This window comes from Miniopterus schreibersii (assembly GCF_964146895.1).
Source record: "Miniopterus schreibersii genome assembly, chromosome: 14".
Taxonomy (NCBI): domain Eukaryota; kingdom Metazoa; phylum Chordata; class Mammalia; order Chiroptera; family Miniopteridae; genus Miniopterus; species Miniopterus schreibersii.
The window spans coordinates 32942853-33087031 of NC_138114.1; the positions used below are offsets into that span (position 1 = coordinate 32942853).

At 39.0% G+C, this 144179-nt stretch overlaps 1 protein-coding gene across 3 annotated transcripts; it reads left to right on the plus strand.

The window, feature by feature from the left end:
* The first annotated feature begins 380 nt into the window (after positions 1-380).
* KIF20B (kinesin family member 20B) lies at positions 381-54593 on the plus strand. Of its 3 annotated transcripts, XM_081158672.1 has the most exons (35): positions 381-482; positions 3221-3278; positions 3464-3611; positions 5781-5867; positions 5975-6091; positions 6765-6903; positions 7458-7642; positions 9427-9463; positions 9696-9923; positions 11131-11242; positions 12127-12198; positions 12277-12423; positions 13247-13409; positions 13955-14245; positions 17106-17245; positions 17530-17665; positions 18789-19017; positions 20250-20302; positions 21882-22001; positions 26010-26160; positions 30381-31596; positions 31937-32075; positions 34180-34299; positions 35950-36010; positions 40212-40337; positions 40983-41110; positions 42348-42503; positions 43607-43786; positions 45223-45333; positions 46042-46239; positions 47009-47077; positions 48601-48702; positions 49232-49382; positions 52818-52960; positions 54349-54587. In XM_081158672.1, exons 3-35 carry the CDS (start codon positions 3465-3467, stop codon positions 54424-54426), a joined length of 5532 nt encoding a protein of 1843 aa, XP_081014798.1. In that variant the 5' UTR covers positions 381-482; positions 3221-3278; position 3464; the 3' UTR covers positions 54427-54587. The 3 variants fall into 3 exon arrangements, with proteins under 3 accessions (XP_081014798.1, XP_081014796.1, XP_081014797.1); XM_081158670.1 differs by lacking the exon at positions 47009-47077 and having other exon boundaries at positions 54349-54593; XM_081158671.1 differs by lacking the exon at positions 47009-47077 and having other exon boundaries at positions 18909-19017; positions 54349-54593.
* The last annotated feature ends 89586 nt before the right edge of the window (positions 54594-144179 follow it).

Here is a 144179-nt window from a genome sequence, read left to right on the forward strand (position 1 = left end):
TCCGCAGGGGCAGGGCCGGGCTCTGACGGCCCCGCCACCCCTCCACCCGGCCCTAGGGGAGTCGCGGGGCAGTCTGGCGGCAGCAGCCTCATCTCCGCGCCTTCCCCGCGTTTTTATAGTCGCCTGGTTGGTATCCGAGACCTGCGTCCCCGCGATCATAGCGCAGCCACCAGGCAGCGCGTCCATTGGCCGCGTGGCGCGTCCGGCCCCGCGGGGAGCTCCAACCCCCTGCGCGCGCCCTCAGCCCCTCCGCCCATTGGTCGCCCTGCGTTCGGAGACCCGCCCCCATATTCGAAAGCGTCTTCCCGGAGCCGGTGAGAAGCTCCCAACGCGAGCCAGCCGCCCCGCCCCGCTCGGTGGCAAAAGCTCCGCCCACTCCCAGCGTTCAGTGCGGTGCCCTGGCCGCCGTCGTTTGAATTTGAAAACAGACTTCGCCTCGGTGCCCGTGGTGCTCAGGCAGAGCCGGCTACACCTACTTGCAGGTGAGGGGGTGGCCCAGGGGAGGGTCGCGGGGGAGGAGGTGGGTGACGGCGCACAGACCCGGCCCGAGGAGGGAAAACGGCTCTGGCGATGTGAGCGCCTTCAGAGGCCCGTGACGCCGGCGAGGCGCCTCTCGGGCTTCGGGTTCCGGAACGACGGGGGCCCCTCGGGCGCCAGGCGCTCGGTGGAGGGTTGAGCCTCGCGGTTTGGGCCGGGGTTGAAGTTGCGTCTCCGTCTCTTGTTAGCTGAGCGACGCAAGGTAACCTATTTAACCTTTCTGGGTCTCAGTTTCCTTATTCGTTAAGTGGGGGTAATCATAATAGTACCTACTCTTTAAGTTCTTGTGAAGATAAAAGATGACATTTGTAAAGTTGTTAGAAACAGTGCCGGTATATATAGTAGGCGTTGAGCGTTTGCAATCATTGACGTTTTTACTGCTGCTGCTGAGGCTTAGGCCTCTTTGGCCGAGCGTGTTTTCCCGAGTCCCCGAGGCGGGCACTTTCCGTGGCGTGGGACAAGGCCCCTTTTGCGGGGCGCGCCCTGCTGTGGTCCTCTCTGCATTTTGTTTCCAGGCTGCTGCGGGTGCTGGGGCTTGTCCACTTGGGGCTTTGCAGTGCCCGGTGGCGGGGGGTCTGGGGGGTGTGGAGAGTGCAGTGACTGCTGACTGTCCCCCCGGTGGGAAGGTTTCGGTTTCCCCATCTCATTCCACCTCCCGCTTCAGAGGTTCCTGCCTGTCACGATTCTCTGATACTCCTCCTGGAAGGACCAGTTGACACAGGTCATGGCCTTAAGCAACCCTTGCTTAAGGTGATCAAATTCAGATTTTTTGAAACAAGGTAGCATGTTTACCCAGAAACAGCTAGCAGTGTATATATTTTATTAAATGTCCAAGATCCGAGACTTCAAGTCGCAAAGTAATGTAAAGACTCGTCTATTAGTTGTGAAGTCTTTTTTTTTTTTTTTTAGGCTATATTTTATTGATGACATTCAGAAATCTCATCCAGTAGCAGATTTTTATTTTTTATTTTTCCACAAATCTTCAATTATGGAATCTCCTGGAGGAAAGATAAAAATTCAGTTTCTCAGTCATGGCAACAGCCTTCTGAAGTGAGGATTTTATAATAGTTAAGAGACAGTTTATTCATTGAATACTGAGCATATGAACAAGTACAATCTACTATAAGCTTACTTTTTAAAGGAGGTACAAATACTCTTTTTAATTCAGGAATTTTATAAAAGATTTATCAATACATTTTTGGGGAGAAAAAATTAAGTGAAGGCAAAGAATGAAGCTTACCTTCGTTTCCTGATTATTTCAATGAAATTTGAGTTATGAAATGTCAAGCCAGTACTTTAATGTTTTTGCAAGTGTTTTCCCTATGTTCTAGATCAGTGGTTATTTTTTACTCTATCAGATACCCTTTTCTTAATTTTCAACCATAAATTGTATATTTGAAGTATTCTATCAAACTATACTTAAGTGATTTCCCCATTTTCATTACATCATTGATTATACAATAAAAAAAAAAAAGATATTAAACTTGTTTAATTGTATGGATGGTTGATCCTGTAGTTTACTGGGCCTTGTTGAAGGTAAATGTATAATTTCCTTAGTCTTTTTGCAATTTAGAAAAATAATGAAAACAACCTTGTTGTATTGAGTTGTGGGGTTTCAGGGCTTATCAAGGAAAAGGTCTGACCCCAAAGTGGCAGGAGCACACAAGCTTTATTGGAGTAGCACTTTGTTAGGATTGCATGCAAGAGAAGTCCCTACAGCATGAAACCTTCCAGAGTCTAGAGGGAAGGGCACCACCTAGCAGAGGAAGAGGGCAAGGAACTGGGGGTGGGGAGAGGAGAATCAAAGAGGGGACTTAGGTGTTTAAGTGCTGTTGGTCAGCATAGTTTCTGGGTCAGAACTCCCAACGTGCTTCAGTGGCTTTGGGTCTTTATAGTTCTCTGACTAGCAGATGTTGGATGCAGTTTCATGAGATGTGCAACACAGGCTCTAAATGGCTAAAAATAAGTTTATCTGAGCTATATTTACAAATGGCTGTGTAAAAATTTGGCTTTGGCACCTCAGTGGGTTTTTGAACTAATGTTGCTGGCCTGCTATGGAGAAGGAAACAACATAGGGCCATATTTGGCTCATTTATATAATACCTGTGGATGCCCATTACTACTTTACTGGGCCAGGAAAGTTTGGGAGTCACTGTTTTTTGGATATTTCATAATATTGTCAAAGAACTGCAAGGAGCTCTCTTTCTTTCTCCCTGATATTATGCACCTAGTAGATGCTCAGTACATGTTTGAATGTTAATATTTTTTCAGGTAAGGTTATCCCTAAATTTAGGTTTAGCGACTTTATGTTTCATTTAGTTGTAGTAGTTTACTGATGCATTATTCCACATTGACCTTTAATTTTTAAGATCTAGGATGTGTCAGGTACTGTTTCAGATATGTTCACTTAGTTTATTTCCCTTTTCACTTGTATTATTTGGAAGCATTCAATTGAAAATAATTGTCCAGGTAACTAAGTTTAACTCCTAAATGCTAAAATGTTACAAAGTCTATAAGTAACATTCTTCAGAAGACACTAAATAACTAACACAAGGTTATAGTTTACTCCACCCTTTCTATCTGATTTCTGAGAGGCTTTCAGGTAGAATATAAGTGTTTTATATTGTCTTACTAAATGGATTATCTGTACTAATGAAATCTCTTTGTATGAATTTATTCATAGGTTCGATCATATGAATAATACTGGTAGGCTGTGTCCAGCTGTATTTGATTCAGAAACTGTAAGTAATATGATCTTTTGTCTTTCCCATGGGTCATCATGTTATAGACAAAGCAGTCTAATGTTTTCCTTCTGTGGAAATCTAGTTATATGGGAGGAAGTATGGGCTGGACTCACACTTTTTAAACTCCATAGTATTAAATGCTGATTTACCTAGGGTGTCTAAAGAAGTTGTTATTTTTGCAGAATGGAATCTAATTTAAATCAAGATGGGGTGCCTAGACCATCATATGTTTTTAGTGCTGACCCAATTGCAAGGCCTTTGGAAATAAATTTTGACAGCATTAAGCTTGATCTCTCTCGTGAATTCTCCTTAGCTGCTTCAAGCACTGAGGTAAGTACAACAAAAATATTATCATGATTATCATGATTGAGTGGAAATGTTTGTGGTGCACACACACTTGCAGATAGGTACTACTGGAGCCGAGCTTTCCAAACTTTGGGTTTAAGGCAACCTTCTAAAGGACCAAAGTTTTGCCATCTCAAGATAAGCCTTTTGGAATATTGATTTTAAGTTGGTTATTAAGAAACAGATGACTCAGAAAGAAAGAATCTTTGATTCTCCCCTTTCCTGCCTAAGGTAATTTGGATGGAAAGGCCTGATTCAGGAAGGGAATCTCAGCATGATCACCTTTAGGATTTTCACCTTAGCCTAATTTGAATTAAGTATGGTAGATAGGAAAGATCCAAGCAGGGCCTGTTAGCTAGATCCCCCCTCCGTACTGCCTCCCCCCCCCCCCATTTCTGGGTTACCTGGCAGGAATTTGTTTGGGTTATGCTTTTTTGCCTGTTTGCCCTTCAAAACCCTGCCCCCCTTCTTCTTTTTCCATATTCTTATGGACCTTCAAATGTGCATTTGTATAATAAACTTTGGACATTTTCTTCTGTCAGTCTTTGTTAATGTGATTTTTAGCCTAGCTAGAAGAACTTAGAAGGTGGGAAGCAAATTATTTTTTTTTAGCCTTCACACTTCTTATCTCAGTAATTTTTTCATGGTGCCTTAAATACATAACAGTTCCTTTTAAAGTAATAGGTGCACTATGCCCCTAGGAATTGCAAGCCTTAGTTTAATAAAAAAAAAAATAATGCAAATTTTTAAAAGTTAAAATAATTCAGTAGTGTTTAAGAAGTAAAAGTCCTTTCACCACCCTACCTACTACTACTGTAATGTGTGCTTTCTGTCCTTGTAGACTTTTTGAGTCAATCCATTTATGTCCTAATTGTTACCTCTTAGATTGATAATTTTGATGCTTTAGAGAGATGGACTAACGAAGTTTATAAAGAATGAGATGAGATTGGGCATACGTTCACAGTGGTTTGGCAGAAGACTGTAAGGATGATGGAAGGGGAACAGAGAAAAGAATAGTACTTACGTAATACCATCGTGTGTCAGGCTCTTTCACTGGCTCATTTAATCATACAGAGAGAAAGCAAAGAGGGTAGGGAGGGACTAGTGCCTCTTGGTTTATAAAAGTCTTAGCAATGTTTTGTACTTGCCAATGAAGAGAGGCTTTTCATGTATTTTCTTAAAAATATTTGTAAACATTTCATGGTATTTGATGTTATTGTAAATTATATTTTTCACGGCTTTATTGAAATATAATAAGATACAATAAACTACACATATTTGAAGTATAAAGTTTTACAAGTTTTGACATATGCACATACTCGTAAGACCATCACTACAGATAGTGAATATCTCTATCACCCCTAAAGGTTTCCTTGTACCTTCTTGTAATCCCTTCCTCACATCACACATCCAAGTCACTACTGATCATTGTTCTGCCATTATACGTTAGTTTGCACTTTCTAGAATTTTATATAAATGGAATAAAAGTTATGTGTTCTTTTTTTGTGGAGGGGATCTGGTTTCATTCACTCAGCGTAATTATTTTGAGTTTCATACCTATCGTGTAAAAAAAGGTCATTTCTTTTTATTGTCCATGGTATGGATATTCCACAGTTTATCCCTTCACTTACTGGTGGACATTTGTGTTTACATTGTTTGGCTATTATGAACAAAGCTCCTGTGTACTTTTGTGTACAAATCTTTGTATGGACATAATTTGATTTTAAAAATGAACTGGGCTCATTTCTTCCCTAAAGGAAGCAGTAAAGAGGATGCTATATAGCAGAAATATTCTAAATGCATGATGAAATTGAGCATTTGGGTTAATAGGCTATTCTGGTTATTTGTGATTTATTCTGGAGTTTTATGTTTTAGTGCTTTAGAACCCTGTTATTAGTATTTAGTTAGAAAGGTTAGGATTTTATGGAAAAAAAGCTTATTTAAACTTAAAGTAGAGGAAGTTTTACAGTATTTTTTTTAAACAGATTTTTTTTTAATACATATGAAATGGTTAAAAACGAAAAATCACTGTTTGCTTAGAGTTTGTATAATCTCAGATTGATTGTTATGTAACAGCCTCTTTAAAGAAGGACGATCTCTGAAAAGCCACATTCTGTATTTTTAAAATATAATTATTTTGTTCTTCATTTTTAGGCAAACAGTTTGGAATCCAAAGAGTATCTCCAGGTTTGTCTTCGAATAAGACCATTCACACAGTCAGAAAAAGAACATGATTCTGAGGTTTGTGTTGAATTTAATTGGGTTTTACTATTATACCTTCATTAAGTGGGCAAAATATAGTTGTTTCTATTATTTATTGTGGGATTATTTTAATTTGTTTGTTCTAGGGCTGTGTGTATATGCTAGATTCACAGACTGTTCTGCTGAAAGATCCTCAAAGTATCCTTGCTCGATTAAGTGAGAAAAGCTCTGGGCAGGTGGCACAGAAATTCAGTTTTTCTAAGGTAGGTACCCTTGTGAAACTGAAGATTTTTCCTTTTAAGGAAAAGAGACTTGTCTTAGGCTTAAATGCTACATAATTGTATATAATTACCTATATACTACTCGTGCTTATGGAATTCAGATCTTAGGCACTAGTATTTTTTGTCAAGGGTAGGACTCAAATTTCAGGTCTGTAAATATATATTGGAAGTGAATAAGTCACAATTTAGATCTTATAATTTTTTTTTTAAGAAATGTTTTTTCAGAATTCAGATGAAAACTTGTTTGGTTGGGTCAGAATTCTATCTTGAAAACTTTATGAGAGTAGTTAAACAATTGTGTATTTGTGGGAGTTGGGAATATGGCACCTATTTTAAGAATGAATCTCGCCCAGCAGGGCATGGCTCAGCGTTTGAGCATCGACCTAGGATCCAGGAGATCAGTGTTTGATTCCTGGTCAGGGCACATGCCCAGGTTGCGGACTGCAGCCGATCAATGACTCTCTCATCATTGATGTTTCTACCTCTCTCTTTCCCTCTCCCTTCTTCTCTCTGAAATCAATAAAGATATATTAAAAAAAAAAAAAGAATCTTATAAAATGATTTAAAAATTTTAAACATGAGAGATAGGGTAGAACTCATTGTGAATATTAACTTGAATTTTCTAAAAAGATTTGTTTTAAAAATGCTTACTTAGGTTTTTGGTCCAGAAACTACACAGAAGGAATTCTTCCAGAGTTGCGTTATGCAGCCAGTAAAAGACTTTTTGAAAGGACAAAGTCGGCTGATTTTTACTTATGGGCTAACCAATTCAGGAAAAACATATACATTTCAAGGTAAATTGTTTTAGTTTTGCTGGGAAGGAAATAATGAAATCCTAAAATTCACTCATGTAATACTTGCATGTAGTTATGTTTCCATTACCTCGTACATTTGCTCCATTTTTAACAGTAATAGCATAATTGAATGTGTACTGCTGATGGCTTTTACTTCAGATTGATTTAATTCATTAGTGAAACTTTTACCTACATAATAGAGAATTAGATGTTAAAAGTTCAGAAAAACAATTGATGTGACTTAGTGAATTAAGCATGGTTAACCAAGGAAACATTTTATATTTCATTTTACTATTATACTGTGGTTATGGGTGATTGCAAATCTATGGCCTGATCTGAATGTAAAATTTTAGGTTTTGCATCAAAATAATAGTTGATGAAATATCTATTATACAGTGAACCAAAGTGATTAACTGAGTAATTCTTCAATTTCTCTCACTTTTGTCTTAGCTGTTTACTCTTGCCTGTGGTGGTATAAAAGGAGCTGTGGTAGTCCAGGGACATTTTTGCTTTCTTAACTCTGAGGGAGTATAAAACAAGAATTCTTTTCACAGGCACAGAAGAAAATATTGGCATTCTGCCTCGAACCTTGAATGTATTATTTGGTAGTCTTCAGGGAAGACTATATACAAAAATGAACCTCAAACCACATAGATCCAGAGAATATTTACGGTTATCACCAGACCAAGAGAAAGAAGAACTTGCTAGTAAAAGTGCATTGCTTCGGCAAGTGAAAGAGGTATGGAAGTATTTTAGTATGTAAAATATATTAAAATCATGACTTTTCATAAGCTCTTTAGTTTGTTTCAGCCTATATTGGACTGTTTATAGTGGTGGTAGTTGTCTTTTTGAGAAAAGTTATTAAAAGCTTGTTGAAGACATCTCTTCTATATTGTACAAACAGCAGAAATGTTTAAACAAAACAAGTGTAAGTGGTTCTGAAATCTTTTTTGGTTGTTATAGAAACAGCATTGTACTTACTTATAATGATTTAAATTTTTTTTTAAATTGTAAAAGTAGTATGTATACACAAAATCTAAATACAGAAATATGCAAAAAAAATGTGAAAATTTCTTACAATTTTATTTTTGAAGAAAAAACTACCATTAACTGATTGGAAAGTATCTTTTATGATCTTTTTCTCTGTATTACAAAATCTGTATTCAGAGTTTTCTATACAGGGGTGGACAAAAGTAAGTTTACAGTTGTAATACAAATAAATACAATAATTAATGCATAATAATACAAGAATGAACTGTTTCACATACTCACAATGGTAAACCTACTTTTGCCCACCCCTCTGTATGTCTATGTACACAAATACAGTCATATGTATATGTAGGGTATAGTCTTTCTTAAACAAAAATGAGATTTTACTATACGTATGTTCTGTAACTTGCTCCTTCATTTAATACATTTTAAGTCTCTTAATACCTTAATTCATGTGTCTGTTATCTATTAGGTTATGTTTTCTCTCTGTATCTTTTTTTTTTTTTTGCCTATATCTTCTCTGCCTTCTGGATTTTATGTTTTCAGACATTTAGCCTATTAAGGTTATTAAAAATTAACAGTTTTTGTAAATATCAAAATATTGTGGGGATTTTCTTTATTAAGACATTTAGAAATCAGGATTCAAGGCAGTAAAAAGTTGTTGATTAGTGGAGTTCAGAGTTCATGATTATAGTCTGTGAAAGAAAAATATTTTAACAGATTATAGAGACTAGTTGATAATTTCATAGATAATAGAGAAAATTAGTCATTAGTAGATAACTATATTTTTATTTACTGATTGTGAAGTGTGTTCCTAGAAAGCAATTTGGCAATATTATTTAGAGAACTTAACATTTTAAATCTACCAATTAAGATTTAGGTATATATCCTAAGAAAATGATATACATGCAGAAGAAAATATATTAAGATACTGATCTTAGTATTATTTTTAATGACAAACTCTTGTAAATAGTCTAAATGTTCAATAATAGAATAATAAAATCATTTCACTTATTTAGTTATGTGGCCACCAAATATTTACTAATAAGTTTTAATTATAGGGAGAAAAAGCTTACAGTATAATAAGTGTGGAGAAAAGAATAGATGGGAATTTATTGAAATGTTAGTAATTGCCTCTGAGTGGCAGGGATTATATATGATGATGTTCTTTGTAACACTCTTATGTAGTTTCCCAGATTACCTTTGTGAGAATGTACTATTTAACTAGGGAAAAAATTAATAAGCCCTGGCTGAGTAGCTCACTTGGTTAGAGTGTTGTCCTGATATACCAAGGTTTTGGGTTCAATCCCTAGTTAGGGCACATACAAGAAGCAACCAATGAATGCATAAATTAGTGGAACAACAAATCTCTCTCAAATCACTAAAAAAAAATTAAGACAGAGGTTATTGAATTGAGTAGATGAAAGGTTGTGATTTGGTTGTTGACTTATTTGGATAGATAATTAATATACTGGTTATTTAATCTTAACTAAAAATGGTTTTTAACTTCTAAAAATTATCTTTATTTTTTAGGTTGTTATGCAAAATGACAGTTATGACACTCTTTATGGTAAGGTTTCCTTTCTCACTTTTAAAATGATTATATGAATACACTTGAAAAACTTTTAATTTTTGAAAAACTTGTGATTTAATTTCTTCAGTGATACAGTAATATTTGGAAAATGGTACATTGCTATATGAAATGTCAGTTAGTTTTTGAAGTGTAGGTGTCTTGATCTGTTCTGTTTTCTTATTTTCAGTCACTTGCTTAATTTTGTGATTATCCTTTTTTTTTCTTGCAGGAAGTTTAACAAACTCTTTGAATATCCCAGAGTTTGAAGAATCCATGAAAGATTGTGAACAAGCTAGCTTCAATATGGATAATAATATAAAATTTTCTCTGTGGGTTTCTTTCTTTGAGATTTATAATGAATGTATTTATGACTTGTTTGTTCCTGTGTCATCCAAGTTCCAGAAGAGAAAGATGCTACGTCTTTCCCAAGATGTAAAGGGCTATTCTTTTATAAAAGGTATACTAATGGGCATTTTTAATTTTATTGCTCTGAGGTTCCTTTCTAGGCTTGATTATTAATTATATGAAAGAAAACTGTACATTGAAAAATGTATTACAAATTATTAACATCAAAATAAGGGAACCCAGCCGGCTTGGCACAGTGGTTGAGCATTGACCTGTATGATCCAGGCGATCTCTGTTCCATTCCCGGTCAGGGCACGTGCCCGGGTTGTGGGCTTGATCCCCAGTTGGGGACGTGCAGGAGGCAGCTGATCAATAACTCTCTCATCATTGATGTTTCTCTCTCTCTGTCTCTCTCTCTCTCTCTCCCCCTCTCCCTTCCTCTCTCTGAAATCAATAAAGATATATTTTTTAAAAAAGATAGTGGAAGTTTGTGCTTTGCAAGTATGTTTTGGTATGTTAATTAAACCTGAATACAAAGGGGTTTATTTTAGTATTGTGTTTATTTGAGTATCATTGATTGAATTTTGAAGGATACATAAAGCTGTGTGTGTTGATCTTCACATTATTCTATTGCTTGTAATAGTGTCCAAACTTTGGGGATTCGGAAATGTTCTTTCTTTTTTCCCCGGAAATGTTTCTGTTCTTCCACAGTGGTATCTTTCCAATCTTTTTAAACCACTACTCACAGTAGGAGCTACATACAGATTAATAACATGGTCACCCAATATCTCTGTATAAATATATGTATATATTTACGACTCAGAAGTTTTATTATACTTACCCTTACTACAAGGAATGCACTTTGATGTTTTCTATATTCATTTTTACAAAGTGCTGGTTATGACTAAATAAATTTGATTTTATGACTCATTAATGAGTTGTAATCTGGAATGTCTCACAGGTAGGTAGTTTTGTAGGTTTAGTATGTACTGTGTTCTGTTTTTTTCTTTTTTTTTTCTTGATGTCTAATTCTAAGGAATCTTAGCCGTTTTTTAATTTTCCCTTTGGGTGACCATAAAAGAACATTTACTTCCCGTTTGTATAACTTAAATACTGGAAAATTATTTAAATATCCTTTTGTGTACCTCTTTTCTAGTGGAATATGGAATAACTGAGTTGATTCCACCTAGGGCATGTTAGTAAAAGAAGGATTTCGTTATATGTCTTTGGGAAAAGATTACAAATCTTTAATGAGATTGCAATGTAAAACAAATACTGGGTTTTTATTAATTGATACATGTCCTATATATTTTTTGAAGATCTACAATGGATTCAAGTGTCCAATCCCAAAGAAGCATATAGACTTTTAAAACTAGGAATAAAGCACCAGAGTGTTGCCTTCACAAAACTCAATAACGCTTCTAGCAGAAGGTAAGGAGTAAACCCTATGGTGTAAGCTTGAAGCACCCAGGCTATTCTCTGGTGATGTAAATACAACTAAAGGTTAAAGTGGGCAGTAGGTTTTCTGATAGGTAATGAATTCATAGGCATAAAAACATTCTGTAAACTAAAGAGTGCTAAACACATAAGACTATCAGGACTATTCCTTGTTTTGACAAAATATTTACTAATTTGCATGAAGTCTCAGATACTTTTACTCTTTTTTTTATGTGACTAAGCTTAATATGTTAAGAGTTGCCTATAATGGAGGACTTTGTTCTGTATCTTTCCCACTTACCCCATGAACACAAGCACTGTGTGCATACTGTTAGGAGAGAATCTCAAGGGATCAAAAATAGGATGTTTTGATGGGGGACGAGAGACAAAAGGAAATACGTTTAAATATTGAGATATTTAAAGCAGGTTTTTTCTTAAGTGGGAAGGAGCCCTGTCCCCCATACTCAGTATGACATGAGGGTAATATATGATCCAGATAAGCCCATATTTAGGCCAGATATGTGCTTGCTTTAGGTATATATTTTAGTTGTACATAATACTGTTTTGACTAATATCATCTCTGTAAGCAAGTTGAGACTATTGTAAATGATTATATTAGTAGAAGGAATGTTAGGAAAAGGAGTAGGTTCAAGGGACTTGGGGCTAAATGAAAGATAAGATACTTGGTTTTAGATACTCAGGTATATTAGGTGGCAGAGGAACACGGGGTTAATATATCTGGCAGCTAGTTGGAAAATGTAGTGCTGGATCTGTGGCTATATTAGGATATAAATAGATATCGATTTAGATGCTTGTGTCTCCTACTTAGAATGCAGAAATTAAAATGAAACATAACATTTGATCTTTGTGTATTTTAGTCACAGCATATTCACCATTAGAATATTGCAGATTGACGATTCTGAAACACCTCGTGTATTGAGAGTCAGTGAGTAAGTCAAGCATTCTTGAAATTGTAATTATTTTTAATTGTTTTGAAGAACTTTTAAAGTTTTTTTTTGTTTATTCAGATTGTGTTTGTGTGATCTTGCTGGTTCAGAACGAAGCATGAAGACACAGAATGAAGGTGAAAGGTTAAGAGAGACTGGGAACATCAACACTTCTTTATTGACTCTGGGAAAGTGTATTAATGTTTTGAAGAACAGTGAGAGGTCGAAGTAAGTGTTGCTGAAAGTGTTATTAGCATATTAAATATTATAATATTTAACCTTTCAACTTCACTAGTTTTAGGAAGTTGTTTTTAACCTGCTCCTTATGTAATGACTATGTATAGATTACGATTAAAATACTCAGAGATCTCCCTGGCTGGTGTGGTTGTAGAATTGTCCCGTGCATTGAAGGGTGGTGGGTTGGATACCTGGTAGGTGTGTGTGCTAGAGGCTGCTGATCGATGTTTCTCTCTCACATCATTTCTCTCCCTCTCTCTAGAATCAAGAATAAAATAAAATACTCAGAGATCTTGGGTTAAAAAAATAATAGAAATAAAAAAGTGTCAGTTCATGCCAGTGACTCATCAAGCAACCACAATATTTTTCATAGCAAATATATATCGATAGACACTTTACAAAATAGGATTCTCTAAAGTCACTTTATTCTTACTAGTACATTGTGTTCTTCTAGATGTGATAGATTTATGCTTTAACTTACCTTTTAGGCTGAGTAAATTCTAAATCAGTCTTCATTATTTTTATCTAGTTAAAGTGTTTCATGGCATCTGTTGTTTAATTGGTCTACACTAAAGAACATAATCCAGTTTTGTGTGATTTTCTTAACATTTTACCTAATGGGTTATTGTGAATGTTAGTAGTAGTATTTAAAGAAAACAACATAAATAGAAAGTGACTGTTATAGACAGAACTAATCACCAACCTAGAATTAAGTCCATTATAGCTAGGTTAATTATTTCTCTGTAAAACTTATCAGCATCCTGACTTCATGGGATTTGCTTTAACTTACAGTTATTTGAATTTTTTTCCATAGGTTTCAACAGCATGTGCCTTTCCGCGAAAGTAAACTCACCCACTATTTTCAAAGTTTTTTTCATGGCAAAGGGAAAATATGTATGATTGTCAACATCAGCCAGTGTTGTTTTGCTTATGATGAAACACTAAATGTGTTGAAGTTCTCAGCCATTGCACAAAAAGTAAGTATATTCAAACTTCTGTGGAATCTCTTAAACCTGTTATTGTTAAAATATTAATGATTTTTTTGGGGCTTGATAATATATTTTGCACTTATAACTGTAAACTAAGAAAAAATTGAAAATTAAAAATGTAAATATTTGACCAAATAGGAGGACGTGGGTAAAGATTGAGTTTCCCTTGCTAGAATTAAAATGACCTCAATACTAAGTGTTAATAATAGACACCTGTTACAAATTATGAATACTATTCTTGCAGTGAATTGTCGGCTTTTCTATTTGGTTCACTTAGTGGCTAATCGGGTAGCCCCCTCCTAGTAATAGTACTAACAACTTAACCCAGTAAATTTACCTGTAGTATACACGTTTAATTAGTTTTTGGTATCGGAGTGATCATTTAAGTATGCTGATTTCTTCTTGAATATTTGTTTGTGTAGGTTTTACTTTAAACACTCTAGTTGTCATTTGACTTAATATTTATAAAATTATTTTTTAGCGGACAGTTTTTGCCTTTTCTTTTTTAAAAGTCACATTGAATATTTTAACAGGTTTGCATTCCAGACACTTTAAATTCCTCTCAAGAGAAATCATTTGGATCTGTCAAATCTTCTCAAGATGTACCATCAGATATTAATAATTCAGATAATAAAATATTAAATGAAAAAAGATCTACAATTTCATGGGAAAGTAGTCTGGAAGACCTAGTGGAAGATGAAGATTTGGTTGAGGACCTAGAAGTAGCTGAAGAAAACCAAAATGTGGAGACTGAACTTACTGATGAAGATCTAGATAAAACATTAGAGGACAACAAGGCTTCTATTAGCCATGAGGAGAAGAGAGTATGTATTAAGAACTTGTATTTCTAATTATGACTTATTATTATTCTGAAATTAGAGTTAACAATACTTAAGGCTCCCTCTCTTCCAATTTTTTTCAATAGTACACTGAAGTTTTATATCTCAACTTTGTATTTTGAAAAATTTCAAACCTACAAGAAGACTAGTACAATGACTACCCATTTACACTTCACCTGGATTTGCCGCTTGTTAACATTTTACCATATTTACTTTAATTCTCTTTCTTAGCGTATTTGAATACACATTTTTTTTCTGTACCATTTGAAAGCAAGATTCAGACATAGTGATTGATACCTTATATCTACTTCAGCATATATTTCCTAAGAACATGGATATTTTCCTCTTGATCACAGACTATTTTCATACCTAAGCAATTTAATATTGATAGTATAATCTATTATACTGTCCACATTGAGATTTCTCCAGTGGTTCCAAAATGTCCTTTATAGCCACTTTGTTTTTTGATCTACAACTAAACTTAACGTTGCTTTTGATTGTCATGTTTCTTTAATTACCTCTAACATAATATAGCAGAGATAGTTTTGAAAAGTTGAGGCCAATTGTCTTAGAATACCCCAAATGCCTTAGAATATTCAGGTTTGACACTTAGGCAAGCCTATTATATAGGTGATGTTGTGAATTTCCCATTTTATCACATCAGAAGACATGACGTCTGATTTCCTTATTTTTGGTGATGCGAAGTTTTGCTCACTTGGTTAGGTTTTGTGTTTCAGATCTCTCTCCATTGTAAAAGCATATCTGTGGGATGATTTGAGGCCATGTGCATATCTTGTTCCCCAGTATCTTTTTACCCAATGATTTTAACATACTCCATCAAACTTTTACTTTGTGAGTCTTAAGTACATATGCTCAAAATGTCTACCCAGTGTCAATTATTATGTTTCTTCAAAAACCTGAATTGCTTGGTTCTCTTAAATTTATGGTAAATAAATAAGATTTAATAGCCTCTGTCCAAATACAGTAACCTTGTGTTCATGGATGTGCTTTAATGGTGTTAACACATTCATATCATAGTATTCTTTTGGGCTGTAGAATTCCAAGTAGATGGACAGTGTATTAGTTTAAATACTCATTTTAATAATTTACTTCAGTGTCCTTGAAAGCCATCCTTGGAAGCCACCTGTTTTGGAAATGAGAATGAAAACTGCAGATGCTACTAATTACAGTTTATCTGGTCACTAGGTGATTGGATCTCACTTACCTTGGGCTTCTGTAATGTAGTAATTCCGTCAGTGACAAAAGGAGCCATTAATAGTCCTATTTTAGTTTGTACTGATCTTAAACTGATGTTTATATATAATGTCAATTAAACTTGAAATGGTAGCGATATTTCTGAATTAACTAGGGAAAATGATGCTAGTTTATAATAAATTACAGTTTATAATAGATAATGGAAATTCATCTTATAATATCGATAGGTACTTCAAACTAAGAATTGCATCAAGTTTTTTCTAATTTAAAAAATTAAAATAATTAGGCTTTGCAAGCTTTATATTAGTATTTTAATTTGAGGTTTGGGAATATTAAAACTTGTTATAAAACAGTGATTAGGATACTTAACCTTATAATTTATTTAGCTAGAATAACTAGCCAGAATTTTTTTAAGTCTTGCACATTTTTTCTTCAGTGGTCACTTTTTATTGTTTTAAACAGTGGGAAAGTGTGTGGTTGTTTAAAATTATAAAAGTATTATATAATCATGGTGGAACCTGGAAAAAGTTAAAGATCTCTCATCTACCACTTAATGGATGTTTACAGTACATCTGTTTTGAAACCTTATTTTCTTCATTTAAACACGTGAAAGCATGAATTGTTAAAATAGAAGCCATCATTATTTTAGTAGGTGATGGTTCAATAATTGAACTAATCTCTTATGTGTAATTACAGAGTTGAGTTTCACTTTTTAAAATTTAAATACAACCACTACTACAAAACAACAACACTAATAATCATTCTTAGAGCCCAAACACTGGATCCTGTTATTTAATTATTATCTCAATATATGTTCTTAGAAGTGGAATTTAAAAGTCAGGATATCTAAAAGTATTTTCAAATACAAAAGTGAGACATTGAAAGATCTGTGGCCTCAAGAGAGTTAATTTATGTTGAGAAACTTTAATCAGAAATCTTAAAGATTATTAGGCTGTTATCTTAATTCTGTAATTTATTTTATTACAAATCTATACTGGCCATGTCAAGTGTTAATTGCTTTATCCATTGTCCATGTTACATGATTATATATGTGTGTTCAAAGGCTATAGAGTTGTCGCTCACACTTGGATAGTTATCAAAACCCCTTAAGGTAAGTTTATGTAATACCTCTTTGCCATTTTGGAAAGTGTTTTGAGGTACTTAGTTACCACTCTATATAACATTTAGGCTTTAGATTTTGACAGACTAATTTTAAACCCAACCTTAAGCATTTGCCACAGATCTGGTCTTTACTTTCCCTCTCCAGGAAATGTAGATGCTAATACCAGGCTCACAGAAAGTTGTGTGGGTTGAAAGAAATAAAATATGAACTCCCCAAAGTAGTTTCCTGGTGGTGGGTAATAGATGCTCAAATTTTCGTTTTCTTTCTTTTATTGGTGTAGCTGGGCAGTGAGACATTTCAGTTGCTATAAGTCTGTTTCTAAAATTTAAGGGGCCCACCTGATTTTTCAGGGTAATGGATCTCTGCAAATAAATAATTTTCAGTGATAATGTCATCCCTGTTAAAAGGGTGCATACTTAGAATTGACTAAATGAAAAGTTTTGAACATTTGGATAATATTTCTCTTAAGATATATTTTATTAGAATTTTAATATTTACATGTTATAGAAACTGTTGGATTTAATAGAAGACTTGAAAAGAAAGCTGATAAATGAAAGAAAAGAAAAATTAACATTGGAATTTAGAATTCGTGAAGAAGTTACACAGGAGTTCACTCAGTATTTGGCTCAACGGGAAGCTGACTTTAAGTAAGTTATTTCTTCCATGTCCTGATAAAAATTGAGAATTTTACTCACTTGTTTAAGTTTTTTTTTTTTTTACTTATTTTATATTAGGTGGCTTTTGAATTCTCACCTTTTCTTCATAGGCTTGAAAAATAGCTGTTATTAATCTCCATGATGATTCTGAAGTATACATAAAAAATTACTTATATCTGCTTTTAATTTATAATGTCCTTAACCTTAGAAATTTAAAACAAAAACACAAAGTAGTGCTTTTTTGTTTCTCAATGGGATTCATTTGTTTTATTCAGGGAAACGCTCCTTCAGGAACGAGAGAGATTAGAAGAAAATGCTGAATGTCGTTTGGCTATCTTCAAGGATTTGGTTGGTAAAACTGACACTCAAGAACCAGTAAATCAAGATTGTGCCATGAAAGTTGAAACCAAAGTATGTTAACTGAAGTATTAAATCCATTGAGGATTTTGGTACCAGGACTTAGTGTGCCACATCAATGATATGAAATGTTAATATACTTCAGAATTAAAGAAAATTACTGTGTAGCTTTTTATAATTAAGTATTCTTTGTTAAGGATGTAAGCACACATAGAGTGGTTTAAATATAGCTATTGGACTTGTAAAGTTTGTATTTCTGTTATATCTCATTTTGGTGTTGCTTGAGCCATTGTGTTGATTGTCGTTAGGTAGGTATCTTTTTGTCTGATTATCCCATATCCCTCTAAGATTTTTCTTAAAGAATTTTAAAGTTGTAAGGGACCTAATGGGTCATTTACTTACTGCTCTGATTAAAACAAATATGTTTATATAAAAACATATTGGTAGTCGAACTAAACATTCCCTACTATTGAAGAAACATTCTTTTCTACTGTTTCAGCTGAAGCTGAAATTGTTCACACCCCTTTGGGGTTGTTTGTTGTTTCATTTTATTTTTAATTGATTTTAGAGAGAAGGGGGAGAGAGAGAGAAACATCAATGTGAGAGAGCAACATTGATTGGCTTGCCTCCCTCACATGCCCTGACCAGGAATCGAACCTACCACCTTTTGGTGTACGGGATGATGCTCCAACAAACTGAGCCACTGGGCCAGGGCTTGTTTTATTTTTTAATTACTCAATTTGGGTGTCTGTGTTGGTGCTGTCTAGGCTCCTGCTGTCAAACCATCATTATGTGTCCCTGACATGGTTTGGGTCTTGATCTAAGATGGGAAAATGGAGCTTTGTTTTCTCGGTTGTCGCAACAAAACATTTTAAGACTCATTACGTAACTGAAAGTATACCTGAACTAGATAATCATAATTGTTCTATAATGACTTATCACAGTTTACAACATTGTTTGAATGGGGATCTATGTCTCATGTTCCACAACACAGAAAATGAATAATAGAACACAACTTTTTCATAATTGGAGATACTTGATATAATTTATTTAAAAAATATTTCAAGTTGTTAATCTTTTTGCTATGTGTTTTTAAAGGTGTCTAAATCAGATGGTATCTCACTGTGAGAGTGAAAGCCACTGTTAACATTAGGCATGTGGTTTTTGCTATTTTTAGGAAGCACATAATTATGTAGAAATTGAAGATATTCTTGATTCTCTTCAAGATGATGTCACTGATATTAAGAAACAGGCTGAAATTGCTCACTCATATGTTGCATCTCTTGCTGACCCCCAGGAAGCTATTGCTTGTTTAGAAATAAAGTTTAATCAAGTTAAAGCTGAATTAGCAAAAACCAAAGAAGAATTAATCAACACCCAGGAAGAGTTAAAAAAAAGAGAAAATGGTAAGTAAATGTATTTTACTCATATTCGGATGATATAAATGTATAAAAAGACAGCTGGTTAGTATAAGATTTTTTTTTGAATCCTCACCGGATGATATGTGTATTGATTTTAGAGAGAGATGAAGAGGGGGAGAGAGAGACACACAGAGAGAAACATCGATGTGAGAGAAACAATGATCAGTTGCCTCTTGTACGTGCCCCAGCTGGCATTGAACCCTCAACCTAGGTATGTGCCCCGACCAGAAACAGCCCACAACCTTTTTGGTGTATGGGATGCTTCTCTAACCAACTGAACCACCTGGCTGAGGCAGTATAAGAGATTTATGCAACTTATTTACCATAGTGACCAGAAAATTATTTGATTTGGGTAACATAGTTAATATTTTACCATTTTTATGGCTTTGTAGTAAATTGCTGTTAAAATATTTTTTGCTTTTATTTGCTTTTAGACTAATATTATTAGAAAATGGACTTCTCAGAAAACAACAAAGAAACAAAAAAGAACTAAGTATTAGCTTCATTAGCAAATTAAGAAATGCCCTGGAAAGTTGTAAAGCTATAAATTTTGTTCTTTATGAGATCATACAGTAGGAGATTTACTCTTGGCTTGCAAGTTTGGGATAGAGTGACTCCTGTGTTTTAAGAGTTAGATAAAATACTCTGCCCTTTTCTCTGAAACAAGATGGGTAGAAAATAGGTAAGCCTGGCCAGTGTGGCTCAGTTGGTTGAGTGCCGTCCATGCACCAGGAGGTTGCAGGTTCAATTCCTGGTCAGGGTTTCAGACTCAGTCCCCATTAGGGGGTGTGCAGGAAGCAGCTGATCCATGTTTCTCTCTCATTGATGTTTCTACCTCTCTTCCCCTCTCCCTCTCTCTGAAATCAATAAAAACATATTAAAAAAAAAAAATAGCAGGTAGGTTGTGCTTTTACATTACAAAGTAGTCCAGAAAGGTACTAGCTCCTTCTCTTTGACGTTATTCCAGATATTTTTTACTATTTAGCATATGTCATTCATTTTTTTCTGAATGTTTAAAGCGGCTTTTTCAGAAACATTACCCTCTGGTGGTAGAATTAGTAGCTGAGTGCTGTGTGCTTCTGGTGCTGTCAAAATCCTTTTTTCTGAATATAACACTAGTTGAAGTGTCTACTGTAGTAGCTTATGTTTTGTGATTATTCAGTGCTAACATCTTTTTAGGTGCTTAGATGTTTTTTCAATATTTTTATATTTTGCAGAATCAGAAATTAACTTCAATTCATTGGTTCAAGAGCTTGAGAAATCTAGAGAGGTAATACTTTAAGCTTTATTTTTGTCTTGATAAGGCACTTGATAATTAAATAATTGAGGAGGCATGAATTATGATAAGGTTCATTTATTTTTAATATAATTAAAGTAATAAATGAATTGATTTAAAAAATTAAAAAATGTGTCTTCACCCTCATACCTCTCTTCAGTGATGGCCACTGGGAAGTTTGTTCAGCTCTTCCAGAAAATATATACTTACATAAATAACACATACGTGCACCTGTTAAAAAGTTACAAAAATGGGATTGTGGTTCTGTGTCTTCTCTCTTCCCTTAAAAGATGTCTTGGAGATTTATACATCAACATATACAGATTTTTGTCATTTTTTTTTTTTTAAACTAGGTGCATTAGATGATTTAAACTTTGTTCATTTTGTCTGAAATTACTGAATGTTTTAAATTATGGGCTATGGCCTGAGCAGTGTGCAGCATTGGAATTCTGAAGATCTCTGGTACCTTCTTCCTTTAGATCAGATAACCATTCCAAGTGGTTGTAGATAGATTTGACATTGATAGGTCTAAATATGAAATTACAAGTATACATGGAGGTGAAGTGAATTTAGAGCTCTAAACTTGCTGTTTCCTGGCCTCCTCTGGCATAAGTCTTCTTATTTTAACTTACATTCATTAGGATGAATGTAAAGAACTAAATATTTTAAGATATGATCAGCTACAAATAACTCAAGATCTGGGCATCTTATATCCAGTATTTAAAGAAGTAACCACAAGAATGTACTTAGCAGAAGACATTACAGCTACTGTTTAGACAATTCCTAATCTTTTATTTTTTCTAGTTATAAAAATAGTAGATGCTAGTTGTAAAAATTCAGTTATATTAAACTATGCAAGATAGAAAATTGTCCTGTAATCTTTCTCCTAAATTACAAAAAAAGAGAAAAAACAAATAAGCTGGTTGGTAACTCTTTTACTTTATACATATTTTTATAGAACAGTTACTATATACTCTTTTAAGTGCTTTACATATATTCATTAAATCTCAGAACAGCTTTATGATGTAGATACTATTATTTTTTATTTTTACAGAGATATTAAGTAACTTGCCCAGGGTCCCACAACTAGAAGGTAGAGAAACTAGGATTCAAACCCAGAGTCTGATTACAGATTCCTCTCACCCAATATGCTATTTTCCTTCTCTTTCTTTTATTTTTGTAAACACATTATTTTTATTTATTTGTTTGTTTGTTTTTAGAGAGGGAGGATAGGAGAGAGAAACATTAGTGTGAGAGAGAGAGACACCCATTGGTTGCTTCCTGTACATACTCTGACTGGGGATCAAACTTGCAACCTAGATATGTGCCCTTACCAGGAATTGAATTGCAGACCTTCTGGTGCATAGGAAAATGCTCCAGCAAACTTAGCCATACTGGCCAGGGCTAAACGTGTTATGTTTTAAACAAAAATAAGATCATGCTGAACATAGTGTGTGGTCCCTGGTATTTTTGCTTAGTCTTTAAATTGGAAGGAATTCTAAAACTGCGTTGTATTTACATTTTAGTTATCCTAAAATATATTTACTAAACATTGCTTTTTTTATATTCTAAGAAAATACTTGTGCAGAATCAAAGAATTCAAGAGTTGAAAGACATAGTTGATCAAAAAGAGGAAACTATTAACAACTTTCAGAACCTAAAATTTCATGTGGAAGACACATTTAAAAGCAGTGTAAGAATTTTACTTTATTTTTCTTCATTATAAATGACATTAAAAAGTGTGTTTTGATTCAAAATAAAATAATTTCGAATAGCTTAAATAACAAACTAATTTTCCAAGAATGTTGAATTGTTTATTCTGGTGTTGAATTCAGTTTACTATTGTAAAATCTCAATTTTTGAGAACTTAAAAGTGGGCATTTGACCTCTGAGTACATGTAGAAGAATATGAGATGAGAAGAATTTGTAGCCCTTGCAAGTTTAAGCCTCAGCTAGTTGGAAGGGGAGCTCTGGGGTAAAAGGAACTTTGATATGGTTAGATATCCACAGATCATAAAGATCCCTATCTTTTTAACTGTAACCTATCTATATATCTATATTTAGAACTATAAATGAAATTTAGTAAAATAAGGGTTTTTTTCCTTAGAGACTTTCTATAATATGCATTTTAAATAATGTTCATAAGCTTAATTAAGCTTGGATTTTCTTTAAACAATTACATTATGTCGTGTGGCATATAAAGCCTTTAAAGATTTCATAGAGACAAATTAGGTAAGTTCATATTTAATTATTTTAGTCTAGAATGATTAGCCTGTCTTTCTAATCTTTTTTTTTTTTTTTTAAACAATGGTTTTGGTGGTTTCTTATGGTTTTTATTGTAAGCTTCAAGTTATTTTTTAAGTAGAAATCATAAAATATATGGTAATAATGTAATAGACTGAGTAACCTAATAGCCAAACGTCTCTCCTTGGTTCAGAGGCGCTTTTGTCTGTTTTCTCTGACTGGGAGAAGCAAGAGTGATATCTTATAAAAAGTGACTGTTGACCCTCCTTTGTATCATGACAGTTAAACTCCAATACCCACCAATATTTTCTGAATCTTCTCAACTTTAGGTGGGCCTTGGATACTGCAAGGGTGAATAAGCGTTTTAGAAGAGTGGTTTACCCTCTGCCTAATCTCTGGTAGCAGGCCTCTCTTTTGGTATTTATTAGATGTGTTGTTATTCAGCCTGACTTTTTTGTACCTGAACTGAGAGAATCACCTTTGTGATAAGGCAAAGAGTAAGGATAAGAAACATAAAATGATTTATTTGAGTTAAGAAACACTTATTGTCTACTATGTGCCAAATACTATGCTAGATTCTTAGAATTACATAGATTAATAAAACCTAGTCCCTTTCACAACTCTCCAATAAGAGAGAGATCACATAAACATAATAATAATGAAATGTGCATTGGTAATCAGTATGTGCAAGCTGAGAATTAGGTGGGTGTATAGGGAATACTTTCTGGAGATGAAAATGATTAGGTTGCGCTTTAAAGGGTGATTAAAAATTTTAGCCATTTTAAAGTAGATGGAGGGTGCAGTTCTTAGTCACAGAGACAAGAAGATATATTGACCTTCAGGTATAAGAATCAATGCACAAAGTCATGGAAATGAGAAGCCTCTTGGTCAGGAAAATACAAGCAGTTTGTTGTGCTAGAAGAAAGTTTGAAGCAAGGTGAGGTGAGAAATGAAGCAAGGTAGCAGTAGATTGGGGTAAGATGGTGCGAAGGCTGTAATTAGTGCATTGAAGAGTTTGGGTTTTATCTGTAGGCAGTGAGGATTCCTTGATTTTAGGAGAGGAATAGCAAAGTTGATTTTTTTTTATTTTGAGTAGATGTTTTTGGAAACTTGGAGGATGGGATTGAGATGGAATTAGGCTGGAGCTAAAGAAACCAGTTAGAAGCCTCTTGAAAGAGTTCATGTGATGGTTCATGAGGACTTTGAGGGTAGTTGGGGAGTAGAGGTAGGGATTAAGAAGAAGAAGTTGATTTGTGAAATAAGAGGTGGGTAAACTTTTTGGAACTTGGGGCTTGACTTTTTCCAGAACCAAGGCTCTTGAGTCCTGGGCCTCAAGGCTCTCAGCACTTATATTTTGTTTATATACCATGTGCTTTTGCTCTCATCACTTGGTTTGGATTTTAAGTCTGATCTTTTATTTGGTGAAGGGAAATAAAAACAAGAGAAAAGCCAGAGACATCATTCTGGCGATTACAGCTTCGAAGAAAATTGTTGGAAAGTTAACAAGGAATTTATCTCTGTAGTCTTTTTGCATACCACAATGTGTTAGTAGTGTTTAAGAAACAGTAAAAAAGCAATATAAAATAAGCAGTATTCCTAATTTAGTAGTCCTTGCCTATAAATAAACTTTTTAGATAGGCTCTTGATCCTGTTATCAACTAACTTACAACATTGCTCAATTTTTCACATAAATACATAAACAAGTGGGAAGTAATTTGGAACTTAATCTGACTGCTCATTAGCTGTTGATCTGGGTCAACTGTTCCAAAGGTGGTTTTGAAAGTGACTCTAATGATGAAAAAGTTTATTTTTAATAGTGGTTCTTTATTGTTCTTCCAACCAGGCATACCCTAGCTATTGAAAGAGAACACTTTTCAATAACTGTGAGCAGTGGAGGATAGATTTTTTGGGGGGATGAAGATTATGTAATTTGGAGGCAAAAAAATAATCAGGTCATTATGATAGGCCTAAGAGTGAGGGAAGGAGACAACTGAACCTGGCATGGAGTGGAAAACACTCTAGCTCTATCAGAGATGTGATCATCTGTCCAGGATTTTGTCATTTATCAGTGACACGAAGGTGCTAATTGTGAGGAAGCATGGAGGTTGTTCTTCCAGACATTCTTTGTTTAAGAATATCTCAGCCCGGCCAGCAAGGCTCAGTGGCTGAGCATTGACCTACGATCCAGGAGATCACAGTTCCATTCCCGGTCAGGCTACATGCCCGGGTTGTGGGCTTGATCCCCAGTTGGGGGCATGCAGGAGGCAGCCGGTCAATGACTCTCTCATCATTGATGTTTCTATCTCTCTCTCTCTCTCTCCTTTTCCCTTCCTCTCTCTGAAATCAGTAAACATATATTAAAAAAAAAAAATCTCAACCGAGGTATGTATCCTTGGCCGGAATCGAACCTGGGACCCTTCAGTCCTAGTGCTCACGCTCTAACCATGGAGCCATACCAGATATTGCTTTATGGGAGTTCCTTTTTGTTTTTTTTTAATATACCTTTATTGATTTCAGAGAGAGGAAGGGAGAAGGAGAGAGAGAGAAACATCAATGATGAGAGAGTCATTGATCGGCTGCCCCCTGCACGCTCCCCACAGAAGATTGAGCCCACAACGTGGGCGTGTGCCCTGACCAGGAATTGAACCTTGATCTCTTGGATCATAGGTCGACGCTCAACCGCTGAACCATGCTGGCCAGGCTTTATGGGAGTTCTTAAAGTGTAACACAATACTGCTTTGAAAGGCTTTGGTTAACAAACAAAGCTATTGTTGAATTTCTAGAATGGCACCTCAAGATTTTAAGTAAAAGTATAGGAAACAATTTTAAGTATTTTTCTTTTCAAAGCACTTTACAAATAGGACTGAGGGGTAGGTGTTGTAGGGTTCTATAGTTATCCCCAAACAAGTCTGTAATCCACCTGATCACCTTAGGAAATCTAAAGATGAATTTGTTTTTACGTATCTGGTGAAGCTACATGCTTAACTCACTTTTTAAAAAAAATTATTTTCATATATCTATTGATTTCAGAGAGAGAGGAAGAGAGAGAGAGAGAGAAACATCAATGATAAAAGAGTCATTGATCGCCTGCCTCCTGCACACACCCCCCACTGGGGATTGAGCCCACAACCCGAGCATGTGCCCTGACTGGGAATCAAACTGCAATCTCCTGGATCCTAGATCTGTGCTCAACCGCTGAGCCATGTCTGGCCAGGCATGCTTAACTAATTTTAAGACAAGTTTTTTTTATCCTTAGTGGGTGTACACATTAGTTAATATTCCTTATTTGCAGAACCCTCAATTATTTTAGGGTGAGACTTAAGAGGTAATTTAGAAAAATGTTTCAACAAATTTGAAAATAAAAATGTTTATGATACACTATTGAAACAATCTATATACTTTTTACATTTATTGTTGCTTTCTTTATGTGAACTAATCTAAATTTATTTTATTTTAGAGCAAGGTTGGCACATCTTTAATAATAAACAATAAATTGGCTTGTAATGAAACCGTTGAAATGCCTACGGACAACAAAACTAAAACTTATTCAGGAATAAAAAGATTAAATGCAAATGAACTTCAAGAAGATGAACCACCAGCAAAGAAAGGTACTACTTCCTTTGCCAACAGGAGGCCTTTAAGAAAGCTAATTCCTAAACCAGTAAACAGAAAAGTTGCAAATGGAGGAAATTTACTTGTCTAGGAAAAAACCCCCGAGGAAATCTAAATGTTACTAATATTTACAATAACATGTTATGAACTGTCTACAGAATGGTTGTATTTAAAGCTGTCTTTTATTATAATAAATATATTTTTAGATATGCTTTTCTCACTTTTTCATGCCTATAATTCTTTTGCTTCTGTGCTTATAATAGTTAAAACATATCACTTTCATTTTCGTAGTGATAGTACCTTTTTTTGCCTAAATCTCTCCACATTGCTTTCTACCTTTGCATTTCTTATTCATTTGGAGAAAAGAACATTTGACTGGGAGACTTTGAGCTAAATATTACTAATGATAAATGTACTTGAGTTGTTGTATTTACTATAGAATTAACTATCAAAAGAAGTGGGTGCATGCTTACTCTCTGTCTCCCTGTATATGTGAAAGAACATACCAGCATTTACATTCTTTCTAAACTGTTCATTAATTTTTTGGGAAAACTTTTGTAGTATGATACAGGGAGGTAGGGCTTTCTAAGAGAAAGCACATTAGCTTTACAGACTTGGCTGGTTGCTTCACCTTGAGAAAAATGGGCAAGTTAGGTCTTACTTTGGTCATTAGTTAAATAAAATAAGTAGTACCTGCCTCCTGGGTTGTCAGGGATGAAAACAATTGGGTAATACACGAACATACTGAACACCTCACAGAACCTGAGTAAAATGAATGCTTTCGAACAGGTGCCTTAAAGGATAATGCAGCATTAGATAAATGCTTTGTAGGGTGTTCAGTGCATGTGTGAACTAATAGATTGAGACTAATATGCGTATGCCTTCTGGCATCCAGTGAAGGAGAGGTGCTTTGCTACTGGGAGTTATAACCTTGCCGTGATTTTCCATAGCACCATTCCTCTCTCTCATTCACCTTGCTCAGTGTCATAGATTAGTTGAGAATGTAGAAAACTAGGAAGTGGCCAGGAGCAAGTGTTACACACAGCATGACCAATCCTAAAGGTAACCCATTCGTGAGGATTATTTAAGAACTATAAATAATTTGGATGTGGGTAGATCTGGGTAAGTTTAGGTAACATAACATTTTTATTTCTTCTTAAAATCACAACCACTTTGGTTATTTCTCCATTACTTACATTATTAGAAACTGTAGGGGTTGCATAACATATGATATGAAAATGATAGATATAACTACCCTCTGTCCTCTCTACCTGCTACTGAAAAATCTCCATAACAAAGTATATGACTCGTCTAACTAGTAGGATAGGAGGGTTGATAGTGTCATGGGAAGCCTGTCTTCTGTTCTTAAATGGGAATGAAAAGCCCTTTCCCTATGAAAGTCAATTTACTTGTTTGAGATCACTGTATCCAGACTTTGAGGAAACTGGTAACCATGCAAATAGTCCAAGAAATAAGCTTTCAGATAGTGATAAAGGAGACAGACTAGAGATATGATAGAGTCTACTTGTGATTTTTCAATCAAAAAGCTAATTTTTTACAACAAAAGGAAGTAAGCTGTATAAGTATAGGTTGCATATAGTATAAGTATTGAATTAAAGTGTTAACTGTATTCCTTTCTCGTCGTTTACTTTTTATAAGTAAGCTGTAGATACTGCAGAGTTTTTTCCTATCTTTATTGCTGGACTTATTTTAATTTTTCCCTAACAAGGTTGTCCTGAATATGTTCTATAAATCTTTTGATATAAAACATTCTAAAATTACTGAAAAAATAGTACAAATATCTGGAAAAAAAAATCCAGTACAAACAAATTAGTTTGATTTACCTTCTATTATGTATTCTGGTTCTTGTTTTAATTAAAAATAATTTTTTTCCATTTCAGTTGACATACAGTTAGTTTCAGGTGTACAACATATTAGTTAGACATTTATATTACTTACAAAGTGATTACCTTCTGTATTCTGGTTCTTGAAATACAGTTGAAATTAAGGAAACAACTTTACTTGATCACAGAAGCTTTCTGTATTCACTTCAGGGTTTAGGGACTGTTTGTATATAGTATGCATGACGCAAGTATTTTTGATCAAGAGAGTCAGGATTTATTTATGAGCTTTGAATTTCTAATTGTTGTCATTTTTAAGTTGCTTAGATCCCATCTCTCTTTCCTAATAAAGGGTTCAGACATTTTTATAACTTGTCTTTTTAAAGGGTATGGGGGATTTTTTAACATGTCTATTATAATAGGGAAAAAAAATCCAGGACTCTTAACATCATGATTTAGTTTTTTCAGTTAGTCATTTCCACTGATGAATTCATAGGTGTGAAAATATCATAGAGAATTACATTAAATTGAAAGTAGAACAGAAGTCTGAACTGGGGGAGAAGACCAAGTTATTTCCCTTTGGAATGACTTGCCATGACTTTATAAGATGCTGAGAGACAATCTGATGAAAAATAATACATTCCAGAGTAGCTGGAATCATTAGAATAAACAGAATCTAAGGAAGTGAGGCTGTACAGCAGGGGTAATGCCATGTTTCTCCCATTCTCTTTGAGGCAGGAGAGAGCCATGTAAATTATAGATAATTAAACCTTGTCCAGTGAGCTTTTAAAATTAGTCTGTATTAAAGAAAAGAGATTTTGGGATCCCATAGCTGCCCCAAAGCATTTAGACAGTGGGTGAAGGAAAAGAATATGGATTGTATTTGAAAAGTAAAAACACTGGCCATGGCTAAAATATACTGTTTTTATTCATTGCGCTGAAAGTAATAGATTTTTTTTAACGAGGAGGATTTCAGGGCAACCCTCCCTTAAAACTGTCTTTTACTTTTGTGTATTAAACTCAGATTCTTACATGTTTTGAAGTAATTTCTTAGGATGTGAGATAGTCCCCATACCCTGGTTACAGTAATGGAAGTTGTATGAAAACAAAAAGATAAATTGATGGCCCTGGCCTAGTGGATCAATTGGTTGGAGTGTCGTCCCATACACCCTCAGTTGGGGCACATATGGGAGGCAACTGATGGATGTTTGTCTCTCACATTGATGTTTCTCTCTCTCTCTCCCTCTCTAAAAATCAACGAAAATATATCCTTGGGTGAGGATTTAAACAAAAAAAGATAAATTTGTGTATCTAGAGGACTGAGTATTATGTTTCAAGATTTAACTATACAATCTACAAGAAAAACTTGAACATAATTTTTACTTGACAGTTGTATGAGGTGGGTTAACTTGTCAAAATGAACTTTAAAAATTAAGGTTTAGCTAATAGTGCATATATGCTATGCTGGGTATAGTTTAATTTATACCAAATATGATTGTTAAAGTTCTTGTATTTATACAACATTTACAAAATGCTTTAACATACATTATATATTAACCATTTGGGCCTCTTACCACTCTTTTGTATAGTAAGTAGGGCAGGTAGAAATATTCTAGAAATGTAGATATTGATCCTGGCAAAAGCAAATTTTTATTCAGCTTTAATTAACTGAACCCTCTGTGCAAATTTTCAGGCTTTGATAATAGCTAACTGTGTCCCAAGCATGGTGTTCTAAGCTCATTTATTATCTTGATCTTCACAATAACTCATATAGGTAGCAGTAGTAGTATTTCCATTTGAGGAAGCGGTTGGAGTTTATTAATGGTCATACAGCTAATGAAGGATAAGGCTACATTAGATTTCCCAGAACTTCAACCATCTTTTTCCTGATTTTAGCCATGAAAATTTAAACTACTCAGTTTTCAAATCACTAATTTAGTAGGTCTCTCATATAATTGTACTTTAAAACTATACTGTAGGATATGGATGTCTGTCTTGGGTGTCTCATTATGTGATCACCTTCCCTCTGTCCCATATTATAATGATAATAAAGATTCATGGTGGGAAATTTAAATAATACTGAAAGTTATAAAGAGGAAGTATAAATAACTGGTAATCCTCAGAGGTAGCTACCATCATTTGGTATACTTCTTTTGCTGACTCTCCCCATTAACTTACAGAACTATAGTTTTTATATAAATGGGCTTATACCATGTATGTTTTGCCACCTGTTTTTGCTCTTTCACTCAGTAGCTTATTTGTTTTTCATTAAAAGTTTGCTTTCATGTTTCTAGTGTTTGAATATTGGCTTATCTGATTACTTTTTGGTTTTACTAAGGTTTGCCAGATTAATAACAATCTTCTTATTTTTAAAGGACCTATACATGTTAGTCCAACTATCACTAAAGACCGAAACGAAAGTGAAGAGATGCAACAGAGCATTTCGGATGATGAAGAAAACATCAGAGCTGTACAAGAAAATAATGATAATGAAGAGCTGAAAACACGATTACTCATTGTTGAGAATGAACTTAGAAATGAAAAAGAAGAAAAAGCAGAACTAAGTAAACAGATTGTTGGTTTGCAGCAGGAGCTTTCTTTTTCTGAGAAGAAGAGCTTTTCTTTAAGTATAGAGGTCCAACGAATTCAGTCAACTTATGACAGTGCAGTTTCTGAATTACAAGTGCAGAAATGTATGAATCAAGAACAGGAGGAAAAGATTATAAAATTGTCAGAGGAGATAGAAATCGCTAGAAGGAACATCGCAAATAATGTTTCACAAATAAAATTAATGCAAGCAAAAATAGATGAACTACGAACCCTTGACTCAGTTCCTCAGATCTCAAACATAGATTTGCTCAGTCTCCGGGATCTCTCAAGTGGTTCTCAGGAGGATTTGCCAAATACACAGTTACACCCTTTGGATAATGATTATTTGGTAAGTAAGCAGGTTAAGCTTACTAGGGAAAGTTCTTTCCACTCTAGTATTGATGCCATTTGGGAGGAATGTAAGGAAATTGTAAAGGCCTCCTCCACAAAAAGTCGTCAGATCCAAGAACTGGAACAACAAGTTGAAAAATTACAAGCAGCAGTAAAAGGCTATGAGGAGGAAAATAGGAGATTAAAAACAGAGAATAAAAATCAAGATGACTTACTAAAAGAAAAAGAAAGTCTTATACAGCAGCTGAAAGAAGAATTGCAAGAAAAAAACGTTAGTCTGGATGTTCAAGTACAGCATGTAGCTGAAGGAAAGAGAGCACTTTCAGAAATCACGGAAGATGTTGCCTGCTATAAAGTGAAAATAAAGGAACTTGAAGAAATCTTAGAATCTCAGGAAAGTGAATGTAGTCATTCAGCCAAGTTAGAACAAGACATTTTGGAAAAGGAATCTATCATCTTGAAGCTAGAAAAAAATCTGAAGGAATTTCAAGCAAATCATCAGGATTGTATCAAAAACATCAAAGGTTTAAATGAAAGGGAAGTCAAGTTGAAAGAAGAAATCACACAATTAACAAATAATTTGCAAGATGCAAAGCATTCCCTTCAGTTAAAGGAAGAAGAAAAGGAAACCAACCGGCAGGAGACAGAAAAGTAAGCTAAATGTTATTCAAATATATATAATATGCCAAGCATTCATTTTATTGATTTTCTTAAGTAGCTTTTAAATAATGTAGGTGAGTGTAACTTAATCTGGTGACATATAGCATCTACGATGAGTGAAGAACTTGGATTTTGTTTATATAAGCCTTTGGAAATAAGTTATATGCACAGGTCTTTTTATAAAATCTGGAATTTTCTCTGAAGGACTCATTCATGGTTTGGACATTCTAAATTTGTGAAAGATGTAATTCTGTAGATTGTTACTGTCTCACATTATGATCCTAAGTGATTAATGGTGTGTCACTACAGAAAAGTGGTTTGTGTTTTATAGATTAAAGGAGGAGTTGTCTGCAGGCTCTGCTCTTATCCAAAATCTGAAAGCAGATCTTCAGAGGAAGGAAGAAGATAATGCTGAGCTGAAAGAGAAACTGACTGATGCCAAAAAGCAGATTAAGCAAGTACAGAAAGAGGTAGACTCTTTGAAAGGCTGTGTGTCCAATTTAAATAATAAAGATGGTTTTCCTTATATATCAAGTTTAGATACTATGATACTAATTTTAGGATTGAACAGAATATAGGTCAACTTCATAATTTTTCTTAAAATGTTGAGTACAGTTATTTCACAAAAGAAAATTTTTGTCAGCTTAAAGTGAAAAATGGCCAACATTTAGAAAACTATGTCTTGTGTAGGATTGGAACTTTTTGTTTCTCTTAAGGACTGCTAACATCAAATTCCCCCCCAAAAAGGAAAAAGCAAACTTATTTTGCAGATAGTATTTAGGAGAGTATGCAGTGCAGTTGTAACAAGTGTTTTTTTGTTTGTTTGATTTTGTTTTTAATAAACTTTAAAAATGTTTTTATTGATTTCAGAGAGAGGGAGGGAGAGAGAGATAGACACATCAATGATGAGAGAGTCATTGATCGACTGCCTCCTGCATGCCCCCTACTGGGAATTGAGCCCGGAACCCAGGCAGTGCTCTGACCAGGAATCAAACTGTACCTCCTGGTTCCTGGGTCGACACTCAACCACTGAATCATGCCAGCTGGGCTAACAAATTATTATAGTTTAATTTTAAAATAGAAAATACAATCACATGATTCCAAATTCGGAACATACAAAAGTAATACACAGTGAATAAAAACAACAACCTTCCACTCCTCCCAGCCATCAAGTTTCTTTGCAAGGCATTGAATATTATCAGTTACTTTTCTTTTTACTTCTCCTGCCTTCTGTTCTTCTTTCTTCCTCTTCCTCTTTAAAAAACAACAACAACATTCTATAAATGCTGTTGTAAATCTTGTGGGTTTTTTTAATAGTATATTTTGGCTGTGATTTCTTGTCAGGATTTAAAGTCTCCAAAGAAGGTTTTTTATGGCTATAAAATGTATTTACAGTCAGTTAATTGGTCCCCTGTTGTTGGACAGTTCTGATAGTTCCTACTCTTCTGCTGATTCAAATTATGCAGCAATGTCATTTTGAATGTTTACAAGTCTTTTTGTGGTATAATTCCTGAAAGTGGAATTTGTGGGTTGTGGGTTGGTACATTTGTAATTTCAGTATTTAGTATGCTCTTTAGAGATTATGCCAATTTATGTGCTGGAAGTAATGTATGAGAATAAAAGAGTATCTTTTTCTCTATATCCTCACACAAAGTAGCATTTTATCATACTTTTTTGATATTTGCTAATTTGACAGGTAAATAGAGTATCTCACTATAATTCTAACTTACATTTCTTTAATTATGAATGAGTATCTTTGTTTGAAAGATACTTGTATTTTTTTGTTTCTGTGAAGTGTGTATTCATATCTTTTGTCTTTTTAGCTTGGGTTGTTGGTTTTATTATTATTGAAGTTTATTACATATTCAGGAAATTTAGCCTTTTGAGGATATGAATTGCATATTTCCCCACCCCTTGCCATTTTTCTTGGTTTTGTCTATAGTTATTTTTTGCCTTAGAGCAAATTTTTATTTTCATAATTTTAAATTTATTAACTTTTTTTCACAAATGCTTGATTTTTGTTGGTACCAGTAACACCAAAAATCAGTTGACTTCTCCTTGCTTGGGTACCTTTTGGTCATGTAATTGTTCCTCTATGTGCCATTATTAGTTTTTAAAGTATTTCTTGTATTACTGGATCACATTGCTCAATAAACCTTGGAAATGTGGGCCAGTATTTTCTCCCTAGAATAATGTCTCTGTTGATTTTTCCATGATAATGATTTTACTGTTGCATGCAAGATGCTATGTTGATTCTTTTTTGAGAGCACTTACAGAGTTTGAAATTCTTAAACTGTAAGAAGAAAATGATTTTTTCATATGCATTCTCCTTTAGAGTATTAAGAAATATTTTGATAATTTGAATCCATATTTTATACTAGTTACAATCTATTTTTTTTTAATTTATGTTTATTGTTGAAAGTACTACAGGTGTCCCCGCCTTTCCCCCCATTGACCTTCTTTAATGGGTTTTTAAGGACATGAATCTTTGAACCAGTGATCATGAATTTTAACCATAAAGCAATTAATATTTTTAAAAAATTTTAAATTTCTTTTATAATCATTGCTTTGTAGGTATCTCTAATGCGTAGTGAGGAAAAATTACTGAGGGTTAAAATGAATGAACTGGAGAAAAAGAAAAACCTGTGTTCTCAGGAAATAGATATGAAACAGCGAACCATTCAGCAACTCAAGGTATCAGTTTTTTTAAAGGATGGTTTAAATAGAATCTGTATAATTTAGTGTCTAAAAAAATCAGTTCTTTATACCAAAGTCTCTTTTGGCCTTTTCTGTAATTGAAAAATTGGTTAAAATGAAATAAGGTCATAGTGAGTTGCTTCTAATGACTAGAGGATGCAAAGGAAAAATAGTAACTTGACAGTGGAGAAACCTGACAACCACCACCTTAACTGGTGTTCAAGAATAGCATCGCTGATGGTAAGCCACATTGGTAATAAGTATTTCCTGACTCAATTGACCAGAAGGACACATTTTTTCTATGATCTTCTTCTTCCAAATCCATTATTTTAATCTAATTGTGAGACGATATCAGGCAAACCCAAACTGAGGATGTTCTACTAAATACCTGACTAGTAAAAAGTGTCAAGGTCATTGAAGAAAAGTATTACTGAGAAACTATCACAAATAGGATACTAGGGAGACATCATGACTAAATGCAGTGCTGTATCGTGTATGGGATCCTAAAACATCAGTGGAGAAACTGGTGAAGTCCAAATAGTCTGTAGTGTTGATAGCATTATATCAATGCTAATTTCTTTTTTCCACACAAAAATGATTGTTTCCATTTTCTAAATAACACAGCTTTGAGACTCAACTGGTCATTTGTTTGTGTCCAATGTTAGTTTCTTGATTTTAAAATATATGTATTTTAAAATGATAATAGAAGATGTTGAAATTAGGGGAGGCTAAATGGAGGTTATACAGGAAATCTCTGCTATCTTTGCAATTCTTCTATAAATCTAAAATTATTTCAAAGCAAAAAGTAAAAAGAAAAAGCCCAGAACCTGTAAAAAAAATTTTTTAAGAAGACACTTAAGCAAAGTTCCTTTATAAATGGTTATATTTTACTTAACATCAATTAATTGTGTAAGGCAACAATAAAGAAAGGCTGTCGTATTCTTTGCATGTTTGTTTTTAAATGAAGCAAACTAATGAATATTCACATGTAAATGTGTGATTTAAATTTTTAACTGAATACAACCTAATAAAGCAATCTGTACTTTCATAATACAATTCAGAGATTTCCAGGTTCTATAATGATTCATTGTAAGACTTACAAAGTAAGAAGAGAGTGCTGAAGTTAGATGAGATAAGGCTTGAGGTTGGATTACCTTACAGGTTAAAACTGGGATTGGAGGATTTTCAATGCCCATAATTTAATCTTGGCTCTTAAGGCTTTCTTCCATCTATTTTCTACATAGAGGAGATGGAGGGTGCTGTTTTTCTGCATTTTGAATTTACTGATAGGGAACTTTTTAATGGTTTCTCTTATTCCTCCTTTTGTGACTACATAGTAAACCTCCATTTCCCTCTTTTTGCTTTTCGTGGTGTATAAGAGAAAACAGTAACTTAAAATGTTAAGTAAAATGGCTGGGCAGTAGTGTTGAGGTAGATTAAAGGTATAAAGTTATTACTACTATTTTTTTCTTTTACACTCTCTGCCCTTTTATCCAACGTGAAAGAAACTTGGAAGCTGGAGACTAGTCAGCTTTGTAGGAGACAGATTTCAAACCTAATATTAAACCTTGTTTTCAAGGCCCCACAAATAAGTAGTAATGTGTGTTTGTTACATTTGCAATTAATTCACATTATTTCATTTTGCAGGAGCAGTTAAGTAATCAGAAAGTGGAAGAAGCTATACAGCAGTATGAGAGAGTGTGCAAAGGTCAGGAACAAACCTCTACTTCTAGTACTGAAATGACTAGCAAAATAGTTGCAATAACAATTGGTTTAGTAATTTTCCTCTGAAAATTCTAAAGTAAAGTAAGGGCAACATAAGCTATAACTTTGTCAAAAGAGAAAGTATGGCTTTTCATGAATAACTTAGAAGTGTAAAGTTTATTCTTAGAAATTTAAACATAAATACTCAGTCAAAACTACATTGATCTCTAGGTAATGGCCAGTATTTTGTGAAAAAGACAAAGTTTCTTAGGTTACAATGAAAGGAATAGATTTCTAGACAAAATCATGTGAAGAATATACTTCAAGTAAAATAGTTTTAAAATTAAAAAAAATTTTTTAATAAAGTTTAAAAGAACCATTTAAAATTTTAGCTTCAGATTGTATGTGCTGAATTATGCTTTTTAAACTCAAATTGTATTGATTTTCTTATTTGAAACTTTATAAAAATTTCTTTGTAGATAATATACATATGGTAGGCTTACATGTTCGTGTGGAAAAAGACATGCAGGTTATGATTATTATGATAGTTGTATTAGCTCAAAAGAATGTCACAGTGGCACAGTGCACTTAGGCATGGTCTCTCAAGTGCTCAAATTGCCAGCCTTCATTATTTACACATTTTTGTAGTCTCCTTGCTATTCTCATGCACACTTTGGCACAGAATTCTACCCACTTTTGCCCACCCCTGAATTTCTGTTTGTAAAATTATGCAGATTCCTTTCTTCTCCATAACTCACCCCTTAACAAAAAAATTGCATTTTCAGTTCTTTAAGCTTTCCCTGGCTTCTGCATTTCTTTTTAAACACTGAATGCCATTCACTTAGCTATCTTAGTAAATTGAGATCTAATACATATACCATAAAATCTACCCTTTAAAAGTGTACATTTTAGTGGGCTTAGTATCTTCACAAAGTTGTACAATCCACTACCACTGTCTAATTTCAGAACATTTTCATCATCCCCAAATGAAACCCTGTACCCATTAGCCAGTCCCTGTCAATCACTAACCTGCTTTCTGTCTTTATGGATTTGCCTGTTGTAGACATTTCATTTAAGTTGATTCATGCAACATGTGGCCTTTTGTGTCTGACTTCTTCACTTAGCATGTCTTCAAGTTTCATCCATATCATAGCATGTATCAGTACTTTATTCTTTTTTATGGCCAACTAATATTCCATTATGTGAGTAGATCACTTTTTATTTATATATTAGTTGATGGGCGTTTGGATTGTTTCCACTTCTTGGTGTTTATGAATATGTGTATACAAGTGTTTGGGTGAACACATCCTTTCAGTTTCTTGTGGATACATCTCTAGGAGTGGGACTACTGGATCATGGTAACTGTATGTGTAACTCTTTGAGGAACTGTCAAATTTTTCCACAGTGACCATATTTTTCTATGTTCCTCCCAGCAGTGGATGAGGGTTCCAGTTTCTTCATGATGTTGCTGACACTATTTATTTATTTATTTATTTATTTATTTATTTATTTATTATTTATTTTAAAATGGGAGGACTAATGCTGCCTGATTTTATTTTATTTTATTTTTAAATTTATTTTTAAAATATATCTTGCCCAGCTGGGCATGGCCCGCGGTTGAGCATCGACCTAGGATCCATGAGATCGAGGTTAGATTCCTGGTCAGGGTACATGCCTGGGTTGCGGGCTGCAGCTGATTAATGACTCTTTCATCATTGATATTTCTATCTCTCTCTCCCTCTCCCTTCCTCTCTCTGAAATCAATAAAGATATATTTAAAAAAATGGAAAAAAATAAAATAAAAATAAAATATATCTTTATTGATTTCAGAGAGAGGAAGAGGGAGAGAGAGATAGAAACATCAATGATGAGGAGAGTCATCATTGATTGACTGCCTCCTGCATTCCCCTGACTGGGGATCGAGCCCGCAGCCCTGGGGGAGAGAGAGATAGAAACATCAGTGATGAGGAGAGTCATCATTGATTGGCTGCCTCCTGCATGCCCCTGACTGGGGATCGAGCCCGAAGCCCTGGGCATGTGCCCTGACCAGGAATCGAACTGAGATCTCCTAGATTCTAGATTAATGCTCAACTGCTGAGCCATGCCTGGCCAGGCTATTTTTCATTTTTAAAGTTATAGCTATCTTTATTAGTTTCCTAGAACTGCTGTAACAAAGTACCAAAACTGGGTAGCTTAAAACAACAAAAACTTATTCTCTCACAGTCTTAAGAGCTAGAAATCCAAAATAAAAATATTGAAATGCTTCTTCTGAAGGTTCTAGGAAATAATCTTTTTTTGTCTTTTCTAGCTTCTTGTGGTTAATGGCAATCCTTTGTATTTCTTGGTTTATGTCATTATAACTCCAGTCTGTCTTTGTTTTAACATGGCCGTCTTCCCTCTGGTGTGTCTGTATTGGTGTCTTCTCCTTATGAGTGTTGTCCAAATTTTCCTCTTTGTATAAGGATTTAGGGCCCATCCTAATCCAGTATGACTGTTATTCTTAACTTGATTACCTCTGCAAAGATCCTATTTCCAACTAAGGTCATATTCATAGGGGGTGGACATGAATTTTTGGGGAACACTATTTAGCCTAACATTCTGAGTATAAAGTAGTACCTCATTCATTGTGCTGTTGATTTGCATTTCCCTAATGACTAATGATACTGAGAATCTAGTTTTTAGCAGTTGGCCATTTGCATATCTTCTTTGGAGAAATTTCTGTTAAGTCCATATTAAAATTGGGTTGTCTTTTTATTATGGAGTTGTAAGAGTTCTTTGTATATTCTGGATACTAGACTTTTCTCAGATAAGTGATTTGCAAATGTTTTTTCCCATTCTTTGGGTTGTTCTTCAGTTACTTGATAGTATCCTTTGATGCATAAAAGTTTTTATTTATTTATTTTTAATATATCTTTATTGATTCAGAGAGAGGAAAGGAGAGCAAGAGAGAGAGACAGAAACATCAGTGATGAGAGTCATTGATCGAGCCCGCAACCCGGGCATGTACTCTGACCGGGAATTGAACCCCGATCTCCTGACCCTAGGTCGACGCTCAACCGCCAAGCCACGCCCGATCGGGCTGCATAAAAGTTTTTAATTTTGATGAAGTTCAGTTTACCTATTTTGTTTTGATTGCATGTATTTTAGGTGTCATGTCTAAGAAACTTGCCTATTTCAAAGTCATCTAGGTCTTCTAAGAGCTTATAGTTTTAGCTCTTATATTTTTAGATCATTGATCCATTTTGAGATCATCCATTTGAGTTAATACTGTTTGAGGTAGGTATCTAACTTAATTCTTTTGCATATAGAGATCCAGTTGTCCAAGTACCATTTGCTGAAAAGACTATTCTTTCCTCCACTGCATTGTCTTTAAATCAGTTGACCATGAATATAAGGGTTTATTTCTGGACTTTCAATTTTGTTTCATTGATCTATATGTTTGTCCTTAAGCTGGTATCACACTGTATTAGTACTGTAACTTTATCTAAGTTTTGAAATGGAAAGTGTGAATGTTCCCACTTTTGTTTTTCTTTTGCAAGATTGTTTTGGCTATCTTGAGTTCCTTGGATTTGTACCTGAATTTTAGGGTCAGATTGTCACAATTGTGGGATATTATTTCATTTAGTTAGACCTTCTAGAATTCTTCTCAATGATGGTTTTTAGTTTTCAGTGTATAAGTTTTGCACATTTTTGTTAAGTTATTTCTAAGTATATTATTCTTTGTAATGCTTTTGAAAATTGAATTATTTACTTAATTGATTTGATTATATTGATCTTGTATCCTGTAACTTTGCTGAACTAGTTTATGAACTCTAATAAGGTTTTCTTTATTTTTATTCCTGTTTTGGGGGATTCCTTAAGATTTTCTATATACAAGATATGTCTTCTGCAAGTAGAGACAGTTTTACTTTTCCCTTTCCACTCACTCTGCTTTTTATTTCTCATTCTTGCCATCTCTCCATCCATTCTTGCGAGCATACAAGCATCCATCTTACGTTGAGTATTTGTTTGGTACTTCACATATGCCAGTGCTGCTGTAGGCGTTGAGGGTACAGCAGTGGACAAGACGGAGTTTCTGTCTACCTGGAACTCATGTTCTGTTACAGTTAATAAAAATGTATTTTAGTTTTTAGAAGAAGTCAAGAAATTTGGATATGTGGGTGGAGATGTTAGTAATTTCTAAAGTGTTTACCCTAAATTTTTAGATCTAAGTGTTAAAGAAAAAATAATTGAAGATATGCGAATGACACTGGAAGAACAGGAGCAGACTCAGGTTGAACAGGACCGGGTGCTCGAAGCTAAGGGAGAGGAAGCCGAAAGGCTGGCTGCAGGTAAAACAAGACTGCTTAGATATCTCAGGACACCCCTATATTTTCTTTATTTTCCTGGATTTTTTTTTTTTTTTTAAGTATTGTAGTATTTATAGTAATTCATAATGAAAACGTATCTGGTGTGTTTTTGGAATGTCCTGTCACTTACTGTTTTCCAGTATGATGAAGATTGTTTTATCTAAGTAAAATTATGTGCAGTAAGGAAGGAATAAGGACTTGTTCATAATAACTGGATGATAACTAGTGCAGTGTCCCCCAGATGTTAAGAATAAACTTTCAACTAAGTTTTACCTCTGTCTAGCTCTTAGTATTATCTGGTATAAATACTCTGATTCCATCCTGCAGAACGCAATCACAGTTTTTTTTAATTTTTGAGAATTACCTGAAGTTTTGTGTATAATTAAGACTGACATACATTTAATTTATATTGTGTGTTTTGAGCACTATTCAGTGGGTGCCTGAGAGGTCCTTATAGTTTCTCTTCTCTGAGAGTTTGGAAAGAACTCATAAAAGTGAGTCTCTTAGTGTAGTTCTAATTCTGTCTTGATCTGTGTTCTTTTCTCTTGTGTGTATCCCATGCCACATATCTCTAAATGGTATAACTTTTGCATGTGCTTTGAGAAATAATTGTATGTTTTCAAACAGAATTGGAAAAATTGAAGGAAAAATGCGAAGATCTGGAAACCAAAAGTAATCAAAGGTCAAGTAAAGAATTTGAACATAACACAGATGTGCTTAGTGAACAGCTCAGTAAACTTCAAGATGAGTTACAGGTAGGATTTCATGTATCTGTCTATATTCACTACATTTCTCATGAGAGGAGAATTCACTAAATATTTGTAATTGTTTCATATATGGGTAAAATAATTCCTAGGAAGTGCTATTCTATTGATAGAATTTTTTTGTATACATTGAAATGACATGGGGAAGAAATTCCCAAGATACAAACTAATTGCCAATGAAAATACAGTGTTTGGGTCTTCAGTTTTATATCCTATATATTTAATACTTGAATCACCATGTCTTACCTGTTTTTCTACTCTTGAACTTTTATTCATCAAATACTACTGTGGAGAAGATGACTTTTAGGAAAATTATTTTGATTATTATAAATCTTTTCAATATGTAATTATTAAGTTGGAAAAGAACAGAGTTGTATATCTGGACAGTGGGATATATTTGAAAGCATACTACATAGAAGATATTCTGTTTGGTGTTTATATTTTTTTCCATGGTCAGCTCTAACATACTATGTATAGAATACAACATATGGGGGAAATATGTTTTTAATGGGATTTACCAAATACTGCTTAAAAGTTTGTATATTAGGAGTTGCATTCATAACTAGATTTGAGATGGAAGAAAACATAATAATGATTTTGAAAAGTTAGCTGCATCTAAATTATTTTCTTAAGTTCAGGCTGGGTGTAATTTTAAAGTGGTGGTACTGTTGTTGTTTACTTGGATTTTGAATGTATAAATTAGATGCCTTTGAACCCAATTTGAAAATTACTGGTCAACTGTAGTCTCTGTCCATCTGGTCTCAATGAGTCTTAAACTAATAAATGTTTTCCTGTTGAACACATTATTCTTTACTTGGCATCTTATATATCCAGGAATATTTTATTTTTGGAACCATACAATTAGAAATGACCATCACAAACCAAGTTGTTGTTTTTCTTCTTTTTTTCTGGCTTTTAGGAAGACTTGGGTCTTTGGAACTTTTGCAGGAATTTAAATTGTTTATTTCTTGTTATGCTCACTGATTAAAGCCCTTAAATAATGAACTTCACAGCAAAGTAAAATTTCTAAGGGAAATACTGCTTAAGAAAGCAAACCAGCAATGTTCATTTTATAATCTGAAATAAACTGATTTTGTCATTGTTGAAAGAAAAACACTTTTAAGTTTTTAAAAAGGTAAAAAGTGATGGGTTTTATGAAAATGGTATAAAGATAGATTTCCTGACCACTTAAGCATGTGATAGTTATTTGTACTATTTTTATATATAGGTATCTGAACAGAAATATAAATCTGATAGAAAGAAATGGTTAGATGAAAAAATGATGCTAATCACTCAAGCAAAGGAAGCTGAAAATCTACGAAACAAAGAGATGAAAAAATATGCTGAAGACAGAGAACGTGGTTTAAGGCACCAAAATGAAGTGGTTGGTAGCAATTGTACTTTCTCTTTGATGTATTTCACCTGCTTTCTTTGATTTGTTGAATTTATCTTTGGTATTCTTATCTATCTCTACAAGGTTGACTGTTTTCTTTCTTTCTATTTGTATTGTGAATAAAAAAAGAGCTGTATAATAAACCTGACAAGCTAGCGGGGGGTTAGGGGAGTACATGGCAGGCCTGACAAGCTCAGTGACTAAGAGTGACCACAGGATTCTCTGATCACAAATTCCTAACTGGGCAGGCCATGGTAGGTAGTCTCTTCCCAGGCCCATGGCTTCTTTAACAAAGGTCAGTCTCTAAGTGAGTTCTGTCCATTGTTCTTATGCATCTAGCACAACATACCTTTGAAATGTCAGAGTAGTTTTTTTTTTTTTAGATCCCTTGAATGCACAACTGCAGGCACCAGAGCACAAGACCACCAGAGCAGGAAACCACAGAACCCCTCACTGTTATCTTGTTCCCTGCCTACTATTTCCATGCGCTGTGTATGTTAATTATTAACATTCTGGTACCCACCAATGTAAAATAAGTGTGTTTCTCCATTTAGCTTTTTATGTAATCCTAGAGATATCTCCACTTTGCTTTCTCCTGCCTCCTTAATTGGCCACAATGGATTTCATATAACCTTCCTTACGTTTTTCTCCTTTGACTCTAATGCATAAAAGGAACTGCAGAACTGCCATTCTCCTAAGCATTTTCTCAATCTGTTGAGATCTTGCTTCTAGGCGTGTCCTCAAAAATCTGTCTGAAATAAATGCTTAGAAAACTTTTCTGTAGGTTTGGATGTTCTTTCACTGACAGTAAGATGACTCTTCTGTCCCATTTTATCTTGAAGTTCACTTATGTTCTTATTTTAATTTTTTTCAGTTTATTTATCAAATTGGGAAAATACCTAATTACATTTCTGCCTAGATACAGAACTTAAATTTTCTTCCTTTTGACTGCCACAGGCTTATCCCTACTGTATTGTGAAACTTTTTTTGCATTTTGAACTGGACATTCTACTAACATGGTGTGTATATTTTATCTTATATGCCTATTTTTTCAAGATATACTTTAATTAACGTTTTATCTAATTTCTGGTTAGGAAATACTTACAGCACAGCTGGTGGAAAAAGATAGCAACCTTCAGAAGTGGCGAGAAGAACGGGACCAGTTGGTCGCAGCTTTAGAAATGCAACTGAGAGCACTGATGTCCAGTAACTCACAGAAAGATAATGAAATTGAACAATTAAAAAAAGGGATCACAGCAGAGGCTTCTAAAACAGTCAGTAGAATCTTGTTCTTTCCATGCCTTTTTTAAAAAAATGAACAGTGAAAAATTTCAAAATTGTTTAACTCAAGTTAAAAAAGTAAGTTTTAGTAGATCAGAGGGGAATTAGAGTTTGAAAAATCATTTGGATATTTTTCATGAATTTTGAGTTTTTAGAGTTTATCATAATGATTGGTTCAGAGATAATATTGTCTTCCAAGTAGAGTTGTGAAAATTCAGAGCAGTTGTAAAAGACAGCACAGTTCAGTTTTTACCTCAGTGGAAGTCAATATATGCTTTCATCCCCACGTTTTAATTCAACAGACTCTTTGTTATTTAACAGTTATGGGTAGGTGATATGGAGATGTATTTGACTATTGTTTTTTTATTACATATATATATATTTTATTGATTTCAGAGAGAGGAAGGGAGAGAGAGAAACATCAATGATGAGAGTGATTGATTGGCTGCCTCCTGCCACACCCCCTACTGGGGATCGAGCCCACAACCTGGGCATGTGCCCTGACTTGGAATCGAACTGTGACCTCCTGGTTCATAGGTCAACTCTCAACCACTGAGCCATGCCAGCCAGGCTTGATTTTTAAAAAAAAATACATCTTTATCGATTTCAGGGAGAGGAAGGAGAGGGAGAGAGATATAGAAACATCAGTGGTGAGAGAGTCATTGATCAGCTGCCTCCTGCACAGCCCTGATTGGGGATCGATCCCCCAACGTGGGCATGTGCCCTGACCAGGAATCGAACCCCGATCTCCTGGAACCTAGGTCAGTGCTCAACCGCTGAGCCATGCCTGACAGGGCCAGGCTTGACTTTTGATTTTTATGGTAGTGATGAGAAGGCCCACATTGGAATTTATCAAGTTTAAAAATGTAGTCTAATACTTCTTTATAGATCCCTTAAGTCGTGTTTAGGAATAGAATATAACCTATGACCGAGAAAATGGGATGAACAGTGTGCAGCAGGAAAAGGTTTAGTTATCAATATGTTCTTTTCTACTATAATGCTATGGTTGCATTTCCAAGACTCTAGTTTTTTAAAATTGTGTTACCAAAGTTCAGATCCCAACTTAGTATGGATGTTGGTCATGGCATTTTCTATTTCCTCATCCGGAAAGTAGAAATAATGATTCTTGACAAATCTAACTCAAGAGTTACAATGAAAGTGAAATGAGAGAATATATGTTAAAACACCTTGGAAGTTGAAAGTAATCTTTCAGATTCTCTTTATATCAAACTCAGAAGTGGTTGGAAAATTGTCCAGCCTTTCCTGAGTCTCTGAGGATGAAAGAGAGGAGAAAGGAGAGTTGCACGGTCATTGAAGAAGTCTTTGATTACTTCCCTTATTTAGTCCATCCAAATCTTTTATAATCTTTAGGTGAAGTATTTTAATTTATTTTCGGTTACAATGCCTTGTGCTTTAATATTTACTTTAGGAAAAACAAACCATGGATATCAAGCCCAGACATATGAGTTCAACAGATCTTGGTGGAGTTGAAACTGAACCTCAATCAGCAGGTTTTGAAATTTCCAGCAATGAAGTGGAGGTGGGCATTTGGTAACAACAAATCCTATTGGTCATGGAGGCCAGCCCAGATTCCAGGAAGAGAGAATGAAATTCTCTCTCTCAATGGGGAGAGTAGCAGAGAATTTGCAGCAAACTTTAAGCTACTATAGACTGGGTGCTTATTAAAAATTCTAGACTCTTTCCTTGGAGAGTTCGGATTTAGTAGGTTTGTGGTAGGGTCCAAGAACCTTTTAAACAAATTCTCTAGAAAATTATTAGGATCATACTGGGAAATACTGATCTCTGTTTCCCTTGATTTTATTTTTTAAATTAAAAAAAAAAAATCTTTATTGATTTCAGAGAGAGGAAAGGAGAGGGAGAGAGATAGAAACATCAATGATGAGAGTCATTGATCAGCTGCCTCCTGCATGCCTCCAACTGGGGATCGAGCCCGCAACCTGGGCATGTGCCCTGGCCAGGAACCGAACCCCAATCGCCTGGATCCTATGTCAATGCTCAACTGCTGAGCTACGCCCGGCCGGGCTCCCTTGATTTTAACATACCATGTGTAAGCTTGGAGAGGGTGGATAATTCATTAGGTCCTTGCTCTGGAGAGTTGGACCCAAGCACACTTTTTATCTTTTTAAATTCATTGTCTTTAATAGGTATTTGAGAGAGTTAATTTTTTGCAATTTATAAATTTATATTCTGCAAATAAGCCTTGTTTTCATTTTTAATTCTGTTATAGGATGAATTTGTAGTCCTTGACTCTTGTGAAGTGTCAACAGAAAATAATGAAACAACTCGATTTCCAAAACCTGAGTTAGAGATTCAGTTTACACCTTTACGGCCAAACAAAATGGCAGTGAAGCACCCTGGTTGTACCTTACCAGTAACGGTTAAGATTTCCAAGGCTCGGAAGAGGAAGAGTAATGAAATGGAGGAGGTAAATACTTACCTGATGAGTGAATTTAATAGGCAAACATTATTGTTGAGCTCAGTCATAATAAATAGTTAAACTCTGCCTTCCTATTCATAAACACTGCTGTTAGAGACCAAAGTCATAATTTATGGCATATTCTATACTCTTTAAGAATATCACTATAGTTTAATAGTCCTCAAACAAAAGCTTATGGATATTAAAATATATAGCTTACCCTATTTTGGTGAAGTTGTGATAGGTCAAATGGTGATGGGTTTTATTGGAGAGCTATTTCGATATATCAGTTCTGTTCAAACTTAGTCACTTTCTCTCCAGTGGGAGAGAAAAATGGTTGATAAAAGAAAGGGTTCTCTTGCTTGAGTATAGTCTTTGTTATTTAACTAAAATCTTAGGTCTTCGTTGTTATAACTCTATGTATGGTCTCTTTTAGAAGAGAAATTCTTTTCCTAATACCCAGTATATTAAAATTTGGACCTCTGTTTAGTGGTAGGCTAAAAACTGTTTACTTATTTTTACTGCAGCTTGTGATTGTAGGGTTATCAAACCCTCTACCATGTCACATAAACTTTCTGACCCTTAGTTTACTACTTTTGGAAATAAAAGAATAAATATAGTATGTTTAAAATGCTTAGTTTTTGTTCCACATGTTGTAGATAGGTAATAAATGGTAATGTTTAGTTTAAAAGTAACTTGTTTTAAGTTTAAAACTAATTATTAGCTCTCCAGCACAATAACTTTATCTTCAACATTTTTTTTACTCCTTTAAATAAAGAGTTCAGTATTTTCAAGCTGGTGGAAGAGCAGAAATAGTATTAACCATACTTCTGAGGCTCTCTGTCAGGTAATAAATTTGCTAATTGAATATTGTTTAGTATATTTCCTGCTACACCTAAAACACCTTTAGAGGTTGTTTTGTAGAGCCGTAGTTAACTTTTATTATGTATTTAAGTTATATTTAATACATTTTAGATACATTAAAATACGAAGTATTTTAATTTTATCATCTATATTGACTTTTCCTTGATTTATTTTTTCAAGGGAAAAGGAAAATTTCTTGTGTACACAGAGTGTTAAAATACAATTATTTATTTTACTGTTGGTTTATACTCTCCTATATACTTACGTGTATTTCAGAATAGACATACAGACTGTTGTAGGCAAATCACGTAAAACTTTAAAGTTTTTATTGATTTTGCTAGCTTTTCACTGCTGTAATAAACAGCGGTCCTCATGAAAAATCATATATACAGTGTTATATTCTGTTCATTGAAGACTCCCAAGCTCTCTTTATCGAACACTACAAGTGCGATGAAGTTACAGTCCGTCCTCTTTGTTTGCTTCCCATGATGCCATCTGCCTTCCCCTTTAAGGAAGTCTGCTTCTTGTGACGCTAATGACTTCTACTTGGTGACTGGAATTCTGATGTTCAGTCATGATCTTTTTTCTGCTTCTCTTCTTGCCTTTCCGCCTCCCTTTTCATGCTTATAATATAGATATAACTAGGATTTGTATCAGTTTAGTTCAGTTAACAATACTACAAAAGGCTTTTCCTAAGATGTCATGCCTATTTAATAGGGAAGACAGAGTGTATTTCTTAATTTTCACATTTCACCTGTGTTTATACTGAAGATTTTTATTTGTTTTTATTTTGTTTTGTTTTCAGTGCTTCCAAATTTCAGTTAGAGGTCTTAGATCATAGATGCTTTGCAGGATTTGGGGTTGAGGAAAGGGCAGGTGTATTGCTGTGCTGTATTTTAAAAATGGGGCTCAAATGAAAGATATTCTTCCTTCTAATCTTTTTTATTTAGCTCATAATTTCATTACATATGGTGTGTTTTGGAATACTCATACCTTCAATCATTTTGCAAATGTATTAAATCATCACATTGTGTACCTTAAACTTACATATATTATATCTCAGTAATATTTCAATAAAATTGGGGAAAAGTTTATACTTTCAGTCAGGGTTTGTCAACTTCAGCACTACTGACATTTGGGACTAGATATCTCTTTCTTTAAGAAGGCTGTCCTGTGCATCGTCGGGGTATTTAGTAGCATTCTAACCTCTACCCACTAGTTGCCAGTAAAACTCCACTTCCCCCAGCAGTGACAACCAAAAATATATCCAGACATTGCCAATGTCCCCTGCGATCAAAAGTTGCCTGGGTTAAGAACCATTATCTTCCCTCCTCCTCCCTTCCCCCCTCCCCCCTCCCCTCCTCCCCTCTTTTCTCTCTTTTCTCCCTCCCCCTCTCTCCCTCTCCCCCCCTCTCTTCCTCCCTCCCTCCCTCTCTCTTTCATTGAGTCCAGAGAAAGAAAATATTGTCAGGAAATTAACCAGTGCTGAAATATATTATCTTTTAGGAGTTGGTGAAATGTGAAAATAAGAAAAATACTACACCTCGAACTAATTTGAAGTCCCCTATTTCTGAGCATAGAAATTCTTCTGTCAAAAAGGAACAAAAGGTTTGTCTTTTATTTTTCCAAAATTGACCATTCTAATAATTTATATGTATAAAGTAGAAGATGAAAATAAAGATGCCAAATTTGATTAGTAATTTTTCAGTTTTGTCCACTTATACTTCATGTATCTTCCATTTCCATTCATCTGATTCAGCTTAGAATGTAAGCTTTAGCAGGCACGTCTTGGTGTGTTCGCTTATCACTTAGCACAATGCCCGTCATGCTCACTTTGCCATTCTCTGACCTTTTTATCCTTCTCATATTCACCTGAGGATATGTCCATTGATTTGAGAGAGAGAGAGAGAGAGAGAGAAACATCCATCAATTGGCTCCCATATTCGCCTGGCTGGGAATTGAACCCACAACCTTTGGTGCAAGGGACGGTGCTCCAACCATCTGAGACACCTGGCCAGGGCTCTCCTCATATTCTTAATCGCAAATTCCCTGTCTGAGAATTCATAACCTGTGTCTGGATGTAATATTTCCTTCTAACATTCCTCGTCAACAATAACAAAAAATGTTTGTTTATTAGATTTCCACACGGTCGCCATCTCAGAAAACATATTCTTTACGGAGTCAGGCATCTGCAATTAATGTAAACTTGGCTGCTAAGAAAAAAGAAGGAACACTACAGAAATTTGGAGACTTCTTACAACATTCTCCGGCAATTCTTCAATCAAAAGGTTTGCAGAAAATTAATTAGATGCCCTTTAATGTTAGGTATAGGACATTTTCTAATATCTGATTGGTATGTAAACTCAACAATAGTGATTATTGTATTTCAGGTATACAATGTCCTATGTTAGGTACTGTGGGAGGAAACATGAACGGATGCTATGCCTAGGTGTCCACTATGTAGTGAAGAAACACTATATTTAAGTAATTGATCCAGAGCAGGCTGCTTAATGTGGTTATAGAGATACAAGCAAAGTGCTGTGGTAGTATTGGAGGGAAATGAGCTATTGTAATTCAGGGCTATGGGAAGATTTTAAAGAAGAGATGGGATTTAGTCTAGTACTGAAATGTTGGCAGGATTACACCTGCTAGTGCTAACCACTGTTAGTATCATGGTATATATTCTTCTTTGTTTTTTTCTTTATATAAACATTACCTATTCATATATCAAAAACATATACTTCTATAAATTCCTATTGCGTTTAGTTGCTTAATGCTTTTTCCTTAGCCACATTAATACCTGTGTATTAATATAAGCTCAGATGTACACTCTCTATACCTGTATACATAAACAAAAACTTACACGTATATGCACAGGCACACACATACACCCACCAGCAGGAACAGTTTTGACACAGGTAGAGTGCCACGGAAGTATAGGGAATGTGCAGGCTATTCCAGGTAGCAGTGGACGTCTGGCATGTAGATTGTGGAGAAATAATTGGAGGTAGGGGCAGGTGGAGGAGTGGGTTTTCATGAGATTACCTGAGTGGTAGCAATAGTATAAATGGGAGAGTGGCGGTGAGGAGAATAGGGAGGGGTAGGGACTATAAAGGCAGAGGACAGTTGAATTGAATTAGGTAGGTTGTGTAAAAGTAATTTCTTTAAAAACTTACCCAGAGGTTCCCAAACTTTCTTGGTTCATAGTGCCCTTAATAATAACTTAGTAATTGTTTCATTGTGCTCCTGCACCCAGAGAAACACCTAATAGTCCCATCCATTTAGTACTTAAGGCCAAACTACCACTAAAAGTTCAGCCTCTGAAAATCCAGGTTGCAAAGGTAAGTCAGCATCGAAAGGAATGTAATGCAATGTTACTTTGAAACTGAACTACCTTGCGCTATTGTCATGTTAGTATCCAGAGCAGGCTGCTGAATGTAGTTCAGAGATGTAGAGTGGACCTGTGCTCCTGGGAGCTACTACCACATCTCTCAGTGCACAGTTTGGGAACTTCAAACTTACCAGATCCATGTGTATATATTTTTCAAAAAATACATCATTTTAAGGTATAGTTTGTATAGGCATAGAAAATATCTGGAGGGCATATAGCAAACTGTTAACCCTTTGTCTACTCTGAGCCACCAAAGCTTTTTTACCATTCCGGTCGTATGCTCTCAGCCACCACAGCAAGGAACCGTACGAATCTTAACTCTTCATTCATGTATCAGTTCATAATTTCTCTGAAAGCTCGTAATTCCGACCAGTACGACACCTATGTCCAAATTTAATACTATTGCAAAGGGTTAAATGTCTAAATTAGGAGAAGCAGAACTTGTTATGTTAGATCGTTATATATTTTATTTAAATTATATTGACAGTCACTTTGATGTTAAAAGGAAATGTGTTTAGAAGGAGAGGGAGGTACCCCCATATGGTAATTGACTCCGTTACTTGGTTGACTCAGCTCCTTAACAGCTTCCCTACCTGTACACCTGGTGTGGATTTTTTTTTTTAAAGCTTATTTCTAGGAATACAAGATATCCCTATTTCGGATTGTAATTACAGTACATATCTATTGTTGATCAGTTGGAAATATAGGAGGAAAAAAGAAAATTGAGATTAATTCTTGAAATTCTGCTGCTCTGATAACCACTGTTAATTCATTACTTGGTATCATTGGTCTTCCAATTTCTTTCTTATTGCCTGTCTCCTACCCATTCCATACCTGGCAGACATAGTGATCTTTTCAAAGTGCAAATGGAATTATTTAAGCTATAATTTTTTGTTTTCTTTTTCACTGGAATAAAAGCGCCACAAGTGCAAAGTGTGTGGTTCACATTCCCAGCTTTAGTATAGTAGCTGGCACATAGTAGCAGAGTTTGGTGGCCCCAGGCCAAAATCCTGTGGTGGTTTTTGTTTTTGTTTTTAAGGCTGACCATGGGCAATTGCAGACCATGGGCTTTACCTGTTAGGCCTCATGGAGGAAAGCTGCCCTCCCCACACCAAACTTATACACAGACAATGCATTGCAAGGACTCAGGCACCATCTAGCTGTGCTCTTGTACATAACTGGACTCCTACCTATGTGCCTTCATTTGGAGCCTCTTTATTGGGGGCCTTCAGTAGAGAACTTCCTCAGGTGCCTCTGCTGAAAACCTTAGGACAGGGAATGGGAGGCAGCCTTGAAGACACCTTTTTCCACTCCAACTCTATTTTTCACTTCTAGCCCTTCCCCCTGGCCTCCAGCCCCAAGGTCCATAAAACTGCAAGTGCATCCTTGCTGGTTTGGCTCAGTGGATAGTGTCACCCTTGGACTAAAGGGTCCCAGCTTCGATTCCACACACTGTTGTATGGGAAAATATGGAAGAGGAGTGGGTGGGAGCTGGTGATTTCTCAGGTTTAGCTTCTTATTCTGTTGCTGTAAGTAGTTAAAGGCTTGAGTGTTACTTACATTTCGCTTGTCTTAATTGGATATTCTGACATCTGGCAGCTCAGCTCTCTCAGTCTCAGCTCAGCCTTTGACAAGTAAACCCTCAATTTAGTTTATTTCCTTAAATGTGTTTACTATTTAAAAAAATATAGTTTATCCCATGTAATGGATTTTTTTATCCATTTTTTTCCCCAAATGGAAATATATTTTCTATTAAAATCAATATGTGTCTGTTAAAAAATAAAACAAATGTACAAAGTAAGAAATTTAAAAATTTCTGTTCCACTTCCGAGAAACAATCAACTGTTAACAATTTGCTTTCTATCTCCTACTCTGTGTGTGTGTGTGTTAACTCTAAGTAAAGGGCTCACAATTACAAACTACCTTTATTGAATATTCATATGCACATCTTTACATGTGAGTACTGAACTAGATCTACCCCCTTATTTTTAATGCTACATGGCCCACTATATATGTATCTTGCTGTTTTGTTTTACATAGCACACACCTCTTTCAAGTCATTGAACACACCTGAGTTTTACTGTGTGGTACTACAATTTACTGGTCAAATGATATTTTACTTATTGGTTTTTGCTCTTAATAATCATTTCATGTGTTTATTAGGCATTTAATTTTTTTCTTTGTGAATTGTCTATTCATGTCTTTTCACCATTTATAAATTACAGTGGTTTTCTTTTTAATTTGGTATGTTTTTTCTTAATTAAGAATTTTAAACCTTTGGAGTTAGAAAATTATTTATTTCAGGATTTAACTAATATATATTTTTTCATAGCAAAGAAGATAATTGAGACAATGAGCTCTTCAAAGCTCTCAAATGAAGAAGTAAGTAAAGAAAATGTATCTCGACCAAAACGGGCCAAGCGGAAATTATACACAAGTGAAATTTCATCTCCTATTGATATATCTGGCCAGGTGGTAAGCTACTATTTCAGTTTTCTTAAACTTAAAACTGTTCAGATTATTTTAAATTCTGAAATATTCATAACAATTCAAATTTTATAATAGTTTGAATTTTTATTCTTCAGATCAGATTCCTTAAAACATGCTTTAAATGTTATACTTTTGATATCAAATGTGTTAAATTTATAGTAATTAAATATAAATGTAGCATTAATGCATATAAATTTCATGCATTTACATTTAAAAACTAATCGGAGGAATTTTAATTTAACCAATAGAATATCACTGTTTGGTAATTTATTTGCCTCTAACATCTATTTTTCTTATTATCTTTATCACAGCGTTGTACAAATCTGGGCCTTAGCGTGCCTGGTAAAATATAGAATTGACATTCAGTCATTTCCTCCCACCTTCCCTCAGCCTCCCAGGTTCTATTGAGAAAAGACTGCAGTTTGTCACCATGACTTTATGACTCATTCTCCTCACTCAGAACAGGCTGTGCTGTTACAGGGAAAGTTCTAATTTTTTATCAGGCTTATATTTGCCTAGTGGATGAAAGTGAAAATAGAAAAGTAATTAAAGGAAAAGCCTTTAGCAGGAAGTAGCCAAGAAAAATCAAGGGAGAGAGTCTTTGCAACAGTAGCTGTCAGATATAAGGTAGACACTTAAATGCAAGTGGTGAAGAATTGGAGTCAGTTAGGACATGCTGTGAGAAGCCCTGTTCTCTTTATCACTTTTTATCATCTGTCTGATTAGTACATACTTTCCTCCCCTTGGCTGAATTATTTCTTTTTTAGTTGCAATATAATGCTCTTCCAACTTTCTAAGTTATATAGTTGTTGCTGCGAAAGATCATTTCTTTCTTTCTTTTTTTTTTTTAATATATCTTTATTGATTTCATAGAGAGGAAAGGAGAGGGAGAGAGATAGAAACATCAATGATGAGAGAGTCATTGATCGACTGCCTCCTACACGCCCCCGACTGGGGATCGAGCCCGCAACCTGGGCATGTGCCCTGACGGGGACTCAAAGCCCGATCGCCTGGATCCTGGGTCAACACTCAACCGCTGAGCCACGCCCAGCCGGGCGAAAGATCATTTCTTAAAAATGATTTGGGTCATGTGTCTCCAAACATTTTAGTAATTATTTCAAGCTGTATATGTCCTGAATTTAATAAAGAATGTAATTATTTTAATTATAGAATTATTTAGTATTTAAATAATCTTCTACAAAATCCTTTTTTTTTTTTGCTAGAAGATAGTATTGTATACCTGTAGTCCAAGAAGACAAAAAAATATAATGTACCTATTATTTCAGTTAATAAGCATGTGAACATATTTTACTAATTATAAATAAGCTTTTATTTTTATTTTTATTAAAAAATCGGGTAATTGTTAATTTCAGATTTTGATGGATCATAAAGTGAAGGAAAGTGATCATCAGATTCTCAAACGACGACTTCGAACTAAAACAGCCAAATAAACCACTATGGAGAATGTTTTAATATAAATTTTATATTCATAATCATTGTAACTTGCATCCTGGCTTAAAGATAGTTGTATATATTATGGCCTTAAATCCCTCTGTATATACATTGCTATTTTATACATAGTGTAATTTTAATTCAATAAAGAAAATAAGTCAACAATAAATTTACATGTCTGTTTTTCTGAGGCTTTTTTAGAATAGCTTCTTTTAAAACCATATGTATTGTTCTGTTATCCCAGGCATGGAGTCAGTGAGGATATTACGAAAGATGGTATTATTTTTGTTTGTTTTTCTAGACATAGATGTCACAGGTCAGTTATTTTGTTTACTTATATTTAACAGTGTCTTATGAATTATTTTTACTCTGTTAGGAAATACAACTGATTTTACATATGTTTGGATTATAGTTAAGATCCAGGGAGTAAGTGTGTACAGATTTCCTGTTGCCAAAATATGTATAGTAGTCCCCCCTTACCCATAGGTTTGCTTTTCTTGGTTTCAGTTGCCTGGGTCAACTGCAGTTCAAAAATATTAAATGGAAAGTTTCAGAAATAAACAATTCCTAAGTGCACCATTCTGAGTAGCACCATGAAATCTCACACTGTCCTGTTCTATCCCACCCCATCCCATCCGATGTGACTCATCCCTTTGTCCAGCATATTCACGCTGTATACTCCATTAGTCATCAGTAGACCTCTTGGTTATCAAATGGACTGTCGCAGTATCACAGCGCTTGTGTTCATAACCCTTCTTTTACTTAATAATGGCTTCAAAGTGCAAGATGCTGGCAATTCGGATATGCCAAAGAGAGGCTGTAAAGTGCTTTCTTTAAGTGAAAAGGTGGAAGTTTCAACTTAATAAAGGAAAGAAGAAGAAAATTGTATGCTGAGGTTGCTAAGATCTACGGTAAGGACAAATGTAGTAAAATTGTAAGAAGGAAAAAGAAGTCGCTAGTTTTGCTGTCATACCTCAAGCTGCAAAAGTTTTGGTCACATGGAAAATGCATTAAATTGTGTGTGGAAGACGTGAACAGAAAACGTGTTCCAATTGACGTTTGCGCCAGAAAGCACTGAGACTAAATGAGAACTTCAGCAAGGGACCTGCTGGAACGAGTGATCACATTCACATAACTTTCAGTACAGTATATTGTTATAATTGTTCTATTTTATTATTACCAATTGTTGCTAATCTCTTACTTTATCATAGGTATGTATATAGAGGAAAAAAACAATGTATATTGGGTTTGGGACTCTCCATGGTTTCAGGCATCAGCTGGGGTCTTAGAACATATTCCCTACAGACAAGGGGAACTACTGCATATGCATAATTTAGAAAAAATCTCAAGTACTTAATTAGAATATCCTATTATTTATAATCTAATAGAGTTGGCTTTCTTATTTTTCCAGGACATAAAAGATCAGAAGTAAAAAGTTAAAAAAGGAGATAGCATCTAGAGGCTAAAATCATTGACAACTAGAAAAGATAGAATTTTAGACCTTCAGGGACCTTAGGAATGCATTTCCTTCATTTTATAGATGAGAAAACAGACCTATAAAACTTACTTTCTCTTGATTATACAGCTAAAGTAAAATGGGCTTTGGTTTTTAAAAAGCAACAACAAAAAAACCCAGTATGAGGCAAAAAGCAAAGAGGCCTTAATAATTGTTGCCAAATGGAGCCTTTTAATCTAAGAGCAAATATTTATATGTCTAAAACCTTAAAGGCTTCATTGGGTTTTCACATTGTTTGCTTTATAAAATGATGAACCTAAGTCAGAAAGAAAAATTATCTTTGGTGTCTTGTTTAGGAAATAATACCATGTCTAGGGAAAATATCCACCAACATAGTGAATTATGTAATCTCTGTAAGCACCAAAATGTTTTTATTATGCTGCCTGGTTTCATTATGCTAAAAATACAGAGTCGATCCTTATTATTCAGAGAGCCCATACTTATGAGTTTATTTGTAGTCCCCAAACCAGTTCTGTAGGCACTTTTGTAGTCATTCTCACACATGCAGTGTGGCAAAAAATTTGAGTTGCCCAACATGCATGTTATGTTCTCAGCTAAGGTTGAACAAGGTAAAAACATTGCCTTCTTGTTTCAGCTCTCAGACTGTAAACAAATGTCCACATCCCTGAATGTAGACTGAAATCACACCTCTTTGGCAAGATCTGCAATGGAGACAGTTTGCCAAATAGAAGGGTGTTAGAAACACTTTGGGCTTTCTACAGATTTATACTAACAAAGCATAGGTAAATCAATAGCTGTAATCAAAATGCCCACTGGAGTAAAGGCGCTCTTCAGAGGAAGGTACGATAGAGTCTCTACAACACGTTTTATAATGTGTGATATGGAATCAAAAACCAGTACACATGGAAGGAGCAGTAAAATGAGTCCCATGGTAAAAAAAAAAAAAAAAAGTCAAGTAAAACTGACTTGGCCCAAATGTTGAATTTTGCAAAAACTTTTAAGTGGCAATTAAGTGCATGTTCAAGGATTTAAAAGAAATGTCATCTCAGTGAGTAGGGAGTCTACATAGGGAATCTCCACAGAGAAATGGAAGGTATAAAGAAAACCAAATGGAATTTTTTCAACAAAAAAGTAAACAAATGGAAAGTCTACTGGATCGTAGTAACAGCAGATTAGAGATGTCAGAAGTGCCAGTGAACTTGAAAATGGATCAATTCAAATCCAATCTGAAGAAAAGAAAGATTAGAGAGAGAAGACTAGATCCTCAGGGTCCTATGGAACAAATATCAAAAGGACTAGCACACCGGTAGCTGGAAATCCAGGAGTACAAAGGACTTAAAATAGGGGCAGGAAACATATACTTGAGGAAATAATGGCCAAGCATTTTACAAATTTGATGTAGAAACACTGAAGCTCTGTAAATCCTAAAATAAATCCAAGAAAACACCTAAGAAGATGGTCAAACTAATGAAAACCAACAATGAGATTACTGGGGAAAATATTGCAATACATAAATAAGACAAAGGACATATGTAAGAACATATATAAGAAACAAAATTGTAGTGAAAACACAGCCAACCCCATAAAAATCTGGTTACGACTTGAATAGATGCTTCACTAAAGAAGATACAGGCAGTTACCGTGGGACGGCATATTAAAGCCACAAGTGGAGGCAAAACTGGTGAAAGAACACCGAGGCTTCCCTGATCTACCTATCCCGTTGTGTGTCACCTAATCTTGATCTTCCTCTCGTCACTATTTTGGAGCAAGATAAAACCACTGTAGCTATTTGAACTGTTTGCAACCATCACTGCAGCTGTAATTGCTGTATTTACAGTTTGATCAAAATGGGCATTTTTTCCCTCTTTCCTTCCATATATTTTATAAAGAATAGAGTCTGTCAATATATCTGCTTTGGCAAAACCCCAAACAGTGACCAAACTGGCTAATTAGATTCTTCAAAGTCCTTAACCAAACTCTCAGAGTTTTACACACACACACACACACACACACACACACACACACACACACACACACAGTAAAGTCCCTACTTTCCCAAAACGTGGAACTTGTTGAGGAAATTTAGGCCTTGCTTAGACCTATTTCATGGTCATACAGGCTAAACTTGCATAACTGGGAGCCTTTATTTTGGCTTTGTGAACCTAAGGCTCAAGCTTGCATAGCCTAATCTAATTATTTCTTCACTTTTAGACAAGTTTTTTTCCCCCCCTCACCCAAGGGCATGCTTTGTGTGTGTGTGTTTTATAAATTGATTTTAGAGAGAGAAAAACATCGATGTGCCTCATGTACAAGCCCCAACTGGGGATTGAACCTGCAACCTGGGTATGTGCCCTGACCTGAAATCGAGCCTGCGACAGTTTGGTGCACAGGAGGATGCTCCGACCAACTGAAGCACACTGGCCGGGGCCAAAAATTACTTCTTTTTTGCCATAAGTAGTAAAAGTTTGGTCAGTTTAGTCTTTTGGTTCTAAAACTCTATTTTTTCCAGTTAATGCCGTCCACATATCAAAATCATAAATCCATATATAATAGCAAACAGGCCTCATGGTGTGGACTCGGTATGGTTAGGTCCTACATACAATTTAAACTTAGATACATAATTTTTGTGCAGTTTGTACACCGACTTAGCAATATGATGAATAATGGCTGCTAGTCCTGAGAAACTAGTGCAGATAGGTCTGTGGCCTAGCACATGTGTGGCTCAAGAACTCAATTTATATACTAACACTTAGCTTCTCTGTGTTATCACTCCATGTATCATTTATTTTGGGACTCTCCTTAGCCTCACATGGCCATTTTAAAACTTACTGGCACAAAACCATTTACAACATCAAAAGTCATTGAGATAAAATATGTACATGGCTTACTGGGCAAAGTTAAAACTAATTTTTAAATTTTTAAATAGGAAACAAATGAGACAAAATGTTTTCTCAGAGAACACATTATGTGGGAATTATAAGATACCTACCATTGATTCAGTAAACCAGGGTCTATTTCGTTTGTGCTGTAAGAACAGAGTTGAACTGTTGTGACAGAGGCCATGTGGTTTTAAAGCCTAAAATATTTACCATCTGGCCCTATACAGGAAAAAGTTTGTCAGCTCTCGTAATAGACGATCCCACATAGATATGCCAGCAGGACTGGTCTTTTTAATACAAAATTTTATACCAATAATGTGTATGTATCATGATGAAAACTGAGCTGTTAACAGGAAGAATTAGTTCGAGATGCTTTTTAAAACAGTAATGACCAGTTAAACCTATTTATCTTCATTTGAATGTCTTCTAGAATATGTAAAAAGTAATAAATGTTTCTTCCATGCTATGTGTATAACAAGAGCTTCTATAATTGTATATGTGCTTTGGATGTATTTTCCTCTCAAGATTATCAACTGTGTTTGACAAATGTATATCAAATTTAATTAGTTGAAAAAATAAAGATAGCAAGCTGAGCAAGAAGCAGATCTCAGCAAAGTTTTAAAAAATATCTTTAAAAACCACTTTTTCATTTGTAAATAACTTCAAGGTTACAGAAAATTTGCAAGAGTAAGGCTATTACATGGAATACTCATGTAATCTTTACCGCGATTCCCCTATCTTTTTACAGCTTTATTGGGTTTAATTGACAAAATTGCAAGATATTTAAATTGCACAAAGTGGTCATTTGCTATATTATATACATTGTGAAAGGATTCCCCACACTCTGAGTTAATTAACACATCACCTCACATATTTATCCTTTTGTGTGAGAAAATTTAAGTTCTAGTGAATTTCAATCATACAATATGGTGTTATTCAGCAAAATAAGTTTGAAGCAGGGTCTAGGGCTCTGTTCTTAGATGAGTGTTGACACTCGTGTGAAGAAGGAATACTCCCTCCTCCCCCATCACAGGTCCTTGAGAGAAGTAGATGAGAAAATGTGTAACAGTTGTCTATAAACAAACGATATACCCAAATCAGATTGAAACTACTTGGCAGTTTTGTCCAGGGGCGGCCTGATTGTGTGTTTTCTCAGCATATTCTGCCTCATAGGGAGAGTCACACAGGAAGTAGTTTAGATTTAGATTTCTTATCTTCTTAGCAGCTCCTTGATATTTTCCCCTCTTAAAGTTGCAAAAGGGCCTCTGTAGATTATACAAATTACCCACTTAATTTTTTCCTTTATGGCAGTCTTCTAGGAGGAATGACTGTCTAGTATTTCTCACCAATTTAGAGCTGCTTCCAACTCAGTGGTTCTTGACCCTAATTACACATTAAAGTTAGCTACAGATCTTTAAGAAAAAAATTGCTGGCTCCTGGTGCTATCCCAGGCCTGACTGACTTGGTCTGGGGAGGGGCCTGGGTATTGGGGGTCTTTACAAGCCCCACCGGTGATTCTCAAGGGCAGCCAGGTGGAACCGCGGCTGAGGCTGCAGAGACAAGGCTGTCCACCAGATGGCGACAGAGCACTTCTCCCCGGAAAGGCTCCGCACAGCCCACTCCGGGACTTCACAGCTGCGGCAGCTCCAACTTATGTAACGGACCGAGCAGGGCAAAGGTGGGAAGGTGGGGAAAATGATCTTCAGCACTGCTGCTTGCCAGCCACAGGTATTCTTTTTTTTTTTTTTAATCCTCACTCGAGGACATGCTTGGGGTGGGGCTTGGGGGTGGGGGGAGAAACATCCATGCAAGAGAACCAAGGATCTGATGCCCTCCATATGCTCTCCGGGATCACACCCACAACCCAGGCGCTAGCTCCGAGCGGAAATCAAACCAGCAACCTTTTGGTGGGCAGGACGACGCTCAACCAACTGAGCCACTATGGCCAGGCTACCAAAGATATTTCTGCCACCACTGGGGAAATTCCAGGAACTAACTTAAAATAACGTGGATAAAAATATGTCTTATTCACCCAATGAACTGGACCAGCACCTAGAAATAGTTTCAACCCTTTTCCTAGCTCACTTGGATAAGATAGACCATATTAAAAAGGATGGCATTATTGTTCATATAGAATGGAAGATTTTCACATAAGATTACTCCAAGAATCGTGCAAATAGAAAGCAACATCAGCATGAGTAAATTAGCTTACGATATACTCACAGAAATACGCAGATGTAATAACGTAACTTAGGTTTGTTTCTAAGTCTGAAGTACTTGATTGGCAGCTTCCAAGTTTCACTGCTCCCATCTCTTTCTAAGCTCTCCCACAGAAGCTGTAGAAGCTACAAGCTTGACCTCTGGCCCCCTGTAGATGGTCAGTGAGACGTAGGTAAAAATCACTGGGGAGGGCTTTCCTTCCAGAATAAGATGACAAAAAAATTCTTTCCTTTCCCTCAGCCCTCCTTCCCAGGGAATGACAAGCGTGAGGACAAAGCCAGTGTAATTCAGGACGGCAGAGAGGGTCGCGGAGGGGCCTGGCCTCGATGGGCCCTCTGGGCAGCTCCCTGCTAGCCCAGGGTTCCCTGTACCTTAACTTGCTATGGGGGTGGGGCAAGGCTTCCTGGGATTGGCAGATACATTTCTTCCTAATTGGCCCATCACTAAAAAGTTGTTATATTGGCACATAGACATAAATGTATTTGTTATATGGACCTTAGACCTTATCTTTCTAGTTATTTTGTTAAACCTTTCTAGTTAAAGAAGCCTTTTGGGCTTTAGACAAAACTAGGAGTTTAGGAGCTCAACTTCCTTTTTTGGTTGTTACTTCTAAAAAGCATATATTAAGTGCCTGATTATAAATACCAGGCAATCTACCAAGCATTCCTGCCCTAACCAAAATGCATAGTTTCAAAGCCAAAACACATAGTTTGACATATCACCTTGCTATCGGGTGACTATCTTCAACAGAACAGTGCTAGAAAAGCCAGGTGTCCCGTCACCCTCCCTGACACAGCCTGTGGTTTCTCCAGTGCACACACCAGGCCAGAACACACAGACCCTGCAAGGGCCAAACACCCACATGACAGAACAGAAACAATAAACCAAATAGCAATAGACAAGAGCATTTATATCAACACAGGCCTACTTTGATCTTAAGGGTAGGTGACACGCAGAGGTATCTAATTGGAAAAAGATGGGAAGGAGCAAGATTTCTATATTTAATTAAGCTGAGTGGCAATTTGCGATCCAATAGCCAGGATATTCAGGATAATTGCTATCCTATCGTCCTGCCTAGTGAGGGAGGATTTCCTGGAAGAAGATTTTTCAGAATTCAGGGGCTGTTCAAAGAACTCAGGAGAACTGAGTTGGTAAAATGTGGGGAAAGATCTGATCGGCATATGCTGTCTCCATGGGAAGGTCATCAGGCCTAGGTGGGCCCTCCTGAGCACAGCACAGAAAGGGGTCCCTGGGAGTGTTGTACACCAGCTCTGGGAGCAGCCCAGGGACAGTGACAGTGGGCTTGTAGAGGCAAACAGGAAGGAAGTCCCCTGAAGTGCGGAACTCTACTAGTGCTGCTCCTGACGCTCTTCCCACGTTCCTGCTTTTAGCACATGCTGGTAACTCTCAAATCTTTATCTGCAAACCTCATCTCTCCCGGGTTTCAGACTCGTTTCCAGCTGCTTCCTGGTTATCTACACCTGCATATTTTCACAGTTATTTCAAACACACCATGTCCAAAAAGAAACTCATGGAAGTGTCTTTTCTCCCTGTGTATTTGCTTTCTCACCCTGCACTTCCTGACCTCCTAAACATTGCTCAGGTTCATCTCCTTCCCTCGTCACTCTAGTCGAGACTGTCTTCCTCTTCTACGTGGACTATGTGTTACTCTTTGACGCCAGGATTTTTAGACTTTCCCCCATGCTCTTCACTCCACCCTGCATCCCTGTCTATACTGCCTCCAGACAGATTTATCCAAAACCCTGTCTGACCATGTTACTTTCCTGACTAAAGCTTTTCTGGTGGTTCTCCACTTGATGTTATAAAGTTAGATTTTTAACCTCATTGTCATTTTTTTTATTCCCCTGAGTTTACACTTGAGCAGTATTATACTGTTACCGATGGAAGTGGGGTTCTTGGGGTACCACTGGAATAAGAATTTCCGAGGCCCCCACCGGAGAATGAAGTATTGTAGAAAGCTTTATTTCCATGGAATTCTATCCCTGAGTTGCCAAGGTCCCATTTCTCTAAGTCGTCCCCAAGGAAGAAGTCCTCCTGTGCCTCTAGCAGAGCTAAACTCAGAGCCAGTGTCCAAAGTTTCTTTTCCATGTTGGAGCTATCCAATACAGCATCAGGCTAGGTTAGCTTGTGTTTCCCATTGCAGTCCATCAGTCCATTGCCTGTGGTGTCCGCAGGGCCACATGTCTACGGAGGAAACATGGGCGAATGCAAGGAAGCAGGAGTGAAAGAGCCCCACAAGCCAAGGGTCAAGTGAAACAAGAGTGAACTTCTTTGTTTGGGGGATTATATATTCCCAAATTTTTGCTCCCTTTCAGTGGCCACGCCCATTCTGACCAATGATCTCTGTTCCCAGGTGTGACCAACAGGCACCTTTCCTAGTCACCTCAACTTCACTATGCATATGTCTATCTCCCCTTTTTTGGACCCCTTCCCCCAGTGGCCTGTGGGGAATGGGCAGGTGGTTCCCTGGGGAATGCAAAGTTGCAGCTTCATGGTGAAGCTGCCCAAATGACATGCCTATAATGTCGGGCCTTCCCTTTGCCCCTTTTCTGCTATTAATAGCTAGCTAATTACAACAGTATCAGTACTATTCATTATTGAGCATACTATGGCATTTCATGCTTCTGAGTCTTTGATCATGCTTCCTCGCCCATGTGGTTCCACTTACCCTCTCACCTTTGTCTAACTTCCAATTTGCTTTTGTCTCACATGTCCCTCCTGTGTTCACAGTGGTTTGTGCTTATTTGCACTCATTACAGCACTCAGCATACTACATTCTACTTGCATTTTTCACATTTGCCTCCCTTTGCAGAATGTGGGCACATCACAGAGGGGGGCATTGCTTTACTCATCTCTTTGCCTAGAAGTATGCTTGGCAAATGCAATTTGTAATGGAGCTCGTTATAAAATGGAACCGGAAGTGAGAGGTATTAGTTGACCTAGGACGAAATGTGACTTGATGCCTAAGACAAAGAAGCAACTTATGATTTATGGTTTGATTGTACAACTAGCCCTCAAAGTCAACAACACAGAGGTTATCACTCCATCACACAGACACATATTCTCATCAACCCCAAATGGGCACATTCACTTGATCCACTAAATTGTGAACATGCCCAGGACATTGTCTTTAAGGTGATACTGACCAATTATGCCTTCCACTTTCAACAGGAAAGCCCTCATTTTACCCCAATGAGTGGTCAGGGTTGCTGTGGTAATAGCTGCTTGACCCTAACTCCATCTGTAATAGCACACTGGAGAGAATGGTTTATGGGTTTATGGGTTTGTTGTTCAAAGTAGGAGTTAAAGAATAGTTTCTTGACAGTGAGAGAAAGCAGAGTTTGCTACTCCAAAATATGCCTTTTGGGCTATTGATTATTTTTTTATACATTTAATTTTTTACTATTTTTATTTATTTATTTTATATATATATCTATTGATTTCAGAGAGAGGAAGGGAGAGGGAGAGAGAGAGATAGAAACATCAACGATGAGAGTCATTGATTGGCTGCCTCCTGCACGCCCCCGACTGGGGATTGAGCCCGCAACCCGGGCATGTGCCCTGACTGGGAATCAAACCTCGATCTCCTGGATTGTGAGTTTGATGCTCAACCTCTGAGCCACGCCCGGCCAGGCTGGGCTATTGATTATTTTAAGTTGATTATTTTTAAGAAAAAAAGGACTCAGAAAAATCTTTAACCTCCCCCCTAAACTTCTCCTTAGCTTGAGATAGCATAGAAACCTTACTGCCCAATCTGTCCTGGGGCCTCATATTCTTTTTTTTATTTTTAAAATATCTTTTTATTGACTTTTGGAGAGAGGGGAAGGGAGAGGGAGAGAGAGAGGGAAACATCGATGAAAGAGAGACATCAATTGGCTGCCTCCTGCGTGCCTCCCGTTGGGGATTGAGCCAGAAACCCATGCACGTGCCCTGACTGGGAATCGAACAGGCGACCTCTTGGGACGATGCTCATCCACCTGAGCCACACTGGCCGGGCTGGGGCCTCATATTCTTATGAAACCCCCTTGTGTACATATGTAATAATTTGGTCATTTCCTCCTGTTACCCTGTCTCATGTTAATTTGATTATTAGTCAAACCAGAAGAATTTAGAAGGGCAGAAGGACAATTTATTTTTCCTCTCCCACGATATCAATGCACTGAAAGCCTAGATGCTTGAAGGGGATCAAAGTTTTGCCACCCTGAAGCTGTCTTGTTGAGATATCCACTTTAAGCTGTTTATTAAGAAACAAGACTAAGAACAAAACCTTTGACCCTCCCTCCTTTCCTACCAAGAGATTCAGACAGAAAATCTGCTTCAGGAAGGAAATCTTAGAATGCTCAATTTAGCCTAACTTGAATTAAGTATGGTAAATAGGAGGGCTTCAGGCAGGGGTCTGTTAGCTAGATACCCTGTGTCCCACCATTTCTGCATTTGCCTGCCTAGCAAGAATTTGCCTGCTGTGTGTTTCCCTCTTCCTCAACTACCTGGAAATCACCCATTCTCACTTCTGAACTTTAAGACCCTGCTGCCTCCCTTTTCTCCCCTGTCTAAAATGACATATATACCCAGTGTTGCCTCACTGTGTTTGGAATTTTCATGCTTATATGAATTCCCCATGCATGTGTATTAAATTTTTTTTTCTTTTTCTATAAATTTGTCTGTTGATTAATTATTAGCACAGCTAGAAGAACTTCAAAGTTGGGAGGAAAAGTAGTAATTTGTTAGCTCCCACATGCTGCAGCGACTTCTAAGATGAAGCATTTACGGACCTTGGTGTTTTGGCTGCTGGACAAGCTGTATTTGAAACATACTTATACTAATTGTGTGTTTTTAAATCTGATATTCCAATTTAATGGGTATCAGGTGTTTTATTATTATTATTTTTTAAATATATCTTTATTGATTTCAGAGAGAAGAAAGGAAAGGTAGAGACAGATAGAAACATCAATGATGAGAGAGTCACTGATCGGCTGCCTCCTGCACGCCCCTGACTGGGGATCGAGCCCGCAACCCGGGCATGTGCCCTGACCCGGAGTCGAACCCTGATCGCCTGGATCCTAGGTCGAAGCTCAACCGCTGAGCCACGCCCGGCCGGGCGGTGTTTTATCTTTTAACTCTACATAGAATTGGCTTGAAAAACATATCCCAAATTAGGGGCTGATTGATGAGAGGGCAATAACCAGATACCCAGAGCTCCTCCTGGAAATTCTATTTGCATTATACCTCAGATTTTGAGGAAAGAGGCATATAGGACATCTGATGTATAATAAAGCTGGAGTAAGGGCAGAGAAAATAAATTAGCTTTCTAGGGAACTTGTCTGCAGACAGGAGGCACCAAAATCACATGGAGTGTTTATTAAACAGTTTCTTGGAACCCACCCCAAATTTACCAAACATAATTATTAAGGGTAAAAACTGGGAATCTGTTATTTTAATAAGCACCTGGGGGGATTCTAATGCAAAGTGGGGTTTGGGGAACATTTGCTCTGGGGAAGTGATGTTCTGACATTTTTGAGCACTCACCCTTAGCAGTGAAAAAAATTTTTAAACATCTATCTCCAAATATGCATTTATTTATAAAATTCTTGCACTCTATCACTCCTACTCATCTTTTAAGTTTTACCTCTTGAGAAATGGCTAAATTGGCTTGGTTTATGTTCTTAATGTTCCTTCAATCTTTCTTTTCAGAACACACTTCACTCTGCTGGACTTGAGTTTCATAAGGGCAAAGGACTATGTCTATTTCATTCACATTTATACTCATAGCAGCAGAGTGCTTGGCACATAGTAGGTGTTCAATAAAATACTACTTTGAGTCGAATTGAGGACGACCCTTTAAGAGAGAGAGAGCCCAGCCGGGAGTGGCTCAGCAGCTGAGCATTGACCTAGGATCCAGGAGATCGGGGTTCGATTCCCCGTCAGGGCACATGCCCTGGGTTGCGGACTAGATCCTCAGTAGGGGGCCTGCAGGAGGCAGCCGATCAATGACTCTCTCATCATTGATGTTTCTATCTTTCTCCCTCTCCCTTCCTCTCTCTGAAATCAATAAAGATATATTAAAAATATAAATAAATAAATAAATAAATAAATAAATAAATAAATAAATAAATAAATAAATAAATAAAAGAGAGAGAGAGCTTGTCCGTGGAACAGTGCTGGATAATGCTAATATTGGATGTCCAAACTGCTTCATGTTTCCATGGAAACATAACCAGTAGTTCATGTAGGCACCTCTACCTGTCAGTGCCAGGTACCCAAAGAGAGTTTAAAATCCCATTTCCTGGCCTCCAGCTGGTTTTCTCTCGAAGTGGCAGAACTCCCGCAGCAGGAGAAAGGACCCTCCATTGAAAGAGCAGCGGGAGACATCAGTAAGAGGCTTTCAGTCCAGACAGCAGGAGGAAGGCAGTGGAACAGCTTCATTCTACAGACAATACCTCCCCTCAGGCGGCGTGACTCAGGGGAAGCCTCCTTGGACCAGAAGGCCAGAGAACAAACCCACTTCCCTCTCTTGGGGGCCTTACTGTTGACTTCCAGTGATTGCTAACATCAATTATGCCATCCGTGCTTAATAACGCATTGGAAAATAGGGGTTGCTGGTTTGGAAAAACCTCGTCAGTTTCTTTATCTGCAATGATGGGAAAGATCAACACCAAAATGAAGATTGAAAGACCAGGAGCACTTTCATGGTTATATAACTGCCTCCGGGCATGGACGGCAGATGCTCTGCACATTCTAGGTAAATTGTAAAATTGTGGGATGTTGTAGCGAGGGAGACGTTTGAGATTCTGCCCTTCAGTCTGCATCAGTGCTGAGGCAGGTGCTGTAAAATGACCCAAACTAATGTGCTCATGTACAGCCTTTAGGGCAAATGAAAGTAGTTCTGAATTATTAGAGGCTGACGAGGGTTATATGCTCCTACATACAACTTTCTACTAGATTATGGTAAAATCAAGTTTTAAACCAAATCCTGCTACAAATACATTTAGTAGCAAGCAGGCCGGCAAATGATCAGATCTGATCTTTGAGGTCTTCTGACTGTTGTTAAAGAAAAAAATTATTTATGACACTTGCTCAAACAGTAAGGCAGGCTTTATTCAGGACTCGCAAGGCCGGTATTGGAAGTGGTGCGATGGGTTTTGCTGGAGAGGGAGAGATTGAGCTCAGCTCCTAACACAAGGAAAAGTTGGAATTTATAGCCAAGAAAGACTGTGTGGGGAGTGGGTGGTGGTGGAGGTTGGCGGACGGAAACCTATTAAGAGGAAACGTCAAGAGGAAGGGCGGGGAGGCTGCAAGGAGGGATTCTGGCTGAGCTGACCTAATGGGATTCTGGCTGAAGGCAGGCAGGGACGGACAGACAGCTCCTGGAGGAGCGAGGAGGCTGAGGAGCCTATTAGACAGCGAGATGTGGGATTCTGGCTGGACGGACTTAGCAGAATTCCTGCTAAAATTGGGCTCTTGAGGATACGCCCAAGGGTGAGGCCTAGTTGAAAAAGGAGCCTGAGTAGAGTTTGGTCAAGGAGAGAGTCTTTGTCACCACACCTCCATGAGAGGAAAATGGGGCACTATTCTAGAAGACAGGTTCAGCAAACTTCATAGCTGAATGTCCACAGCAAGAATCCCATTAGGTCGATTTAGCTGAATCAGTAGCTGTTCTGTCCTGAATCGAGCCTGGGAGGTATTTCCAAGGATACAGACGGCTGCGTTTGCTGGGCGTGTCCAGCCTCTTGTGTAAGAGCAGGGAGAGCCTTTCAGCACATTTAGCCAGGCCGCATATGGTGCAGAGCGTCACCCTCGTGCAAACCCGCAGCCACTCTCACGGCGGAGCTGAGGCCCGGGGGGCGGAGGCAGCTGTAGGAGCCCCTGAGGTGTGGCCTTCCCCCACGGCCCCCCACTTTCCCTCACGGCCCCCCACGGTCCCCCACGGTCCCCCACGGCCCCCCACGGCCCCCCACGGTCCCCCACGGCGCCTCACGGTCCCCCACGGCCCCCCACGGTCCCTCACGGCCCCCCACGGCCCCCCACTTTCCCTCACGGCCCCCCACGGTCCCCCACGGTCCCCCACGGCGCCTCACGGTCCCCCACGGCCCCCCACGGTCCCCCACGGCGCCTCACGGTCCCCCACGGCCCCCCACGGCCCCCCACGGCGCCTCACGGTCCCCCACGGTCCCCCACGGTCCCTCACGGTCCCCCACGGCCCCCCACGGCCCCCCACGGCGCCTCACGGTCCCCCACGGTCCCCCACGGCGCCTCACGGTCCCCCACGGTCCCCCACGGTCCCCCACGGCCCCCCACTTTCCCTCACGGCCCCCCACGGTCCCCCACGGTCCCCCACGGCCCCCCACTTTCCCTCACGGCCCCCCACGGTCCCCCACGGTCCCCCACGGCCCCCCACTTTCCCTCACGGCCCCCCACGGTCCCCCACGGCCCCCCACGGTCCCCCACGGCGCCTCACGGTCCCCCACGGTCCCCCACGGCGCCTCACGGTCCCCCACGGCCCCCCACGGTCCCTCACGGCCCCCCACGGTCCCCCACGGCGCCTCACGGTCCCCCACGGTCCCCCACGGCCCCCCACGGCGCCTCACGGTCCCCCACGGTCCCCCACGGCGCCTCACGGTCCCCCACGGTCCCCCACGGCCCCCCACGGCGCCTCACGGTCCCCCACGGTCCCCCACGGCGCCTCACGGTCCCCCACGGTCCCCCACGGCCCCTCACGGTCCCCCACGGCCCCCCACGGCCCCCCACGGCCCCCCACGGTCCCCCACGGCGCCTCACGGTCCCCCACGGTCCCCCACGGCCCCCCACGGTCCCCCACGGCCCCCCACGGCCCCCCACGGTCCCCCACGGCGCCTCACGGTCCCCCACGGTCCCCCACGGCGCCTCACGGTCCCCCACGGTCCCCCACGGCGCCTCACGGCCCCTCAAGGCCCCTCACCGTCCCTCACCGCCCCTCACGGTCCCCCACGGTCCCCCACGGCCCCTCACGGTCCCCCACGGTCCCCCACGGCGCCTCACGGCCCCCCACAGTCTCCCAAACACTAACTACAACCTGCGCATTGGCGGTTCCTCGGTCCAGCGGCCCGCCAGGAGCGTAACTGGGACAGCAGGCAGTCCGTGCCAAGCGTGTAATGTAAATTACAGACCCGCAGGACAGTGGGACTCAGAATAAAAATAAAATCTATGCCTATAACCGGAATAAGACAAGGAGATCTTGTGTTTCTTTCCTGTGTAGTGCCCAGGTTGTGCATTGGGGTTATTTTAAAGAAAACCGTATTAATAACAGGAGTAATTTAAAAAACTTCACTCAGTCTAATGAGGTGGCAAAGAACATTCCTAATGTACAGAACAGCAAAACTGAAAACATTTGTTCCAATCATTACCCCTTATATTCCTCATGGACAGAAAGCTCCAAGAAACTCCCACTTTTTCTCAACTCCCAATTCTAACTATTCTTCCAAACCCAGGTCTCTCTCTCTCTCTCTTTTTCCTCTCTTTTCTTTTCTCTTATAATTATTCTTTCCCTTTCTTGTGGAAATCTACGCTTTCCTGCTGACTCATCAGCACTCTTTATCTGCATTAGGAAGCACAGAAAGGAGAGGTGCCAGGGAGTTAGGGAAGGGCCAAGTTCAGAGTTGCTAGAGGGGGAGAGGGTGTGAATATTCATCCCCTCCTGATGTAACTTACTCAAACCCCAGGTTCCTGGACGAGTGTGATGTCTTTAGCAATGGATTATTCATTTCTCACCTCTTATTTCTTTTAACCACTCCCTTCCCATTACTATACACAATACCACCACAATTAAAATTATTTTTATGTTTTAGATTCACTGTAGTAACAACATATATGACAATGAAGTAATTACAAATTTCATCCACTGAAGGAATTACTATTTTCCTTGTGCTTAGAAACAATAGCAATAACATTTGGTCTCTGCTCTAGCACAGCAGTGTTTAAACACATAGCAAATGATAAATAGAGCAACAGGGGGCTTGTAACTATATCCAATTCCTCCCCTGGAGAAGTTGGCTTTGGGCCCTCTCACCATGGGAGTCAGGTTCTTTGACCTGCTAATTAGTGGGACATAAGAAAGGAAAGGTGGAGAGTCCTGGGTCTCATTCTCCACCTTCCCTGCTCTGATAAAGATAATATCGAGGGGAAGACTTGGGTTTTCCTAAGAGCAAACCAGCTAGCTAGTGGCAGAACCAGAACCTGTGCTCTTTCCTGCTGTCTCTTTGCCACATTTGGGCTGGGAGAACATGGTTTGTTTTGACCAGGATGTAAGAACTTAGAAATAGAAATTGATTTTTACGCATACACAGAATTGAGCTTTGGGTAACAGGAAAAATTTGGTTGAAAGGAGATAAAGGAACAGTGCAGCCCCATGTGACAATGTAATCTGGCATCTGTTCTCTGGAGTCTGCTCATGAAAAAGGAACTCAAGCACATCACCTAGGCTGTTGCGCTTAGTTAAGTTGCAAAATAGCAGCTGGGAATTTGCTATGATTGAGACTTCCCATGGCCTGCTGAGAACAGGCTGGGCAGTGCTCAGAGCCTCACGCAGAGGAAGTCTATTTAAAAGAGATGGTGCTGTCACAGAAAATTTGCACTGGATCGTTAAACAGGCAAGGAAGACTTTATTCAAGACTTTTGCAGGAGGGGTCTAAAACTTTTGCAGTACAGGAGAGAGTGAACTCGACTCCACTGAAACGAAAGGCAGGAGGACTTGGAATGCTGAGGTGAGCTAGTGGAAAGTACTGGGGACCTGGGCCAGTGTGATGAGGCCCTCTGTGTTTTGCTGACTGGCTCTTATTGAAGTGAGGTTCCTGTCCTCCCACAGAGCGTGGGAAGTAGGGGCCCTATAGTTCTTGATGATTCCATTTCAAAGGGCTGACTTCCAGGTCCTAGAGGAAGATAGCTTGTAGAATTCGTGCATCTCAAAGAGCAGAGAAAGAATTTACAATTGCAAATTTTCCAAAGTAAATACTCTGAGACAAGGGAGGTTGGTCACAGGCCTAGAGTCAGAAAGGGTCTAAATATTAGTCAAGTTGAAGGGCAGGTGAGGGCCCTCTTTGTCAGGGGCTCGTGTGGACAAAAAAGGGGACACATACTAAACCTGACAAGCTTAGGGGAGGCCTGCATGGTGGCCTTACAAACTCAGAGACCTAAAGTAACCACATAGATGGCTTGAAATGAACACTTCCTCAATAAAAGCAAGTCATGGTGGGTAGTTATCTCCTAGGCGGGTATCTTCCTTGACAAAGGTCAATCTTTACCTTAACTGAACCTATATATTGTCTTTTTGTATCTAAGATAACATACTTTTGGAATGACAGTACACATCCCCTCCTTTCCAGACTGTCAGGGCTCAACCTCCCACCAGAACTCAAGACCACAGAACCCCTCATTGTTACCTTGTTGCCCAAATACCATCTCCATGAGCTGTTAATTGTTGGCTATCCTGTACCCACCAATGTGAAAGAAGTATTTGTCTCGTCATTTTAGTCTATCTAGTCTCAGAGATTTCCCCACTTTGCTTTCTCCTGCCTCCTTAATCTACCACCGATGAATTTCACTTAACTCTCCTTACGCCTCCTACTTTGATTGTAATGTACAGTATAAAATAAACTGCAAAACTACAATTCTCAGGAGCATTTTCTCAATTTGTATAGGTTTTGCTTCTCAGCGATTGTCATCAGTTTGGCTCAAATAAACTCATAAAATATCTCTACAGGTTTGAATGTTTCTTAGATCGACACCTGGAAGCAGGTAGATGCAGGTGTGTCAACTGAGATAAGCTGGGTTCTACTGGGAAGAGTCCCAGTTTAAAAATTTCTCACCTCGGTCAAGCCACCAATACTTGAAGTCCCACTAACACGATTCATACTTCTGATCTAGTCCTAGATCAGTCCACTTATAAAATGAAGCACTGAGTGGACCTAAGGAAAGGTGGAGAAAGAGCCCACAGAAGTGGCCACCGCAGGGGAGTTGGAAGAGGAAATAGTTGAAGGGGTAAGGAGAAATGGTTTTAAAACATTTTAAAAGTATGATCTTCTGAAAATTTACCTTTGACCTAGAGAAATCTGGAACAATCCATTTTTGCACACCTGCATGCATCTCTCCTAGATGTAACTTCCTGGTATCACCTGGCAGTGCAGACTCTGGCTGTTCCAAAGCTATTCTGAAGTGTCCTGGGTCTGTTGGTCTGGAGGTTCAGGGGTCTGGGTCACACCACTTGTTGGGTCATCTGCAAGACAAGAAGAGAGGCCTTAGGAGAAACCAAACCTGCCAACACCTTGATCTTGAACTTCTGGCCTCCCAAACTGTGAGAAATAAATTTCTATTGTTTAAGCCACCGAATCTGGTGATTTGTTATGGCAGCCTTAGCAGATGGGTGGCATTTGGCATGAGAACACTTGCTCCTGTCTTGGGAAGCACCATTGGGGGGAAAAGGAAGTGACATGGACAGAAATATGGGGTTGGAAACTTAGTCATGTGCCAGTTTATTTTTTTGCCTAGGTCTGTGCTCACTCTGCTCTGCAGGAGTGAAATACATTGATTATTTCCTTAATAAACCTTGCTCCCATTTCAAGCAAAGTGTTCATGCTGGGGAAGGGGATGAGTGCTGGTGGTTTGTTTTATCCATTCTTTCACTCATTCTTCAAATATGTGGGAGGTACCTACTAGGTGCTAGGCCCCTGTGATACAGAGACGAATACAATGTGATCCCCGCCCTAAAAGTTATGAACAGGAATATCTCTTGAGTACTCCTTGGTGAATCCTGAAGAGTTAGCAAATGACAAATTTAGCTCAGGTGCAAACTGAGCCAAAGAACGTAATTTTGGTTCATGTACATTTAGTTTTAAGTTCACATAAATCCCTCCAAGGTTTCCATAACACAGTGCACAGAGCCTCACTCCTAAAAATGCAACATTCCTATACAGGCCCGTCTTCATGTTGGAGTCTTTATAATTCTGAAACCTCATCTACTAAATAAATACTCTTGATGAAATTTGGGTTTCAGACATTCTATTGTGCCTCAACAGATAATGCACGCATTTGGCTGCAAGATGCACATATATATGTAAATCGGCTGGCCACCTGTCGTGCCTGCATTTCTATGGGGGCAGCGTTTAACCTTCGGGTTAAATGGTTCCTAAGTGGCACAGCAAGGGGGATAATCTCATATCAGCACACTAAAAATTGCCTCTGTCTCTCCAGTGGCATTTTGTGTTTTGTGAGACCCCAAAGCACAATATAATGGGAACTGTTTTTGCCATAGGATGGGTAAGGGTATTTTGTTTCAGACTCAGTACTGGCTCAGAGACAGGAAACAAAATAAGTTGGTAGAAATGCACATTTGCTAGGAAAGAAAAGGGAAAAGGTAAATAGCAGGGCTTCTCAAGGGTTGGTCTCGCTCTGGGTCAGTCTCACTTAATACCTTTATAAATGATCCAGAGAAGGATTTGCACAGTGAAATCTGCAAATCTGCAGCTAATGCTGAACTATTCGGAAACAAAGAAAAGCCAAGCTGTGAGGACCAATGGCATGGAAATCCTAGGAGACTGTGCTAAACGGTCGGAAAGTGGTCGATGAGTTGCAGTGTGGAAATGTGCAATGTAATGCATTTAGGACAAAAAAGTTCAAATTATTTCAAAGGGATGATTCTAAAATATGACACAGGAGAAAGACTCTTGAGTCAGGGTAAATGCTTGTCTAATGGCATAAGCCCACATGGTTCTGCAGCCAAATATGTGCATTATCAAGAGGAAAAACAGGGACAATTATTATCATAGGTATGGCCCTAGGTTTTCTAACACTTAGGCTCTTGGCCATGCATTCAATTTATGTGTTTATGAAGCACCTACTGTGTGAGTCGTGTTGGGCAGTGTGTTGATAGGGACAGGTCTCTGAGGGAGATGGCTTAGTTAAGTAGGCAGTGGGAGTGATGGAGGAGATCAGTGAGGGTCCTTTCCGTCGCCAGGAGCCTGGCAGGCAGCCTAGAGGGGGATCAGCCGAGGACCTCAGGCACTGTTGAGAACAGCTGTGCGTGAGGAAACCTCTAGAGATGGGGTCCTTTAAACGGGAGCTTTTACTCTTCTGTTTAAACAACAATTGTTGTCACTTAGAAGTGCCTACTGTGAGCTCTTAGTCTCTGTGCTAAATGTTTTACACACTTAATTTTGACATTGAGAAATTTCCTCACACTTTTACAAATGAGTACACCAACGAACTTAAGGTCGTCTGTCTCTCGTAAAACTCACACTGCTGCTATACTGTTTCAAATTCTTTTTGTAGGTTTGTTTGTTTGAAATTCTTAAGGTTGTCATGTGAATTCTCCATGGCCATTACCTTTAAACACTAGTTACTATAAAAGAGAAGTTGCCCCAAACCTGGTGTGGAAAGGAATCTTTTTTCTTAATGTCATTTGCAACCTCCTTTTTGGGAAGAGATTAACATTCTTGATAAAATGCTTAAGTAATTTTCTGGTAAACATTAATGGAACAAAGTCTTGTTCTGGGAAACCAGTCACCTATCCACCCTGCTGACTGAAACTCAATGATCTAATGACTTTTAAAAATACATTTTTATTGATTTTAAAGAGAGAGGAAGGGAGAGAGACACAGAGATAGAAACATCAATGATGAGAGGGAAACATCGATCCATTGCCTCCTGCACATCCCCTCCTGGGGATCAAACCCATGTCCTGGGCATGTGCCCTGACCTGGAATCCAACCAGCGACGTCTTGGTTCATGGGTCGATGCTCAACCGCTGGGCCACACTGGCTGGGCTCTAGCGACTTTTAACAAGCATTCTTTTCTTTTTGTATTTTCCTATTAAAAGTGTAGATTGATAGCCTTATTAAAAGTGTTTGCCCTTGCAGCAAGATTGTAATAAACCTCAGAAGCGTTTATAACTAAATGCTCTGAAGCGTTTTCGTGAATACTCTGGATTCAGGTCTCTGCTGTGGAATCGAGCTTTGTTATAAACCCAACAGATGAGGGTCCTCTCAGCTGCCTACTGTTTACCAGCGCCCTCGTACTTCTCCATCATCTCCTCTATTCCTCAATGACTTTTGTTCCTAATTGGCCCAGGTGGGAGATGCTAAGATGGCTTAGTCCTTACTGCTGTGGGAGCCTTGTCTTGGGGCATCTTTTCCATTAAATGATTATGAGCCACACCTTAAACGCCAAGTGCAGTTTTTCAGGAAAGATGACTTGGAAGCGATGCCTCATGAAGATAAACTTAATTGCCCATGATCTGACCTGGAAAGCTGAGAGGGGAGATAAACTCCCAGCTAATCGATAAGATCAACAGTCTGATTTGGATATCAATATTGTTTCACCAAATCCTAATCATAAGAGACAGTAGCCTCGTTTGAAGCTTAAGTGAGCTATGCTTAGGATAAAAAAACAGGGGTGATTCTGCGTCGAGTGGTGGATAGTAAGCCAAGAGAAATATTATAAGATTTAAAATGTTCTGATATATTCACAGGTAAAAGAGCCATGATTAAAGAACCCTAAAATGCTTGGAAAATGTTGTTCCTATTAAGATTGTAGTCAGGGGGAACTTACATTCCAAATCTATTGTTGAAGATGCTGTTGGGCTAAATGGGCTATTGATCCAATCCAAAAACATTCTCATTTGGATTTGTTTTTGTTTTGGCCGGAAGGTTTTGTTTTTAGAATTTTGATAAAAATTACAGAGAAAGAGGCATATTATTTATTCAACATCCTGCTAAACTTCCCTATGATAAAGGGGAGTGGGGCAGTTTGGTCACAAAGAAGGCTCAACTAGTGTTATATACCATCCCCTAAGGTCTTCAGCATTAAGAAGCGTGAAGAGTGCAACGGCTCCGAGTTCAGGCTTGAGAGTCTGAATCCCACCCAGCTCTGCCCCGTATCAGACAGAGACTTTCCATAAGTCCCTTAAACTGGCCCAGTCTGTTTCCTTGTATATAAAATGGGAATGCCTTCTCTATAGTATTTCTGAAATTACCTGCCCCTATTTTGTTTTTGTTTTTCTTTGCATCACTTTCTTTTTCCCTTGGTAATAATTTTCCTTTAGGGAATAACCTCCTCTTAACGTGATTCCAATAGTTCAAATAAGACTCACATACCAGCTCAAAGGGTCCACAGGTGGCTCAGGGAAGCCGCCACAGTGATTAGCTCAGTGGTGGACATGTGACCTGACCAAGGCCAATCAGAATCAATCCTGGGACTTTTGCTGACGTTGTTGGCCTGTGTATTAGTCAGCTAGGCTGCTATGACAAAATACCATAGGCTGGGTGGCTTAAACAATATAAATTTATCTCTCACAGTTCCTGAGGCTGAGGAATCCAAGGTCAAGGTGCCAGCAGGGTTGGTTTCTGGTAAGGACTCATCCTAGCTTGTAAACAGCTGCCTCCTCGCTGTGTCCATACATGGTGAAAAGAGAGGGCTTCCTGATGTCTTTTTCTCCTTCTATAAGGACACCAGTCCCATCAGGTCAGGGCCCCACTCTTACACCCTCACTTACCCTTAATTCCCTCCTAAAGGCTCTATCTCCCAATTTAGTCACACTGGGGTTAGGGTTTCGATATATGGATGAGGGGGCACAGGTCAGTCTGAGCAGGCTGTTGTGTTGATAGAATGCAAGCATGGAGCTAATGGCATCCATCTCCTAAGAACATAGGGATCGCCTGAGAATAAAGCAATGCAGAGGGAAGTAGAGCGGGGAGAAAAACAGTGTCAGGATGCATCATCGAGGCTGTGGATCCAGCCATGTCACAGGCCAACTATGTTCCAAGACCTCCAGGTACCTGAGCCTATTCTTTTTCATTTACTTAAACATTTTTGAGCTGGATTTTGCCCTTTGCAACCAAAAAACTTCTTGACTAAGAGTGAGTTATTGGGAAGATAAAATGAGATTGCACATATAAAATGCTTAACACGGCACCTGGAAGAGAGTAAGTGCTCAATAAATACTAGCTGTTATTATTATCAGTGATGGCATCAATGACAGAGTCAAATGGTTTTGGATTTCCTGAGACATCTAATGAAACATGGAACAACTTATCATCTGAAAACCGTGGTGAGGGTAATTTAGAGAACTTTGAGTTTTGTGGGAACTCATTTTTGAAGGGCACAGGGTTGTTGGACAGATTGCTCTTAGCAAAAAAGAAACAGCCACGGCAGCACACAACTCATAACTTCTAGACAGTGTGATTTGTCTTTCCAATGAGTTGGAGAAAAGGCCAGTGGAGATATTTTAAAATGGAGAGCTAAAGTTACAGAAAGTGATTGCTTTTGGTCTTTAAATCAATTCAACAAAGTATGATGAGTAGAAGGGAGAGGAAGAAAAATAGGAAACTATATAATGTTGTGCCAAACCATTCAGCTATTTTATTTAAATAAGTATAGAACAAAACGGATAATCTGATGTTTTGGTTTTCACACTTGGTGAGATATTATACTGATGGGAAAAAACTGTCATGACATCAGTTCTGTCCAATTTATGTTGGCTTTCATTAATATCAGAGAATTTACTTTGTTTTAATGGCAGAAAATATAAATATTCTTACTGTTTTGCTTATGGAAATATTTTCCATCTAGAACTTTTTTAAAAGAAACTATTTATATTCCATTTAAAATTTCAATTTTGAATATTACATTTTTTTTAAATCCTCACCTGAGGATATTTTTTCCCACTGCTTTTCAGAGAGAGTAGAAGGGAGTGAGGGAAGGAAGGAGGGGGAGAGAGAGAGGGAGAGAGAAACATCGATTCCGTTGGTTGCCTCCCCCATGCGGGCCAGGGATGGAGCCTGCAACCAAGGTGCGTGCGCTTGGCCGGAATCAAACCCAGGACCCTTCAGGTGGTGGGCCGATGTTCTAACCACTGAGCAAAACCGGCTAGGGCTGAACATTACATTTTAAGTTTAAACTGATTTCTCTTTCCCTCTCTCTTTTTACAGGAGAACATTGTAAAAAAGATTCTAATATTTTCATCTAGAGTTTAGGTATCTCTGAAGTACTTAGAGATATTAACAAGAGTGCAGTCTTCACCGAGGGGAGAAACCCTACTCAAATATGTGTGTGTGTGTTAAGGTGAATAAGAAAATTTCAAAGCAATAAAAATGTATAGTAATGTGTAGGGGTGGAGAACTGAAATTTAATTTTCAGAAGTGACTCAGCTCCACCACTCTCTGTTAAAATGCAGAAGGCCCAGGGCTTTAGAAGACTCTCTGGATTTCATAACCTCAAAAATAAGAAAATAAATACAAATCCTCAAACTTGCCATTTCAAGGAATAAGGAAATGTAAAACATAAAAATAAGCTCTCTGGACAGTATAGGGACATGCCGGTCTGTATCTTCATTTTAAAATTACTGACATAAAGCAAACATTTCTGTTTTGTACTAAGCACCATGCTTGATGTGACAAGAATTTTCAGCAATATGATCTGGATTTATTTTTGGTGTTGCCATTAGTGAAGACAGACTGTAGAAACATACATTCTGAAGCATCTCGAGTTTATGAAAAAGCCTGTGCGGAATTGGGGTCACTGACATCGAGGCGCCAAACCCCTCGGAGACAGAACTAGAATGGCCCAGAGGAAATGTTTTTGTAGCCTTCGCAAGGCTTTCAGAAGTAATAAAGACACAATTTTACTTCCTATTTAGTCCGTCAGTAGAAAAGGTGATGGTTTGCTTAAAGTTCAGAATCGTGTGCTAAATTTGTTTAGAACTTGGTGTGTAGTAATTATCCAATGGGTGCTTTTTCACAGTTCTCTCCCTAGAGTATCTGATATTAAAAAAAAAATAAATAGGAAGAAAAAGTATTAGTAATGGTGGCAAGGGCAGTTCACTTGTCGCCTTCGATCATTGGACCAGGATTTCTCCAGAACCTTAATATGTCACAAGCACAGCAAGGTAGAGGGCACAGAATGATGCGGCACGTGCCCATGGCCTGGGTGAGCTTGCCCCTCGATTCCAGCCTTTCCTCGGTGGACCAGCAGGAGAGCCGGTACAGGTGACACAGAGGGAACAGAGAACGAAGGCTGCCTGGCGTGTGCAGGCGGCCACGTGAGCATGCGGTTGGCAAACGCAGAAGGAACGTGAACGGAGCGGGGCCTGGACACGGGCTGAAGTTTTAATACCGTGTAATGGTGCCCTTCACAGCAGGGGTGCTGAGGAAGAGGGAGGAGATGGGCGGATGAGAGCAGCATCTTTTGTGGGGAATATATATATATTTCTAGACAATAAATATGTGTTTTTCAACTTGAAAAACAAGTTGTGACTTCCTCACAGCATTTTGCGCTCGTCTCTCTTCCTTAGGTCATCCACCAGCACAGTTATTTGTGCAATTATTCCTTAATGTAGAGCTTTCAGAAGGTGTGTTTATCCACCTAAAGTGATGACAGGTGCATTCCATGACTCACACAGTATTTTTTTTTTTTAATTAAAGTTGAAGAAGTCTAGTCAGTACCCCCTCTTTTGGGTTTGTCACAGGTTCCACCAATTCACCAACTTTGATTCCTTTCCTCTGTCTGCTAGGCCTTTGCGTCTTTGGCCTGTCTCCCTTGCTCAGCTAGAAGCTCCGTTAGGGTCAGTAGATGCCTGCATGTCCCCTCCCTGGAAGGGCATTTCTAGAAATTTCACAGGACACGTTTAGTTACAGCTCATTGGACACAACTTAGTCACATGGCCCCAGGTGCTTGAAAGGAGTGTTAGGGGATAAAACGGTTATTCTAGGGACTGCAGGCCCGGTTGAAGACCCGGGGTTCCCTTTGAAGGACAAAGGGAACAATGACCATTGGGGGACAGCCAGCATCTGCCACAGAAAGAGACAAAGCTGAATTATGTTTTGGAGGTAAAATTAGCAGGATTTGATGACTGACTTAATTGGGGGTGGGGAGGAGGAAAGGAGAAGGAAAACCCTGGATTTCTACTTTTCTGACATAATTAATGGGGTAAGTAGCAGCACCATTTTACAAAGGAAGAAATGGAAGGGGGGCAAATATGAGGCAGACATGAATTAATTAGCTGCTGGGGCTTGTCTACCCTGCCCTCAACATCATAGGGAAGCGACCTATTAGTTTTTTGTAGTTGTTATATCCTTCCAGAGATGTCCTATGCCTATACAGGTGTGTGGGTGTTAGTGTGTGTATAATTTGTGTACACACACACATACATTACAAAAACTTTTTTACAAAATGATAGTGTTCAATCACACCATCATATACCTTGAATTTTCCCCTTAATATATTTTTGAGATGTTTCCATATAAGAATGTGAAGAGGTGCCTTAGTATTTTTAACCACTATAGGCTATTACATTGCATAGCTGTGCCATACTTTAACCAGCCCCCTGAGTTGTTTCTAGATTTTTCCCTGTTAGGAAAAATGCTGCAAAGCCTGTCCTTATGCATATGTCATTACCACATGATTGAATATAACCGTGGGATAAATTCCTTTAAGTAAAATTGTTGAGTTCAAGGGCACAGGCATTTAAAATTTTGATTTGCCTATTTCACTTCAGGGAGGTTTTAGCCATTTATACTCCCACCAGCAATACATCAGAGTGTCTTTTTTTCTATACTCTTGACAACTCGAATGCGTTAAGCTTTCTGATCTTCACCAAGCCTACAGCTTAGAAAATACTACTTGCTTTGGTTTCAAATTTTGTTTTTCTTACTATGAGTGAGATAAAAACCTTCACATGTTTAAAAATCATTTCTTTTCCTTTTCTCAATATATCTTCATTTTTGCTATTGGATTGTGAATCTTTTTCTCATAGATTTGAAAGAATTGGTGCTACATTAAAGGGATTATTTGTTATGTTTTGCAAATTTTTCCTGTTTGTTTCTTTTATTATGTTTATTTTATCCTGACAGTAAGTTCCTTTCTGTAAATTAAATTTACTTGACTGTTATTATTTTATTGAAATATAATTGACATATAACATTATATTAGTTTCAAGTACAACATAACGATTATATATATGTATGTATTGCAAAATGATCACCACAGTAAGTCTAGTTAACATCCATCACTACGGAGTCACAATTTTTTTTCTTGTGATGAGAACTTTTAATATCTCTCTTAGCAATGTTTGAACAGACAATATTGTATTATTAATTAATTGCCGTCATCACGCTGCACATGACATCCCCAGGGTTTACTTATTTTTCTACTAGAAGTTTGTACTTTTGACCACATTCATCCATTTCACTCCCCGTTCCTGCCCCTCCCCCACTAATCTGTTCTGTTATCTAGGAGATTAAAAAAAATTCCACATATGAAGTCATACATATTTGTCTTTCTCTGTCTGATTGATCTCACTTAACATAATGCCCTCACAGTCCCTGCATAGTCAAAAATGGCGGATTTCCTTCTTTTTTTATGGCTGAATAATATTTTAATGGCTTCATGTTATTATATAGGTTCAATATAGGTACCTTGTTGATACTTTCAACCTTATTTCCTTTGCATACATAATTTATAAAATGTGTTCATACAGTGCATATTAGTTAGGTATCTGCTTTTATTTCCACTCAATAACGGCAATCTTTCTATGTCATTCAATATTTTTTAAAAATCTTTTTTTTTTTTTATATGAACAGCCCATGGACACAGACAATGGACAGGGGTGGGAGATGGGTGGAGGGGGATAAGAGGGGGAAATGGGGGACATCTGTAATACTCTCAACAATAAAAAAATAAAGCCAAAAAAGCATTTTTAATGCTTGCATCTATGATTCTGTCATTTGGAGGTACAATAATTTACTTAACCAACTCTCTTAAGGTTGGGTGTTTATGTTATTTTCAGTTTTTAAAACCAATACAAGCTACACATGCAGGGTCATTTCATTAGGATAAAGCCCTTGAAAGAACACTTGTGGATTGTTGCAAAAGTCTCTCCTGGCGCTTCGACGCCTCCAGCAGCCCTGCCAGTCTCCACTGCCCTGAGACTAGGAGCTGGGCCCTAAGCCACAGCCCAGAGGGCGCCTGGGCGAGGCTGGTGGCAGCGGGCCCTTGGCTGCTCCGCGGCCTTGCACCTGCACCCATCACAGCCGCTAAGGGCACTGATGCGCTACCAAACCTCTATCTAGAGCGCGTCTGGGTTTGAACTTCCATCAGAAACTATTCAAACACAATGGTGCCTCGGTTTTCGAATGCGATACGTTCCAGAGACCATTTGAGTTCTGAGACGTTAGAAAATCGAAGGACCCACAGCCCACAGCTGGGCCTCAGGACCTTGCCCTCAGCAGAAGCCGTGGGGCACGTTGGACTTCCGAGGCCTGTTCGAAAACCGAAGCATTTACTCCGGGTTTACAGCCTTCGTAACCCGAAACGCTCTTCAGTGAAGACGTTCGAAAACCGAGGTGCCGCTCCATTGCAGAAGGATTGGCTCTAATTTGAGTACTTACCTTGCAAATTATATAATACCCACGCTTTCCTTTTTTCCACCTTCCCTTTTTCCTTCTAGTGAACATAAAATGTATTAATAGTTCAGCTTATCTCTCACGCTATTCAAAGGGGAGGGTGATTTAGCAAGAAAGGAATGGACATTCCCCAAACAGAGTGACATGTGGGACTTCATTACTGTCCTTTGGGGAGAGGGTAAGGATGTTTTGGGTTGTACCGGGAGTAGTTGAGTCATGTTAGGTGGACGCAAGATTTTGCTACTGGAAGTTAAATGTGGTCAGAAGAGGTGATGCCGATTTGACAAGGGGTGGGGGTGCTGGTTTTGCGTGGTGTCAACCGGCTTGAGCTGGAACTGCATTTCCTTTAGGGTCCATGCTCGCGGGCCAGCAGATGCCTGGTGCAAGATCTGGCAGGTGGAGGCGAGGCAGCAGCCATCGGGGCGGTGAGAGGCAGATGCAGACGTGCTAGTGTCGTGTGTGTGTGTGTGTGTGTGTGTGTATTGAGGATTGGAGGGCGTTAGCGCTAGACTCAGATGCTTGGTTGGGACTTAATTTTATGCTATTACTATATTTATTTAAATTGCAAATTTAATCTTCCTTACTGATTTTCCCCACATACATTATAAATAGCTGAAATTTAAAAACCTATTCTTTCTTTCACATGCTGACATTAAAACTATGTCAAAACAAGCTCCTTTCCAGGAATGAACAGGACCTGTCCTGCTTAGAACTTAAAAATAATTTTTCAAAATATAGCAGGACCTTTGTCTTCATTTTGTTAAACGTGCTTGTGGCCCGCCTACACACGTTAGCAGAAACTAAACTTTAAAAACTATGGGAAAATTTAAAAATTATCATTGTTCTAGATGTGAGGGTTAAAATAAATCTATCAAACACAGAGAGCCTGTTAAAACATAAGTCAGCTTATGTCAATTCTTGGTGAAAACCCTGTAGTGTCTCCCCATTCCCCCCAGATTAAAAGTCTTCATAGAGGTAGGAAAGAGGGCAGTGGGTAGTGAGTGCTTTCAGACAAAGGCCCTCCTAGAACGGAGAAATTAAAACCTGTAGGAGGCATTGGTGGCTTTTTCCTTTCTAGCTTGAAAAGCTCTAATAACTTTTGGCTTTTAAAAAGCTCATAATGTTTGCACTTAAAATAGTCAATTCTTTTTTCTTTAAACTCTGAATGATTGCTCTCAAAATGATGCCACAACTTACCTGGCACCATGATGCTATGTGAAGATGTTCTGTTGCATAAGACACAGTAAGTTACATTATTAACATCTATAATGCCGAGGGGAAGATAGCTGTCATATTTTCATTTCTTATTTACAGTGTCTCCTTGTTTCTTTGGAGTAGATTCCTTCCTTCCGCCAGCCAGAGAGCTCACTGTGTGAGTTCCAGTCCCTTTAAATGCAGGGGCTGCCGCTGGGAGTTGGGAAAGCGTGTCTTCTGCTCCTCGTTTTCTAAGCCAACAGTCCCTGCTCTGTGTCCCTCTCATTCAGCTCGGGATGGGGGGGGTTGTCTGGGGGTTGGACATGTCACTGGTACCTCAGAGGAGGGAAGCAAGATTCCCCTGCACGGTTTTTTAGAAACGCCTTATGGAAGTATAATATAGATACAGAAAAGCGCCCAGATCATCCGTGTGCAGCTTGGTGCCTGCTCACGAACTGAGCTCCTTTACTTAACTAGCATCGGGATCTTTCCAGTCCCTTCTCCACAGGGAAACCACTGTTCAGCTGAACAGCATGTCAGAAGAGACTTGTGAAAAGTAAATGGTCAAAAATTTTTCTTTAATAAAACTGGCCAGAGCTTGATGTTTTTTATTTTTAAAGGAATATTAACGGAGATTCACAGCTAATCCTGATGCTCCTAACAAGGTAGTTGCTGTCATACTATTTTGACCATAAGTTACAGTAAAAATACATTTATACTGAAACTCAGTACAAACACACACACACACACACACACACACACACACACACACGCACACACGCACCTGAAGCTTCGATTGAACAGATTTAGCCTCACTGTGTGCTGTACTCTAGTTTCCATTCCATTCCACTACACTCCACCTCCCTCTACTCTACTCTATTATATTTCATGCTGGATTTTACCCACTAAATAGATTTCCCTTCCCACTAATAAATGGCCTGAGGTTTGAAAAATACTGTTTTAAGGAGATAAATCAGCGTGGTGAGGGGGAAATAGGAGTGGGAGGACTGTTAATAGATAAGAGCAATAGTTCATATACAAAGAAGTTCATGAATTCATTCCTTCAACAAGCATTTGTTAAGTATCTACTAGATACCAGGCTCAAAAATACGAAGATACCCAGACCCAGTGGCATCCTTGAAGTGCTCGAAGTTGGTGGGGAAGACAAGTAGCCAATTTGCTGTAAGTCTTTAATAAATACTTGAGAGAATATTGCAGAATGGTCTAACTGCCTGAGGAAAATAGGGAAGGTTTTATAGAGAAAGGATGCTTGAGGTGGTTCTTGAAGATTGAGTTTGCCAAGGAGAGGGAGACTGGTGGAGGGCACCCTAAGGGAAATGTAAGTGTGACATGACTAGGAAGTTTGAAGCACAAAGTGTGACCTGGGTAGGGTTGCCAGATTTAGTAAATAAAAATAGTGTCTCTGCCCTGGCCAGTGTGGCTCAGCTGGTTGGAGCATAGTCCCATACACCAGAGTGGCAGTTTGATTCCTGGTCAGATCACATACTTAGGTTTCAGGTTTGATCCCCAGTTAGGGTACTTGCAGGAGGCAACCGATGGATGTTTCTCTTACGTTGATGTTTCCTTATCTCTAAAAAATAAAAATAAAAATTGAGTGCCCCAGTTTAATTTGAATTTCAGATAAACAATGAATAATTTTTGGTATAAGTATGTCCCATCGATCTGGGAGGGGTAAGACATGTGGCTGGAACATAGGTGGGTGTGGGGAAGTGGTAGAGGTGAATCTGGGTGTGTTTTTAGATCATGTTGTGAAATGTTATGAGAGGATAAGACTCTCCCCTGTAGGCTCTTGTGCACACTGAAGGCTAATTTGAGAACAATTATAGAATGCTTAAGAAGAAGTTTTTAAAAATCTACACAGAAAAATATGTAACCCTTGAGTCCTTAGCTTATTAACATTAAAAGGCAGAATTCTAGTGTGTGGGTAGAATTATTATTAATTATTAATGATTATTAATTGCATTTGAGCAATTCTTACCTTCTATCTTGCTGATTTGTTTCTAAGATGCCTTTGTCCCTGTGTTTTGCTGAGAAGAGGGAATTAACACATTTTGCCACGTAAACGGATTACTTATTATACTACAGCCTGAAGCCACGTTTAGGTTGTTAACAGTAATGGAATGAGTAACATGTGTGTGATCAACCAGGTGAGCAGCTCCCAGGTGTCACAGACACAGGCTTTCTGTCTTTCATTCTGCTCCCCACCACCTTCCACTCCTGATTGTGGAAATGGCTCCCCTTCCCATCCACTCTTCACAGCATCATAGCGGGGCCCTGGCTGGCAGGGGAGGCACCCGGCCCACACTGGACCAGGCAGAGTTCAGTCCCTCCTGTCTTAGTTGTACTTGTAACTCAGGCACTCCCAGTAGCCATGTTTTCTACCATATAGAACAGAAAATGAAGAAGCCAGTTGGCCCCGGGAGGGGTGGTGGCTGGGGCAGTGATTCAGTGAAGGGGGGATAGGGAGTGTGAGCATTCTTGTTAAAGCAAAAGCCTACTGGAGTGAGAGTAAAGAATGAAGAGACACAGAAAGTCAGAGAGGAAAGAGGGGGGAGAGAGAGAAAGTGAATTAGGAGATGAGACCTTTGGGAAATGATGAGGTCATGACCCCTCTCCCAGTTGCAGCAGAGGTTTCCTGCAAACTGTACAACTGCAAAGAGTTGTCTCATGAGATTTTGATGAAGAGGGAAGGGAAGGGAAGGGAAGGGAAGGGAAGGGAAGGGAAGGGAAGGGAAGGGAAGGGAAGGGAAGGGAAGGGAAGGGAAGGGAGGGGAGGGGAGGGGAGGGGAGGGGAGGGGAGGGGAGGGGAGGGGAGGGGAGGGGAGGGGAGGGGAGGGGAGGGGAGGGGAGGGGAGGGGAGGGGAGGGGAGGGGAGGGAAAGAGCCCATGAAGGCCACAAGGGAAGCCACAGGGAGGGTGGTGTTGACCGTGTGGGGTGGCGGGGTAAGATCTCTCCCCAAAGCAGGACTCACGAAGGCAAGCATTTCTCGGAGCCTCGCTGGAGGGGACATTCCCCTCCCCAGGCACTCGAGGCTGCCCTGGGCTGCTGAGCCGGAGCTGGGGAGGCCTGAGGCGGTGCCGCTTACTCTAGCAAACAGCCACGTGTCCGTGTTAGTGAATCCTGAAAAGCATTAATGTCGCAAATGAAACAAAAATGTAGGAAACACACATACTGAAACATGACCTTTAATTTGTAGACCCCAACAGGCAAACGTCTCTGTTCAAGCAATCAGGCTGCTGTGACTCCTCACAGCTCAGGTCAGCAGCGCGCTGGGCTAGGCCCGTCCGCTAGGAGGCGGGCTCCGCACCCTCCTGGCCGCCAGGGCGCCCCCCTGGCAGCGTCTGTACCCCCAGAATGCCAGGCCTCTCCTCTTTCCTGTCAAGGGGAGGGTAAGGCTGAGAAAAGGGCTTCGCTGGCTTTTGAAAGGGTGGTGACCTGACCTTTGCCAGGGCAGCTTTAGCAGGCCCTGGAGGGCAGAGGGCGCCACCAGGCTGTCCCTCTGCGCTGCCCACTCTCCGGTTCCTGGGAGCCAGGCTGCGGGCCAGCACTTTCCTCCCCAGCAGGCCTCACAGTCTTTCAGGATGGAGTGCTTTAAACAGCACCATTCAGCACCATCTTCTTTTGTGTTCCTTATTTGAAAAGGAATATACAATTTGGCAAATACAGAAAACCACAAAGAAAATAAAATTTCCCACAGTCCTTGAATGCTAACTCTAGGATTCCTCTGTTAAGCATTTCACAATGTGTTGGATATTTTTCTTTAACTAAAGTAACAGCTGGCATCAGAATTCCTGTTTGGGGTGAAATTCTTTTTTCTTTCTCTCTCTTTTTTTGTGTGTGGCAAATAGCGGATACATTTTGTGGATTCAGTGTGAGAGAACCTCTTGTCCCTTGGTATAGAAAGGAGAGAGATGGAACGTGGGACTGGGTGTCCTCTTACAAAAGGAATTCAAAGGTGGGAGCAACCTGGGTGACAGGAAGAGGCATTTGTTGCATTGTGTGAATGGATATTTTGGGGGAGCTGTGAAGAGTTGTTAATTTCAAGTCTCGGTCAAAACAAACAGCATAAACAGGCTGGCTGGGAAGAGGGAACTCAGGAGGCCTGGAGCACTAACGTCCACAGAAAGCTACAGAAATTCGGGGCAGGCCTGTGGATCAGTGAGAGGGATGAGTCAGCTATACCTAGAAATTTGGGGAAGGGAAACACACAGCTAGATTATCAGTGTTGAGCTAGAAGTTCATCATTGGAATGAAATTGGTAGTGTCAGCACTTGACAGTTAACTTTTTTGATTGTAATACAAGTGTTTGACATTAAGCTTTTGATTGTAGAGGCATCTAATTCAAAGACATCCATCTCTAATAAACATTGCCAGCCACACAACTAGATAAGAGCCAGCCCCCCTCCCCATGAAGTTCCCCATTTTTTAGAGTAAGCACTGCTTGACCTAGGTGACTGACCATTTGACTGACCTGACCGCTTGCTTCTTGCCTTTGACCCCAAAATGTGGACATCACTGTGTGGCCATGGGTGTGCCATGCACCCTCCAGGAATTGTGAGTAATAAGCCTTGATTTTTTAAAGTTCCCTGATGGTTATTGCCAGGGGCATCTTGCAATCCTGATAACCACAAGGCCAGTCTAGCCACGTCACTGGCTCTGAAAGGAGAACTGTCTGTGGGACTTGCCACCAGTACTACAGGCCTAGGTCAGTGCTCCCAGGCATTTCCAACAGATAGCGTCATTATCGATAGGCTGAAAATGACCCAAGGCAATATTGTTATTACCTATCTATTTTTTATCCTGTAGTAATTAATTACGTTATATTCTAAAACATTCCGTCATTTAGATGGAATGCTGATCACTGAATTTGGATACTGAGGATGTTTCTGTGACTGTTAAAGAAGACCCCCCAATCTGATTTCGAGTTTAGGGGCCAAGCATTCGCTTCTGAAATACCTCTCACAGCTGTCCTTGCCTGCTCCAAAGGACCACCCAGGAGAGCCAGGCACAGTGGTGACCATTCTCACACAGCATTGGGCTATTTTAGTGGCATGTTTCCATTTCCCCCACTGCACTGGGGACTCAGGATACCTCTCCTCTCCTCTTTGCAGCACAGTGTCGAGCACGCTGTATAGGTTTTTAGTGAACACAAGATTTTGAGTCTATGGACAGACACACACGATGTAATTAAGTGTTGGAGCTCTTCCCTCACCCCATCAGGCCTCTCCCATCCTGGGGAAGCAGCATTCTAAGCTGACAGTTAAATCTGCTCCCACACTGCTTAGACGAGCCCCGAGGAAGGTGAGCGTTCATGATTCCTGCATCCAGGTAACTGGACTTACATAGATTCTTTTCGTGTATGACACCCAGTAGGTTTTGCCAAGAGCATTTTGTATTGGCCATTGTTCTGTTTTCTGAAGCAGAAAGTGGGTGTGGGGAGGGGGTGGTGGAAATAGAAGGAGGGGACAAGCTGAGGTTTTCCAGTGGCGTCCTTGATATACCTTATTATTTGACTTTAGGTGGCCCCTTTAAAGGTCTCATTTTAATTCTGAAAGAACTTAATACCACTAGAGAAAAATGTGAGGACAAAACCTGTGTTTTGCCATTTTGAATTTGAATGGCCAGTAGCTTCTGATAAGAAAAAGGTGAGTCCCGGTGCCTGTGTGAGCCAGTCTCTTTCAGTGGCAAGTAGAATAAATGGAGGGGCCACTGGGCAAAATGATTCCTTTTTCTCTTCCTAGATCACCTGCTGAAGATATGCAATACCTACATATATGAAGCTCCGAGAAAAGGAAAACTCAAGGTGTTTTTCAGACATTTTATTCAGCAGAACTTGGCCTTTTCCAATTTTTTCTCTCTTTCACAATCTTATTTCTTTAACAGAATTTCAATGACTTAAAGTACTTAAGACCAAATCAACTGCATGGCTATTATACTCTCCATAACATAAAAATAGACACTAACCTAAAGAACAGAGAAATGAATGATGTTTAACAAAAACACATGCTTTTCAAGAGGCATGGAATCTGAGAATCTAGAAATTAAAAAAAATATATGTTTCTATTGATTTCAGAGAGAAGAAGGGAGAGGGAAAGAGAAACATTAATGATGAGAGAGTCATTGATCAGCTATCTCCTGCACGCCCCTTACTGGGGATCGAGCCCACAATCTGGGCATGTGTACTGACCAGGAATCGATCCTTGATCTACTGGATCATAGGTCGATGCTCAAACACTGAGTCACGCTGGCTGGGCAGAATCTAGAATCTTAAAACACTAGAGTGCCCGTGGAGGTGATACAGCTAAATATCCTGGAATCTACACTCATACACCTTCTAGTGACCATGATGGACATCATTAATTGATAACACTAGTTTTCACACTGTGCAGAGACATGGCCTCAAAATCCTCAGCAGACCATTCTGGTCCTTCTCTATCAATTCATGGGAGTTGGTACTGAAGATGAAAGCTCTTTGCCCAGTGTGATTCGGGGGTCCCCATATCTGCTTCCAACTTATCTGTAGCTCCCAACAATGAAATGTATCATGAAGTTCAGCCAAATGGAATCCTCTCTGGTCCCCAAATAAAGCCTTCACTGTTCTTGTATTACAATGTAAGTCTTTGGAAGTTTCCAGCATTGTTAATATCCTAATAACATCCTAGCATTTTTCAATCAGCATCCAAAAGCCGCCTCTGCAGCAAAGTCTTCAAACTCTTCATGACTTGTAGAATGTTATGTGATTGCTTCTTTACTTAAACCCTCATAACACTCTCTACATCTTATAATAAACCCTGGCAGGTGTTTTGTCTCCAAGACTTTAAAAATTTTAAGCTACTTTTCTCTTGGCCAACATTTTTGGGTTTCAGAAGATCTGGATGAAATGTAACAGATTCAGCTAATCTTTCCAATGTTTGGCCTGCCCAGGGCCAAAGTAGTATGAAATTTTTTTCCTTTTCCTGGATTTAATTGATTGGAATTTGATGTTTTCCTCGCCAGTGTGAAATTACTTATTCTTGTTTTCACTGCCCCAGTCAAATCTGTATCTTAGCAACTATTTTAGAGGCACTTTCCAGTCGAGGATGTTTTTGAGCGAAAGTAGATAACTATATCCTTCCCAGCGCATAACAAATATATAGACAGCTACAGGCTCACTAGTCTGATGATCATAAATCTCATGGTAGAAACTCACTGAAATCTCCATAATATTATCATTCATAATAAAACAGAAGTCAGAAGAAGGTGAGCCTCTCCCAAGGGAGCTCAGGTTATGGTACAATAACAAAATCCAACTTCATTATATGGCAGTCTCAGCCTTGGAAGTCTCATGTCCAAATACTGCCTTACATTACAAAGAAGTTTCTGCATATGTAGAACTGTAACATTAAAAACATTTTGACAAATAACTAACAACTCTCTAAGAAAATAACGAATCTCTCTTGTTACATGTGTCATGGAAATACAAACTTCCTTAAATCAATATATGTCTGGTTAGTCTCATTAGTTCAACCAGCACACCTCTAGATGCGTCTATGTTGTCGCCCGTTTCAATAGCTCACTCTTATTACTGCTAAACAGTACTGCATTTTATGTCTATATGATAATTAGTTTTTACTGTTGATGGTTCTTTGAATCGGTTTTACTTCTTTGCTAGTATGAACACAGCAGCTGCGAACATCCTTGTGTAAGAATTTTTGTTAACTTACGTTCCAATTTATTTTGGAGTTTCCATTGTATTTTGTGTTTACAATATTTTGGAGGGTTGAAGAGTAGGCCACACTCTTTCCAAACAGGTTGTGCCTCTCTACAGTCCCACGAGCAATACGTGCGAGTTCTAGAAGTTACTTCGGTGCCATCAGCTAAATCCATTTATTGGTTCAATTTTTTGGTTCTCCTTTCTTTCTTTTTTGTTGCTGTTTTTGTTTCTGCCTTTGGAGGATTCCTGCAGTTTTTCTATGTGTAGAACCATGTCCGTGGGGCTGAAGCAGTTTTAACTCTTCCACAACCCCACGCCTGTTTGTCCTCATGCCTTGCTGCGCTGCCTCCGCCTCCAGGCAGCAGAGAAGAGACGGGAGAGCAGACACCAGGCCGTCCCCAACCCTAAGGGGAACATGGCTAACGATTCATCGTCACGCACGAGGTTAGCTGTAGGCGTTTCATAGGTGTGTTTTTTTTTTTTTTATCAGACCGAGTACGTTTCCTTCTATTCATTTTTTGCTGAGTTTTGTCTTGAATGGCTATCGAATGTGATCACATGTGTATCCGTGCTGTAGACTCGCGTGGCACTTTGGAAAGCCACGTGGAGGTTCCTCAAAATCTTAACAGAGAGCTGCTGTGTGACCTAGCGACTCAGTGTCCCTTCTGGATATAGGCCAGAAGAAAATTGAATCATTATCTCGAAAGGCTGTTTGCACCCCGTGCTCCCTGCAGCAGCATCCCGAGCAGCCAAGGCAAGGAAGCAGCCGGGGCGCCCTCCCACGGGCAGACCCATGAACGCCACCCCGTTTGTCCCTCCTTCTACAAATGGGCCCCCAAATACACTTATGTTAGACAACCTAATACTGGCTCACGGGTCACCCAGGATTTTTCGTATTTTAGTTCCTTTTTTCCCTCTAGGTTTCGATTTGCAAGGTTTTGTTGACCATTTGTGAAGTTCTCCAATCTATTCTTTGGCAGTTTCTAATGAATTCTAAGTCACCTCAATGTATTTTGCATATTTTTTTCAAATTGCGAGTTTCCATTTTGGTTAGTTTTTTGTTTGTTTTTTTTAAAATATATTTTTATTGATTTCAGAGGGAGTGGAAGGGAGAGGGAGAGAGAGAGAGACATCAATGATGAGAGTCATTGATCAGCTGCCCCCTGCATGCCCCCTGCTGGGGATTGAGCCCCCAACCCCGGCATGTGCCCTACCGGGAATCAAATCTTGATTTCCTGGATCCTAGGTCAATGCTCAACCGCTGAGCCACAAGGGCCAGGCATTTTTTGGTTAGTTTTTATAGTTTTCATTTTTGTCCTGAGGTTCCAATATGTTTATTTTTAATGTTCTGACTTGCAGTGTTTGCTGATTTTCATTGTATAATTACTTTCACTATGGCCAATTTTAAGCTACCAGTGTGATGACACTGAGCCCAGTGTTGGGAAGAAATGCTCAGTAGCATAGAATGAATGTAAATAACCTTAAGGAAACAGATAGTAGTAAAATGTAGTAAAATGTTAAGAAATGATGTTTTGAGATAAAAATTGATCGTTTAAAAAATATAACTTATTTAATTATAAATTTATATAGTTTAATTTTAGAGGTAGTTATTTTTAACATCCAGCTCTCAAAACTCCTGAAAATGTAGCAGTCAGCTCTTGGGAGCCGATATGAGCCAGCTCTAGAACAGTAGTGGATGACTCTCCAGAGCATGAAAAAGCCAGTCCCTGAAGAGTAAATACTATATGGTTCAATTGATAGGAAATTCTATAGCAGGCAAAACTGATGTATAGAGCGAGAAGCTCAGGATACTGGTTATCTCTTAACTTAGGATGGCGAGTGAGATTGAATGGGAAGGCACAGGAGGGACCTTTGTGGGGTGTTGGAAAAGTTCTGTATCTTGATAGGATGTATGTTTTTTGTTTATTTGTTTTTAGATTTTATTGAACTACACACTTAAATCAGTGCATTTCTTTGCAGGGCTGGATAGTAAAGAAAAGCAAACCGAAATGAGTCATACGAACAATAAGGTAATAAAGTGAGGCCCAAACACACACACATGTAATGGGCGAGCCACGAGCAAAGAATATGGAGGGGTGAGGAACATCTCTTATACGTGGCACCTTCTGTTTGGAGAATCCAGTTTTGGAAAAAAATGGCCTGAGAAGCAGGCTGGGGCCTGCATGACTTCATATATGACCCGTGATAGTGCCCTTGCTATCCAGGCCTCAACTAACATTTTCTGCCAAGGGCAAGACAAGAAATACTTTAGACTTTGCAGGCCACGTACAGACTCTGTTGCATACTCTTCTTTCCTTCTCCTTTTACAACCCTTTACAAATATAAAAACTATTCTTAGCTCAAGTGTTGTACAAAAACCCAGTAGGATGCATTTGGCCTGGGTGCTGCAGTTTGCTGGCCCCTGTCCTATACTAAGCACTTGAGGTCCTTCCAGCCAGAGCCATCACACAGGGTGACCAGAGAGACTTGGGAGTACTCAGAAGAAAATGACTAATTCTTCCTGGAAGAGTCTTCTCAGAGGAGACGGCATTTGAGTTGGGTTCTGGAGGATAAGAGACAGTTCACACGAGGAAGAGTAAGTTACAGGGAGAGATGCTTCTGCTGAAGTCAGGCTCTGCCATTCGATAGTTATATGATATGGGGCACGGCTCTGCTGGTCCTGAGTTTCTTCATCCTTGGGATGGGTCTTGTAATGCATACCCTTCTTACCTTGGAAGAAATGCAATGAAGATTTTTAAAAAACACACCAAGAAACCAAAAAAATCCGGCTTGAAAGGATAAAGTTCCTTAAAAATGCATTTTTTACCTCAGGCCCTTCATCTTGCAAGAGCCAGAATGACTCATGCCACTCCTGTGTGCACAGTAATTGCTGAGATTATTGGGCTTATGCTGGAGTGTTTGGAGCCTACCACTCAGCTCTCAAGAGAGGACCCAGAGAGTCAAGAGCGAACTTTGGCATCTCTTTGTGGATTGTTATGTGAGCCATTTGCATATTGATCTAAAACTAAATTTGTTCAGCTCCTTGCTTCTTAAAAGTACAAGTCAGATGATCACTTGGTATTGTCAGGATCTGTTCCTCTCTTCCCAACTACAATTTTTTTCTATCACAATGCCTGACATCCCAACACATGGATTCAAGTTCTTCTTTAGAATGGAAAGAGCTCTTGTGGGGTAGGGGGAGGGGAATGGGGCACCATAAACTAGCTTTCAGTCAGACAAATTATTTAGTGCATCAGATTCCTGGAAATGGTGAAACGGAGAGGTTCTGCTCTGAGTAGACTACTTGGGGCCAAATTCTTTGTGCAAATTATTTAGTCTTTCTGTTTCTTTGTTTCCTTATGCATGACACGAGGATAATAACACTACCTAGTAGTAGCCACTGGGTGTAATGCATAATCCTATGTCAGGAACATAGTGCAGTGCCTGTCAGGTTAGTTATTGTGTTAGCTATTATTGTTATTTCTAGTCAAGGCCAAGTGGGAACAGAGGGATAGTTTTATAACTGAAGCTACAAGTGGGAGGAAGGAAAAACTGAAATGGGACTAAATATAAATATAATCAAAATTATTGTGTGTGTTTTTCACATGCTGGGAAAAACCAGTATTGTCTAATGTGAGCCAGTATTTCAGTCTAGAATGAAAGGTGTCCTTGTCGCCCCCACTCTGCATAATAAAGGTTTCATCATAGTGCGACTTGGAGAGATTGTTCTTCTGTTTCCTACCTACTGCATCTGTTTGTTTATTTGGCTGTCTTTTCTGCTCTAGGTAGTGAGCTACTTGAGGACAAGGATTCTGTTGTTCGCCTTCTTATTTTTATTAATAGCATGGGGCCGCTGGGTACAAATTTGATGCTCAAATTTGATGTTCTTTGAATGAATGCATAAATGATAGCCATATACTTAACTCTTGGGGAATGTTGGTTGCTTATATGTGTAGGCAGATGTATTTACATATTTATGTTCACAGCTAAATTATTTGAGTCATCAAAATTAGATGCCAAGTACTATGTGAAATCCTGAACAAATTCCAGAAATACTTAATCCGTTTGGTCACTCCAATTCATTTCTCCTTCAATTCTAGAGAAAACAAAAATCCCAAGAAAAATGACATAAGCCATTTAAACTTTTAAAAAATTTAAAAAGTAGAAATATTAACCACTGGAACATAAGATGAACCTAATTGAACTTAGGAAAAAAATGCTCCACTTTTATTGACAGTGAGGCAATATGATATTAAAACAAAAGAAGAAATTCAGTGAGAGAGGCAGCCAATTCCATCTTTGAGAATTCAGTTAAAAAAGAAAAAACCAAACCAGATTAACTGGTGATTTTCCTGAAATGAACTGTCAATTTGTTCAGAAAGGTTAATTTGGCAGAATCAGCCTTAAATTGGTTTCCTGGGTGTACCTTAATTGTCTTACTTTTCAGCAAAATGTTTCTGTCAATCATAAAATGTTTTTAGAATTAACTTGTTTGCAGAGCTGAGGTCAAGGAGAACTGAGTCTCGGCCAGGGGGCCCCACAGGGACCTGCATCGTGCCTTATGGAAGAGGGAGCGTCCCATGTGGAAATGGCATGCAGGGATGTTCAGAGAGCTCTTTGGGCACTAAGTTCATATTGACATGTTCTCTTTTCTGGGAAGTTCTGCTGTGGTATAAAGGGTAAGAAGTCATGGATTCTAGTCTTGAGCCTCTGAGCTTCGTTATTGTGAAGGTTTATGACCTTGGGCAAGATACATCTTTTCCCTGTGTCTTGGTCCCCTTAACTAGAAAATATAAGAGCTGAACCAGGTGCCATTAAATAATTTTAAAAAAAAATTTAGTTCTAAGCCTATATAAATATACAAATTACTCCACCAAATTTATTTCTGAGATATTGACGGGGCTTTTAAAGATACTGGGGGATGTTTAAAAAGTCAGAGATATTTAGAACTGTTTGAAATCCAGGGATACCTAAGGCGCAGCATGGAATATCTTGTGGGCGGTGAGCAGGCAAGGAGGCTCGGGAAACAACAATAGGGTAGATTAACCGTCTCCCCCATCAGCTCTCCCCTAACTGTGACAAGACCATTATGAGCTGATGATGTTGATTTTGTGCTGAGCAAGACTAGTGTGTGTGCACCACACACCCAGAAGACAGTGAGAAGCAGGGAGCTTTTGAGGGACAGGGGAAAGTGATAAAAGACTCTGAAAAGATTTCTGCCTGAAGGAAAGAGAGATTTCAGGCTGTGCAGGTAGATTTCAGGCTGTTTATGCCATAAATACCTACTCAGCACCCAGCCTGTCACAGACACTTTGGATATAACAACGCTGAACAGCACAGATAGGGTTCCTGTTCTCAGGGAGCTTGTAGCCAGTGGAGGAGAGAGATGCCCAAACAGGCTATCCTATTAAATAGGGGTGGGACAGCTAAGTCAGGGTTAGGGAGCTTGGGAGGTTTCCTGGAGAAAAAGATGTGTATGCAGAAAACTGAAAAAATACATGGATGGGAAAAGTGGAAGGAAGTGTTTAAGGCAGAGGGAGCCGGCATGTCCAAAAGGAGCATCTGAAAGCAGTTTAATATGGCTGGAGGCTAAGGGAGGCAAAGAGTGAGTGGTGGAGAGACAAAAGTCAGATTCTGGAGGACCTCTCTAAGCCATAGGAAGGAATTAGGTTATTTATTTACTTATCCTTGGTCACTGTAGTTTATTGTCTTATGTAAAACTTTTATTTTTCTATTACAATTTACATGGGTCTTTTATTTAAATGCAACGGGAACCTCTGAACAACAGTTAAGCAGGGCAGTGATAGGATCCGATTTGTGTTTTAGGACATGCCTCCTGGCTGCAGAGTAGAGAGAGGATTGAAGGGAGCAAGACTAGAGATGAGGAAAGATAGGAGAAAGGGGTAGGAGGCTTTTGAAACAGAATGATGGTTTGGCTTATGACGGGCAGTGAAATTGGAGAGCAGTGATGGATTCAAGATATGTTTAGGAGGTAGACGAGGCAGGACTCAATGAATGATGGGGAAACACAAATATTTAGCCCATAAGAGGTGGTATAATAATTTTCACAGTGTAGCTCTACCATAGGAGACCCTGGTACATAGGTTCTGAATGAACACATGTTGGAGGTGGCTAGTGTATAGGAGTTTTGGAATTGTCTAATTGAAGAGTTGATAGTCGTCTCTTTCTCTGAGAATGGCCTTCTCTCTGTTTCCTTCCATGATTCATCAAGATTGGTTTCCAAGCTGCAGTTTTTGTTCTATGGGACCCTAGTGTAATCACAGAACCAGCTCAAACTGTTTCTATCCTGTCTAATGATATACTGATATGCTTTTCAGAGACAACAGGCCAAAACTGCAAGTCACGAAGCCGAAGCATGTGCAGAGGAGAGACCTTTGACCACTAGCTGCACGCAGAATTAGCCTCCCATCGCCTTCCCCCGACCCCCGCCAACCAAAGGACCAGGATATAACCAGCACTTGAACAACGGATCCCTTTCAGAAGCCAAGGATCGTTGTCCAGGAAGATCTTGTGTTAACACCCCTTCACCATAAATGGCCAACTTCCAAAGTCCTCCAATTACAACTTGCCCCACCAGCACTTCTGTACCTGTTCCTCCCAGGCCCTTAAAAACCTCTGACCCAGTCCAGTGAGCAAGGTGGATTTGGGCCCCACTAGGTCTCCCATCTTCTAGGTCCTTAAACCTTTCCTTACTCCAAACTGTGACGTTTTGAGTTTTGGCCTTTTGAAGTGTTAGGCATGCTAACTTTGATTAGGTAACACTAGGTCTCCTGATCTTGGTTGATTGGACAAAGGATAGAAACTTAATGTGGGAATAGTTGGCTTCTTCTCCTGGGGATTGAAGATTGAGACTATTCATGTGGCTGGGTCTTTCACATAAACTTGGGAGCTGTAGTGTGGAAATATTTCCTACCACATAGATTGGGAAGCAAAGAAAGATGGCAAGCAGAGAGAAGAGGGAAGCTTGTGCAGAGATGGGCACGTCAGAGATGCAAAGAGAGTCCTAATGTTCTTCAGACCCAGCTATATTTTTGCTGTTGGATTCCATAAGATTCTCTTGTATCCCTCTTAGAAATTCCCACCTGTCCTTTTTTTTCCTGGCTACCGTGGATAGGTTTCTGCTACTTGCAGCAAAAGAGTCTAAGTAAAACATATAACACATGAGATTCCTGGCAAAAATATACTTCTTACCATAGCCTTCTTGACTGTACCACCCCTGAATGTAGTTCTCTTTTCATGCTCAGCTTGGAAGTGCCATTTTATGTGGAAGCTTTCTGGAGGTGGTGTCCAATTAGCTCAGTGGTGGCTCGGGGCAGCTCTACTTTGGCCATTACTCACAGGGTAGCTCCCTTTCTTGGTAGATAGCAGGAAAGGCTTAGAAACAATTACATCAGGCTCCCTTCTGAACCAAAGCTGCTTTGATTTGGTATTGTGCCAAACATAGCAGCTCAGCTCTGATGGATTCAGTCCTTTTAAGAAAATTACGATTAGAATCAGGAACACTGGTAACATTTTATAACCTGCTGAGGGCAATGTTTTCCTACAAATAATGCTCATAAAATCTTAAATTTTCTGTGAATCTAGCTCTGAACCCGGGATGTTTTGTCAAGAATTACGGAGCATTTTGGGACTTTTATCACATGCTGCTCTCTGAATTTAGTAACTGAGTGAATGCATTATGTACCAAATTCTTCTTGCCTAAAGAAATAAAGAACCATGTTTTCAAACTGAAGTCAGTTTAAGGTTTTGCAGCTGTTAAATTAAAACCAAACCAAACCAAACACCAACCTAGCCATATTTGGGCTGAGTCTACACGGCATAAAAAAGTCAGGGAGTTGAGACAATTAGTGATCAAATCATGATGATGAGAATTTAGAAGGGGCCATGCTACTTAGTGGTTAAGAAACCTGGTATTGGAATTCAAGACACCTGGTTGAAACCTCACCCTGACCTTTTTCAGCTAGGTGGCCTCGAGCACATTTTGGTGTCTTTTTATACTCCAGGCTTCCTTTTTATAAAATGGGGATTGAAATAGCACCTATCTCTGAAGGTTTTGTGAAGTTTAAGTGAGATGGTGCACATAAAGCCCTTGGCCTAGTGATGGGGCATGGTAAAAACTCATTGCATGTCAGGTAACTATTTGCATTTAGCGCTGGGATGAGGCAGATTGAGGGGAGGGGGTATGAATAATAGGATGTCCCACCGCTAATTTAACAGTCCCCTGGAACAGGGTATGACAAACACATGCCTGATTCTGGCTCATTAAACAGAAGAACTTCCAAGAACTGTGGGTCCCCAACCAAAGGCCAGGTCTGTGAAGTTTCTTGTCTGGCACTTTGTGTATCTTGAAAAATCTGGAATTCTTGCTACAGAATATTTTAAAGTATACGATACAGACTTTTCCAAGGTTTTGATCAGTGTTCTTTTTTGATTAGGATGGGAGAATAGGGCACCTTAGAGGAGCACATCAGAGTCTGTCATTCTAATGTTTTCCTAGGCTTTAGTCCTTTGAGACTCACTCTTACCTTCCGGAGAGCGTCCTTAGGTTTTGGGGATAAAAAATATTTCAGTACCTTTGTTTAGATACACATGCCACAAGTTATAACTCACAGATATCAAAACTATAAGATCTTTTTGTATCCTAATCCAGGGAATTAATATCATTTTTCCCACTTCAACATATTTAATATTATTTTTCAACTTTACATTTTTCTTTTCAAATATCTCCATACCTTGAAATAATTTTTGAAGTCTACTCAGCTGTTAAAAGCAAATGATTAGTTTGAATTTAATACTACTGTTTTCTGCCCCAGAAGCACCCCAGTGTAAGCTCCCTTTAAGCATTTAAAATTTTATTAAAATATTGACCTTGTTTTGTTTCCTCCCTGTTTTTCTGGAAATAAAAATGATTTAAGAAATTCTAGAATAGGCCATTATATGGATGTGTTAATTGACATAAGTTATTTATATTTCGTGTCATGCCTTGCTGCCCACTTTGGCTGGGACTTGAGAGTAAATAACCTGCTCTCACTAATCTTTAAAATGTTGACTAGAGGTTTCTCTCTGCAGAAATAGAGTGATGTGAGAATAGTGGCCTCTGGAAAACAGAAGGATATCTTTTGTCTTTAAATATGAGAGTTTATTTTTGAACTACAAGATGAATGTAGTTCATGAATGTGATATTCTGCAAGCTTTGCATGTGCATGAAGGAATTATTTATGGTTTAAAATTATTCGACTTCAACATGTCAGGGGAGGGTCTGTTAATTTTATGTAGCTGGTGCCCCAGGCAGAGAAATCTCCTTGACATTCAAAAGCTATATAAAAAATTGGTTTGTCTTATGTGGATGTAAGTTGATTGGATTTTCAAAGAAGTTTCAATTTTAATAAAAATGATTAGAGATTATTATTCAACAATGCCTGAAGGTTGCAATTGGGACCCACATTTGTTATCATTTTGAGCTTTTTTCTTAAGCAAAATTTTGGTTTTAACTTAGTAAAACCTACAAGGAAAATATTAATTAAAAACACAAAAACTGTAGAAGGGAAACACACACACACACACACACACTAGATGGACTAAGACCCATCTATTTTTTATGTCAGTATAAGTAGCTTTCATTTCTTTAATGTAGTATAAATAGCTTTCATTTCTTTAACTATTTTTTTGTATCTACTATGTACTAGGTATTAAACTAAGTATATTCATATATATTATCTCATTTCATTCTCTTAATAGTTCTTTAAGATGGATACCATTCTCCCTATTTCAGAGGAAAAAAAAAAGAAACTTAATGAGATTAAAAATTTGCCAAAGATAACAAAGCTCTTTCTTTAGTCATAAGGGATAGCATTTGACAATGGTTCTGATTTCAATGTTAGAGTTCTTTTGACTACTAGTTAGCTGTCACCAGGGCCAATTAACAGGATGTCACCTCTGTAGTGGGCCAGCATGATGTTCTATAGAAAGTAAAGATGATGAAGGTCCTTTTAGATTCCACTGTGACGAGAGAGCAGGAGATGACTGGCTTTGGGACAAGACAGTAGATGTAGAGTGCTGTCCTCCTCACAGAAAAGCAAGCTGGTTTTGATCTCTTTACCCATGGGGACTGTGGAGGATGCGTCCACCAGATCAGTCACTTCAGAATCAGGTCCAGAGTCTACGTGGCTCCGTGTCAATTAGGATAATTCATCCAGCACGGCAGCTGCAAATGCAGGCAGCACAAATAATCCACTGTCATCTGTCATGATCCTTTTTGAAAAATTTCTTTTTTTCCTAATGAGCTTTACTGCTAAGTTGAATAGGGCCATGGGACCACCGCTCTGTTTACAAAATAATCCTCATAACAATCTTGAAAGGTAGGTGATACCCCATTCAACACTGAGGGAAACTGAAGATTTGTAATGTTACATGACTTGCTCAAGGTTGCACAGTGAACGGTGGCCAAGAATGGAATACACCCTGGTCTCTCTCTGAAGTCAGTGCACTGCTCAGTACAATATGTAGCCTGTCTGTACGGCCCCTACCAGGTCATTCTACACGGGAGGCACTTTAACTGGGGGATGCCTTCTTCTAGTGGCTGGTCACTACGATGGAAAAAAAAATAGTGAAGCTGGATACTTGTATTGACTAGTTTATTTGTGATTGATTCATTTAAAGATTTTGAAAATCTGGGAAGATTGTGAAATAATCATAGCATGCCTATTCATTGGAGTTCATAAGTTTATTTTGGATAACTGAATTTATATCTTACAGAATATAAAGTATGGATAGTTAGGTGGGGAGTTAGCTGGAACCCAGCTTGTTTGCTGAAACTCCAAATAGTATACACTAGTACCCTGAGTAGTCAGAATAATATATTTTGAGCCATTAACTTTGTGTAGCACTGACATAGTCTTTGAACTACACAATGATTTTATCTTCTAATCACTCTTTAAAAAGAAAAAGTTTTGATTGATTTTAGAGAGAGAGGAAGGGAGAGGAAGAGAGAGAGAGAGAAACATCAATGATGAGGGAGTCATTGATTGTCTGCCTCCTGCACGCCCCCACTGGGGATCAAGCCCACAACCTGGGCATGTGCCCTGATGGGGACTCCAACCACAGACCTCTCAGCGCATGGGAAGATGCCCAACCAACTGAGCCACACCAGCCAGGGCGTCTGCTAATCACTCTTTTTCTCCTCTTTCTCCCTTTTCCAAGCATTGACCCCCTCCCCCTTCTTCCACTCCCTCCTCAGGCCAAGGTTATCTGGAGTTTAAGATTAAGGTTTACAGATTAAATTTGTTGCTGTAATCTTTTGATTTGTGTGTTTTTTGTTTTGTTTTGTTTTGTTTTGCTCTGACATTAAAAAAGATTTGTTATTATTACCCCAGTCCATCCAAATTATATACTATAATGGATTATGAGTGAATAAATTAAGGGATCTAGATCTTTATTAATAAAACCACTTTTAGTGGCAATAGTTCTGTAAATGGATACCTTACCTCCTAAACAAAGTGTAATTGGAAAATAAAATACAGTGCCACCCAAATAACAGCTTGTGTTACAAATAATCAACTTGGATGCAGCTACAAGATTTTTCTGGCTCAACAGTAAATTAAACACTTCAACAACTTTGTTAAACTAATGAAAAATCCCAATCCTGTATGTTTTGTCTCAGTGATGTAAGAATATGGGCAACAAGGTGTTTCTTTTATTTACATTAGAGCAAACAGAAGAATAATTTCCCAGACAAAGAAAGTTTCTAGCGTTTTCCTGTGGAAATGAGGTTATAGCAGTTAGAAATGTCATTAGTTGCTTAAAGCAATAGAATTTATGACGTTTCTCCCCCCACAATTGGCATTCAAAGGTATGGGGTTACTAGTGTAGGCTCACCCTCTCAGCTATGTCATCAGGGATCCAGAGACTTCCTTTCTTTCTGTGTTGTCATGTTTAGAAAACTGGTTTTCATGCTCCTGTTTCACATTTCAGAATTATGTCTGATTGCAAGGAAGGTGAGCAAGGGTGGAAGAGAACTGCCATGTTGGAAAGGCCAACCGTGACTAATCCTCAGGGGCTAGGCAATTGCTGCCTCCAAACAAAATTGGGGTGCTGTTCAGAAAAAAGGAGGGGCTGGACAATGGTCCCACTTCAGAAGCTCACATAGGTTTTGGTCAACAATCTGCTGTTTTTTCCCCTGTTTTCTGAGAAATAGTCTAGTTAAAGTTACCACCTTATCAATAGCTGTTCTTAATGGGTATGCATACTTACGTGTGGATTGTAGGGATTCAGATGTGGAGAGATCCGTGAAGACAAGAGTAGCCTTGGACTATCTCATGAAAGAATAAAATTGAAGGGCCAGTAGGATTAAGGTAGTAGGGAAAGGAAACAGCATTCCAATAAGAAGGGTTGCACACGTAGAGACAGGGAGGTCAGCTAAGCACTTGTCTAATGAGAGAGAATGGAATTACCTTCTGAGAAGAGTTGAGATTGCCTGTGTTACGAAATGTCTTTTTATTCTGATTCTTTGACATCTGGGACCTTGCTGACCTGGAGAGACTGTCCCTCCCAGGGCTGGCCAATGCCTAGACATAGCAAATGACTAGCCTGAGAACACATGCAAAGCAACCAATTCAAAGCCCATCCTTTGCAACTAACTCTTTTACTGACGTCTTACATTTTGGGCCACTATCCACCTGCCCTAATTATACCAGGGCCAAGCATGAGACTCCTAGAGACAGCCCCTAAACCCAAAACCTACTGAAAATACTCCAGGAAGCCAACCCTAAGCCTGCTTCCCCTGCCTCACCCATTTCTTCCATGGAAACCACAGTAAAGGCTCTTGCCTGTAACGTCTCCTTTCTTTCTGCTTCCTGACTGGCCCTGTACCCCACCTTCCCCTGCCATGCCTCCTGCTTCTTTTCTAAGGATTTCTGAGTATAAACTTCTTTCTCCATGGCAGTCATTTCCATGTCCATGCATCTTACCATAGCTGATTAAACAGAGGAGTGTGGTACATTCCGCAACACTATCTTTTTTGAAGGAGCACCCGATAGATTGAAAACAGTGTTAAATAAGGTGTCACGCTGTGGTCTGAGATTCCTGGTTTTGGTTCGCTGGGGAGTAAGTAGGACGCTCCTTGAGGAAGAGAGGCTGGGAGGTGTTTATAATCTTGCCACCAGGGTCCCAGGGCTCTAGCGTTGTCTGGTGGTGTGGGGGTTTTTCTTTCAGAGATTCCTCAAAACAAGACTGTGTTGCTATGCAAAAGTCAATTATCTTTCAAAGTGATCTTCAGTTTCATTAGTGTCTGAGAAAGAACAGTGAGATTATTAGAAAGACTGAGGCTAATAAGCTACTGATGAGAACCGGTGAGCTCATTTGTAACCTTGTTTCTACAAATGAGAAGGTTTTTCAGCTTAAGAAAAAGAGATGATTAGGAAGACACAGAAAACGAGTCTTTGCAAGCAGGAGTCTCTTTCTTCTTTTATTCTACCATGAAACGTTTCTGTTGACCATGTTAATATTTTGTTAAGCCTCGAGGTGACCAGGCCCCGGCAAGGATGGACCTTAGCAGAATTGCCACCTGGTGCTGAGTTTCCAGAATTTTCCCCTGGCAAACTGCTGTGCTTAGAGGCAGGAGAGAAGAGACTCAGAAACCCTGCTGAGGGCAGCTGATGCAGAATTGTGGTTAACTCTTAACTCTTCAACTTACTTAAGTAGATAAGATTCAATTAAAGCCAGTTCATGCATCTTTGGTAAATTTAAAGTTTCAGAACTCTTGCTGTTAAAATTCAACTTACTGAGCTACCCCAAACCATTTTCTCCTCTAGACTACGTGCAAAGAAATGTGTGAAAGATAGAAAAAGACCCAAATAAATATGGTAACCAGGAAAAGACTCCGCTCCCCGTTTCCTCACGCGCTTGATAAAAGCCAGAGCGCCTAGTGGAGTAAGAGACCGAGAACCAGGGTAGCGGCTGTGACGACGAAGCAGCCACTTCAACTCATAAAAAGCTTCGTTGTAACAGCTTCATTACCAGGCGCTCATTCTAAAGCCATTTGAGGGGAAGGAGAACATGTTGTTCAGATGTAGCGAGAAAACAGGGAGGCAAAATCCCTTTAAATGAGGTCTGGAGATTTTGTTTTTTATTAAACCCATTTTGTAAATGGGTTTTCCACCTGGTTTAAACCAACCATTTTGTTCTTCAAAAGTCTGGGTGGTTGTTTTGCATTTTACAATACAGCCATTTTGCAGGCCACTGTCCCTGTGATTAGAGGCAGAATTTAAAATCTTTCTGCCACAGAGAGGTGTCTAGAGGAGAGGTCAGCGAACCGAAAGAGCAGCGTGGCTCTGCCTCTTAGCAAGTTAGGCAAGTCCCCTGCCTCTAGGCCCCACTCTTCCCCTCTGCACCGTGATGGTCTGGGCCAGATGGTCTGGGCGTCCCCTCCCGCCCCAGGATTCTGTGATTCCCAGTCTCCATGACATGCTGCTGTGCAGTCCACGCAGGTGACCTAAGGGGAGAAGGGCAGCTGCAAACTGCAGGCCCGAGGCCTGCCTGGGCTGAGGCGCTGCCCAGCTCAGGTCCACAGTCCTGGTGCTAGTGGTGCAAACTCTGATTTTTTTCAAGAGGCTGCCCAGCAGTCAGTTCGTTTTGCCCTGAGATTAATTCTCCCACTCCCCCATTCTCTGCTCTACATCGAAGGGGTGACTGCTACAGGCTGTGGTTCCTGACTCTCCTCAGCTGGCTTTGCCTGGGTCCTGCCAATGGGAGGTATTGGTGGGAGATGGGGGAGAGGGAGAAGCCAGGGCATTTCTGACCCTGCCTCTCTGCCTTGGGCAGTGCTTCCTGCCGCAGACATATCTCTGCAAGAAGCCCGGCTTTCGTGAGACAGGCCCTCTATGGTTCCCGCGTTCACTGGGTGGCTCTAGTCCCCTCCCCAGCCCCTTTTCGTGTCTCTCTCCCCCCATCTCTGCCTCCTTCTCTCCCTTCAGTTCTAGATGTGAGACTGTCTTCAATGAAATCCCTCTGAAAAATTCTGGAGCACAAATTATAGCCCAGAATCAGTCCCATCTTGAGGCAAGTGGTTGACCAACTCTACCCCTATGTGTTAGTCATTGGACAACTACCCAAGCTTCAGAAAACGCATCCTTGTTTCAGCCATGGTTAGGCAGATCTGATTGTTTTAACCATATTGCCTGGGGTATGGTATGGTGAGGTCAAGGAGAGAACACAACACACCATGCAGGTCAGTTATGAGGCAGAGGGAGAGGGGAACTATGGGTGTCTTTATTATGGTTTCTATGGGAGGGAATGGGCGAGGCACGGCAAGCAGGTCTAGGATTAATTAATTTGAATAATGTTAATTATTAATTAATTAATTAGAATAATTTCTGAGGGCTCTGCTGGCACAGGGGCTGCCTTGGTTGTCTGGTACGTGGTCCGGGGGCAATTAGGGTGGTTGTATAGTGGCCTGGAGTATATTACTGTATGGTAGGTGCTTGGAGTATGAAATTAACCTGCTGGTCAAGAAAGGGAGCTGACAAGCCTCTAGCCAGGCTTCAAAAGTGGGCCAAAATAATGCATAAAAATCTATATTATAGTGACCCACACAGAAACTTCTCCAGGAAGATCTTCCTGGGTTGTAGGAAGGTGTCTCTCTTCAGAGAGACAGGGAAAGCTGCCGAGTTCTCATCTTTGCAAAACTGCTGAGTGATGGTGCCAACACTTCTTGCTCAGCAAAGAGAGAGGTTGGGGGTGACCAAAATTTATCCCAGGCAAGGGGGGGGGGGCAACAGTAGGTCCATGGCTACACCATGGCTACTTCTATGACTTCTCCCAGCCTCACTGAAGTAAGCTGTGCTCTGGACTTGAATGATAGTTTTCCCTAGACTCCTCAGCATGACACACAGCATGTCTCATCTAATGATCACTCTTAGAACATTTCCTTGAGAAAGACTATGTATTTTAACACAATCAGAGTTGAAAATGACTAGCTTTTAGGTTATACAAAAGCATTATATATTTTTTTCTCCTTTGCCTAGATTTGTTCAAGTGCAGAAGCAGCAAACCATAGACTGTGAGCACAAAAAGGAGGCTTTGGAAACAGGCTCAGAGAAATGAAACGTTTGGTGACAGAGTGAGAACTAGAATCCATATCCCTGTATTGCCTTGCTAGAGGCTGAATGCTCTTGGAAACCAGTTGTCTCATTTGATAATACACCCCTCCCAGTCAAACTCAATGCATATCTAGCATTGCAAACATGAAGGTTGTTAAAGCTGAACTTTGTTAAAGGTTATGAGATGAGAGAGACCTTTCCCTGCTCAGTTTCTCAATGAGGGCGATGGAAATGGCCTGAACTTGAATCAAACAGCGAATGTGTGCAGAGGACTCTGCATGTCTATCCCTGTGGGTGTTGTGTACTCAAGGAGAGTATCGTGTTTGGCCCAGCCTGGGTAGTTGGGCGAATGAACCCAACTAAGCACAATGGCAACTTTAAATGACTGCTCACTGGTTGTGTATTTACTGGATGCTGCTCCATTTAGTCATCAAATCAGCCTCCGGAGCAAAAGATGCTGCTTGAAGAGTCCCTGAAAGAGAACATTATCAGAAGGGCATCCCTCAAAGAGGAGTCACACAGTACCTCTGTGAACAAGAATGGAGTGAAAGTGCGTTTGCGCGCAGTCTGACCCAATTCCCTCCACAGACAGGTGGATGGAAAACTCATAGTCACCTTCTGTTCTTCTAGCAGAAACAATCTTTGTTCTTTTAACCTTTCCAAACTTCCTTAAATACTTGTCAGTGGCATTGAGCATATATTTGTTGACAAGTTTATCATTTTCAGTTGTTAACAATTATCTTGAAGTGAGTAATCACCATCTAGCAACATTCATATTTTATAGAGAAAGGCAAACTCCTCTTTTGGGAAACTTTGGTGGCTCCCCACTGCTTATAGAATGCTAAAACTCCTTGGCTCGATGTGGAAAGCCCCTCTGTCATCTCCCAATGATGGGATATTGTTTTTTCAAATCTCTTAGGCTTTAGCCAATTTGGACTCAGTCATTCATCAAATATGTGTTGGGCCCCCACTATGGACCAGGTACCACGCTGTGCATTGGGGAGAGTGAATCGGATGGGCACTCCCTCATCCTCAAGGTGCCCACTGCCAACACTCTCTTTCCCATACACTCCCTGCGTTTTCTTAACCTTGTGTCTTAGTACTCCCTGTTCGCTGACTGCAGTGTCCTCCCTCATCCTCTCATCAGAAAAATGACCACTTATCCCTTAAGGTCTCCTCTGAAGTTGTCCTTGGTTTCTCTCTCACCCCCATGTGCTTCTATAGTACTTACCATATTGTATCCTGCCTTCCAGCCAGTTTTTACAACTCATATTATTCAAAACACTCAGTTGTAAACTGCTCATGAACAGGAATCACATTTCATTCATCTTTTAATCCTTTCTGCCTGGCATGGTGCCTGGCGGCTGTGTAGGAAGAATAAAGATTTGCTGGACTGATGGGGGCAATGATCTCCTGGTCTTGTGCCTCCTGGTGCTGTGGTTAGGCTCCTGATTCCATCTATATATTTGTTTCTCATTTATAGTGACTTATGTCTCTATTAGGCCAAGAATATGTCCATTGCCCCTGATGTGGAACTCTTAGAATAGCTTGAACAGGAGTCAATCTACGAGAGTTTCCCTCATGTTCGATGAATCATTCACTGAGAAACACGGGGTTAAGGTACACTTGCTTTTTGAGTGTGCTCATTTATTAATGTTTATTAGTATTCTATTTACTTGTTCTGATAAGGAATCTTAGCTATTTCCATTTATTTTTATTATAAGCTTTCAGCAACTCCTTCGGGGAGAGTGAAAAGAATTTATTTTCTTCTAAGAGAGTAAAGAGAATATTGTGTGGAGGGTAATCTCTGAGGTGTATTGTTCATGTGGCTGCTCAAATGACCCAGTTACTAATGTAAAACATTCTTTTCATTTCAAAAACTGTTGACTGGACCTAATTGCTTTTTGATTGTAGAGCTAGCAAAACGTATTAATACTAATCACCATGGATTTTATCATTTGAAAAGATGAGGCATTTATTTCTGTCTCAGTCTTGAACTAAATAAGGACATGTCCTTCTGTAGGATTTTTCCTTAAAAAGTCCATAGATGCATATTTAATTTCATACATTAATTCAATTATGTCTAACATGGGACTTTCTTTACTTGAACTTTTTCAGAATTTTGGTGATTGGAGCTTAAAACTGAAGTCATCTATCTATATCTATCTATCTATCTATCATCTCTATCATCTATTATCTATCTATCTATCTATCTATCTATCTATCTATCTATCTATCTATCATCTATCTAATCATCTATATCTATCTATCTATCTATCTATCTATCTATCTATCTATCTATCTATCTATCTATCATCATCTATCTATCTATCTATCTATCTATCTATCTATCTATCTATCTATCATCTATCTATCTATCTATCTATCTATCTATCTATCATCTATCATCTATCTATCATCATCTATCTATCTATCATCTATCTATCTATCTATCTATCTATCTATCTATCTATCTATCTATCTATCTATCTATCATCATCTATGTATCTAATCTACCTATAATCTATATCCATCCATCCATCCATCCATCCATCCATCCATCCATCCATCCAATTTTTCTATAGAACTAGAAGCAGTAGGATGCGTTTTATGTTTATTTTTGGCTACAGTGTGTGGGTTGGTTTGTTCACCTCTTAATTAATTTTGGTTTTATAGTCTAGAGTTTTGCTAGAACTCATAGATAAGTTTGCTTACTCACTGTTTTTAATCTTTGAGGAATTACAGAAAAGGAAAAGATGCCAAAATAAAAACTTGGGAGCAAATTTCTGGAAAAATTTAATTCTTTCATAAGAGAAGGGAGAGGGCGGCGTTTGCATACTAAAGACTGGTGTCCTTGAAACTACTATTGGGAATAAATTATTGAAAGGTAGTTATTAAACATTTAGAAAAGGAAACTGTATTCACTAAGATTCTCATGGGTTCATGAACAATACATTTTGTTAAAATACTGCTTTCTCTAATTGCTTAAACAGGGCTTCTCATCAGACTTTGTTTCCTGGACAATTATCTGTTACTATACCTTTTCTTCTGCCATTTTTTTGGACCTTGGAATACTCTTTTTTTTCTACTCTTGTCTATTTAAAGTTTATTCATTTATCAGGATGCAACTCACACTTTAGTGAATCCCTCTCAAATTCCCCAATCAGTATTAAGTGCAACTTCTCATAGAATAAGAGTGGTGTATCTCTTTTCCATTTTTAAAATTCTGCATTATATTTTAGTGTTTTTGAATCTGTTCTCTGCTTATTGAAGACAAAACCTGCCCGACTGTGCCCATGACTCTCTTCTAGGACAGTTGTGAGGTTATACATATCAGGGTTGTTTTCTCCCAGGGTTCCATCACATCTTCTTTTCTTTCAACTTCTCCTAATTGGATAAAATTAGCTGTCAAGTTACTCTTCCTCCTTCCTTCTTTTACTTCAAAGAATGGTACCAGGACAGCAAGCAGGTCCAACATTGGTTAGAATCTCTAGCTTCAGCAGAATGTAACTTTTACCTCCTATATCTTCTCTGTGCCAGAATTGTGGCTTGCACCAGGGACACACATCTTTTGTTTTCTCTGTATGGCTGGGAAGCCAGCACTTGGCTGCAATCTGCTGTTCCTTTATCTTGAGGGTGTTTACCAATGGTGTATCCTCTGGTTTAGACATATCTTTTCTCTTTGCTTCTTCTTCAAAAAGTCTGCTTCTCTCAGTCAAAACTGAGAATATCATTCATTCACTCATGCATGCAGCAAACATTTATTGAGTCCTAGTATGTGCTAGGTACAAGGATACAAAAATAAATAAGATTTCTTTTTGGTTCCCTAGGAGTGCTATCACTTCTCAACAAGATAGTTGCTCAACAGGAGCATTTAAATATAGTGTTTTAAGACAGGGCCAAAGAGAGACACAGATCTCATGGGAAACCTTAGGGACAGAACTGACCCTGCTTGGCTGGTGGAGTATGATAAGACAAGGTTCCCAGAAGTTGTGATATTTAAATTAACTGGTCAGACATGAGTAGATATTAGCCCTGAATAGGAATTAGCTACATAAAAGTAGAGGGTGGGACATGGGGTTGGGGAAAAGAAGTCATGAGCAAAGGCACTGAGGTAGAAACAGCATGATGTGGGCTGGGAAATACCAGCCATTTGGTGGTGTTGGAGCATGAAATTCAAGCCTGAGTGTCAATAGATAAGGCTAGAAAGTAAGGCAGGACAGATCTCAGAGAATCTTTAAATGCAACGTTGGCAGGATTCTTGTTCTGAGTTCCACCCCAGCAATTCTCAGTAATAACTCTATTATTATATTTCATTCTTGGGTGAAAACTTAAGTTTTCTTTATGTTCCACAAATACATGAGACCGCTGGTTTGTATTGACTGTTGAATTTTCAGGAATTGTGCAGGTTGATTGTTAAACATAGTTGTTATTAAAAATTAAATTATATAAACATACAACTGATTAAATTCATTAAATACAAAGATAATAAATACTCAAAACTTGTCACTCTCCAGTTATATTAGTACATATTACTGTACCATACTCTTAAGATTATTTATGTTCATTGTTCCTGAAATACCACATCATGGTGTCCTACTACTGCACATCCCTTCCCAGCTCTATGCCTATTGTATCGAGTTGGAATTAGCCATTGTGGGATATTTATATAATGGAAATGAGCAAACACTATGAGTCAGAGCTTGATTTATTATTTTGTTGACTGTCTAGACTTAAGAAAGCAAAGGAACAAATGTAAATAATGTAGATTAAACATAAAACTGTGTCATGTCTGCAGCCATTCCATTGGGAATAGTGTAAAACATGGAAATATATTCTTTTAGCATTTGAAAAGTATTTTCCAATTAGGCAAAGAAATCACTCACATCATTGACAAATGCTTATTGTTTCGCCTTTGTCTCTACTTGGTAAGGTGAATGAGAACATCGACCACAATTTATTTTACACCTAAGCTCATTTGTCATTTGCAACTGTAGTTTGGATATAGCTACAAGAGTTCAGCAAAACTCAACAGAAGCATTTTGTGATAATCAATTGGCTATATGGAATTTACAATAAATAATATATTTTATCATTACTTGTAAATTGTGATGTATACATTATTTATATCCGTAAAATTGATAATTAATGTTTATGACTACATACTGTATATGCTATACAATTTTTCAAAGAGCTGATAGTTAAACATTTACCAGCACACTATAGCCTAAACTTATCCTTAACTTGAATCTAGTTCGTTTTCTCCTGTTGATTACTGAGTTCTGTTCTACAATCATTCTTTTTGTTTTTTTATGTAATACATAGATCTTCTTAATATATTTGGTTTTACAAAGATCTGGATTTTCTCTCTCCTACCTAACTTTAAATTACTCTTAATCACACTGACAACTCTCTTGGAAAATAAGTCTTCTCTGTCTTTTTGTTACATGCATCATGGCCTTAGCCCATCATTCTATTACCAGGCCCAGAAAATGAAAATTTATTTTGCAACCCCCTTACATAGCTAGTTGTCATTTCCCACTTTTCGTTTTTTCATCCAAATTTTCACCTCTAAAGTACAAGGTGAAATATATAAATGCCACTTCAGTTTGTAAGTTCTCCAGCTTTTTTCCGTGGACTTCATAGTTCTGAAAGAAGTTTTCTAAGCCTTTTATGGCAGAATTAGCAATTTCCATCAGAATTAGTAGAATGAGATAGAAGGGAACTCTAGGCCTTCAGATTCTTCATAGGAGGGGCTGCCACTAGGGGGGACATGTCAGGTTTATGAGAACCAAATTGTCATTCCAAGAAAGCTGTTACTCAGGACCGAATGCTTCCTACCAAGTGCTACCAAGAAACAGGATTCTTGTCAAGAAAACACAAATCATTGCTTCTCTCGGAGGTGCCAGTTCTCCCAGAGACGCAGCTTCAGGCTGCTGCAGAGCTTTATTGCTCCAGCCTCCTCTCTGCATCTTCTCCATCACATTCTTCCACCCACCAACCTCTCCCCAGGCTCCTTGTCATCAGCTTCTTGGTTCTTTTACAGCTCAGATCAGACGTCTTGACCTCCAAGAAGTCTTCCCTGAGGGTAGTGCTCCTAGGTAACCCTGTAGCACCCTGAGTCCTGACTGTCGAAGTGCTGGCATTGATTGTACTGTAGCTGCCTGACTTCTAAACCGTCTCCTCCACTGCTCTGTGAGGACAGAGACCACCCCTTTTCTCTACGGCTTTATTTCCAGCTCCCAGCCTAGTACCTGGTAAATGGGAGGCACTCAACATAGATGCGCTGAGTGAAGCAATGAGTGAACGAATGTATGGTTTCAGATCTGGATGACGCTCCCACTGATTCAGAGATCTAAGAAGGCAAATGTTCTGCTCTCTAACATACGATACTGAAACACATTGTTACTGTGCAACAAATTCGCCCATTCCAGAGGGGGAACAACCATAGCCTCACAGTAATAATACTGGTTAACTGCTCTTTTGAAGTTTCCCGGTCAAATGCTGCTTGGACCTCCTAGAATATTCTGAGATCGGACTTGGGTCCTGCTCTCTTGGTGTGGCTCCGAGTTCGTTGTTCCCTATAGTGCCCTGGCTTCTCTCTCAGAGATATCTTTCCTTTGCCATACACCTCCTGGCCATTTCAGAAAATGGAATTAAAATGTGTGCTTTGAGTACATTTTAACCTTCCTCCAACCCAGAGAAAGTTGGGGACCTACGGACCCTTTCACAACTCGACCAGGCTCAGTCTCGCCAAGCTCAGGCTGGCAGTGCTTCTACCAATACAGCCGTTTCTCCGAACTTGTGGGTTTTCTATATATTTTATTTGAGTTCACACTATGTGCCAAAGGCCACATCAGCACTTTTTAAAAAAATAGGTTTTCCTCTCCGGACTTAATTAATCCTATTTTCAGCATAACTGGTTGCTGTGGGACCATCCCATCCCCTAAGCTTTATAGAAACATTTTTGGCGCAGCTTAGAAGATATTTTTTCAGAGGTTTTAAGAAGGATTTGCAAACAAACTCTTGATTCAGTCTTTACCCCCAGGGCACGTCTTACTGCAGTGCCCTAGATCTTTGCCCCAGGATTTATCTTAATTTGAGATGCTTACTGGTTGAAAAGACTGGATATGAGAAACCACTTTATTTTTCAGATCTGCAGGTCCCTGCATTTCTGGGCTATGTTCCCTCTTAGTTTTGTTTGCAAATTTGTTACTTTTCACTTGCTCTCATCTCTCTCTTTTAGCATCTGATCATAAACAGCTAAAAGTAACCAGCTGATGCTTTTAACATTCTATCTAGAGAACACCTTGGACAAGTTCAAATATTTATTAGATATATTTTCTATCTTCCACATTACTGCAGGTGACAGTTTAATGAAGTGTTTTATGTCTACATTATATGGGCCCCCATTTCTCTCTCTAGCCTCCTGTAAGATTTCTAATCTTTTCTCTAGCTTTTTTTACAATTTCTTTCACATTTTCTCAGCCTCCACACACCATCTAGTTCCAAAGCTAATGCCTCATAATTTAGGTTTTTATTATAGCAGCACCAATTTCTGTATCACTAGCTATTGCTGTGTGACAAACGGTCCCTAAACTTATTGGCTTAAAACAATCATTTATTAAGTTTTAATAATAAATAGTTCAGAGCCATATGGCAAAGGGAATGGATACAGACAGGGGGAAGGATGGCCATTAATGCCAGCTACTCCAAAGATTAAGGCTTTTTGTATTGGAATTATGGAGGAAACATTTTTATTTGATGTTGGGTAATGGTGTTATTTTTCTCTTCATCCATTAAAAAAAATGCTTTGATTAAAGGGCACAGTTTCCTTTCTAAGAAAAAAAATCAAAGGCAAGTTTTAACTCTGCAAAAATCAGTAAAGAAAGGGAACTGTGGCTTAAGAGTTGTAAATCCAAGTTTGAAGCAACTAAGATTTCTACAAGCTCTTACTTCAAAGGGTAGAGTGCAGAGCGGGGCAGCTCGGTGCAGGAAAATCTTCTCTTTATTGGCGAAGTCACTGTAGGAACCAATATGTTCTCTTTCTGCCAAGGCTCATAAAGGAACCTATAGATCTTTGAAGTTCGTGAAACTAAAACCCTTTGGGAAAATTATTCAATAAGGCAGAGGCTGAGAATGAAGAAACTGGACACAGCAGGGAAAGCTATAGACTGATAGGACTTTAAGGCCCGGGGGCTCTGTGGTACAGTGAGTGGAAGGAAGCAAGTGTAGGGGGCTGGGGGCTCCATCCTTTAGTGCTTTGTGAAAAAGAAAGGGTTTGAGTTCATGCTGGTAAACAGGGTTGCTAATAGAACCTCTGTGTTTGAATTTTTAACATCTTGCTCTGGATATTACATTTATAAATACTAGCTAATGTTCACATACTATTAAATATTTTTGCAAAATGTTACCGAGAGACATGTGCTCTATTCTTTGTCATTTAGTGAACTACTCAGGGAGACAGAAAACCCTCAAACTCAGTGGTTTGACATTAATATAAGTTTGCTTCCCACTCAAATCACGGTCTCAGGTGGGCAGAAGGGGGCTCTGCTCCAGGAGGCCCTTCAGGAATCCAGGCACCTTCCATTGGCAGCCCCACCCTAAGACAGCTCCTTGGAGTCCTCTCTGTTCAGCTGGGAGATGGTGAAAAGACTGAGGCAGTTTGAAAATGGCCACACATCCTCGGTGATCTTCTGATGTGCACATACCTCATATATGCTCAAAGAGGTGGCATCTCATCTCCTTCCCCTTGAATGTGGATGTACTTAGAAACTCGCTTCTAATGAATAGGAAAAAAATATGGAAGTGATGGCGTGTAGCTTTAGAGACCAAATCATAAAGGCACTGCAGCTTCTGGCTAGCTCCCTCGCCCTCAGATTGCTTACTTTGGGGAAAGCTAGCTGCCATGTCACAAGGGCTCTCAGGTAGCCATGTGGAGAGAGAGGCCCATAGGGTGAAGATCTGAGGTCTTTTGCCAACTGCCAACAAGGAAATGACGCCTTCTGCCAACAACCTTATCAGGAAGCCACCTGGAAAGGGAATCTTTCAGATCCAGTCAAGCCTAAAGATGACACAGTCCTGGATGAGGGCTTGACTGCAACCTCATGAGAGAACCTGAGCCAGAAACACCCAGGAAAACACTCTCAGATCCCCTGCCCTCAGAAACTGTGTGAGTTAATAAACGCTTGTTGCTTTAAGCTGCTGAGGTTTAGGGTGATTTGTTACACAGTGGTAGATAACTGCTACAGAGAATGAAGCATTATGCATGGGAGAGTTTTATATTTTGAGCCTGCAATTAGCATAAACTCTTTCCTACTCCACTCCATTGGCTAGAGCTGACTTACATGGTCACACTTACCAACCTAACAGTGAGGCTGGGGAGTATAGTGTAGCTGTGAGCCTAGGAGGAAGGGAAACACCTGGATGAACAGTTGTCCAGTCTCTGCCATATTCAGTGAATTTATATTTGGAAAGGTTTGGACCACAAGGAGCTGATGCCTGTTTAACCACGTTGAGACAAAATTCTTAGAGAAAATAAGTAAAGCCTTTGAAATATTAGTATTTCATATTAGTCCCTCTTCTGGAGTGATGCCAAATATCTCTGGAGTTATTCAGGAAAACATGAAGAAGCTTTGGTTTGTCTGATTTACTATTGCTATGATAACAGTGATTATAGTAATGATAATAATAATAACAGCAGCAACAAAAGTGATACCACGGCCAACAATATTCTCAAACACCCAGGCCTTGTAGGAAGCACTTTATTAATCATCACAAGAATTGAATGAAGTAGGTACAATTATCTAAATTTTACAAATGGGGAAATGAGACAGAGAGAGCACTAAGCAACATACTCAAAGTCTCTTCAACATCTGGGAAGGGCACAGATCCAGCTCTTTAACCTCAGTTTGTATTCCTCCAGAGCTTAGAAATGTGACCTCTAATCAGAGTGGCAGGGTGTTGAAGGGAGGGACTGAGTTCTGCAGAGAGTGTTTTTAGCAGATGGTGTGGCAGGAGCCTTGACACGCCACCCAGTGCAGGTGGAGTGAGGGTCTGGTGTGCTCTTCTGTACTGGGGAATAGCATGAGGGCACTGGATGCTTCAAATACAACTATCATCCTAAAAGCAGGTAGAAAGACAAACGCTAAATGAATAAAACTTCAACTTGGCCAAATTCACATTTCTTTTCTTTAGCACAGCCTAAGTTAGATATATGTGAGCCTCAGTTTCTTCTTCTACATGCCAGGAATAAAAATACCTGCCATAAGGGCATGTCGTAGGGCTTGAAGGACATGATTTTTGTGAAAACATCTGGAATATTTTTCAAAATTTTATTAAATTTATTGGGGTGACTGGTTAAAAAACAGCGTTCAAGTGCACAATTCTATAATTCATCATCTGTATATTGCACTATGTGTTCACCACCCAAAGTCAAATCTTTTCCCGTCACCATATATTTGACCCCTTTACCCTTTATGACTTCCCTCTGGTAACCACCACACTGTTGTCTGTGTCTATGAGTTTTTGTTTGTTTGTTTGTCATATTTGTTGCTTTCAGTTTTACATCTCACATATGGGTGAAATCACATGGTTCTTGACTTTTTACATTGGGAGAATTTTTTGGCAATGCTACCATTTTTTTGAGTACTTCCATTACCAATGCCAATGTTTTGTAGTCTCTGCAAAATAATGGCATATCTTATTGTAGATAAGAGGCCATATCTTATTGAATATTATATCCCTAGTGCGTAGCAGAGTATCTGGCACAAATGACTGCACAACACATTTTTGTTGATAGAATCATTTCTTCTCCATTCTGCCTGGGAAGTAGGAGCTCGGTCCAAGATGTGCGGTCTAATAATCACCTCTTCCCTTTGGGTGCTGCTCAAGAGTTCACAAAGTGCTTTCACACACAGTATCTCATGCCAGTTCCCCACCAGCACATCGCCACTGCTCACTCCTAGAGCAGTGGGAGGCAACCCTTATTAAAGTACTTTGTCCAGTTCAGGATTGAAGAAAACCTTAAAACTCAGAGAGTGCCCAGAGGAGAGCAATAAAAATTGATTAAACAGAACTTCTGAAGAAAGGTTAAAAGAACTGAGATTATTTTAGCTAGAGCTGTTGGTAGGGGAATAATAAATTTTCAAGAAACAAAAGAATATTTTACAAAACTTTCTGGTTACTGTGGGCTATTCCACTGAGGATAGCAGAAAAGGAATTTTGATGACTTTTCTCTTTGACATTAACAAGCAACCTCTCTTATCCTCTCCGCCCATGGGGTTGCAACAGCCATTTGCTCTCTGAAAAATTTTTTATTGCATTAGGACTTCCTATCTAGAGCTTTGTGAGTCTCAGGTACTGTGAGGTCACTGGGGCAAGGCAGAGAGGAGGCATTTTAACTAAGTAAAAGGTTAGATTATATTTATTCCCTGACTTGGCACTTCCCAGAAAGAAGACGATGAACCCAATCAACCAGAGGCCCCAAAGACATTTAGAGACACTACAGCTCCCTTCTTTGTTGACTCCCCAAGACTTCTCAAGGATAACTCTTGTAAATCTACTACATTCCATAACATGTGCATGAATAGCGTACTCATTTTACTCTTGTTCAATTATCCTATAATATTTATGGATAGAGGGAGGTTTCCTAGGGGAATAGGAGCTTGGAAATGGGTATTGGCACTGCCACTAGGACGCTGATATTCCTTGCCTGAGCCATAAAGTTAACTTGTGTTAATTTTACACAGCATTCTATATGCCAGGTGCTGTTTTAAGCACTGAGAATTCAGTGGTGAATTGTATATATTGGTCCTTGCCCACACAAGGACCAATGGGGGATACAGACAAATCAAGAGCCAAGTTTAATATAGTCAGTTATGTGCTATGAGACCATAGGAGAAACCGACCTAACCCAAAGTTAGGAGGTCAGGGGAAGGTTTCTGTTGAATCTGATGCCTCAGTAACCCATGAAAATTGAGCAAGCATTATGAATTATCATTAATTCCTTCTTTGGCTATAGTATCAGTCCAGATATCTCTCATTTTGAAAATAGACATTATTACCCAATCCATTCAGTCACCTCTCTTCTACCATTTATTATTTTTCATTTTATTTTCAAATTATTATCTCTATGATCCAACCATCACCTGCATGGTTTAGGGATAAAGAAGGTCACCAGGTGTAGTTAACCCAGGTTAAATTAATGTCAATAATAATATGCTAAGAGGTAATGCTCACTCTTGAAGCACAGTATTGGTGAAACATCCTGGCAACCCACACATTAATGTACCTCTGACCATGAGGTTCATATAGAAAAGAACCTACACTCACTTGACTAGAGAACATCAACAGCCCATACAGGGATCCCAGGGCACTTAGATGGCATTGGTGAACTATTATGGTTTTCATTAATTTTTTTGTTTAATAACCTGAATGAGGCCCCAGTGTAGTGATATAACTTTTTGAAATTAAATTTGAACTGCTCAAAGTTAATTAATTACAGTTAGCTTTGTAGCAACTATACAAAAGGGTGAGTGCCCTGTTCAGGGTGGTTTCTCCCTCCTTGGGACAATACCCATACACAAGGGATGGCCTTCAGTGGCTGTGCATTTATAGCTGACAGACACAGGGCTAGACACCTGGTCCAAGCTGGACCAGTCCCATACCATGTCAGTGATTTTTGAGTTGGGAAAAGAAAAAACATGAATCTGTCTCTTGGCACTAGCCGCTGCAGAATATAAGCCTTGGGCACTCGTAGTAACCATGGGCCTTCCCCTGGGCTGCATGAGAAAAATATAAAAAGATCCAGGCAAAATGGGAGAGAATGAACATTTTTAATTTATTCAAAGTTTCAGTCTAAAGCCTCAATGAAATCTACCACCTGTATTACCATGGGACTGATGGATCCAGAACAGGAAGAAACAAAGGTTGAGAAAGATGGCACTGGACACTAGAGAGTGACCCAACTGGCCGAGTGTGCAGAAGGTTTGGTCTAATAGATCACAGACAGGCTAAAAGCCACATTTTGTTGAGAAATGATGTCAGACTGGTTAAAGAATATGGCATATTGGTTCCTGGCTTCCATCATTCCCAAGGCCCAGTTATTTTTGTGACTGTCCTGCAGTTTGGTTATGTGAGATAAATCATTCGTCTTTTAATAAATTCCTTGTGTTCTGCCTAAGTTACATGACAATGGGATTTTGTCTCCTACAACTATGAGTCCTGGTGAAATCAGGCCTACAGTATAGATAGGTAGACACCTGCTAATTAGCCACCTGGTGGCAGACAGTCGAGGGACAGAGCATAAGGCTCTCCGGCCTCTTGTTTTATGGGCCTGTCCATCAGGATATCTTTGGGGACAAGGAGAGTCTGAGGAGGCCACAAATTTGGCCCAGCTACCGAGGTTCTATTCTACACTTGCATTTGCAACCTCAATGCCAGGCTGCACACTGCCAACCCATTAGCCCTGTGGCTGTTTCTAGGGCCTCTTACTAGTTGCCTACCCAGGTTCTGGGCTCTGACAGAACGAGCTTGGGATTCCAGCCCTGATGATTAGGGGGCAGCCATGTGTCTTGTGTTCCTCACTCCACTCAGTCTCAGTTTTCTTATCCAAGAGAAATGGGTGCCCCACTGGGTATTGTTAAGAATAAAGAAGGTTTTACATATAGATATTGGGCAGAGCACCTGGCACATAACCGCTCAATAAGTATTAGCAACTATTCTATTACAAGCCAGGTCTACAAATAGGAAAGAAATGTGCTTGTTCACTCAGCTTGTGCAACAAGGTAATGGATAGGGTCAACTTTTCAGATGCAGCGACTCTAACCCTGGTAGAGAGGATGCGTAGACAGTGCTTCAGTGCCTCAGGGGAGACCTGGACAAGGTAAGGTCAGGTTCTGATCTCTTTGCTATTTAGGACAAAACCCAGTAACCTTGCTCTCCTCCTCTTTCCTTGGACAAAATGCAGCAAAAAGCCTTCTGAAATCACTCAGTGACCTTGCTCTATTATGCCTCACTTCATCCTGGAGTCCCGCAGACCCTCTTCAGGGGGCTTAATTATCCAAACTATCCAAAGAATCTAATTATAACAATCCAAGATTGCCCTGAAGTTGCATTTATGCTCAGCAAAAAAAGTCATAAAATCTTTCCTGCTCATAGCTCCTGTTTAGGTTTTCACAGTTTGAGGTAAAGATTGCTGATCTTAAGAGGAGTTTAAGGTCAGCCGAGTTTCTTTCTGGTACTTTTTATCTTCCTTCTCTGCTCTGAAGCCTCTCTCTCTCCTACACCCCCCATCTTCCCCAATTCCTGCTCCCCCTCTAGTTAACCAGAGATCTGAAAAACATACTTGCTGAGAGTGGCTTTCGAGTTAGACACCTCTGAATTTCAATCCCAGCTCTAATGTGGTGATAAAAACACTTACTTCCCCTTATGAGTATGTAATACATGGTCAATAAAGGAGAATTGAGAATTATTATTAAAAGCAATTTCTTCTATTAAAATACCAAAGTAATGATCATTGAAATGTGGTCTGAGGATAATGTTCATCTGAATTACCTTGAGTTCTTACTAAAAATGTAAACTCCTGGGTCTCATTCCCAAGCTACTGACCTCTGGAAGTGGGACCCAGGTATCTGCATATTTTTCACAAGCTCCCAGGTTATTGTTATGCACATTAAATTCTAAGTCACTGAAATTATACTTGAAGACCATGGGAGCGCTATGTGTTACCTTTCTCAGTCTTATTTCTATTTTGGCCTGACCTCCGACACTGGGGTGAGAGAATTTGGGACTGTGTCTCAGGCATTTTTAAGCTTTAGTGCAAAGGCTGTTATGAACTCCAAGGACAACTAGTACCCTGACATCACAATGAGTCCACATCTAAGACTGACTCCAAAGGTAATTCTACTTTTGCTGCTTGAGCCCGTAGTCTCTTAGGAATGAGCCGTGCTCAACTGTGGGTGGTTTAGGCATTTGGGAATGTGGGTTTTTGTTTTGTTTTGATACCAAATGATGGGTGGGTCCCGAGATGCAGGTGTCCTGCCTTGCTTGAGGTCGTTCTGCACAATAAAGTGCCTTGTCTCCTGTGACATAATGTCCCTGCTAAAGGCCTTGGATGAAGGGAGGAAAAAGGGACAGTTTTCTGTCCCTGTTCACTTGTGATGGTGGAGACACATTCCCCAGAGCACCTGGAAGTGAAAGACTGGTGACAGTCCCCAAACACTGGTCTGCCTGCTATGTGAGACCTGTTCTGCTCCTGCTCAGAAATACCTCCGGCTCCTCTTCGCTGGGTCGTCTTTCACTTGCAGGTGACGCCTTCCTTCTGGACCATATGTGTGGCCATAGCTGGAAATCTCCTCATCAGAGGCAGAGTTACCATAAAGCCAATGCAACTTGACCTTCCAAGCTCTTCTTTTGCACAGATGCCCGTGGCTCATGATCGCTGGGAGCTAGAGCGGAGAGGGAAGCCAGACTGACATCTGGAGGCTCTGTCTGCATAAGCACTTCTGGTCAATTGCCTAAATCTCACGGGAAAGGCAGCTGGATTTTCAGGGTGCCTATAACCTGTGATTCTTTTTCTCATTCAAAGCAAATATTTACATTTGTACCTAGTTTTGTATTTGTAATTTTGCATTTATTTTCTTAGAAAGCCCCTGTATAAACTTCAGACTCCATCAAACCTGGATCTTCCCTCACTGCTGATTGGAGCTCATTTGCTCTCTAGATATGTTTTGAGGAATGAGTAGATTTTCATATGAGAATAAAATGAAGAGTCCATGTTGATGTTTTGGAGCCATAGGTAAACTGAACATTGCGTTGCATTTTCCATTGGTCAAGAGTGGTCTCACGGCAGTAAATCTCCCACGTTTCCCAGCTGCTGACTCAAGGCACTCTCAGGTTTCATCTGCACAAAGCCAATGGAATCCTGCAGGGACTCCTCCGTGCAGCAGTGGGGTCAATCCAGCTGATGTGACACACGATGGCTGATACAGGCGTCTCCTGATCACCATCACAGCAAAGTTCATCAGGATGGTTCCCCACTGCTAGGCATGTACTATTGCACTCCAAAGTTAGTTCTATTGAAAGATTCTAGTTTCTAAGAGAGTCATGAAAAGAATCAATAACACCTGGTGGACGACTCATCATCTATAATCTAGAGTTGGCTGCTCCTGAATAGCTGGTAAGTCTTTTGACAGAAAATTCTATCTATGGACAGAAAGGGACATGTGAATTAATTTGCTTCTCTCAAAGGAAAGCCATGTTTTGAATATACTGGCCCAGTTATATGGGAAGCATTGTATTCTCAAACGTGAGAAGCTATTTTGCATTGACTTTCACTTTAATATTTACTCTGCTTTTTCAGAATTTCTCCATTGAAATAACTGTAATTTTCAGACAAGCTCCATTCAACTATTTGTTGAGGTTTTCCTCACTTTTTTTCAAAAGACCTCCATTTTCTTTCTATTTCCATGCATCACAAACTAACTGACTTTGAGCAAATCTTTTATTTAACCTCTCTGGGCTTCAGCATATTTTTGTGTTAAATTTAGGTTAGTTCAGTGGTTCTTACACACCAGTGTACATCAGAGTCACCTAAAAGAGATTGTTAAAACAGATTGCAGGCTGTACCCGCAGGGTTTCCTATTCAGTAGGTCTGGGATGGAGCTGAGAATTTGCAAGTCTAATGAGTTCTCAGGTGATGTTGCTGCTTCTAGTTTGAGACTGCACTTTGACAACCCCTGGGCTAGACAAATGGACCCTAACTCTGGCTGATTATCAGAATCATCTGGGGGAACTTTAGACTAACAAAGATGTTCAAACTCTATCCCTGCATGCATTGGTATCTCCTGGAGCCTGGGCCAGGACTAGAGCGAGGTACTCTTAAGGCTGTGCAAGTGTGGATCCTGAGCGTGAGTGCCTCCTTAAATTTTGCATATTCAGAACCCTATCTCTCCCTAGTCCTGGTGCTTTTGGGACTAGAGTTGAGAATTTATATTTAATGCATCAGTCTAGCTGCTGCACAAGTGTCTCTCCAAAGCTTGCTGGAGTAACAAGAGCATAGGTTAGCCTTTTACCCATTTATAGATTAGCAATAAATTAGCAACAAGGGACACTAGTGATATTTTTAGGGCTAAAGATTCACAGAGCACGCTCTTAATAAACTGTTTCAGTTGAATTCCTTCCTTGGGTAGGACCTTCCAGTTTTTCAACCTGTTGAGGGGTAACTGCTGATGAATCAGTGAACTAAACTAGGAAAACATAAAATGCAATAGAGTGAGAGCTGGTGATATGCTCTCTGCAGAAGCTCCTCTTTCCTTACCATTCATACATATGCTTGCAAATAATATTTAATAATAGTGCATCACAGAGGCAAACAGTGCTTCTTTTTTCTAAGAATAACTTATTTTGCAATAATTTCAAACTCAGAGGAAACTTGTCAGAACAGTACAAAGAACTCCTATATCCCCATCATCCAGATTTTCCAACTGATAATTTTTTATTTGCACGACTACCCCGTGTTCTTGGTCCAGGATCTCATCAGGCACATGCCATGTGTTTAGTGTTCAGATCTCTTCAGTGTGGAAGAGTTCTTTGGTTTTTCCCTGTCTTTCATGTCCTTGATGGTTTGGAAGAATACAGCCCTTTCATGTCAGAGGCTGACTCTCAGCTATCTGATGATTCCTCAGGACCAGGCTCAGGTTGTGCATTCTTGATAAGCACACTGCAGAAATAGCCCTTCTCAGGGTATCATATCAGGAGCACTCTCTTGACCTGTCCCACTACTAATGATGTGGACCTTGATCACCTGGCCCTGTTGGCGTCTGCCAAGTTTCTTCACCAATTTTTCCTCTGTACTCAATTAGAATTTTGTGGGAGGTATTCCAAGGTCACACCGTATCATCCCATGTCTATGATGGCTGCCAAATGGTGATTCTCCATTTCTATTACTTTTTCTACATTTATTAGTTGCCATTTTACTGTAAATCAGAGTTTATTAGTATATGGACTCACGTATTTATTATTCAGGTTCTCCAGAGAAACAGAACCAATAAAAATACCTATAACTGTCTATATCTTTATCTGTATATCAATACATATATACCTACAGTTGAGTTTGAACAACATGGATTTGAACTGTGTGGGCCAACTTATAGGTGGACTTTAAAAAAAATACAGTAAATGTATTTTATCCTATGATTTTCTTAATAGCATTTTCTTTTCTCTAGCTTACTTTATTGCAAGAATATAGCATAAAATACATATAAAATAAGATTCTGGAGAAGACCAGCATATTGTGAGCAGTTTTTAATGCCATTCCTCATGAAACCAAAGATGGTGTCCAGGAAAAAAAGTCTGCTGATAACATGTTCTTCTGATGGTGTTCTTAGAAGTTCTTGTTGTTTCCTGCTGAATTTCCTTGCCAAAATATTTAGCACATAACCTGAGAACTGCAGCAAAGAGGGTAGGGGGAGAGACAAGACACAATTGATTTCTGAGAATTTTTGCTTTCCTGAAAAGATTTCAGGTTTTGCAAAGTTGTCTGCTATTTTTAAACGTTCTCATTCTAATGAGAAGCAGACCCGGCATCATGTAATGGTTGAGTTGGTATGATAATTGCGTCACAATAAATAGCTTGAGGTGCTCGACCTACGACCCACTGTTCTCTTCCAACAGGGACTCTTTGATAGCAACAGATTTTAAAGGGCTGGTATTCCTTCGGACCATTTCTTCTGGGTATAAATAAGGAAAAGTCTACCTTAAGGTCCTTGTGTTGGGTATGAGTAATTTTGTATATTTGCTTAGATGAGGAGTGTTATTATCCAGAGAAAATTATGCTGAATAGGAGATAGTTGGAAAAATCAAACCTCTTGTTTTTCAGGCAAGAAATTAAAGTATCTTGGTATTACTAGGAAGAAAATGGACTGAAAATGGCAGTTTTAAAGAACACAGATCTCTTCAGAATATGGCAGAAGAATACTGGTATCTTCAGACTTATGTAATGGATATGTGAAGACATGCTTCATATATATTTTCCCCTAATTCCATTAGTAACTTAAGGTGTAAGCTTATAGGAGAAAAAGAAGTCATTTATATTGTTCAGGGAATGATACAAGATGGAATGGGGGTGAGAAACCTATAAAATCTAGCTGTGCCCTTAAATTGCTTATGATTATGGAGGGGGGCAGAGGGGTTGTGTCAGTGTGTGTATGTGTGGTGTATATGTGTGTGTGTGTGTGTGTGTGTGTGTGTGTGTGTATGTCCATGTGTCTAATGGTCATGGCATTGTTACATTTGGCAAGTCAGAGCAAGAGGGCTGGCTGGCTACCCGATGGGGCTTCACAACATGGCATTTAGTTTGGTGAATTTACTAGCTTCCTAAAGACTGGCTTACAGTATTTAAGTATCAAAAACGGATTCCTCAGTGGCTCAGAGTTGATTGGATTCAGCAATGATGACTCAGTTTAACAAAGCTTACAAAAGTTAAATGTAGGAATCCAGAATGCCAATTGATTACTCCACAATGGGAATTATAACCCTCACAGGACAAATGTTTCCGTCAGCCTAATCAGGGTATTCTTTCCTCATAGTCCCATGTAAGCAGAAGTTTACTTGGAGTCACAGAATCAAAATCAGGTTGTTTAGTTATCTGATTTCAAAATATAATGGCATCATACCTAATTGGCTGGTGCATTCATTTCCTAAATGAAATGTAGTAGAACCCATCAGGATGCGTTCTTGAGCCATGATAGAACATTCTTCTCTGGACATTGCTTAGACCAGCACTGCTCATGGTGACCTCTGATACTTCTTCTTGTTCCTTTCCATGGGTGACTGGAGACCCTCTTGGATTAGCATATTCTTTTTTTCATAGTAGAATCTCTTCTTTGAAAGATGGTGAATTCAACAAAAAGATTGGCTAAACTCAAAAATTGTTTAAAATGATGCACACATACTTACATTAAAAAAAAAAAAGACAGTTATCAATGTAAATTCATCCCCTAACCTTTTGATGTAGGGCCATCTAATCACATTTGGTCTGACTTTTAGTTGGATTATATAAACGATACCGTGGGTACATTCTGCTTTGACTCTAATATGCTTAAACTCAGCCTGGTATATTAGAGAGAAGCTAGTCATCCAAAAGTGAGCATTCAGCATGCTGGGGTATGGTCAGATACATTGCAGACAGCTTTAGAGAGCTTGGTTAGTCCAGGGAGCTTCCACTGTATATTAATTGTTCATTTCATTTACAAGTTAGAGCTTGCTTGCCTAGGAGTCATTCCATCTCTGGCTTTGCATTTCTCTTTATTGGTCCATTATGTGCTATTGAGCAATTAGAGAACAACCTCATTTCCCTTCATCAGCAGCATGTGCCTCCAGAGATTGGTTTTTCTCTCCTCTCTAGTAAGAGAGGTGCCAGAAAAATCATTTTAGAATCACTCAAAGCAACCACATTCCATGCTACACACCGCAAGGGCAGATGTGACTGCTCTGGATCTTTGGGGAGCTTCCGCAGGGGCCATTGTAGGGTATATAGCTCCATTATCCAGAGAAATGGAGTACAGTCAGGTCTTTGGGTTGAAAATGAAAAGTTACTTGACTTCTTGGGTTCTGATGAGGGGAGTGGAAGGCTTCGGTTCCAGGTTTATGAAGTGGTGGTGCTAGAACCAGTCCTGACAGTATTCCTTGGGTGACTGATGCTCTGAGTGAGGATGGTTATGCAAAGTGGAAAAGCTGGGCTGTGAAAATTTGAGATCCCAAGCATGGGCTACTCTGGACTAAGTTGAGCATGGAGAGACTGAGATCTTCATCCCTGTGAACCAAAGTGGTCCATGTAGGAATTTGGGCCAGCCATGCACTGTTGACAATTATCCAAAACTTGGAAGTATGACAAAGGGAGAAAGCATGTTCTTTCAAAGTCATGTTGGAACTTTGCTATGGGTCATCCAAGAGTGCTAAATTACTTTTGAGTTACTATCTTCTACAGACTAAGGCCCAGATTCTGTGAAGTTTTAGGCTAATGGGTAGATTTTTTTGGTGCAGATGAAAATGAGTCTTTCCTGTAGAAAAGATAATCCTAAAGGTTATGTTTTTAATGCCCCATAGGACATCATCAGTTTTATATTCAACCTAGTATTTATTCTAAAAACCCCGAAACCGAATCTAAAACATCCCAAATTCCTCAAATGGTCTTGGACTCGACTTTCCCATGAATGAGTTGAAGGCTTGGCATGTGCTCATTCTTTATTTGCTTGAGTCAGTTTTCTGCTTTGACATGCCTCTGTCAGGCTGCTTTAGGGTCTGTCTCTATTAGTGATCGCATGTGGGAGAGAGAAGTAGAAACATCTCACCCTGGTGGGGTTGGTGGGGTAGGTGGATTGAGTGGCCCTGTTATTGAACTTAGGTTTCGAAGCTCTTAGACAATTCAAGAGGAGGACGGCATTTCCAAGTCCTTCTGTTCTTAATATAGGGTGTGGGGTATAGTGGTGGTGGTGGTGAAGATGGGGCTCCAATGATCAATTGGAAAGGAAAAATGATGTGACAGAAATTCTGCATTGTTTGTGGAGTAGTTTATATCCGTTATCTAGAGGAGTGCATTACTCTAGAATTATTTAGGTCAAACTCATTCTCTTCCTCTTGTACTTCTGACAGTGGCATTTAAAAGGGGTCCTGAGAATAAAAATATGCTCAATGTCACTGATCATCAGAGAAATGCAAACTAAAACCACAATGAAATATTACCTCACACCTGTCAGAATGGCTACCATCAATAAGACAGCAAACAAGTGCTGGCGAGGGTGTGAAGAAAAGGGAACCCTCGTGCACTGTTGGTGGGAACTCAGATTGGCGCAGCTGCTGTGGAAAACACTATGGAGGTTCTCAAACATTTAAAAATGGAACTGCCTTATGACCCAGTGATTCCACTTCTGGGTATATATCTGAAGAAACCCCAAAGACTAATTCGAAAGAATATATGCACCCCTATGTGCATTGCAGTGTTATTTACAATAGTCAATGTATGGAAACAACTGGAGTGCCTATCAATAGACGAGTGGGGAATTTCTATCTTTATTTGCTTAAAAATGGCATGAAGAAATACCAGAGGATATATAAGGAACTATTAAATTTATTTTTAGGTGAAATACACATAGGCTACAGGAACACAGAGAATGAGACTTCTCAGAGTATGCCTTTCTGCAAAATTTGGATTTTTTTTAAACATGTAACATTATTACTGATTTAAAAATTAAAGTATATTTTAAAATTCCAAAAAAAAAAAAAAAAAAAGGCTAGTGAATAAAAAAGCTGTGGCACATATAGACAGTGGAGTATTAGTTGGCCCTCAGTGAAATAAGTCAATCAGAGAAATACAGATACCATATGATTTCACTTATATGTGGAATCTAAAGAACAATATAAATGAACAAACAAAAGAGTAACAGATTCTTGGACACAGAGAACAGTCTGATCATGTTGCTATGGGGGTGGTGGTGGAGGGACTGGGTGAAAAAGGTGAAGGGACTGAGAAGTACAGATTAGTAGTTATAAACTAGTCTTGGGGATGTAAAGTACAGCAGAAGGAATATAGTCTATAATATTGTAATGACTGTGTATGGTACCAGTTGGGTATTGGAAATATTAGGGGGAACACTTTGTAAAGTATATGATTGTCTAACCACTATGCTGTACACCTGAAACTATAGAATAATATTGAATGTAAACTGTAACCAGAAAAAAAATTTAAAAATAAATAAATAAAAGGGGTCCTGAGGGGTGGGGCATAGTGTTCAGGGTCTCTAGTACTCAAATAGAAATACACTTGCTGGGAGTTACAATTCAAAGTGTAGTTCATTTTGAATCATTTTAATGAGACTATCTGTTCTTACATCTTTTCACAATCAGGGGAGAAAATAAATGTGGTCACCTCTCCTTTGGAACTGTTTAGCTTGTTTTGAAGTTTATCTAGCTGGCAGTTGGGTGCTAAATCTAGTACTAGAAGTGTTATACCCACTAAGATTGCTGCTTCTAACATTTGATGAACACTTCCTATCACCAGGCACTCTTCTAATCACTTACCTGTAGAAATTCATTTTCATAATGAAAAAGAGATCGGTTATGTGACATTTTTTTGTTTTTTTTTTGTTAATCCTTACCAGAGGATATTTTTTCCATTGATTTTTAGAGAGAGTAGAAGGGGGGAAGGGAAAAGAGAGAGAGAGAGAGATATCAATGTGAGGGAGACACATAGATTTGTTGCCTTCTATAAGTGCCCTGACCTGACCAGGGATCGAACCAAAACCCAGGTACATGCCCTTAACTGGGAATCGAACCCACAACCCTTTAGTGATCCGACCAACGCTGTAACCACTGAGCAACACAGCCAGGGTGGTCCAGGCATTCTTGAGGAAGGCTGGGAGCCTTGGTCTTGGAGGAGCCCTCAAATACAACAGTTTTAAAACCAAACTCAGACTCTTTCTTGCCAAACCTTCTCCTAGAATCACCATGCCCCAGTTTTCCAAGGTGGAGATGCTGAAGTCACATCAGATTCTTACTCTTCTCTCACTCCTTGTGTGCAATTGCTCATCAAATTCCTACAGATTCCACTACCTCGCTTTTGCTTCCCCGCAGTTCCTCTCGTTCTCTCTAACCCCAGTTCCGCAGCGCAGCTTTAGGCTCTCAGTGTTTCTTTAGTGGATCTTTCAATGATCTAACAACTAATTTCCCAGGTCCCACTACTGTCGTCTCCAATTAGGCTGACATATAATTTGTCAACCAAACTGCGACACTTTTGAGAGTGAAACAGAGGTGTTATTAAACATTACGCTCAGGGAGCTGGCATCAACAATGATTGTCCCAGGCAAATTAGGACATATGGACACCACTGTAATTGATCCTGCGCAGCTGTCAGAAGGCGCTTTCTAAAACACTTGTCTGGCCTGTCAGTTGCTCTCCCAAATAGTGTGTCTAAGGGGAAAGTGTGCACTGTTCTAATGACTGGAGCGTTCTGCTCTACTTGGCTGGGTTTCTTGTTATAAATCAATCAATCTAACTGTATGCATCACTTGCAGTTTAGGGTAAATTTTAGCAAATTGAAGTCTTTCCAGGGTTGGGTCACTTTTGAGTATCATTAAAAAAGCAAGCTTCGGAATTTGGCAAACTTGGAATATGCTGACATGATGTAGGTGTTACCCAAGACAATTCTGCCCCACCCAAGCAGCGGCACCCCTCAGAGACACCACCACACGGCCTTGACCCCTCAGCCGTCATCTCTCAGCTGCTGTCTGATCAGTGGTCAAATCAATCAATGAGAGAACAGCTTACCAAATGACCGAGCCAGGCAGAAAGTGGTCAGCGATCCTCACTAAATATATCGGCATTTTCCACATTAGCTTTCTGCTTTTCAGGCAAAGGAACAAAATAAAATGTTTTTTTCCTGATAAAAACACTTTCACTTTTTATTCACTGAAGATAGGAGTACTTTCTTACAACTTCTCTGTGGAAATCAACTATTCTTTTAATTGATATTTGCAATCTTTCTTAAATATGAAACCTTTCATTATATTAGAAACCTATTGCAGAAAATTGGAAAATACAGAATAAGGTAAAAAATACCTATTTTTCTACCTTGAATGTAAAATTGTATTAATTTTGTGTACATTCTTCAGATGTGTTTTATATTAATAGTATAAAAATACATACAACAAAAATAGGAGCACACTAAGCATGCTGAAGTGTAATTTTCCTTTTTAGCTTAGTAATAAAAAATGCTTTTAACATCAATAAGTGTATCTCTGTATCATTATTTATAAAGGCTACACTGTGTTCATTGTACGGTTGCTTCATACTTTATTTAAAAATCCTTTATTTTCTGACATTTAGGAAGTTTTTAACTTGGTTGCCATTTAAGAAAATGTTCCCTGGATATCCTTGAATATCTTTTCCCATTTTGATTATTTCTCTAGAATTATTTTTTAAAAATATGTTTTTATTGATTTTAGAAAGAGAAAGGAGGAAGGAGAGAGAGATAGAAACATCAATGATGAGAGAGTCATTGGTTGGCTACCTCCTGCACGCCCCAGACTGGGGATCGAGCCCACAACCTGGTCATGTGCCCTGACCGGGAATTGACCCATGACCTCCTGGTTCATAGGGTGACACTCAACCACTGAGCCATGTCGGCTGGGCTAGGATCCATTTTAAAATGAGAATGTGCTGAACCACTTTTAGACTTTTGTGCTCTCTGGCCAACTCGATGGGCTTGACATTTGTGTGTATTATTGAGCTTCATAGCTAGAGCCTCACTGATGGATCCTCAATTTCTTTAGTTACTTAATAGAAAATAAATTTTGAGCTCAAAGGACTGCACTTAAAAAAAACTCCATTCTAATCCTTTGGCTGTGATTGTTCAGGCAAGCTAAAATGGGACATGATTTGATGAATTTGTTCACAGAAAAATTCAAGCCCAATATATACTTTTTCTCAAAAGTACTTTAGTTATGGTTTTCTCTTCCACTCTGGGTCATTTGGGGAAAACATGGCTTCATTTCCTTTCTACAGATTATCAGAGTGCATGTGGATTCAATCTCATAATTGAACATTTCCAGGGAAGACATTAAAAGACATTTAGCATATTTCTAATTTTGGTGGATAGCTACCCAAATTTAAGCACTTTGAGTTAACCAGGAAAAAAGGATCAGGTTGTGATATATAATTGAACTCTGATGTTTTTTCTTCAAATTTCTTTTACAGAATTTGCTATTTTCCTGGACCTACTAAAAGCAGTTTTTATCAGAGTCTTTTGTGATTGGTGTCAGGTAAAAATTGGCAGCATGACTCAGAATTGTGATGGATTGTGGAGTACTGAAATTGCCATGATGCTCAGAGATGACAGTATTCAGAAGAGTATACTCTCAGTTTAAAAAGATAATGCCAAAATGAAAGTCAAATTTCTTTAGGTATTTTCTTAGTGATAATACCTTGATATTTGATGTTCTACATTACTTTCCTTCAACTAAATCTATCATCTATCATCTATCTATCTATCATCTATCTATCTATCATCTATCTATCTATCTATCTATCATCTATCTATCATCTATCTATCATCTATCATCTATCTATCTATATCTATCTATATCTATCTATCTATCATCTATCTATCTATCTATCTATCTATCTATCTATCTATCTATCTATCTATCTATCTATCTATCTATCTATCATCTATCTATATCTATCTATCTATCTATCTATCTATCTATCTATCTATCTATCTATCTATCTATCTATCATCTATCTATATCATCTGTCATCTATCTATCTATATCTATCTATCATCTATCATCTAACTATCATTTTTTTTTTGTTTGCTTATTATTGCTGAAATTTGCCTCCATGTTCACCCTAACTCTCTCTCCAGAGGGGTCTTCATGTTCTCTTGGTCTTTCAACATGGGAAGGAGTGGGGAGGGCTGGGGAGTGAGAATCGAAGCTTTGTTTGCATCTGAATTCTGAAATCCTAAAACATTAACCTGTGGGACAGAAAGCATGAGAGATGAACCAGCCTCTTCTCTCTCCAGCATCAATTTTTTAATCTATTAACAGTGACTCCATTGTAGTGTACAATTATGACAAAAGCCCTAGTCAGTGGAGTACTTTATTGGTGACAAATGTAATAGCTAGCTAATGTTATGGTCATGTCAATTGAATTGAAATACTCTTCAGATTTTCTAGTTAAAAACTGGAGATTTGAAGATCTTTCGGCTTCAGTATTAGGCAGTGTTCCACTCACTGCCATTCTACAATAGGCAACCTATAGGCCACAAGCCTGCAATTATCTATTGCATCTGTAGAAACTCTCCTGTTTTTAGAATCCATGAATTCTGGGCATTTCCTCCCACCCTAATGATGCTGAGCATATGGGAGGGCCCCAAGCCCAAAGATATCCACAAAAGCCTATGTTCTTAAATAGATGCTGAGGATACCAAGAGGTAGTAAGTTGATGAGATGGCTTCTCTTAGGATAAAAGGTGAGATTTTCGGGAATCCGCTAATCAATCTGGATAATGATCCTTTTATTCTTGATCATAAGATGTGGTAACTACAATGTGGGAAATTGGGGGACGAAACTGTGAGAAGACAGAAAAAGATGTTGGAGAAAGGGGCCTTTGAGATCCACATAAATCTAAGTTAAAATGTGTATATTTTATACAAATTTAAGGTGCTATGTCTTCAACTCTTGTCTTTTTTAAGGAGATTAAAGAGCTTGAATCATAAAAAGAGAGGTCCTGGTAGTCATAATAAATAATATTCAAAAGATTGGAGCTGCTATCTTTTTAACCAGACATATGTGTTCTCAAATGAGTTGACCGGAAATGTGAGTGGCCTGGGAACCCATGAGGGCAGTCTACTGGGGGACTGTGCCCTTAACCTGTGAAATTTTACTTAACTCCAGGTCATTAGCATCAGAAGTCAGTTGCAGAGCTAAAAGTAATTGGAAAACCACTGAAATAATATAATGCTTGGCACAGAAATTTTGCTCAACATATTAAAGGACTTCCAGTTAAATAGGATAAAGTAATATTCTATAGTGGAATTAAATGGATAAGATCTACAATTTTGCAGCATCTAACTATGGCAACGCATTCAAAATAACCATAAATAGACAACTTATTCAATAAGTTTGTCTTCTGAAAATATCTGTCAAAGAACAGGTGCTACAAATGAAGGCAAACCTGTGAAAACATCTAGGCTTAAATATTTAAAACTTCACTATGAAGGAAAGTAGCATCAAGATCACCAGTGAGGAGAATTTACACTTGCCAGCACTCCAGTACCAACAGAGAGAACATTTTCTTGGTCAAAACTATTATGGCTCTTTAAAAAAAGTCAATGGAACATGACAACTTCTAATTTATTAATCATAAAGTGTAGCTTTCAAGAAGATCATAGGCAATTTTATAGAACTTAAAAATAATACAATTATATTAAGAAATCTTTTGAAAAGTGACAGTGACATGATATGAAAGAAAGATGTGGCTGAAAAACTGGCATATGTGACTATATGCTATGTCACCCAAAATAAAAGCCAAAGTCTGTAGGATGGCCTTTGAGGCTCTCCTAAAGTGCTCTTCTCCTCTGTGACCTCCCTTATAACCGTCTCTCCCTGGTCCCTCCACTCCAGCAAGGCACCCTCTTTGCATTCTAGCTGTCATTTGTGCTCTCCAGGCTACTGTACTGACCACAGTGGAAAAGACTGGTACATCGTAAAACTGGAAAACTAGTCTGACGTCCCTGGCCCTCTGAATGTGCCTGTACTACTGTAATGCTAATTAATAGTAATAAAATAACTTCTAACTCCCTTTTAATTGATTTGAACCACAGGAAGTTGCTAGATAATGGCAATATATAAAAAGAGGAAGTAATTAAATTAAATCCCCAAATTGTCTAGTCTCAATCTCTTTAAAATGAATTGACAAGTACAAAACAAAATCGAAGAGAATGCAACGAAATCAGAAGATCGAGACACTGAATAGGGATATTTATATATCACTACAGGAAGATGCATCTGTTCGTTTGTTTGCTGACAGGTGTTGTAAAATCCGCAGGCTTAAATGTAATTAACCCCAGTTACCAAGGGGCCAATTATCTAGCCTAGTTTCCATTAACTTTATCTTTCCTTAAACCAGAGGTTTACACTGCCTTCTCCTCTCATCTCTTTCCATCCTTTCATGGATGCCTTACTCCTGCCCCCACCCCTTTTATTTTCAAAATTTACTAGGGACCCTTTAATTACCAGACGAAATAGCCTTTTCCGAGTCTTTACCCAGTTGTGCCTGAAGGGCTTTTAATAGATGACCACCTACCAATTCAAACACTCTCCATTTTGGGTCCATGACACATTCTTTCTTTCCTGCAGTGCTGTGACCCTTTTAATCTCTCCCACTTCTCTGCCCCCATTTGCTGGTTCCTGTCTACTAATAGCCTCTTCTATTCTTGGTCTTCTGTCCTCTGCACTCATTCCTCATGTGAGTCATTCACCCGATGGTTTGTCACCTCTGTAGCACTGACTACCCAACCTCTACACTCAGCCTGACCCCCTCACTTGCTCCTCTATGTCACATTGACAAAGACTTACAGGAGCGACTTGCTTTTAAAGTACCACCTTGCTCTCTAAATCAACGTAGCTAACATTGAATTCCACAGCACTTTCCTGTCCCAATCATCTCATTTCTGTCTTGGGCATTATTTCAATCTCCCAGGCAACAAGACTTCAATACAAAAGAAAAATTTAACAAATAGGAAACTGAAGTCATTATCGTTCTTCCAAAATAGTTTCTGCTTTCAGCTTCTCTGTGTCTCCAGTGCGTACTCCACGGCCCCGCCTAGGCGGTGGTCTGACAGCACCCTTCCATTTCTCACCCTCTAAATGCCTTTTCCTGTGCTAGTCCCTCCAGTTGGTTTCCATAAATCCGACCTATTCTCTAGCGTTCAGCTCAAACCTCATCCAGAGCCTCAGCCAGAGTTACTGTCATCTGACACTCTCCCACATTCTTTTGGTGAACAGAGATATTTCTATGCGTGTCTCTCTCTCCAGCTAGGTGGTGAACCCCCAGAGAGCTGAATTCAGGTCCAATTCTTTTTTAAAAAACACATATTCTTATTGATTTCAGAGTGAGGAAGGGAGAGAGAGATAGAAGCATCTGTGTTGAGAGTCATTGATCGGCTGCCTCCTGCACGCCCCTAACTGGGGATCGAGCCCGCAACCTGGGCATGTGCCCTGACTGGGAATCAAACCCCGATCTCCTGGATCCTAGGTTGATGCTCAACCGCTGAGCCACGCCTGGCCGGGCCAGGTCCGATTCTTATGCACTCTAATTCCTCTCCACACCCAGATTATGCTCATTAAATATTGTTATAATGGAACTGGATGGAGTCTCTTAGCAGGGGCTATAGAATAATCACCTGATTCTTGCTTAAGCATTTTTGAACCTTCTCATTACCTGCAATTAAACATTAATGAAGAATCATTGGAAAAATTAAAATGCATCAAGCGTAGCTCATAATGCAAGAAGGATGATAGCACAGCTGAAGACCCAGGCACACATTCACATCCCATTAGCTAGTCCTTTAACAGCTGTCTCCTGAGTTACTGGGCCTGTAGAAATTCAAGAGAGTTACACAAGCAGAAACTTAACATCACACACAAAAAAGTACCTGACCAGACTGACAACCTTAGTTAGAACTAATGTCTACTGCCAGAGCCTGCCAAGGTATTTGTTCAGTCTTCCAGATCACTTGCAGGAGGAGCTCTGATGACGGACTCCAACTCGTGTCTCAGCTGTCATGAAAGGCATTCTGATGACTGTGCCAAGCCCAGGATTCTGAGTAAGATTCTCTGATACTGTTCTCTGCGGTGCTGGCCTCAAGCTAACTGTAAAGTTGGTTACCTTCTTCCTTCACCTGTCCTCAGGGCTACCCCAAGTTCCTTTTCATCCACCCTCTCCCCTGTCTTCCTCCCTAAATTTTACCCATCAATAGTTAAAAAAGGGTTGAGGATACTTGGGAGGAGAAATTAGAAAGGTTTGTTTTTAAATCAAAACGACACATGTACATAGTTGTATTTTTTTAAGTCAAAGAGTATTCCAAGGTTAATAACAACAATAAAAAAAATAAAAGCAGTTACCTATCTTTTTTTCCTTCCCCATCTCCTACTGAGCCATTCAGACACAACCACTTTCAACTATTTGAATTTACCTTCATTTCCTAATAATGTGCTTATGTGTTTACTTATTTTTGCTTTCTAATTTTAACATTACCTATTAGTTTTTTACTAATAAGTTTAGAAACCTGTCCCTCACTTCTGCTAAACCCCCACAATGGTTATATCACAATTGGGTACAAAAATAGTGTTTTCACCATTATAACAATATAAATATTGGCAGTACCTCAGTCAAATAGTATATTATGATTATATTTTCTTTCTGTTTCAACCCCCCCCCCAGGTTAATAAATAACCTCATTTTGTTAATGCTTATTTTAACTCTATCTAACTAAAGCAGCCTCAAACTCCTCAAAAGAATATCTCACAGTGTAGTCAACAAATCAAGCCATCTGTCAGCTACATATTTTCCTTCTTTCTCGGAGTCTCCCCTCTGAAGCCCCTTGCATCACTCAGTCTGGATTAACTGCTCTTGAGACCCACTCCACAGCAGTAATCTGGGTCTGCTCTCACTCTCATCCTAGGAATTCCCTTTGTCTGTCCCTCTGTTGGGTGGCTTATTTCTTGGGTTCTATGTCTTTCCCTTTTTAGTCCAACCCCCCCCCCCCAATTTTGGTGAAACTTTCCAGTACCTTTCTGATGAAGGAGCACAGGAGGTAAATTTCTTCAGAGCTTGCTTATCTTAAAGTGCCTTTATGCTGTCTCCAACATAATTAGCAGTATTTTAGGGTTTACATTTCTAGGTGAAAATTACTTCTGCTCAGAATTATACTGCTTTCAAGAAGTCCATTCTGTTTGGTTAGCTGTCTTCCGTATGTGAGCTGTTTCTTTCCTCCTCCCCAGGGCTCCATCCCATTTCCTTTCTCTAAATCAAGATGTTCCAAAGTGCAATTATAGAATGTCAAAATTAAATCCTCTATACCATTTGACCCCTTGCTTAAATTGGTTCCTTTCTTTCTTTCACAAGGATCAATTTAAATGTCTTCTTGTTCACAGCTTTGTTTTTAATAATTGCAATTTGCCAAAAGCTTCAAAAGCTGAATTTTTTTTAGCACTTAACACATGAAATGCCACCCCCTTACACCAGAAGGAGTGCTGCACACTTCATTTTAGCATCCTGTGTCCTATCCTTGGAAAGGTCAGGAAAGGAGAAAGGGTGATAGCTGGTCATCTCCCAGAGCCTGTTTACTGTTAATGCATCTCTCATGCAGCTAAATGAGAGTGTGGAAACTCAAAGTGAAGATCGATCGTTCCCACCCAGGATTATTTTGAAGCAACTATTACTACTAATAGTACTTCCGTACAAATTAAAAAAATAGTAAGCAGGATCACATTCCAAGGCAGCTGTCACAAAGCAGGGATGTATGGCCACCCTAGATATAGGGTACCTTTGATATCACACAGAGGTCCATTTCAGAATTTATGGAAGGAAGGTCATATCCTGGAACACTCATTAGAAATGTCTGTAAATTGCTCAGGCCTAGGCATTCTGAAAAAACACAAACCAAGAAAGAAGGAATTGTAAGGGAAGAGAAAGATTACTTGGTTAGAGGAAGGGGTGGGGACATAGAAAGTAATATGGATTGGGCTGTAGCTAGAGGTACAAGTGCCATGAATCCATCATTGAATGGTTTGAACAAAACTCCAACCACAATTTGGGGATTTCATACCCTTTTGGTGCTTACAAACAAATGTTCCAGTTGGATGAGGGCTCAGAAAACAGCAGATTTAATCCTATTTCAACTTTTAAATGCAGTCCCCAGTTTGCATGGAATGAGAGTTGTTTACTAATTTGGCAGCTTCCAAAACCGATGAGTAATACTTGTTTGAAGAGTTAGAAAATGTTGTAGACCTTGTGCTGGGCCCACGGGCCGTCTGAGGTTGACACGTGGTGCTTTTTTATGAGAAAGTCAAGACTGTCTTGGTGTTCGCCGAGGGCAGTGGCATGTCTGAGGTCAAGAAAAAGCTTGATGAAAAGGTTCCTTTCTGGTGACTTCTATGAAAAAAGAGAAAATATTGAGCTCAGAAATGGGCATAAGAGAAACTGGAGAGTTATTTTAGGACTATTTATTTACCCACTTAAATACATACTGTGTATGTTCCTATTATGTGCCTGCCAGGCTTATTGCTAGTTAAGGCAGACAAGGTTCCTGCCTGCATAAAGCTTTGGGATAAATAAAAGGAATATTTCTTTAGGTGGAGGTAATTCTAGGGTATCCATTATCTATCCTCTGCCCTTCCAACGAGTTGTGCATTTCAAATATAGATTGGTGCCAAGCAAACAGATTTTTGACAGCATATTAAGTAAGAATAAGGGTTGATTGAGAAGTGTACTCCTTGTCAGACTGACCTAATGGAAGCAAAATATTTAACTCATTGATATATATGAGTAATAGTTATAATGATAATAGTAATTCATTGGATGCTTTCCACGTTCCAGACACTGTGTTAGGAGCTCTCCCTGGATTGTTTCATTTAATCCCCTCAACAATCTCAAACTGTAGGCACTATTGTTATCTTCATTTTTTAAAAACAAGAAATGTGACTTACAAAAAGGTTAATGAACTTACTTGCCCTAGGGTGCATGGATGAGACAAAAACCAAACCTAGTGAGTCTGATTCTGAAACGTGAGTCTTAAACCCACCCATCCTCGCTTCCATCAGATCCAGGCTAAGGGGCAATCATTTGTGCGGTCACTATGGACAGTCCACAGAGTTGCTCTGTCAGGTGTTGACATGGAGTGAAGGGATTGGGTTGCTGAAGGGTCTGAGACGTCTGGCCACCTTTTGTCCCGCACTGACTTACTCATGGCACAATGGAAGTATCGTCTGTATCTTGTCAATTTCCTCTGTGGAAACTCAGTCCCAGTCTGAGTACCTGAAAAATGGGCATATGCCTACTCAGCAGAAACCAATGAGAAGAAGACAAGTTGCAACCCCAATTTGCTTTCACATCAAATAAATATCCTGTCAAAGGGATGGAAGTTGGCTCATAAATAGCAACTCGAAAACAGCTCATAAGTTGGCTCATAGAAATGCCACTAAATATCAGCTTGAAAAGCACCAGGAATGTTCAAAGTAAAGAAGAGCTGAGATGTAATCGCTTACAGCTCCTCTGTGTGGATGTGTGTGGGGTGCGCGCGTAATTGCGTAAGTCAAGCTAGTGTCACAAATATTAAATTATTCAATTAGGCAGCACAAGATTAAGCTCATAAAATGTGTTAATGTGACACATCATTTCACAGATGGGATTTTAGGATGGCTTGCTGGGATTCTCCAACGTGACAAAAATACCCATTAACTTCTGCTGCAATTTAAGATTGAGATAGAGACCAGCTAATATAGTTCAAGAAAGATGTGAGGGTGGGGTGAGGAGGGGTGCTTGAAGTCAATGTTCTTGAGCAGTGATTTTGCCTTTGTAATTTTCTTTGTCGCTTTTTAAAATTCTCTTCAGATATACAAACAAACTGTCCCAGTTAATCACTTGACAATAATGTCTATACTTTATTGAGTTACGTTCTGGTTGAATAAACCATACTTTAAAGAAATAAGCTTTATTCAGTGTATTATTTATTACATATTATTTTTCACATGCTATTTATTTTTTTATATATTATTTGTTACCTATTAAATATTGGAAAGAATCACATGTTCAGCAATTGGGAAATGGGTTAGGTAAACTGGGATATATCTACGTTATGAAATATTATCTAGTTGTTAAAATGATGTTAACAAAGAATTTATAATAACAAGCGAACCATCAGTTATATTAAATGAATAAATTAAATTTAAAAATTTTATACAACACAGTTTTTGTAAAATTTCTGTAGAAAAAGACTGACGGAAACATTCCATCTGTTAACCCCTTTTATCTTTATATGATAAAGCAATTTACAAGATGGGGGCATTAGCGTTCTTTAACTTCTTTTTTGCTGCTATTCTTTGTGTTGTTCATATTATCTGCCCTACGTGTATTTTCATAACCTCAAACCAAGTTCAAAAATCTCATTAGGGGCCATTTGAAATATGCATAAGCAGTAATGAAAATTTCAATAAGCAGAGTCATCATTATGTTTGGGTCTACAAAACAGTTCCAATATCAGGCGATTTTAGAATTTTCAGTAAAAACGATTTGTTCAAAATATGAAAAATATGGTTTAATTATGGCTATTTTATCCAAATTCCACTTATGGCAAAAGAATTGAGGGGACCTGGTTTGCATATTGACTTACTGTTGTGCTTGCACTGTGTGAGTGCAATGTTGGGGGACACAGTGGTAGAAGATACCCTTCGGTTTGCTGTTGGGGTCCCTTGTCTGGAATGCCCTGTCCTGTCCCTCTGCCCTGGCTCACCCCCACTTCCACCCACTTAGGACCTGCTTAGAGGTCATTCTCTTAGGGAAGTCTCACCATGTTCCTTTTCTCACTCACCACTTAAGCCCCAAAGAAAAGTGATGCTGCTAAAAGCACCCCACGGGCGCCCTGCATGTCTCTGGGGAGCTCTTTCCACAGCCTGACTATTCCTCCACGTAGTTTATGGCTACCTGCCCTCCTGCTGCTCTTTAAGCTCCATGAGGGGAGGGACTGCGTCTCTTGGCTCCCTGCTGCACAAGATGCCTATTTGCTTTGCAATATCATGCAGAACACGCAGCAATAACTTTCCTAACAACTTCTCAGCACCCAGCACAGAGTCTCGTGCACAAGAATTCAGTAACTCTTTGTTGCCTGAATGAGTGAACCCATCACATATTAGAGATGCTGGATCTGAGTTCCAAATGTATAAAAATCCCCACACAGTTGAAATCTTGCTTGAAGGAGAAGCCTGGGAATATGATGGAAGTTGGTTGTGAAGTGTAAAAGGGTTGTGCCTTTCTTCACACAGATTAGCATTAGTGTGTGTGTGTGTGTGTATGAGACTAAGTGTGTGTTAGTATATTAACCATATCCTTCTAGTCAAAGCTGAGGTTTAATGGTAGTGTAACATTCTGG

What these genes read in the sequence shown, in the direction of transcription:
- KIF20B (XM_081158672.1), top strand. Translation starts at nt 3,465, where the DNA reads ATGGAATCTAATTTAAATCAAGATGGGGTGCCTAGACCATCATATGTT. An exon ending in GTTAAAAAAAAGAGAAAATG is followed by an intron (nt 19,018 to 20,249) that starts GTAAGTAAATGT and finishes TATATTTTGCAG; the next exon opens with AATCAGAAATTAACTTCAAT. An exon ending in AACCGGCAGGAGACAGAAAA is followed by an intron (nt 31,597 to 31,936) that starts GTAAGCTAAATG and finishes TGTGTTTTATAG; the next exon opens with ATTAAAGGAGGAGTTGTCTG.